General features: G+C 41.3%; 2 protein-coding genes across 2 annotated transcripts in view; one reads left to right on the top strand and one right to left on the bottom strand.

Moving 5' to 3' along the window:
* Nucleotides 1-4,229: 4,229 nt before the first annotated feature.
* Nucleotides 4,230-72,850, top strand: LOC124714307 (transmembrane protein 17-like). Its single transcript, XM_047243010.1, has 4 exons — nucleotides 4,230-4,451; nucleotides 50,269-50,372; nucleotides 71,475-71,588; nucleotides 71,929-72,850. The coding sequence occupies exons 1-4, from the start codon at nucleotides 4,337-4,339 to the stop codon at nucleotides 72,169-72,171; spliced, it is 576 nt and encodes a 191-aa protein (XP_047098966.1). The 5' UTR covers nucleotides 4,230-4,336; the 3' UTR covers nucleotides 72,172-72,850.
* Nucleotides 72,851-91,663: 18,813 nt separating this feature from the next.
* The window catches only part of LOC124714323 (glycolipid transfer protein), a 69,483-nt gene continuing 16,967 nt past the window's right edge, over nucleotides 91,664-144,179 (bottom strand). Inside the window, exons 4-5 of the mRNA XM_047243011.1 lie at nucleotides 114,555-114,705; nucleotides 91,664-92,222 (exon numbers count right to left, since the gene is read on the bottom strand). Of these exons, the coding sequence (XP_047098967.1) occupies nucleotides 92,040-92,222; nucleotides 114,555-114,705 (334 nt within the window). The 3' untranslated portion in view covers nucleotides 91,664-92,039. The remainder of the gene's footprint in view (nucleotides 92,223-114,554; nucleotides 114,706-144,179) is intronic.

The following is a 144,179-nucleotide window of genomic DNA, read 5'->3' on the forward strand; positions in this document are numbered from 1 at the left end:
TTTCATTAGTTTTACTTGTAGAATAACATATTAAAATATTTGCATATCTTCATGAATCACCCTGTATATAGAGATTGTGGGTATATAACTTCACTGAATCTGAGGTCTTCCTCACTACTGTCAGTCGATCGAAATCATAAAGTAACTAAAAGTCTCTCTCATGACAGTATTATTTTTCGTTTACAATGGATTAGTGACGTTAAGCGACTCAGAATTGTATGAGTCAATCAGTATTATATAATTACAAAAATCATCGGACTCTCGTTATATAAGTAACACAATGTGTGTGACTTTCTTCCCTTGAATTAGCCAATTTTTTGCCAACAGCTTTCTCTTAGCTTTTTTTGGCCTTGTTATGTCTAAAACAGTTAAGGGAAATCCTCGTTTTTCTTCCTGTCTAAAACCAAAGGGGATCTCGTAGAATGAACTTAAAATAAACAAATCACAACAACATGGCGGCGAAGGAATCGCTGAGTGCAGTCGGTTGGCACTTGTATAGGCTGCCACGAAATTGGTAGGTCGGCCGATAAATTAGCGCATGTCTAGAGGCCTTAATATCTACATCTTCATCTATAGTCTGCAAACCACCGTGAGGTGCATGACAGAGGGTACGTGCCAATGCACCAGTTATTAGGGCTTCTTCCTATTGGCTTCATGTGTGGAGTGCAGGAAGAATGATTGTCTGAATACCTCTGTGCTTGCTGTAACTATTCTAATCTTATCCTCATGATCCCTATGTGAGCCATACGAAGGGGACTGCAGTATATCCTTAGAGTCATCATTTAAAGGCGCCTTTTTAAACCTCTGGCAGTAGACATTCTTGGGATAGTTTACGTCTATCTTCAAGTCTGCCAGTTCCATGTGCTCAGTATCTCTGTGACACTCTCCTATAGTTCAAACATTTCCGTGACCATTTGTGCTGCCCTTCCCTGCGTACGTTCAGTATCTCTGTCAGTCCTATTCAGTATGAGTCCCACACACTTGATCAATATTCTAGAAATGTTTGCATGAGTGATTTGTGAGTGTCGCCTATGTAGACTACACTTCCTCAGTATTTTAATAATAAAACGAAGTCTGCCACCTGCTTTATGCACCACTGAGACTATGTGATCGTTTCATTTCATATCCCTACAAGACATTTGTTTGAGTTTGATGGTTCCAACAGTGACTCATTGGCATTATAGTCATAGGATGTTACGTTATATCGTTCTGTGAAGTGCACAGTTTTACGTTTCTGAACATTTAATGCAACTTGCCAATCTTGGTGCCATTTTGAAATCTTACCAAGATCTAACTGAATATTTTTGCAGCTTCTTTCAGATAGTACTTCATTATAGATAACTGCCTCATCTACAAAATGTCTGAGGTTACTTTTAATATTTCCGGCAAGGTAATTAATATGGAACATGATCAGCAGGGATCCCAACTGATTTTCCTGGGACACACCTGCAGTTACTCCTACATCTGACGATGACTCTCCACCTCACTCCAAAAGTCTCTCAATCCAGTCACAAATTTCAGTTGATACCCCATATGACCGTACTTTTGACAATAAGCATAGGTGTTGTACTGAGTCAAATACTTTTCGGAAATGAAGAGCTTTCAGTATGCGATGTGAGAAAAGCGTGAATTGAATTTCTTATGATCAATGTCTTCAGAAGCTATGCTGGTTGGCATGGCGGAGGTCATTCTGTTCAAGATACCTCATTATGTTTCAGTTCAGAATATGTTCTTAGATTCTACAAGAAATTGATGTCAAGGATACTGGATGGTAGTTTTGTGGATCACTTCTACTACCATTCTTACAGGCAGGTGTGGCATTTGCTCTTTTCAAAGAACTGGGCATGTTTTCTCAATTTCAGTTCCTGTCTCATTCAGTAGAGACTGGTCACTAACTTTAGTGCCATTAATACCTTTACATATGACCATAATGTCTTTGGGTTTTGTGAAATATCATTTGCTACGGTAGTCACTGAAGGGCTCATGCACTGCTCTCTTGAGAACCAAATTGTTTTCATTCATATCTCTCTATCTATAACCCTACGCTTTGCTTTACACCTATTACGCAGGCATCTCTTTGGAAGTTTCATTACAGTGACTGTATACCATAGTGGTTCCCTCCTATTATGTGCTGTTCTGTTAGGAATCTATCTTTCCAGCGAATGGCCAACTATGATTTAAAAATTTGAGACATAGTTCCTGTGCATGCTCCTGTCCTGTGCAGAAAGTTTCAAGTTCGTCACTGAGATATGACACAACTGATTTTTAATCTAGTTTGCTGAACATATATAACTTTTGTTTGTTTTAGTTGTACTTTGTAGTTTGGTAATCATTGTTGCCACAACCACATCATTGTCACTATCAGTTTCGATGTGGTGATGTGGACATCCTCAAAGAGTTACATTAGGAGATGAGTCTGGTCGGCGACAGAAGGATCCAGTTATCTTTTTATGGCCACTCCTGATACTAAATCTTGCCCCAACGATCTTCTCACATGCAGCTTCAACTTCAATTTCCCATTAGCCTATCCTTACGACATACAATTACATTTTCCCTAAAATTCTCACTGCCATCAATTTCAGGTTTCAGCCACCTTTTGGTCTGTAGTATTATGTGAGCTTCACTGCTTTTCAGGAATGCTTCAAACTCTGGCATTTTGTTGTGAATGCTTTCTCAGTTAACCATTAGGATTTTAATATTCTCTCCTGTGAGCGGTAATTTTTTATCTTACACTGATACTTCTGTGTTTCCTACAGCTATCGTTGTCTGGACGGGATGGGGAGTCTCCTAATCTAAAAAACAAAAAACCGGTGTGCACCACACACATGCACTCAGCTACCTGAGTAGCAGCCTACGATGTGTAGTGCACATCTCACCAATTTAGGAGGACCTTACAGATCTCAACCCTATGGTGCAAGTTCAGGTAGTTGCATCCTAGCTTGTCACAGTACCTTCGAAGTCTCTAGTTCAGTCTTTCAACTCAACTCAGAACCTAAGGGATTTGATCTGTTCTGGGGACAATGCTGCAAATTGTGAGTTTCGTTGACACTTCATGTCCAAGGCTGGTCTTCTCAACCATCTCTGCCAGTTGTTGGAATGAGCCAAGTATGACTTTGGAACCCAGACGACGGGCATCATTTGTTCCAATGTGTGCTACAGTGTACAATTGGTTGCACCCTGTTCCCTCAATGGCTGCTGGAATAGACTCTTCAACATCTTGAATGAATCCCCCAGGCATATACACCGAGTGCAGCTGCTGCCCTTTCCTGTCTCTTTCTGCCATTTCCGTAAGGAGAAGTATCATTTGCTGTATGTTTGAACTGCCAAAAATTAATAGACTTCTACACTTTTGCATTTAACTTCTCTTGACCTCAGCCGAAACAGGTGAAGTGAGTTCCACTGACTCAGTTCCAGTTTCAGTGAAAGACAACACCTCAAACTTGATGATTAGGGGGATCAGAACAACACTGTGAGCTCTCCCTGATTCCCATCCACCTTGTACAGGATGTGTAGCTGTACCACTGTAACGCCACTCAAAGGCAAATTGACGGGCAATAACAGGCCCCATACATTCTGCAGACTAGACAGATCCACAAGAGCAGACAGTGCTTGAGATAGCTTAGGTACTGGTACCACAGGTACGAGTCTCAGGAGCTTTTCCAACACATCGATTTGCAGCGGCTACCAATCGGTTGATGGTAGTCAGGACAATCTGCAGCTACTTATGAATGTCAAGCAACTCCTTCCATGTCCGAGAAACAGAATTCACAAAAAATTCCGAAGTCGGCTTTTATATATAAATAAAGGTGCTTATTGCACGGATTTTTCACTTAGCATTTTCTGTGCATAGTTCTACAGCGGCGTGCCGAAGAAGGACTCTTCAGCGTGAGTTTATCTCTGTCAAAATCGCTAATATGAGCAGCACCAACAAAGTTCGTCTTCTGCTAGCACCCCTTATGGATACAGGGGATGCTGCTTCTGCCTGTTGCAGCCGAACTATTCTTACGGCTCTCACTAACGTTTTTCCGTCAGTAGGCCAGCTGGAATGACAGGGAGCCACTACGTTGTTTCCACAAGCCACTTGACTCACCGGTGCGATGGAGGGGATGTGTGCGTGCAAGTGATTAATGCCAGCCAATCATATGAAAGCAGAAACTGATCCGTGCCGCAGTGTTAAATGTCAACTGCAGGATGGCGCCAGAATCGAAAAGCTTCGTTTACGTCCAAAGGTTCTCGTAATCGCTTTTGTTTCCGCAGCTTGATTGTGGTTTTTGAGGTATTTGCTTAAACTGTGTCTGCGCGTTTAAGGTCATTATAAAACCGCAACGAGGGTGTGATGGAGAACAGAAGAGCAAGACTTTACGGAAAGACGTTTTCAACTATATCAGAAAAAATATTTCCTGGTTTGTCTACATGTTCCGCCCAAACATTAAACAGCCCGGAGGGAGTAGGTCAGAATTTTTCAGTAATTTTTTCCATTCTGTTTGCAGTTCGTTTTCCTGTGCCTTACCACTGCTTTTGTGAATTAAATTATTTTTCTATTACACTGAGCCATATCGGGAAGCAAGAATCTTGATTGGCCATTGATTATTTTCCAGTATTGAGTCGTTGACATTGATAACTGTTCATAATAATGTATACAAATGTTGCACGGAAAAATTACACACACGAAGGAAAAAAATTTGCTTTAGTTATACCAAAATGCATCGTAATAATAGAAACGGAGTAGGCGTGCATACATTTTGCTTATTGGTGTTAATTTCTATTTATTTTACATTTTATTTAAATAATCTTTAACTATATAGTAAGTTTTTTTTGAGATGGTGTGCGTAAAGTTTTTTTAGCCGTCTGTTCCTCATGCTTCTTTAATGTCTTTTTAAGTCATGTATTATATAATTTTAACAATTAAAATATGTTGTCCCCCATTTCCCCATCCCCCTTCCCATGAAATCTTGGTTGTATTGGCAAACCAATTTCTGGCTCGGCCCGAGGTCTAGGTTATGTTGGATGGTGACAATTTGATTGTGAGTTGGCAAAGCTAATGAATGCGAAAGCAGAAAGTTTGGTTGTAACAAATTAACCGTTAATGAAGCTTAATGCTTACATATAATTTGGTTGAGAGTTGGCAAAGCCAACAGATGTGAAAGTAAAATGAAGGTTGTGGTAACAAATTGGTCGGTAGCGCAGCCTAATATTTACGTCCATCCTATATTGAAAAGTGCAAGGGGGATCAATAGTTAACACTGTTACTGTTTTGTGTTTTCTTTCGAAATGTATTCATTCTCCGGTTCTTGTTTGTGTATAGAGCTATTTGTGGCAGGTTGATGTAGGCCTATGGTTTTTTTCCCTGATGTGCACTTATGTTTAGAAAATATATAACATGCAGGGGACGTTGAAATCCACAGGTCTTTAAAAAATTCCGGGCAGTGGGCTCCCTTGTTCTTTTTCATTATTCTAGGATGACTCAATTTGTAAACTGAAAATTTCTTTTAATGTTTTTCTGTTAGTGGCCTAGAAAATTGCACTGTCACTAGTGACTGAGTGATCGTACGCATAATTTTTTATTTTGAGGCAGTTCTTATGACACAGTCTTTGTCTTCTTAATGTTAAGTGTTACTATATGCTGCTCCTACCATTTGTGTTTGGTAAGGTGTCCTAAAACTGATACAAATAAATGATAAACCCAGTCTCTGTAGAAGAAAACCATACATATCACAAATGTTCCAACTGTTATTTGTGCTGCCATTTTTTAGGAAGTGTCAGTGATATTTTTTCTGTTATTTACTTTACTTTCAATGTAACTGCAATAGCTGTGAAAGTGTACACAAATGCGCGTGCAAATGCATGTGCCGTCTGCTCTTCGCAGGTGAACTTCCTGTCAGTGATGCAACCAAGAAGTTTCGTGTCATCTGTATTAGGCCTGCCCAAGAATCCAGTGCCACCAAGACTACATAATACCCATGCAGCATATTGTCTTAATTTATTTTAATCTAGTCTACTGTGAACCATTCTTGGGCCATATTGAATTATAAAACCGCCTCATGAAATGCCTAATTACGGTCTTTCCCACTAGGTAATAATATTATCTTGTCAGTGAATAGTAATATCTGATCTCTACATCCAGTCATGTAGAAATTCTATCAATAAAGAGAAGCGCAAGTGCAGATCCCAGAGTGATAGTGTATTCCAGCTCCTTTCCACACAATATTGCTCTTTGGTCAGGTACAATCTGTCACCTTGTTTTGAAATAGAGTTGTGTAATTGTCAGACTACAATCAACACCATAGTGTGGAAGTGTCTCAGTGCGGCTTTTCCAAGGCCACAGTGTCAGTGCTACTTACACTTTTACAATGCTATATCTTCCTTTCTTAAATCCGTGGCGTATATTGTAGAATATGTTACTCAACATGTAAATGGAAAAACTTATTTTTCAGTGCAGATTCCATCACTTTAGGCTGTACAGGAATGATTGATATTGGACTCTAGCATAACATTGTAATCAGTTCATACTTTTCTGTAAACTGTTGTTGTTAGAGCTACTGGGGGAAGCATTTGTTTATTACTGTGACGAGCTGATAAATCCAAAATTGCCTGGGTATTCATTTTGCCAATTTTGTATTAGAAATGAGAACAAAAAACAACTGTGTTTGTAGTGTAATATTGAAAAAATTTCAGTTCTATGTATTTGTGAAAACACCTTTGAGATTATGAAACAGTTGTACAAAGAAGTAGGCAGATTGTACCAATGTAAAAGTACAGCCACTTCGTGTATGACAATACAGTTTTGTAAACATCTCTATGACAATGCCTCTTCATGGCTCTATAAATGGCTATAGTTTTCAACTATAGCTGTTTGTGACTCACAGTTGAAACCGGTTGAAAACACTGTCAGATGTCAGGAATTTCCTTACTTTGACTTGGCTGTAGGATTGTCTTAGTAGGAAAGAATAAATTAATTCAAACTGTGTATGATGCGGCATTTTTCATGTAACTCAGTGTTTCTAATGTCATATGTCTTGAACTATGTGTCTTATAATGATACATTGTGTAGATATATTCAGCAGCAAATGTGGATACTGCATCCAAATTATGTTGCAAATAGTTAGTAGCAAAGAAGCAATAAATTTAAACATCGTGCACAATGCAGCATTTTTTCACACATTCTAGTGTTTATGGCGCCGTTTCTCCTGAAGTATGTGTGGTACCATGATATAAATTTGTTGGTGCATTTAACAGCATACATAGATGTTGTTGTGGTCTTCAGTCCTGAGACTGGTTTGATGCAGCTCTCCATGCAACTCTATCCTGTGCAAGTTTCTTCATCTCCCAGTACCTACTGCAGCCTACATCCTTCTGAATCTGCTTGGTGTATTCATCTCTTGGTCTCCCTCAACGATTTTTACCCTCTACGCTGCCCCCCCCCCCCAATACTAAATTGGTGATCCCTTGATGCCTCAGAACCTATCCCTTCTTCCAGTCAGGTTGTGCCACAAACTTCTCTTCTCCCCAATCCTATTCAACACCTCCTCATTAGTTATGTGATCTGCCCATCTAATCTTCAGCATTCGTCTGTAGCACCACATTTCGAAAGCTTCTATTCTCTTCTCGTCTAAACTATTTATCATCCATGTTTCACTTCCATACATGGCTACAATCCATACAAATACTTTCAGAAACGACTTCCTGACACTTAAATCTATACTCGATGTTAACAAATTTCTCTTCTTCAGAAACGCTATCCTTGCCATTGCCAGTCTACATTTTATATCCTCTCTACTTCGACCATCATCAGTTATTTTGCTCCCCAAATAGCAAAACTCCTTTACTACTTTAAGTTTCCCATTTCCTAATCTAATACCCTCAGCATCACCAGACTTAATTCGACTACATTCCATTATCCTTGTTTTGCTTTTGTTGATGTTCATCTTATATTCTCCTTTCAAGACACTATCCATTCCGTTCAACTGCTCTTCCAAGTCCTTTGCTGTCTCTGACAGAATTACAATGTCATCGACGAACCTCAAAGTTTTCATTTCTTCTCCATGGATACTCCGAATTTTTCTTTTATTTCCTTCAGTGCTTGCTCAATATACAGATTAAATAAAATCATGGAGAGGCTACAACCCTGCCTCACCCCCTTCCCAACCACTGCTTCCCTTTCATGCCCCTCAACTCTTATAACTGCCATTTGGTTTCTATACAAATTGTAAATAGCCTTTCGCTCCCTGTATTTTACCCCTGTCACCTTCAGAATTTGAAAGAGAGTATTCCAGTCAACATTGTCAAAAGCTTTCTCTAAGTCTACAAGTGCTAGAAATGTAGGTTTGCCTTTCCTTAATCTAGCTTCTAAGATAAGTCGTAGGGTCAGTATTGCCTCACGTGTTCCAATATTTCTACGGAATCCAAACTGATCTTCCCCTAGGTCGGCTTCCACTAGTTTTTCCATTCGTCTGTAAAGAATTCGTGTTAGTATTTTGCAGCTGTGACTTATTAAACTGATAGTTCGGTAATTTTCACACCTGTCAACACCTGCATTCTTTGGGATTGGAATTATTATATTCTTCTTGAAATCTGAGGGTATTTCGCCTGTCTCATACATCTTGCTCACCAGATGGTAGAGTTTTGTCAGGACTGACTCTCCCAAGGCCGTCAGTAGTTCTAATGGAATGTTGTCTAATCCTGGGGCCTTGTTTCGAGTCAGGTCTTTCAGTGCTCTGTCAAACGCTTCACGCAGTATCATATCTCCCATTTCATCTTCATCTACATTCTCTTCCACTTCCATAATATTGTCCTCAAGTACATCACCCTTGTATAGACCCTCTATGTACTCCTTCCACCTTTCTGCTTTCCCTTCTTTGCTTAGAACTGGGTTTCCATCTGAGCTCTTAATATTCATATAAGTGGTTCTCTATTCTCCAAAGGTCTCTTTAATTTCCTGTAGGCAGTATCTATCTTACCCCTAGAGAGATAAGCCTCTACATCCTTACATTTATCCTCTAGCCATCCCTGCTTAGCCATTTTGCAATTCCTGTTGATCTCATTTTTGAGACGTTTGTATTCCTTTTTGCCTGCTTCATTTACTGCATTTTTATATTTTCTCCTTTCATCAATTAAGTGTAATATTTCTTCTGTTACCCAAGGATTTCTACCAGCTCTTGTCTTTTTACCTACTTGATCCTCTGCTGCCTTCACTATTTCGTCCCTCAAAGCTACCTATTATTCTTCTACTGTATTTCTTTCCCCCATTCCTGCCAGTTGTTCCCTTACGCTCTCCCTGAAACTCTGCAAAACCTCTGGTTCTTTCAGTTTATCCAGGTCTCATCTCCTTAAATTCCCACCTTTTTGCAGTTTCTTCAGTTTTAATCTACAGTTCATAACCAATAGATTGTGGTGAGAGTCCACATCTGCCCCTGGAAACGTCTTACAATTTAAAACGTGGTTCCTAAATCTCTGTCTTACCATTATATAATCTATCTGAAATCTGTCAGTATCTCCAAGCTTCTTCCATGTATACAACCTTCTTTTATGTTTCTTGAACCAAGTGTTAGCTATAATCAAGTTGTGCTCTGTGCAAAATTCTACCAGGCGGGTTCCTCTTTCATTTCTTCCCCCCAATCCATATTCACCTACTACATTTCCTTCTCTCCCTTTTCCGACTGGCAAATTCCAGTCACCCATGACTATTAAATTTTCGTGTCCCTTCACTCCCTGAATAATTTCTTTTATCTAATCATGTATTTCATGAATTTCTTCGTCATCTGCAGAGCTAGTTGGCTTATAAACTTGTACTACTGTAGTAGGCATGGGCTTCGTGTCTATCTTGGCCACAATAATGCGTTCACTATGCTGTTTGTAGTAGCTTACCCGCATTCCTATTTTTTTATTCATTATTAAACCTAGTCCTGCATTACCCCTATTTGATTTTGTATTTATAACCCTGTATTCACCTGACCAGAAGTCTTGTTCCTCTTGCCACTGAACTTCACTAATTCCCACTATATCTAACTTTAACCTATCCATTTCCCTTTTTAAATTTTCTAACCTACCTGCCCGATTAAGGGATCTGACATTCCACGCTCTGATCCGTAGAACGCCAGTTTTCTTTCTCCTGATAACGACGTCCTCCTGAGTAGTCCCCGCCCAGAGATCCGAATGGGGGACTATTTTACCTCCGGAATATTTTACCCAAGAGGACGCCATCACCATTAACAGTAAAGCTGCACGTCCTCGGGAAAAATTACGGCTGTAGTTTCCCCTTGCTTTCAACCGTTCACAGTACCAGCACGGCGAGGCTGTTTTGGTTAGTGTTACAAGGCCAGGTCAGTCAATCATCCAGACTGTTGCCCCTGCAACTACTGAAAAGGCTGCTGCCCCTCTTCAGGAACCACACATTTGTCTGGCTTCTCAACAGATATCCCTCCGTTGTGGTTGCACCTACAGTACGGCTATCTGTATCGCTGATATCGCTGAGGCACGCAAGCCTCCCCACCAACGGCAAGGTCCATGGTTCATGGGTTCGCATACATAGATACTGTCTGCGAAATTTATTGCGAATAATGTTAGTAGCAGAGAAGTAATAAATTTAAATGTTATATATTATATGGCAACTTTTTGTGCACCTTGTTTATGATGCCTTACCTCCAGAACTATGGTAGGTAGGTGGCTCTTACCCTCACAGCGATTGCTACCTGGCCGTTAGGGATGTATGTACCAAGTTCTGTTGAAATTGGTCCAGTGGTTCAAAAGGAGCAGTGGAACATACATACATCCATTTTTATAATGTGTAGTTTATTGGTCTGGTATTTCAAAAGTAATTTTCTTCAGGACAGCACATGACACACCATAGGTATCTGGACTCTTCAAAGGCTTTTAAGTTTACACAGTGCTAATGATAGTTTTATGGTGCATTTTCTCCCATTCACTAATGGAACAATGGAATAGACATGCTTGTAGGGCCAATCCTCAAGCTTGGGATCTAAGTTTTTCAATTATTCCGCAAAGAACTCCTCAAATTAAGTAGAACTACTAAAAACATGAAAAGGATAGTGTGCTACTCACCACACAGAGAAGGCGATGAGTTGCAGACAAATATAATGAAAATATTGCTAAACTTATAGATTTTAGGCAAAAAAAGTCCATCTCCAGAAGCAGAACACACACACACACACACACACACACACACACACACACACACACACACACACACACACACACAAAATAACTATCAGCGGTTTAGTTTGTCTTATGCCCATTGACTAGATCCCAAGCTCCTTTGCATGGCTTGTGGGCCTTTTCAGTGCAATTGAGCACGGGACCCCGAGCTAATGTGGCCATCCTTCCTTTCCGGGCTGCATACCTTCCCTTTCTGCATCCTTCCCCATCCCCCATCTTCACCCCCCCTCCTCCCCCCTCACCTCTGGCTCTTTCCTTCCCTTTCTCCCCCTCTGGGAGTATGGTTTGTGCCTACGTCCGGAGACGGATGCTTGTAAATGTACCGCATTCTTCGCCTTCCTTGCTTGTATGTCTTCATCCTTCCTTTGTCCTTCTCTTTTCCTTATCTCTTCTCTTTACCCTTTTCTCGGCTGCGGCGTTTGAGACCTCTCTTCTTTCCTTTTCCTTTCTCTTTCTTCCTCCCTGTGCGTGTCTGAAGGCCGACCCACGCACTTCCATGCGTAGCCGGTGACGGGGTAACGCGTAATTCCCCGCCCCGGGTAGACAGGTAGGAACGTACGTACCCCCTGGTAACGGCCAGGCCCAGGGAGGGGTGATTACCCGAGCTGATACCTTCCGAAAGTGCCGATTGGTCCCTCTGTCCGTTTGTCGGGAGGTGTGACCTGAGGTGTGCACAATCACCTAAGGCGGGAGTGCCCTCAGAGAGGGCCCCCACAAGGGAGGAGCGCGCCATCGGAGACGCCGGTAATCATGGGGGATTCTTCCGCAATGGTTTCCTCACCTTCCACTATGTCTGCTCACAAGCGTAAGTTCACTGAGTCTCAGTCACAGTCAGTCAGTCAGTCAGTTCTTCCATTGTTGCCACAGTTCCTTCTTGTTTCTCGGTCTGACGAAGGTCACGACTTCTCCACAGTCAACCCTTTCATTATTCAGAAAGGTGTCGACGCAATTGCAGGTCCTGTAAAGTCTTGTTCCAGATTACGGAATGGCACCCTGTTGTTAGAAACAGTCAGTGCCCTCCAGGCACAAAAATTGCTGCGTACCTCACTACTACACACCTTCCCTGTCTGGGTGGAACCGCACCGTACTTTAAATTCCTCGCGTGGAGTCGTTTATACACGCTCCCTCGATAGATTGTCTGACGAAGAAATTCAGCACTACCTGTCTGACCAGGGCGTAACGGCTGTTCATAGGGTTACGAAAAGGGTTGACACGAACATCATTCCAACTCGCACTGTCTTCTTGACATTTGACAAAGTTCAACTCCCATCGAAAATCAAAGCAGGCTATGAGATTATTTCCGTTCGCCCTTACGTCCCAAACCCTACGCGTTGCTATCGGTGTCAGCAGTTCAATCACACCAGCCAGTCCTGTTCCAATCCGGCCAAATGTGTTACATGTGGCAAGGATGCCCATGAGGGTGCTTGTCCACCTCCATCCCCTCGCTGCATCAACTGTATGGGTGACCACGCTGCTTCCTCTTGAGATTGTCCCATTTTTAAGGATGAAAAGCTCATCCAGGAAATTAGAGTAAAGGAAAAGGTGTTGACCTTTGCTGCTCGAAAATTATTCGCCAGTCGACAGCCCACCATGCCTCAGAAAGGAAAATACAGCCCTGTCCTTGCTTCTCCTCGGCTAACAAAGGAGGCGGCCACGCAGACTTGCGACCTCACCTTTAGTGCCACGGTCGTCAGATCGGCCAGCGCAAAGATCGCCCGTTCAACCTCACCACTTTCGCCTGCCCACTCTCTGGCTCACCCTTCGTCGAGTTCTGCTCAATCTCGAGCCCAAAAGTCAGACACCAAGACTTCGAAAAAAGAGCATACTCGTGAAGAGTTTTTACGTACGGCAACTTCCCAACCATCGGTTCCTCCTTCCTCTAAACATCTTACTTCCAAGAAGGCTACAAAGAAACCCAGTTCCTCTCCTTCTCCGCCAAAGCGTGTCCCATCTACAGCACCACCTGGCGGAAATCGCCCTCGGCTGTCTTCTGTGTCGCCGAGGCGCACTGCTGGCGGCCGATCAACCGGCCGATCGCTGGTGGCAGGAGCTGCTCCTGACCAACCTATGGATCAGGATCTTCTGCCTTCGGCTGAATGCCATTCCATGCTGTCGGTCGCAAGCTCAGAGCAGTCGTTGAGTTGACAGCGACCTTGGTCACATTCCTCCATTTTCTGTTCACCCTATGTCCATTATCCACTGGAATATCCGCGGTATTCGAGCCAATCGGGATGAATTGTCGATCCTCTTACGATCCTACTCGCCGGTCATCTTCTGTCTTCAGGAAACAAAGCTGCGTCCCCATGACGGCTTTGTTCTCCCTCATTTTCAGTCCGCCCGATATGATCTCCCCACAGTTGAAGGCACTCCAGCACATGGAGGACTCATGATTCTTCTCCATGAAACTCTTCATTATCACCCAATCCATTTAAACACTTCCTTCCAAGCTGTCGCCGTCCGTCTTTCCCTTTCCGGATACACGTTCTCTCTTTGTACTGTATACATTCCACCGTCCACACTAATGGCACGAGCTGATCTCCTTCATCTTCTTGGTCAGCTTCCACCCCCATATTTACTGGTTGGGGACTTCAATGCCCACCACCCGCTTTGGGGATCTCCACATCCTTGTCCACGTGGCTCACTATTGCTAGACGTCTTCCACCAAGCAGATCTAGTTTGCCTCAACACTGGGGTCCCTACATTTTTGTCTGCCTCCACGACAAATTTATCTCATTTGAACCTTGCGGTCGGTACTGTTCCGCTAGCTCGGCGCTTCAAATGGTTCGCCCTTGATGATACACACTCGAGTGACCACTTTCCATGTGTCCTTAGACTGCAGCCTCAACTGCCATACATGCGTTCGCGACGCTGGACGTTTGCCCAAGCCGATTGGACACTTTTTTCGTCTCTAGCGACATTCGATGACCGTCACTTTCCCAGCGTCGACGATGAGGTCACACATATTACCGACGTTATTCTTACAGCTGCGGAACGTTCAATACCACGCACCTCCGAATTGCCCCGGCGCCCCCCAGTTCCTTGGTGGAACGAGGCATGCCGTGATGCAATACGTGAGCGACGAAGTGCTCTCCGCGTTTTCCGCCACCATCCTACTTTGGCCAACTGTATCCGATATAAGCAGTTCCGAGCGCAATGCCGTCGTGTCATCCGCGATAGCAAGAAGGCAAGCTGGAAATTCTTTATTAGCTCATTTAACACCTTCACTCCCTCCTCGGAAGTTTGGAGTCGGCTTCGACGGTCCTCAGGCGCGCCTAGTTTCTCCCCGGTCTCTGGGCTCACTGTCGCGCATGACACATTAGTGGACCCCGTCGCAATTTCTAACTCGCTGGGTCAGCACTTTGCTGAGATTTCGAGCTCTTCAAATTACCCGCCAGCGTTTCTCCCGAAGAAACGTGCAGCGGAAGTGCGACCTCTTGCTTTCTCCTCTCAAAATCGCAAAAGCTACAATACTGTTTTCTCCTTACGGGAACTCCAACATGCACTCTATTCTTCTCGCTCTTCCGCCCCAGGACCGGACGGTATACACATCCAAATGTTGCTGCGTTTATCATACCATAGTTTGCGTTACCTCCTTCGCCTTTATAATTGAATTTGGACCGACAGTACTTTTCCCAGATGATGGCGGGAAGCTATCGTCGTTCCTGTTCCGAAACCTGGAAAGGACAAACACCTCCCCTCTAGCTATCGCCCCATTTCTCTCACGAGTAGTGTCTGTAAGGTTTTGGAGTGTATGGTGAATTACCATTTAGCGTGGTGGCTGGAATCCCGCAGTCTTTTAACACCTGCCCAATGCGGATTCCGAAAGCATCGTTCTGCAGTTGACCATCTTGTTGCTCTCTCCACTTATATCATGAACAATTTTCTCCGGAAACGCCAAACAGTAGCAATATTTTTTGATCTGGAGAGAGCATACGATACCTGTTGGAGGACAGGCATCCTCCGCACACTGTTCTCTTGGGGCTTTCGAGGTCGGCTGCCCCTTTTTCTTCGCGAATTTATGGCAGAGCGCACATTTAGGGTGCGGGTGAACACTACTCTCTAACGTACTTTCTCCCAAGAAAACGGGGTACCCCAGGGCTCCGTGCTGAGTGTTGTACTGTTTGCCATTGCCATCAATCCAATTATGGATTGTCTCCTTCCTGATGTCTCGGGCTCCCTCTTTGTGGACGATTTTGCGATCTACTACAGCTCTCAACGGACCAGCCTTCTTGAACGATGTCTTCAAGGATGTCTCGATCGCCTCCACTCTTGGAGCATCGAAACCGGCTTCCATTTTTCTCCCAGTAAGACCGTTTGTGTTAATTTTTGGCGACGTAAGGAGTTTCTTCCGCCCTCCTTACATCTAGGTCCTGTCAACCTTCCGTTTTCAAACGTCGCTAAATTCTTGGGTCTTATGTTTGACAGAAAACTGTGCTGGTCCTCCCACGTTTCCTATCTTTCGGCTCGCTGTCTGTGGTCCCTTACACCCTCCGTGTCCTGAATGGTACCTCCTGGGGAGCGGAACGAGTGGTCCTTCTCCGCCTCTATCGCACCTTAGTGCGCTCGAAATTGGACTATGGAAGCATAGTCTACTCCTCTGCTCGGCCGTCTATTCTTCGGCGTCTTGACTCTATCCACCACCGTGGATTACGTTTAGTGTTTGGAGCTTTTTACACCAGCCCTGTGGAAAGCCTTTATGCTGAGACTGCTGAACCTCCGCTGTCCAATCGGCGAACAGTCCTTCTGAGTCGTTATGCTAGCCATCTGTCTTCCATGCCTGCTAATCCAGCCCATGACCTTTTTTTCGACGCCTCCTTTGATGTAGGGTATGCAGGCCGCCCCTCCTCCCTACTACCACCGGGAGTCCGCTTCCGTCAACTGCTCCATTCTCTTTCCTTCCGCTTTCCTAATACCTTCTTGACAACTTGGGGTACAGCACCGCCTTGGCTCCGTCCCCGGATCTGCCTGCTCCGTGACCTTTGTCGATTTCCCAAAGATGGTACCCCTTCACTTGTTTATCGTCGGGCATTTGCTGCTCTATGTGCACAAATGACAGACGCCACATTTATTTACACCGACGGCTTGAAAACATCGTTAGGTGTAGGGAGTGCCCATATTGTTGGCGACACCCCAAATCACTTTCGGCTTCCCGACCAGTGTTCGGTTTATACTGCAGAGCTTTACGCTGTTCTCCAGGCTGTCCACTACATCCGCCGCCATCAGCGGATACAGTACGTTATCTGCTCAGATTCTCTCAGCTCTCTCCTCAGTCTCCACGCTCTTTATCCTGTGCACCCTCTGGTCCACCGGATTCAGGACTGTCTGCGCTTGCTCCACCTGGGGGGCGTCTCGGTGGCATTCCTCTGGCTCCCGGGACACGTTGGTATCTGTGGAAATGAGGTGGCCGATATTGCAGCCAAGGCTGCAGTCTCTCTTCCTCGGCCAGCTATCCAATCGATTCCCTTTGCCGATCTACGGAGCGTTCTATGTCGACATGTTGTTCATTTATGGCACACGCATTGGTCGAAACTTACCCATAATAAATTGCGGGACAAGAAACCTCTTCCTTGTGCTTGGACCTCTTCCTCCCGAATGCGTCGTTGGGAGGAGGTAATTTTAACTAGACTCCGGATAGGGCACTGTCTTTTTAGCCATCGATATCTTTTAAGCGGCGATCCTCCCCCACTCTGTCCCCACTGCTCTCAGCTGTGGATGGTAAGACACCTTTTAATTGAGTGCCCCTATTTTAATCCGTTACGCTCCCGTCTACAGCTATCGCCTGATCTATCGTCGATTTTAGCAGATGACACGCGCTCAGCCGACCGCGTTCTCAAGTTTATTAGTGCCAGTGAAATGACGTCAGTAATTTGAAGTTTTTTTTGGGGACAACCAACCCCTTTCTGTAGTGGATTTTTAAGCCTTCCTTCTGCTTTTAGTTTCTCCAATTTTATGACTTTCGTTCTCATTGCTGCTGGTTTTCAATTTCGGTTTTTTACTGTTTCCTAAGTCACGGAAAAAAAAAAAAATAAAATCGTGCAATTGAATCCTTTGTAGCCTCTTTTCTCTACCTGTTGTACATTCCTTTTGCTTGTAAATAATGCAACAACACGTATTCCTTATACTGAACTCTGTTGCCACTTTGAGGTGTTCATTTATTATTGGTGCAATGCATTTTTTATTAACTAGTTTAGGAATGTACTGTGATTTTTGTTTGGTTACTTTTTGTCTTGAAATTAGCTCATAGGATCTTTCTTAGGGAATAGTGGGAAATGCTTTAAATTTTGCCCTGAGGACATTGAATACACTTGTTCTCCCTTAAGCTTCTTGTTGCCAGTTAACAAATGTGATGCAGGTTTCAGATGATATACTTTCTCCTTTTTAATGATTCTGCTGCTGAACACCTACTTTAAACACCGATAAATATTTGGTAAATTAATTACAGAATTTATACTTGGCATTCTAATGAATAGTTGGTTCCACTATATTTATCCGGTTACCCCAAGTAGTTTGACAAATGGCTCTGAGCACTATGGGACTTTAATAACAATTTCAATACGGACATCTCTTGTCAAAATGTACTTGTGGGTTAAATGAAGAGATATGAAATGTATCACATGTTGTTGTAAAATGACTATTTAATTGATTCGTATGAGCACACTAAGTGTATCAATGTTTTTTAATTAAATCATTGGAGGTGGTAGGTGGACAAATGTTTATTCGCACATTGGTATATTTATACGTATTCTGGACTTTTACCGCCCATCCCATATATTAAATCAACACAGTACCTTGTTGGGTTAATTTCTTTGACAAAAAATTTATTGATTGCATACACTGTCACTCCACCAGAAAGAGCTGTTTTTGGTACCATGCACTCTGTGCACTTGTTATGTGTGTGTGGTATTCACCTTCTGCTTTCACCAGTCAGTGGTGAAAAACAACACACATGCTTTCAGTTCCTTAACAACGAATGGTAACCCAAGTTTTGATTTCAGACACTGAACATCTAGACTGGCAGTTAGTGTAAGTGCATTTAATTGTGTATCCATGGTACATTACTAGGATACTGGGCATCTTCCAGAATAAAAAGTGATGAACCACAACATTTCTTGGCTATATTGTATTCAATATTATTTTGTCCTGTAGGTCCACACCAGTCTTGAAACTTATCATCCTTTGTCTTAACTTTATAATTATATGCAGAAAATTTGTGGATAGTGAACAACCTGAACTCTTTGAAGTGGATGTTAAATAGTTGGTGTCTCGTGTTCTTGGCTGTGTGTTTTAGTTGCAGATGTCATTCATGTTTGATTTACAATATTCCATTTGGTGCTTCTGTATGGAAACTTGGATTCTGTTGTTTGTTAGACCTACGTAGGCCCAGAGGAGATGGCAAGAGTGTTGTAGATAGTGATACTGCATCTTGCTTTGACCTTTGATAGCACTACTGGCACTTTGTTTTTTAAATGCAGGGTATGGTGACGGCATGAACTGTATCCTAGCTTGACGTGTAGGTTATATTGGAATATGACAGTTTGGGTATGAGTTAACAAAGCCAACAAATGTACTGTGGTTAAAAGTTTCATATTTATTTATTATTTTTATGACACTGACGTGTAGCATAGCCTGAGGAGGCTATGAGGTGAGAACTTGGTTGTAAGTTGTTATATGTTTGAAGGCATATCAAAAATTGGCTTGTGTGGAGAACAAACCATATGAGATAGAACTAACAGAAACAAAGAAGTGTTTATGAAAGTATATTTACAATGTTTTATCTTCATTCGACTGGAAGATGTCAGAAGTTCTGGCTTTAAGAGAGAATCAGTTGGGCATTGTAGACAATAGTATGTGACTAACCCAGGAAAACTGACAAAACGGATTTCATTATTTATAATTCACTCCCACCCCTCCCTGCCCCCCCCCCCGTCCCCACCACCATCCCACCTCTGCCCCTAGCACCCCCCCCCCTCTCTGCACCCCCCTTGCCGTGTGTGTGTGTGTGTGTGTGTGTGTGTGTGTGTGTGTGTGTGTGTGTGAGTGAGAGAGAGAGAGAGAGAGAGAGAGAGAGAGAGAGAGAGAGAGAGAGAGAGAGAGGCGGGGGGGGGGGGGGGTGAGTGGGAGATGAAGGTGCACACTATATTTATATTGTGTGAACCACTTGCTGCAGATGATGACTAGAAAGACATTTCTGTTATTCTTTGGTTAAGTGGCTTAGTTCTAACATAGTCATTCTTTACGATTTTTAGTTTTGACAGATCTGTTATGATTCGATTATCAAGTTGTTGAATAGAGTTTTCGAGATAAATAAATAGTTATTGTGCGTACAATCACCTTTCTGTGCAGTAGGAAGAGCACAATGACCTATATCTTTTAGATGATGACCTCGGAAAACCAAGACAAATTGGTAAATTTGAGCACAGCACTTTGTGTTATGGATCCAAACGCCTTCACAGCTACAGGGAGATTTGGAGAAAAAAATTAGACTTGCAAATGAAAATTACAGTACAGGATGACAAAAGTTCCCACCTATAAGGGGCATCGGCAGCAGCTGGTGGAGCAGTGACGCATAAAGCAGTTGCTGGCCCACCAATGAAGCCACAAATACCTAAGCTCTTACCGGAGAAGACAGGTTAGATTTAGAATTCACACAGAACATCATTACAGAAAATTACACTTAATTTTGCAGTGGCTGTCAATAGCCTGGGTGCAAGAGCAATGGAGACAGTGTCCAATGTTAAAATTAAAACTGCCCACACAAGACTGGTAAGACAGTAAGACAACACCTATGCAAAACCACAAATCAACAGACGCAGCAGTTCCTGCACCCCAGAATGTATTGGTGATAGGACACCTAAGTTTTGGCGGCATCTCCGAAGTATTGTAGAGGAGAAGACAATGCCGAATGGCACATTAAGGCATGTATGGCTCACACAGCTGCCACTGTAGCTAAAAACAACGGTAGTCACATGTAGCACTGATATCAATGCTGTGCTGTCGGTGGCAGAGACAATACATGCAATGGAAGGACAAGAAGGCACACTCGTGACAATGGAAGATGGAGGCTGCAGGTGTAAGGCAAGTACTGAGAGTGAACGTAGACTTGCAACTCCGTGATCTAAGCTACAGACTCATACAATGCAGAAGCAGCTGTCAACACTAGAGGTGAAGAAATTTGGCTTCCCTGGATGACAGAGCCAGACACTATGGGAATGAGATGAACAGATATGTTTCTACCACAAATAGTTTGCTCACTTTGCCTTGCTCTTTCCCAGATGAGCTCAACAACCTGCAATAGGCACAGTAGGCAACATGTTTTCTGAAAGTCGCCAAGATACAAATGAAAAAATCAACCCCCACAACTATAGTAGCTGAGAGTGAAGTTGTAAGAGATGAACAGGGTTCTGCACCAGTGATTGGACTGATTACGTGTGACAATTTATCCAGGAGTGAACAGACAAAGAAAAATGTTTGCCCATTCACTTTGTTCCAGTGCCTGTACATGATAGACTGGGAGACCCTGTGGGGATTATAGTACCATTAAACACAAGGACAAACCTGGACCACTATGCTGTTTCCAATCTACGTGTTAGCCGAAACCATTTTTTTCAGTGTAGTAGATTGTAAAAAGGCCTACAACCAGATTCCGGGGGCTGAAGTAGACATTCTCAGGGCTGCCATCATAACACCTTTCGGTCTCTTAGAGTTTTGCTGCGTGCCGCTCAGTCTAAAAAACGCAGAGATTCATTGATGAGGTACTGAGGAGACTAAATTTCTGTTTTACATACCCGAACAGTATATTGATATTTTCATAAACGCCCAGATTAAATGAAGATCACCACAAGACAGTGTTTAAGAGAATCCGGATGTTGTTGCTGTTGTTGTTGTTGTTGTGGTCTTCAGTCCAGAGACTGGTTTGATTCAGCTCTCCATGCTACTCTATCCTGTGCAAGATTCTTAATCTCCCAGTACCTACTGCAACCTACATCCTTCTGAATCTGTTTATTGTATTCATCTCTTGGCCTCCCTCTACGATTTTTACCCTCCATGCTGCCCTCCAATACTAAATTCGTGATCCCATGAACTAGAAATAAATGAAGCTAAGTGTGTCCTCCGGCAGAAGCAAATGTGATTCTTAGGGCATGAAGCGCCAGTGTTGGGGATATGTCCTCTCAAAGAACAAGTTGAGGCCATTAAAAAATCCCGTCGCCAACATGTTACCGTCAGTTTAGGAGGTTCCTGGGGATCATCAGCTTTCGCAAGACGCCATTTACCTGGGGCAGAGAAGATGCAGGAATTACTCATGGATGTGCTGGCGGGTAACAGGCACACTGATTTTGTAATGCATCTTTGGTGGTTGTAGTGAACACCAGACAGTCTGCAATTGGTGTTGCCCTGTATTAAAAAGTTGAAAGTAGTTGGGAAACCTTCAGGGTTTTTCTCAAAAAATCTTTCAAAAGCACAAGCTGAGTGGTGTGCGTATGATAGGGAGCTGCTGACCGTTTATGAAGCTATCCAGAACTTCTGCCCTTTTGTCGAAGCTCACTCTTTTACTGTTTCTACCAACCATAAGCTGATGACCTTCACCTCTAAGGAGAGGAAAGAAGGTTATTCCGCACAACAATTTCACGAGCTGGAATTCATCGGGTAGTTTACCATTGATATTAAGCACAAAAGGGACAGATAATATAGTGGCAGATTTTTTCCCAATAGTTGTTTGCAATTTATGAATTGTGAGATTACAATCAGCTAAGAAAAGAGCAAGTCACTGATGAACAGCTACAGCAGTTATTACAGGACACTTCAACATCCCTTAAACTCAAGCAAGTAAGAATATTAGCGAAGAAGGCACTTAATTTGGTGCGACATGTCCAAACACCATCTGACACCATTCGGTCCCATGAGGATGCGATGCTTGGTGTTTGACAGCACTTGCAACCTCGCACTTCCAGGTGCTAACACAACCATCAGATTGTTGACAGAGAAATTTGTGTGGTCTGGTATAAAAGAAGTTGGCACATGTGATTGAGGACATGCCCATCCAGTCAAAGGTGTAAAGTTGGTAGATATGCATAAGACTGTAGGAGACTTTCTGGAAACAGAAAATCAGTTCTTCCATGTGCACACAGGTCTTGTAGGTACATTGCTACCACCTGAGGGATACTGATCTTTGTTCATAGCAGTTGACAGATATACATGATGGTCAGAGGCTGTATCTGTCAGTGAGAGATTGGTGGAGACTACAGCAAGGGCCTTCTTGAACACATGGGTGTCACAATTCAGGCATCACCTGTGATCAAGGATGATAGTTTGGATCAATGGGGAAACATTGCGCCTGCTAGTGGAATTTTTCATAAATCAACCAACTGATAAGTCACCAGAATCATTGTATATGCTGCAGCAGATTAAGGACACGTAAACCTACACAGCACCCTTCCACAGCCTCCATTACATGGAGAAAGAAAAGTGTTGGTACAGAAGGACATTGCAACATGTTTGTAACATGTTACGTTACAAACAGATATAGTATGCGTGCTGTTACAACCACCTTATTTGGGTCCTTTCTGGATAGCACAATGAACATACAGTATATTTAGCATACAAGGATAAGCTGCTGACGGTGTTATGGGAACGAGTGATGCCAACCTATGTGTTCAGTCCAGAAGCACCTGTACAGCAACAAGGTCAAGGAACAGCTACACCATGTACAGCAGCTGAACCTGAAGTGGGAAATGGGCAACCAACAGCAGCACAACTGGTGAGTTTAGAAGAACAACAACAAATGTTAGTGAATTTCACAGGTGCAGGTTGGTCGGTTTGTCATAAGGACCTGCACATACCAGGAGCTCCGCTCTACTGCAGAGGGGCTGTTTGGGAAGCACCTGCTATGGACGACGATGACTAGAAAGACATTTTTATTGTTCTTTGGTCGGGCAGCTGAGTTGTAACAAAGTTTTTCTTTGCTGATTTTAGTTTTCACAGTTCTGTTACTGATTCCATTGTGAAATTGCTGAACTGAATTTTTGAGAGAAATATATAGTAGTGGTGTTCACAATCGCCTTTACATGCAGTAGAGGGATCCCAATGAGCTATATCTATAACATAAATACTCTGCATGTATTGTGAACTACATAGTGGAATATACTTTTTACTGTCATTTGTTAATTAAGCAGAGGAAACAATATTTAACATTCCATTGAGTTCATTAGACTGAATAGTAGTTCTGAATTTATAAGAACAAAGGATAGAATTTTGTTGCGCCTACGTTTAAGGAGCTCCCCCAGCATTTGACTTAAGTGATTTACTTAAACCTATATGAGAATGGATGGGCAGGGTTTGAAGCCAAGCCCTCCATTTGGTCAAATATCTATTCTTTAACTTTCCTGAATAGTGTTTGGGAAAGGGTAACTGTGTTTTCGAAAGATTCTTGTGTAATATCTCCGAGCATCCCTAACATTCTCCTTCTGTCTGATTTGGCAGTTACAAATAAAGCAGCATGTCTAAGAATTGCTTGGGCAACACACTATAAACTAACCTGATGACGGTGCCATATGCCCAGGATGTTCTGAAGACTGTATTACATAAGAATCTTGAATGGTGTCATTGCAGCTACATTGCTGTTTTCCTGTCTAATTTGTCCGTTTTCCATCCCTACAGTTGATTTTGTGTACTTCATCTTATGTAATATACCTTTGTTGCAAGGAGTATGAGTGTCGGGGCTTGACAGAGGTAAAGAAGAATTGTGTTCAAAACAAGGGAGAAGGGATAGATGACAATCCTGTGTAAAATTTTTAAAATCATCGAGCACGTGGCAACCAAATGATAAATTAGGTTAGTGTGTAGAATTAAGACACTGGAAATGTAATGCTGGACTTTTGAAAAAATATCCACACAATCCTGAAAATAGCAAGGGTAGATTTATGTGAGAACTATTGCACACTGAGCTTTTACAGTTAAAGCAGCCAAGTTTCTGTCCAATGTAATATACAGGAGAATAAAAAAGAAAACTGAGGATCTATTAAATGATAAGTTTGGCTGTAGGAAAGGTATAGGCACTAGACGGCCACTTCTAATAATGTACTTGATATTGGAAATAAGACCTAAGAAAATCACATCCACTTTCGTATGATTTGTTCACCAAGAAAAAGTTATCATAATATAAAATGGCGTAAAGTATTTGAAACACTAAGAAAAATACGTGAATACTACAGGGAAAGACAGGTATCAGGTGGTTAATATGAAAGTGCAGTTACTCACAGAGGTCCAATGTGTGCTGTAATTATCATACGACAGCGAAACTTTGTAAATGTTATAATGCTTTTGAAAAAACTAGTTCCAATTTTAGCCACCAGTTGCAAATCTGGCACTGCAAATGCAAGAAAGATGTATAGAAATGTTTCCATATGTAATGGATTAGGAACAATACATGGGCAGAAAAGGTCAAACAAGTGAGTAAAGGATAACATTGATTTTACTGTTAACTGCCGCTTGAACAGTTTGTTCAGTATGAGCATTGGAGGTGTTGATGAGGTGCTGCATCCATAAAATAACTTGATCAACAGTTGCTCGCAGCAGTTCTGGTGGAGTCTGAGCAATGTGTTTCTTCTTACTGGCCCGAATGTGTCCCTGGTAAATGGATTCTTTTCATTATCCCCAGAGCTAAAAGTCACTTGGATTCAGATAACGTGATCTTGCTGTCCATGCATCTGGAAAACCTCCAGAGGTAACATGTCCATGGAGAGTTGCATTGAGCAGATCTTTCACTGGGCAAGTGACATCAGGTGTTGCCCCAGTATTGCATAAAAACAGTGAGTTCCTCACATTTTCACTCTTCTAAAGGAGGAATCATTTCCTGTACAAGGAGGTGTCGATAACATGCAGACATCACAGCACATCTGACAGGCCCTCTGGATGTATTCTCTTCAAAGAAGAATGGACCAAGAATAAAGGTGCTTGTAAATCCACAGCAGTCAGTCACGTAAGGCGAATGCAATAGCTCTTAACGCACAACATGTGCTTTAACAGTACCCCCAGTCCGGCAGTTCTATCTGTTCACTGCACTGTGGAGTGTATAAAGTGCCTCGTTACTCCAGTGTTGAGTCACATGTCATCTACTTCATTCTGTGCTAGTAACCGAAGAGCAAATTCAGAATGTTGCTGTGGATAATGGGGTTTCAGTTGCTGCACCATCTGAATCTTGTATGGGTACCAGTGTAAAATAGACAGCAAAACTTTCTGTGCTGTTGACTAGGGGTTGGACAATTCTTGTGGCATTGCACAAGCACTAGCACATGCTGCCTGATCAGTTACAGCAACAGCAACTTTGTCCTTAACTTCCACTGGGATAGGATGGATTCCTCTTCCAGGTGCCACACCAAGCTTACCGTGTTTCTGATTTCATGATCTTCTTTAAACCATGTAGTGACATGAGGCCTCTCCTCAACCTTTGTCAGTGATACTCTCCCTGTGCAGCACTGTAATTGCTGCCAAATACAGAAAACAGTTTCCCGAACAGTGCACAGTTTCTTTTCTTGATAGCCACACTGTTCACTCGTGTGATGGCCTGTCATATGACAGTGTGGGTGTCATATTGTCATACAAACAGTGTACAGTGCCAGATTTGCAGCTAGTGGGCACAATTGGACCTAATTTATTTCCCAGCATAAATAGTTTCTGCATTAATGCATTAACATATCAGCATATGTACCAAGTTTCCCTGTCATGTGATAGTTCAGCCCATACTGGACCTCTGTGAGTAGCTGCACTTTAATTATAACAATACGGTATTATACAATGTATACAAGAACAAAGATGGAACAAAAATATTGGAGACCAAGAGAGACGTGTTCTTTCTCTCTTGTTAAACATTTATATTGAAGATGGAATGAAGGGAAGAAAAGGAAGGTTCAGAACTAGTATAAAATATAGAATGAGAGGATAATGAGGAAACATTGCAGGGCATGTTAAGTGTTATTTACAGTGTGCTGAGCACATAGTATGGGTTGAGAGCAAACTGAAGGAATATAGTATTGAAGAGTAGCAGGAGTGTGATTAGCAACTAACTTGACTTCAAAATTGGGAACCATGTAATAGAGAAAGTTAAGCGATTCCCCTTCTGTGGAAGCAAAACGACATGATTTATGAAGTGTGGAAGATTTAAGAAGTGTACTAGCATAGGTAAGGAAAGTATTCCTCCTCAAAATAAGTCTACTACTGTCATATACCAGTCCCATTGGGGCTCACAACTCTCTTGTGAGCAAGTGCTTGGCAAGCATGGAGCCACCAGTCCTTGCAGTACTATTTCCTTTCCCACACTGCGAGTCTGTCGTTCTACTGCTATTTCCATGCTATTCTCCCTTTCTTTTTTTGGGCTTTGATTTATTAGATTTTTGCTCTGCTTCAATGAATGTTTGAAGTCGTTCATTTTTCTTCTCTCTTCACCACTTGTGTGATCCCGAAGGCCAGCTCATGCATATGATGTGCAAAGGTTAACAGGGTAATGCGTAATTCTCAACATCTGTGTTGACATTTAGGACTCCCACATATCCCCTGTTAAAGGCTGGGCCCAGGGAGGAGTGATTGCCTGGGCTGGCACCTTTCCAACTGACAATTGACGGGGTCAGTGCAACAGTGGTCTAAGCCACTTTTTTAAGAAATAGAGAAAGAGAAGGTCAAAGTTATACAATTGTGGTTTATCTTGGAATTTGGAAATAGCAATTTTTTGATAGTGGTGTATTCCCTGACAATTGATTAACTTAACAACAATGTTATAAAGTCTTTTGTGAATTAGTTTTAGAAATAGTGCAGTTTTTATGAGGCACCTGCAACTCGTTTTCTTGGTTAGGCCACTGTTGCACTGACATTTTTGTGTACATCAGAAAGAATAAAAAATGTTATTCAAATAAATGTAATGTAATTAATCAAATGTTCATCCTAATAGTTCTTTTACAAGTTTTAATATGAATTTAAAGTAACAACACATTACACAAAGTGATTCTGTCAGTAAAATATTAAGATTATAAACTTATCATTACAAGCAAGAGCTTTCTTTTTCAATATACTTTTTCAGTATGTGTTTTGCAAGATTACACATTAGGCCTACTATACATAATCAGGAATATCAAAAATGTCTTCACTGTCAACCTCCACAATATGTTGTATATTTTCATCTTCCTCAGTTCTATTTTGAGATAAAAGACTATTGTAAAATGAATGGTAAATGGGTGGAAAATATTTCAAAAGGTCATTAATATCTTTAAGTCTCTTTGGGTTAATTGGCCTTGGGTTGGAATATTTTGACACTAGCTGAACATGTTGTAGTTCAAGGGTGTGATTATTCTTTCTTTTTTGTCTTTTAACGTTATTCACATATGTACCTTGCTCTATACCATCTGAATAACAATATCTGACATAATATTTCCATTGTTGTTCAGCACAGACTTTCAGCATTGAAATGCGACTGAAAGCAATGGGTTCTTTATCCTCAGTAAATTTAAGATTATTTATTTTATCAGTTAAAGGCTTTGAAATTATCAAATCAACCTGTTGTATTTCAGTTACATTAAATTTTCTTTTACCTGTCCTAGTATTTTTTATAAGATATACCCACCCAGCAGGTGTATACACATATTTTTCCAATCTCTTTTTCTTCTCTATGAGTCCAAAGTCCCTATCACAGGGTAGGTAGCTGTGACCTGATACTAGATACTTGTGAACTATTTCCTTAACATATTGTTTGTGAATAAGTTGCAACCAAAAACATACTAAAGATATGTTCTTATTTTGAGCAAAACAGTTACTAGAATACACGATTAATTTATCAATATTTTGAAGATTGTTGGAAGTATATTTAATTAAACATGATATTTCATCAGCACGCCATCCTGCAATATGTTCTGGCTATACATACATGTGCACATCATCTGAAGTACAATCATGCACGCAAGAGTTATAAGTCCACAACTGTCTCTTATAGAAAACTTCACTAGTGTGTTGATGGGAGTAGGCAGAGCTTGTTGTAAATCGAATGCTATCACTTTCACAGAACTGTGGTCTTTAGAATAAGCTGTAACTGTCTTTAGATTACTATGTGCTTGTTGTGCTTTTAATTGAGGCAGATCTAACTCTTTTTGTATGTTAGCTTTTTCAACATCTTCCTCCACATGTGAAAGTTTTATGCGCAATGAATCACACACCTTGCATGTGTCAGTAGATGGTGAGGAAAAAGAGAGGTTGAATTTTGTATTTAAAATATCCCTGTAAATATACTCACTAACAATATCTTCAGGATTATGTTCCTTTTTCATCCAAGTAACAAAGTTTATACATCATAGCTGCATTTAGAACTTCAGGCAAATATTTTCTGTTTGGAGCAGAAGCCCTCGAATAATGACTTTCACACAATGGAAAACTATTAATATGATTTACAACTAAATTGGACTGATGATCACTAATTTTATTGGGTCTATTTCCATGTCTTCCACGACCATCTTGTTTTGGTGTTCCCTCAGTCTGTTTCTGTGAAACTGCCCTCGAAAGTCTACCATTACTGATTCCAATCAAAGATATGAATGCCTGTTTGCAAACTCTTTTATCACTACCATGTAATGTAATATGGTGTGTTGTCTCCTGCTCTCATTTCCTTTTGCTCCATATCTTTTCTTCACTAGGTTTACTTTCACACGCCCACTAATATATGCATTTTGTAAATGAAAGTCACACGTATGCCAAAACCTTTTGAACACTGTTTCGCATTGTTCTTCACTGAAACATGCGTAACACTTACGTTGACAACCACTTGGTGGGCCTTTTTTATGTTTGTGGACTTCCTTGCCTGTTCTCCCTACATATTCTTCTCCTGCATTTCTTTTCCTCTTCTTTATATTCCTGTCCCAGGAGTGTATACACCTTGTCCCTTTTTCTTCCACAGTTTTCCACTGTTTCTTCATTATAGTCATTGCTTGAGACATCACTCTTGCCCTGAATGTCAGCCGTACTAGATGTTATTACACGTGATCCAGATACTGACCCCTCATTGGCTGTTTGAGGTTGGACCAATGTTGCACTCAAACAAAATGGAAGTTTCTTCGAGGGAAGAAATTAGTGGCTTCTAAACAATATGTACAAGGTGATATTGGTGTATGCCACATGATAGAAAGGTAGTTAACCTCACTAGACAACAGGTGGCACCAGTATCTCACTTTTCATATTGGAGAGGGTTAGACCACTGTTGCTCCAACCCCCTCAATTGGTCCCTCTTCCTATAGTTTGGTAGGTGTGAATATTCGTGTAAGATGTGTGAATATTCGTGTAAGATGTGTGAATATTCGTGTAAGATGTGTGAATATTCGTGTAAGATGTGTGAATATTCGTGTAAGATGTGTGAATATTCGTGTAAGATGTGTGAATATTCGTGTAAGATGTGTGAATATTTGTGTAAGATGTGTTAGTACCCCTGTATTGAAAACTCCAGAATGAAGGACCATGCAATCAATGACTCTGGCAACATGAGGGATCATATCACAGTGAGCATACCAAACCAGTCCTCTCAGCATCTGTCTGACAAACTGAAATGGAAAGAAAGGAAGGAAATAATGAATCATCCAGTTGCATCATACACAAAAAAGGGTAAGAGTTTTGTTAAGTTAAATTTGTTCACCATTCAGTGAGGAGTGGATACAATTGCAGGTCCCGTGAAGCCAAGCTCTCGTCTGTGAAATGGAACCCTGCTAAATGAGACAAACAGTGTGTCTCAGACCCAGAAACTGTTGGATCCTATACTCCTCCACGGATACCCCATTCGTTTAGAGGTCCATTTGGTGCTAAATTACTTGCATGGAGTTGTTACCACATGGATGCTTGGCAGTCTGACAGAGTTTCCGATTAGGGCACGATCACGGTCTGTCGAGTCATAAAGAGGATAGCCAGTGAATTAGTGTCTATCGGATCCCTATTCTGTACACGTACCAGCTGTAGCTACTGTTGAAGATCAAGGCAGGCAATGATGTCATGGATCCCTATTCTGTATACACACAGGCTATGATGTCATCAATGTAAGACCCATTGTACATAGCCCAATGCATGTTACCAACAGCAAGATGGCCGCGAGTGTAGAAGTGTGTGAATCTAACTTGAGAAATAGTTATAGTTATGCTGTTAAAAAGGGAGTTTGTAAGAATTGTAACACTGAAATAACAACGCTAAAAGAACGAATTGCTAGCTTACAATTCATAGTCAGTTCCTTAAGAAGCGATATTGACTCACTCAAGAAAGAAAATCGGGATCTGCGATCGAAGCCAACACTAAGTGAAGTGATGCAAGATAAAAGTAACATATCGTCCGATTGGGTAAAAGTGCCGTACAAAAATAGTGTTCCAACTACAAAAAGAACAACAAAGTCTGCTAAAACTGTCACATTTTCGGAGAAAAACAAATATCATGTTTTGCAAACAAGTGACTGTGATAACGACTCTCCAAATGATCGTGAACTTGAAAAAGTCAGTGAACTGAAAATGAATAGCGTTTTTTCAAATAATGTCAACAACAAACACAGATCAGGGAAAAAGAGTAGTGTACTATTACTAACAGACAGTCATGGCAGGAATCTATCCAGCATGCTCCATGAGAAAAATTGCGACATAGCATTGACTAGTGTAGTGAAACCGGGAGCAGGATGTAAAAATGTTGTAGACATTAACTCTCAGACGAAATTAATGCAAGAAAATGACTTTATCGTCTGTATAATGGGTTCAAACGATGTGGCAAAAAATGAAGCAGAGGTTTGCGTGAAAACGCTACAGAATTTTTTACAAGCTAATAAATGCAGAAACACAGTAGCCACACTTCCTCATAGGCATGATCTGATTTATAGTTCGTGTGTAAACAAAGAAATTCGGAAAACAAACATTAAAATAAGGAAACTGTGTTCTCAATACGCTAAGTGCGATGTACTGGATATAAGCAAGCTGCATGGAAATCTGCACACGAAGCATGGAATGCATTTGAACTATGAAGGGAAAAGATTTGTTTGTGATCGTGTTAGTGAAATAATCAAAGAAAGACTTGTAAGGGATAGAACAATTTATCAGCTTCCTGAACATCCTTCCAACAGCGAGGAAAACAAAATAAAGAAGAAAGAAGAACGAAAATACAACACTGCTGACGTTCCTAATTTAAACTAGAGGTATGTGATGCTGTAAATATGATTCCCAATTACCAAATCGTGAATACGCCCGAACTAAAAATTTATCACCATAATGTGCAATCCCTGCGTAAGAAGATCGACGAAATTAACATTCTATTAACACATGAACTTAATGATATCTCAGTGTTATGCATTTCTGAGCACTGGCTTAACCCAGAATTAATCCAGAATACGAAAATAAACAAATTTGTCTTGGCTGCTTACTACTGCAGGAAAAACAGCAAGCAGGGTGGGGTAGCAATTTACACAAAGGATAATGTAGATTTTATTACACTACCTGACTTAACTAGGGCAAATGTCGAAAAGGATTATGAAATTGCAGCTATAAAAATTACTCAGTTCAACCTGGTTATTGCTACAGTTTACCGATCACCGTCCGGGAATTTTGAACTTTTCTTAAACAAAATGGAGTCATTGCTAAGGCCGGTATTACACTATCAAATTTCTTTGTCCAATATCTTTGTCAAAGATATTTGATAGTGTAATAGGGACTTTGTCAAATGTCGTCCAGTATTTGATCAAATCTAGGGCCTCGCTGTCTTCTGTTCACTGCAATGTGACACGTTACCACATGGAGCGCTAGCATCGCTGCAGCGTTCTGTCGTCTGTAGTGGTTTTATAACCATTGCCAGTAAATACAATTGGTGTGTGCCGACAACTACAAAATTAATAGAGATGTCTGAAGCTGATGAGGCGCTTTACAACGTGAGGCACCTCCCCCCAGGGGATCCACAACTCTTTTGTGGATATGTGTGTAGCGAGCACGGGACCCCGAGCTAATGTGGCCTTCCTTCTTTTCCGGGCTGCATAACCCCCCTTTCCGTATCCTTCCCCATCCCCCATCTTCGCCCCCCCCCCCCCTCACCTCTGGCTCTTTCCTTCCCTTTCTCCCCCTCTGGGAGTATGGTTTGTGCCTACGTCCGGAGACGGACGCTTGTAAATGTACCGCACTCTTCGCCTTCCTTGCTTGTATGTCTTCATCTTTCTTCGTCCTTCTCTTTTCTTTACCTCTTCTCTTTACCTCTTCTCTTTACCCTTTTCTCCGCTGCGGCGTTTGAGACCTCTCTTCTTTCCTTTCCCTGTCTCTTTCTTCCTCCCTGTGCGTGTCTGAAGGCCGACCCACGCACTTCCATGCGTAGCCGGTGACGGGGTAACGCGTAATTCCCCGCCCCGGGTAGACAGGTAGGACACGTACGTACCCCCTGGTAACTGCCAGGCCCAGGGAGGGGTGATTACCCGAGCTGATACCTTCCGAAAGTGCCGATTGGTCCCTCCGTTCGTTTGTCGGGAGGTGTGACCTGAGGTGTGAACAATCACCTAAGGTGGGTGTGCCCTCGGTGAGGGCCCCCACAAGGAAGGAGCGCGCCATCGGAGACGTCGGTAATCATGGGGGATTCTTCCGCAATGGTTTCCTCACCTTCCACTCTGTCTGCTCACAAACGTAAGTTCACTGAGTCTCAGCCACAGACGGTTCTTCCATCGTTGCCACAGTTCCTTGTTGTTTCTCGGTCTGACGAAGGTCACGACTTTTCCACAGTCAACCCTTTCATTATTCAGAAAGGTGTCGACGCAATTGCGGGTCCTGTAAAGTCTTGTTCCAGATTACGGAATGGCACCCTGTTGTTGGAAACACACAGTGCCCTCCAGGCTCAAAAATTGCTGCGTACTTCTCTGCTCCACACCTTCCCTGTCCGGGTGGAACCGCACCGTACCTTAAATAACTCGCGTGGAGTCGTTTATACACGCTCCCTCGATGGATTGTCTGACGAAGAAATTCAGCACTACCTGTCTGACCAGGGCGTCACAGCTGTTCATCGGGTTATGAAAAGGGTTGACTCGAACATCATTCCAACCCGCACTGTCTTCTTGACATTTGACGAAGTTCAACTCCCATCAAAAATCAAAGCAGGCTATGAGATAATTTCCGTTCGCCCTTATGTCCCAAACCCTACGCGTTGCTATCGATGTCAGCGGTTCAATCACACCAGCCAGTCCTGTTCCAATCCGGCCAAATGTGTTACGTGTGGCAAGGATGCCCATGAGGGTGCTTGTCCACCTCCATCCCCTCGCTGCATCAACTGTATGGGTGACCACGCTGCTTCCTCTCGAGATTGCACCGTTTTTAAGGACAAAAAACTCATCCAGGAAATAAGAGTGAAGGAAAAGGTGTCGACCTTTGCTGCTCGAAAGTTACTCGCCAGTCGACAGCCCACTGTGCCTCAGAAAGGAAAATACAGCACTGTCCTTGCTTCTCCTCGGCCAACAAAGGAGGCGGCCACGCAGACTTGCGACTTCACCGTTAGTACCACGGTCGTCAGATCGGCCAGCGCAAAGATCGCCCGTTCAACCTCACCACTTTCGCTTGCCCACTCAATGGCTCACCCTTCGTCGGGTTCTGCTAAATCTCGAGCCCAAAAGTCAGACACCAAGTCTTTAAAAAAAGAGCATTCTCGTGAAGAGTTTTTACGTACCGCAACTTCACAACCATCGGTTCCTCCTTCATCTAAACATCATACTTCCAAGAAGGCTACGAAGAAACGCTCCTGACCAACCTATGGATCAGGATCTTCTGCCTTCGACTGAATGCCATTCCATGCTGTCGGTCGCAAGCTCTGAGCAGTCGTTGAGTTGACAGCACCCTTGGTCACGTTCCTCCATTTTCTGTTCACCCTATGTCCATTATCCACTGGAATATCCGCGGCATTCGAGCCAATCGGGATGAATTGTCGATCCTCTTACGATCCTACTCGCCGGTCATCTTCTGTCTTCAGGAAACAAAGCTGCGTCCCCATGACCGCTTTGTTCTCCCTCATTTTCAGTCCATCCGATATGACCTCCCCTCTGTTGAAGGCACTCCAGCCCATGGAGGACTCATGATTCTGCTCCTCGATACTCTCCATTATCACCAAATCCCCTTAAACAGTTCCTTCCAAGCTGTCGCCGTCCGTCTTTCCCTTTCTGGATACACGTTCTCTCTTTGTACGGTATACATATTCCATCGTCCACACCAGTGGCACGAGCTGATCTCCTTCATCTTCTTGGTCAGCTTCCACCCCCCTATTTGCTGGTTGGGGACTTCAATGCCCACCACTCGCTTTGGGGATCTCCACATCCTTGTCCACGTGGCTCACTATTGCTAGACGTCTTCCACCAAGCAGATCTAGTTTGCCTCAACACTGGGGTCCCTACATTTTTGTCTGCCTCCACGACAAATTTATCTCATTTGAACCTTGCGGTCGGTACTGTTCCGCTAGCTCGGCGCTTCGAATGGTTCGCCCTTGATGATACACACTCGAGTGACCACTTTCCATGTGTTCTTAGACTGCAGCCTCAACTGCCATACATGCGTTCGCGACGCTGGACGTTTGCCCAAGCCGATTGGACACTTTTTTCGTCTCTAGCGACATTCGATGACCGTCGCTTTCCCAGCGTCGACGATGAGGTCACACATATTACCGACGTTATTCTCACAGCCGCGGAACATTCAATACCACGCACCTCCGAATTGCCCCGGCGCCCCCCAGTTCCTTGGTGGAACGAGGCATGCCGTGACGCAATACGTGAGCGGCGACGTGCTCTTCGCATTTTCCGTCACCATCCAACTTTGGCAAACTGTATCCGATATAAGCAGCTCCGTGCGCGATGCCGTCGCGTCATCCGCGATAGCAAGAAGGCAAGCTGGAAATTCTTTATTAGCTCATTTAACACCTTCACTCCCTCCTTGGAAGTTTGGAGTCGGCTTCGACGGTCCTCAGGCGCGCCTAGTTTCTCCCCGGTCTCTGGGCTCACTGTCGCGCATGATACCTTAGTGGACCCCGTCGCAATTTCTAACTCATTGGGTCAGCACTTTGCTGAGATTTCGAGCTCTTCAAATTACCCGCCAGCGTTTCTCCCGAAGAAACGTGCAGCGGAAGTGCGACATCTTGCTTTCTCCTCTCACAATCGCGAAAGCTACAATACTGTTTTCTCCATGCGGGAACTCCAACATGCCCTCTCTTCTTCTCGCTCCTCCGCCCCAGGACCGGATGGTATCCATGTCCAAATGTTGCTGCATTTATCAACCCATAGCCTGCGTTAACTCCTTCGCCTTTACAATCGAATTTGGACCGACAGTACCTTTCCCAGGCGATGGCGGGAAGCTATTGTCGTTCCCGTTCCGAAACCTGGAAAGGACAAACATCTCCCCTCTAGCTATTGCCCCATTTCTCTCACGAGTAGTGTCTGTAAGGTTTTGGAGCGTATGGTGAATTACCGTTTAGCTTGGTGGCTGGAATCCCGCAGTCTTTTAACACCAGCCCAATGGGGATTCCGAAAGCATCGTTCTGCCGTTGACCATCTTGTTGCTCTCTCCACTTATATCATGAACAATTTTCTCCGGAAACGCCAAACGGTAGCAATATTTTTTGATCTGGAGAGAGCATACGATACCTGTTGGAGGACAGGCATCCTCCGCACACTGTTCTCTTGGAGCTTTCGAGGCCGGCTGCCCCTTTTTCTTCGCGAATTTATGGCAGAGCGCACATTTAGGGTGCGGGTGAACACTACTCTCTCCCGTACTTTCTCCCAAGAAAACGGGGTAGCCCAGGGCTCCGTGCTGAGTGTTGTACTGTTTGCCATCGCCATTAATCCAATTATGGATTGTCTCCTTCCTGATGTCTCGGGCTCCCTCTTTGTGGACGATTTTTCGATCTACTACAGCTCTCAACGGACCAGCCTGCTTGAAAGACGTCTTCAAGGATGTCTCGATCGCCTCCACTCGTGGAGCATCGAAACCGGCTTCCGTTTCTCACCCAGTAAGACCGTTTGTATTAATTTTTGGCGACGTAAGGAGTTTCTTCCGCCCTCCTTACATCTAGGTCCTGTCAACCTTCCGTTTTCCGACGTCGCTAAATTCTTGGGTCTTATGTTTGACAGAAAACTGTGCTGGTCCTCCCACGTTTCCTATCTTTCGGCTCGCTGTCTGCGTTCCCTTAACACCCTCCGTGTCCTGAATGGTACCTCCTGGGGAGCGGACCGAGTGGTCCTTCTCCGCCTCTATCGCGCCTTAGTGCGCTCGAAATTGGATTATGGAAGCATAGTCTACTCCTCTGCTCGGCCGTCTATTCTTCGGCGTCTCGACTCTATCCACCACCGTGGATTACGTTTAGTGTCTGGAGCTTTTTACACCAGCCCTGTGGAAAGCCTTTATGCTGAGACTGCTGAACCTCCGCTGTCCAATCGGCGGGCAGTCCTTCTGAGTCGTTATGCTAGCCATCTGTCTTCCATGCCTGCTAATCCAGCCTATGACCTTTTTTTCGACACCTCCTTTGATGTCGGGTATGCAGGCCGCTCCTCCTCCCTACTACCACCGGGAGTCCGCTTTCGTCAACTGCTCCATTCTCTCTCCTTCCGCTTTCCTAAAACCTTCTTGACAACTTGGGGTACAGCACCGCCTTGGCTCCGTCCCCGGATCGACTTGCTCAGAGACCTATGTCAATTTCCCAAGGATGGTACCCCTACACTTGTCTACCGTCGGGCATTTGCTGCTCTATGTGCACAAATGACGGAACCCACATTTATTTACACCGACGGCTCGAAAACATCGTTAGGTGCAGGGAGTGCCTATATTGTTGGCGACACCCCAAATCACTTTCGGCTTCCCGACCAGTGTTCGGTTTATACTGCGGAGCTTTACGCTGTTCTCCAGGCTGTCCACTACATCCGCCGCCATCAGCGGATACAGTACGTAATCTGCTCAGATTCTCTCAGCTCTCTCCTAAGTCTCCAAGCTCTTTACCCTGTGCACCCTCTGGTCCACCGGATTCAGGACTGTCTGCGTTTGCTCCACCTGGGGGCGTCTCAGTGGCGTTCCTCTGGCTCCCGGGACACGCTGGTATCTGTGGGAATGAGGCGGCCGATATAGCGGCCAAGGCTGCAGTCTCTCTTCCTCGGCCAGCTATTCAGTCTCTTCCGTTTACCGATCTACGGAGCGGTTTATGTCGCCAAGTTGCTCATTTATGGCATGCGCATTGGTCAACACTTCCCCATAATAAATTGCGGGAAGTGAAAGCCTTTCCTTGCGCTTGGACCTCTTCCTCCCGAACGCGTCGTCGGGAGGAGGTAATTTTAGCTAGACTCCGGATAGGGCACTGTCTTTTTAGCCATCGACATCTTTTAAGCGGTGATCCTCCCCCACTCTGTCCCCACTGCTCTCAGCTGTGGACGGTCAGACACCTTTTAATTGAATGCCCCTATTTTAATCCGTTACGCTCCCGTCTACAGCTATCGCCTGATCTATCGTTGATTTTAGCAGATGACACGCGCTCAGCTGACCGCGTTCTACAGTTTATTAGTGACAGTGAAATGACGTCAGTCATTTGATTTTTTTTTTGGGGACAACCAACCCCTTTCTATAGTGGATTTTTAAGCATTCCTTCTGCCTTTAGTTTCTCAAATTTTATGACTTTGTTCCCCTTGCTGCTGATTTTAAATTTCGTTTTTTTTCCTGTTTCCTACATCATGGGCTGGGCGCTAATGACCATAGAAGTTTTGCGCCCAAAAAAAAAAAAAAAAAAAAAAAAAAAAAAAAAAAAAAAAAAAAAAAACGTGAGGCACCCTGAATACAAAAATAGATTAAGAAGATTGGAGACCTAACCTAACCTAACGTAATATAACCCTCTCCTGTAGCAAGGAATCGGAGTGTTACAGTGAGCCTGTCTTCTGAAGATGTAGCAGTTATTAAGTGAATATTGTGCTTTGTGATATGAGGATACACTTCATTGCGCACATACAGAAATGTATGCTCATCCATTCTTAAGTAATTGATGTACGACTTGACGTCTTCCACTGTAAGCTCACGTAACAAGTTTTGTTGAATGCTTTTATCGTGTCGTTGTAAAACCCACGGCTTCACCCAGATTAGATTAGTTTTTCGTTCCATAGATCCGTGCTGAGGAGATCCTCGTGGATGTGGAACATGTCGATTTTTTAAGCTGAAATAACAATAGTAATAGTATGAATAAATACATCATTTGTTTCTATTAAAAATTTCGCCAATGGAGTAGAAGGAGTTGGCCAGTAGTAAGTCTTTCAGGCTCCTTTTAAACTGATCTTTATTTCTAACATAAATTTTTTATGTTTCCTGGCAAATTATTGAAGATGAGTGTTCCTGAGTAGTGGATCCTTTTTTGAACTAAAGTAAGTGCTTTTAAGTCCTTGTGCAGATCATTTTTGTTCCTGGTATTGTATGTATGAACGGAGTTGTTTGTTGGAAAAAGAGATATATTATTTACGACAAATTTCATTAAGAAGTAAATATACTGAGAGGCAGTAGTTAGTATACCCAGTTCTTTGAAGAGGTTTCTGCAGGACGTCCGTGAATTTACTCCACAAATAATACGTATTACACGCTTTTGGACTCTGAAAACTTTTGTTTGACTTCAAGATTTACCCCAAAATATTACCCCATATGACATTATGGAATGAAAGTAGGCAAAGTATGCAAGCTTTTTCGTTTTTATGTTGCCTATGTCTGCTAACACTCGAATTGCAAATACAGATTTGTTAAGGGCTTTCTGCAGTTCTGTGGTGTGCTCCTCCCAACTGAATTTATTATCAAGTTGTAATCCCAGGACTTTTAAGACTGTCAACCTCGTATGTATGGTTCCATTTTTTCCCCCACTTCTTTTCCGCATGTGCACACAATGCAATTGGGCTACGTACAACTGCTGTGGTTAATAACAACTTGTTGTCAGCCATCTTGAACTTTGACAAAAAATTTGATGACAGTGTAATACCCCTTCTAGCGCTACGTCAAAGATCTTTGTCAAATATATTGGACGGAATATTGGATCACATCTTTGATCAAATCTTTGACAAAGAAATTTGATAGTGTAATACCGGCCTAAATAAAGTAAATAAAATGGATTGTGAATTGATAATCTGTGGTGACTTCAATATTGATTTCCTCACGAATAGTGGAAATAGGGAGACCATTTTGAACCTTGCAACGTCCTACAATTTAAAGGCTGAAGTAAAAGCAGCTACCCGAGTATCAGAAACTTGTCAAACAGCTCTTCATCAGTTTCTAGTAAAGAAGAGTTTACACAACACCTCACTAAAAATTTTCAATGCAGGTTTTAGTGATCATCTTGCTCAAATATTAAGCATAAAAGTACAAGGCAGTATTATTAACAACATGTCTTTTAGAACAGCATATCGAAGCTATAATCAGCATAATGTGAACTACTTCAACAACTTATTACAGAAAGAAAAATGGCTAGGAGTGTACAAAATGAACGATATAAATGAAAAATTCAACACTTTCATTGATACATTAACCCATTTCTTTGAACTTGCATTCCCACTGAAAACATTAATCATACGGGGAAACTCTAGAACAAACAGCTGGGTCACAAAGGGAATAAGGGTTTCATGCCAGAAGAAAAGACTACTTCATGAAATATGTAACTCAAAAAATTCCTCACCTGTAGTACGCGCATACTATAAAAAATACTCCAAAATATTAAGAAAAGTAATAAAAGCAGCAAAAATAATGCATAATGATGAAATCATTTATAATTCAGCTAATAAATCAAAGGCTATGTGGAGTGTTATAAAAAAAGAATGTGGAGAATACAGACAACCTTGGAAAAATATAACACTATCTCATAAAAATAAAAAAAGTAACAAACCCCTTAGAAGTAGCCAACACATTTAACAACTTTTTCACATGTGTTGCTGAAAATATGTTACAATCAAACTTTAAGAGCATCCAGGCAAATGAATATAAAATAAGTGCTTGTAGAGGATCAATGTAGATCAGTTCTGTTTCACAAGATGAAGTAACTAAAGCAATAAAAGGACTAAAAAATTCCAAATCGTCAGGTATTGATGGTATACCTGCAACAATGTTAAAGAAGAGCGCATCAAACCTAATTGAAGTACTCACACATTTATGCGACTGCTCACTTCAGGCAGGCACTTTCCCTGATGATGTTAAAAACCTGTATATAAAAAAGGGGATAAAGACAATGTAAATAACTACAGACCCATCACAATTTCCTCCTGCATCTCTAAAGTACTGGAAAAAGTTATGTATTAGAAACTTATGAAATTTATAAATAAAAACAGCATCCTATGTAATGAACAACATGGATTCAGAAATAAGAGGTCAACGACAACTGCTGTCTATGAGTGCATCAATTCCATCCTAAACCTGATGGACAAAAAACAGGAAACAATAGGAGTCTTTATTGACTTGTCAAAAGCTTTTGACATGGTGGACCATAAAATTCTGCTATCAAAGCTAGAAAGATATGGTATTCGAGGTCTGTCCAACAAGTGGATCAGGTCCTTCCTGACAAATCGTATGCAGGCAGTATGCGTCAAGCACACAAATATTGAACTAAAAACTGTATCTAATCAGTTATCTGACTATAAACAAATAAAATGTGGTGTACCCCAAGGATCCGTATTGGGACCCCTTCTGTTTCTTCTGTACATAGATGATCTAAGCCTAAATATTGATGCACACAAATCAATCATATTTGCAGATGACACCACGATTCTACTAAAAGGAGACGACGGTGAACAGTTACAGCAGACAGTAAACACGGTCACGAAACAACTTAGCACCTGGGCACAGAGAGTAATCAGCTTGTAATAAACAGTAAGAAAACTGTTGCTCTAAAATTCCACAATGTTCCTAACAAGGACATGCTTATCCCATCAGTCTCTATCAATGACGAACCAGTTGGTAACAGTACTGAAACCAAATTCTTAGGACTTTGGCTGCAGAGTAACATCAGATGGAATAAGCATATTGAATATCTCAATGCAGAACTGAGCAAAACATGTTATCTTCTTTGTTCATTAAAATCATGCTGTAGTGAGAAAACAGTATTGAATGCATATCATGCGTACTTTCATTCTCGTCTTAGATATGGGGTCACCTTCTGGGGAAACTCTAAAATAGCTAATAGCACTTTTAAACTACAAAAAAGGGCCATTAGAATCTTGTTTGGGTGCAAGCCTAGAGGCTCTTGTAAACCCCTGTTTAAGAAATCTGGTATTCCCCCATTACCATGTGTGTACATTATGGAAACCCTTTTGTTCTTTAAATTAAATGTAATAGGCAAGGACCAGAGACTACAAAAAAACTGTGATATACATGAGCACTTTACCAGGCAAAACAGAAACTTACATATGACTCAAATCAGCACAGCACTGTGCCAAAAAGGTACTTTTCACATGGGAGTTAAGCTTTATAACAAACTTCCTGACAACATAAAAGCTATCACTGAGGTCAATACATTTGGAAAATCTCTAAAGTCATATTTACAGCATCACTGCTTTTACTCCATTGAAGAATATTTAAATTTATGAAATGTGTTATATAAATACTTACGTGTAAAGTGTATTATTGTAAGCTTAAATATGTATGCCTTGAAATTACTTTCAGACTGTATATTTATAACTTGACTTGTCCAATGTCTTATGAATAAGCTGCTATGTAGACAACAGGACCAATAAAATACAATCTACAACCAGTGTCATTGTTTGTCATATGTACATGTTCTGTGAAAATACAGCCAAATGTGTAAATACAGCCAGTGCGTAGAAGTTAAAAAGAAGTGAGGCCAAACCAGAACCAAGTGGGGTAGCATAATTTATTTTGTGAATTCTACTATTAGATTTCTCTGAGGATACCTGTAAGCATGTTATTGAATATGTTGCCAAGTAGAGTGGTTGGTCTTTGACACAAAATGATGCTGCTGAATTTGAGCGGAGTCTATCACGCTTGATGGTATCGTAGGCTGCAGTTAGGTCTAAGAAGACCCTCATGTTTATCTTCTGCTTCTCATAGCAGTTTTTTTTTATGAGAGTTACTATTGGCACCTGTACTTCACATCCTCTTTCTGATCCAAATCCAGCTTGCTGTATACATAGTTTTGTTTATGGCTGAGTAGATTCTATTACGAATGAGCATCTCCTAGAGCTTTGAACGTGACGCTGAGGGGAGAGATGGAATGGTAGTTTTCAACTTCTGAGGTATCTTTGTTTGGCTGTGGTATAGCAGTGATCTTAGTTTTCTTGAAGAGAGGAGACAGATGACAGGTTTCTAAGATATTTGAAAAGACGGTGTTCAGCCATTTGACAGTAGTAGGAACATAGTGCAACAGGAAGTCGGGGTAAGTACCAACAGTGCCTTCTGTTTTTTAGATTTTATGTTCTTCATACCTTCTGTGGTGTCTTCCAGTTCAAATGGACAGAAAACTCAAGTACTGAACCATATGTCACTAAATTGTAAGATGATAAAAATTAGTTAAGGTGCTTAATCTTCCTTTCTTTCTTGCTTTCTTACTTGCTTAAGGAGTATATAGTGCATCTTAATACTTTGTGAACCCACAGTAACGGCAGATTTTGTTTTTTATGTACACTGATGAGCCAAAACATTATGACCACCTGCTTAATAACTTTTTTGTCCATCTTCCGAATCAAATACATCACTGATTCTGCATATTGGGGATCTGACACAGTTTGTCTGTAGGTCTGTGGAGGTATGTGGCAGTGGATGTCCATGCACAGGTCATGGTAATTTGCGTAAGTAACGGCCCGCTGATTTGCATATGCAGTGATGGTGCCCGATAGCAACCCGGATGGGTTTCTTAGGATTTACATCAGGCAGATTTGGTTGCCGAGACATCAATGTGAGATCAGTACAGTGCCCTTCAAACCATGTAGCATGGTTCTGACTCTGAGACACAGACAATTATACTGCTGAAAGATGAGATCGCTGTCGGGGAAGACATCAATTATAAAGGGATGCAGGTGGTTCACAGCTGTCAGTGTGTATTTGATTACTACCACAGGTCTCATGCAAGTGTAATGTCTCCCACAGCATAATACTGCTCAAACCAGCTTGTGTCAGTGGTACACTGCCTGTTTCAAGCTGCCGTTCACCTCAATAACAGCACTTGTGAAGATGACCAGCGACCTAGTGTAGCAAAAATGTGTGTCACCCGAAGAGCCGACACATTTCCATTGGTCGATGGTCAAATCCTGATGGTCCTGTGTCCACTGCAACAATAACTGATGATGTCGTTGGGTCAACATGTGAGCACAAAGGGGTAGGCTACTGTGGAGCTCCATGTACAACAATGTGCTATGAACGATGTGCTCCAAAACACTTGTGCGTCCACCAGCATTGTGCTCTTTCGGCAGAGGTGCCACAATTCACCATCTATTCTACTTTACAGAGCAGACAAGCATCTGAACCCCATGTTCTGTCAAGAATCATTGATGTCCAACCTTTTAGCACTTAGTGGTAGTTTCACTGTCCTTCAACCTCTTTCTGCAGAAATTCATGACAGTGGCATGTGAACATTCAACCAGCTTTGCCATTTTCAAGATACTCATTGACAGACTCTGCATAATAATAATAATAATAATAATAATGTGCCCTTTGTCAAAGTCACTTATCTCAGTGGATTTTCTCATTTGCAGCCCATACCTTCACTAGGGTTGTCCCCTGTCCATACCTGCTCCTCTTACATACCTTTGTTACATCATCACGCGCCCACGATGCCACCAGGCAACATCCAATGTCACAGTTGGAAGTGGTCATAATGTTTTGGCAGTTCTGTGTACATACACAGTCCAGTTATAAAGATCAGTAAGTAAATGAATGATTCCAATCCAACTATGAAGCTATATTGTGAAAACCAAGTCAGCTGTTGATGCCCATACTTAAATTGATCATCATGCCTCAGTGGAGATTATAATGCACATGTAGAACATTTCAGATTGAGTAGTCATTACAGTTGTATTCAGTTGGTGCATAAGTTTGTAGTGTTTTTTGTAAGCACAGCAGATACACATAACAGAGACTTTATCACCAATAGTATATTCCCCTTCACTGTTTACAACAGTCTGTCAATGCTGATTCCATAACTGTAGAAACCATGGGATTTTGAGGTGAAAAAATTGTTGAGCCATGTTCAGAGTGCACTTTCATCCAGAAAGGAAGTTCCTTGGAGATTGTTAGATAGAGAACAGAAAAGGTGAAGATCTGAGGGAGAAAGGTTAAGTTTGTGGAGAGTGACTTCCCAACTGAACTCCTTGATAATGTATTTGTCAGTCTAGCAGAAAGCAGGCAGCCATTATCGGCAGAAGTGTCACATCACACAGTCTTACTGCTCATTGGCCTTTGATTGTGTTTGCAAGATGTCTCAGTTGTTGACAATAAATGTCAACAGTGATGGTTATACCTGAGGGAAGCAATTCATAGTGCATTACACTGTTGTTGTTCCACCAGACGCATAACATAATCTTTTGTGGATGCACAGGCCTTTGTACAGGGAGTTTCTTAGCATAAAGACACCATTTCTCACCATGAGTAGTTGTACAGGGTAGGAATGGGTGGGGTTGTTCACGAGCCAATTGATGAGCAAGCAGAGGTGCATGTATATTCACCCTCTGATTTTTGTGATTTTGCGTAGAGCATACTCACACATTCCATTTTTGAATCTTCCCCATTGCATGCAAATGTAGCATGATGGTGGAATGACCACAGTTCATCACATTTGCCAATTCTCATGTATACTGATGTGGATCATCATGGATTAATGTATTTAAATGAGCTACAACAAATCCCGAAGGGCTTCCTGAACATGAAGAGTCACTAATGTCAAAATGATCCTCCTCAAAATGAGAGAGCCATTTTCTTGCCGTGCTCTGTCCCGTGGCATTATCCTCATATACGGTGCAAATGTGTGTGGCTGCCCCTGCTGCTGTCGTCACTTTACTGAACTCGGACAGAGGAATAGAAATGTTATGATTTCTCTACTCGGCACTCCATATTTAGAGTCCACAGCTCCACTCACTATCTCCAAATGACAAAATCCAAACTTAAATAGCAACAATGAACTACAAATAAAAAGTGACATCGATAAATAAACCCATAGCAACCAGAATACCAACATGCAAAACAAATATGCTCTGAAGTTATGCACTAGCCTGATAGAATATACAGATGAGTAGATTTTGTAAGTATATTCCATATATAACGATGGGACACATTGCACATAAAAGATGTACAGTTTATGTGTGAATAATGTTTGAAGAGGCATTAGTTGTAGTCATTGCATACACTTTATGTATAGTTTGTTCTCATTTGGCCGGCCGATGTGGCCGAGCGGTTCTAGGCGCTTCAGTCTGGAACCGCGCGACCGCTACGGTCGCAGGTTCGAGTCCTGCCTCAGGCATGGATGTGTGTGATGTCCTTAGGTTAGTTTGGTTTAAGTAGTTCTAAGTCTAGGGGACTTATGACGTCAGATGTTAAGTCCCATAGTGCTTAGAGCCATTTGAACAATTTGTTCTCATTTGATACAAATAGTGTATATGGAGTTTTAAACTGACGAAAATCAACAGCCATGGTTGGTTGCGCTTTATATAATGCAGTTCCAAATATATTCTAAGTGATTGGAGATTTTTTATTTTTAAATTTTTTTTCGGATATTTGTATTTGGCCTGACTTTTTAGTGAACAGAATTTGCCTGTTTATGGTGGTGGTATTTATTTTTGTTTTAAAAGTTTGCACATATTGTGATTTTTAGTGTAGAATGGGTGTTTTGTAGAGCACATTTTGGTGGTAGTTTTTTTTTCTTGTTTGTATTTTCTGTGCACAAAACTGTAATAGTGATTTGGGTGATTTACTCTCTTGCTGCCGTCTGTTTGTTCCTTCTCAGTTAGTTCAGACAGCTTTGTTTGTATTTTTTGGTGATTTTATACCGTTTTTACACAGTACAAAATGGATAAGGACTGTGCTTGTTGTGAACAGACACAAAGGTAATTGGCTGCTCTCTGGAAACAGCAAGAACCTGCATTGGCCCTGATCAACAGGCTTCAGGCTACTACTCTGAACTGCAGTGACCTTGGGGCTCCAATGGTGACAGCTGTGATATTTTTGGTGCCATTGGAATCCCTTGGCAATCCTGCTGCCACTGTGTCTTCTGATGCAGGTCACGGAATGCCTCTGCTGTTGAGCCAGTGGCCAGATTTTCCTGAAGTCTGGACAAGTGCAGAAAATGATATCCTGGTCATTTGGAGCTTCAGCATTAAATGGGTAATGGGGACCCTCTGAGAAATAGCAAAGAGGTTTGGAAAGTATGCCAATTCGCATTTGGTTTGCTTGCCAGAAGATTTTGTCTGAGCTGCGGAGGAAGCTCTGCTAGCTGTAAATCATAGCTCATGTCAGCACAGACACTTGCCGCTTGAGTTCTGAGGCTGTCAGTTCCTTTAGCTGGCTGGCTGGATTGCTGAAGGCATGGGCATGGGATGTGAGCTCAACTCACTATTTGTAGAATCGTAACCAGAGTCAGTCATTGTCTATTGATTTGGAACTGAGTGGAAGGCCTAAACCAGAAACTCGAACAATTCTGTGTCAGTCCTGGATGCAAATTTCTTGATCTCTGCTACAGGTGGAGAATTTTGGGCCCTGCTCAGTAAGTAAGTGGTTACTTGGGTAGCAGAATATTCTTCACAGTTAGAATTCAACAAGTCATTCTTAAAGGAACAAAACTGACAGGTGTAAAGGTAATTTCAGGAGTGCCCCAAGGAAGGGTGACAGGAGTATTACCATTTACGATACATATAAATGATGTAGTGGATAATGTATTGTTGTGAAACCTGCAGAGCATGTATGATTGGTGTAGGGATTGGCAGTTGATCCTGAAGGTAAATAAATGTAACGCATTGTGCATAAATAAATGAAGAAATCTACCACTTTACGATTGCACTGTTGGCAACAAGTCACTGGAAATAGTAACTACTGTAAAATACGTGGTGGTAACAATTCAGAGCTGCCAAAAGTGGAATGACCACATAAAACAAATTGTAAGAGAAGCGGATGCCAGGCTTAGATTTATTGGAAGAATCTTAATGAGAAAAATGGCTTACAAAACACTCAACCTTCGTGACTATTGCTCATCAGTCTGAGACCCAACCTGATTGTATTAATGGAAGAAAGACTATCAAATAAAGAGTGGTGTGTTTCACGTAGTGATAATTTAGTCAGCATGAGATAGTTACAGTGATGCCTAACAAACCCCTGTGGCAGATGCAGCAGGAGAGGCATTGTGCACTGCCGAAAGTTTTACTGTAGAGTTTCCTGGTGAATAAGTTCGGGGAGGAGTCAGGCAACATATTACTTTTCCCATGTACATCTTACAAAATGACCCCGATGAGAAAATTAGAGCTAATGTGGAGGTTTACTGTCAGTCACTCTTCCCTTGCACTATTTGCAATCTACAGAGCAAGGGAAGGAAGGATAGTAATGCTAGAGGTACACTCTCCCACAAACTCTAAGGTGGTTTGCATAGTGTAGGTGTAGGTGTAGATTCATAGGTTGATATCAGGTGGTTTGTCCTGTGATGCCAATTCTTTAGACAGTTAATATTATCTGGATTTGTCGTAAGGAATGATTAATGAGGAAGCATATAATTTTTGATATGTTGCTCGTATTGGCAGTTATATTGTGTGTTAATGAGGATACATTGTGCCGTTATTGCCAACTTACCAGGTGCAATATCATTAAATTTTAGGAGCAGTTAGTTGTTGGTTTACATATCAAGCACTCTGTTCTTTTGTAGCAACTAAATAAGGAATATTTTGTGCTATGGTAGTTTGCAGAAGGCACAGATGTGATGATTACTGCTGGACATGTAATGAATTGCGTCAAATTATTCTATTGCGCTATGTTGTGCATTGAAGAGAAGGTTCTTTGAAAGAACAAAACTTATATCCATTGCTACTAATTAAAATAAGAATAATTAATAAAATTTGTATCATTCCCTTTCAGTTTTGGCAAAAAACACAAAAGTATGCAGTATGCTGGGAAGCTTATAGGCCTACTGACTCACTCTTGACACAAACGAGGCATAGTATTGGATTGACACTCACTTGGAAGCAGCACTTGTCACTAAATCATCATAATAGACACACAAAAATAACAAAATAACACGTCTCTCTCTCTCTCTCTCTCTCTCTCTCTCTCTCTCTCTCTCTCTCTCTCTCCCCCCCCCCCCTCTCTCCGTGTGTGCGTGTGTGTGTGTTGGAAAGAAATTAGTACATATGGAAAAATGATGTCGATTTTATCCGATGATGGCACATGCCACCTGTGGGATAGTGGATGTACTGATAATCTTATCAGTGTCATCTGCCAGCATAGTGACTTAGCTACCAGTGTGCCATCTGTGTCTACCCTTTAAAAAGGAATGATCAAAGAAAGAAGAATTGCGTGCTGCAGACATTTGAAGCAAGCAGGCAACCATGCCACAGATACTTACTTGTGCTTGCTACAGCAAGGGAGTGAGTTTGAAAGAGGTCAGATTGTGGCTTTCCGAGTGGTGGGATGGACTTTTAGGAGAATGGCCACACAAGTTGGACATGCTGTGTCAGTTGTGCAAATGGTGGTGATATCAGCAGTCACATGAACATTCCCACATCTGTAGATGAGGTACTGGATGTCCACGCAACACAGTCGCCTACCAAGATCGTCATATTGTAAGGGCAGCAGTGGCTGATCGTACAGCTATCACAGCACAGATAAGACATGTCAGCAAGAACTGTTGCGAATCAGTTATTACCAGTGGGACTATGGGCATGTACATCCCTAGCTCGTTTTCCACACATGCCACAGCACTGACTTGCGTAGCTCAACTGGTGCCATCAGAGAATCACATGGAAGTGATTGTAAGGTCATCCGAAGACCAGTATCAGTTGCAAAGCGATTTAGAAAAGATTGCTGTATGGTGTGGCAGGTGGCAGTTGACGCTAAATAACGAAAATTGTGAGGTGATCCACATGAGTTCCAAAAGAAATCCGTTGGAATTTGATTACTCGATAAATAGTACAATTCTCAAGGCTGTAATTCAACTAAGTACCTGGGTGTTAAAATTATGAACAACTTCAGTTGGAAAGACCACATAGATAATATTGTGGGGAAGGTGAGCCAAAGGTTGTGTTTCATTGGCAGGACACTTAGAAGGTGCAACAAGTCCACTAAAGAGACAGCTTACACTACACTTGTTCGTCCTCTGTTAGAATATTGCTGCGCGGTGTGGGATCCTTACCATGTGGGATTGACAGAGGACATCGAAAGGGTGCAAAAAAGGGCAGCCCGTTTTGTATTATCACGTAATAGGGGGGAGAGTGTGGCAGATATGGTACGCGAGTTGGAATGGAAGTCATTGAAGCAAAAACGATTTTCGTCGCGGCGAGATCTATTTACGAAATTTCTGTCACCAACTTTCTATCCCGAATGCAAAAATATTTTGTTGAGCCCAACCTGCATAGGTAGGAATGATCATCAAAATAAAATAAGAGAAATCAGAGCTCGAACAGAAAAGTTTAGGTGTTCGTTTTTCCTGCTCTGTTCGGGAGTGGAATGGTAGAGAGATAGTATGATTGTGGTTCGATGAACCCTCTGCCAAGCACTTAAATGTGAATTGCAGAGTAATCATGTAGATGTATGATGGGACGAGAAGTGACTTGTGCAACTCGTCAGCCAACAATTCTTACAGAACTATATGAACACGTTGAGCAGGTGTGGCATAACATATCCCAGGACAGTATTTGCCATATGTATGAGTGACTGGATGCCAGAGTCGGTACCTGCATGCCCACCCATGCAGTAATATGAGTATTTCGGCATGGGTCAATATCTGGTACCTAAAATCTTGTGCTATTGATCTGTAAATGTAATCATTTCATGTACTTCATCTGCACTGTTGCAACAATAAATCTTAGGTGAACTGGAAAACTCTAAAATGGTATACTATTTTTTTTTCACCACCCCATACATTTTTGTGGCAATATTAAATAGCAGCTTTATGAGACAAGTTTACTATTTGCAGGAACAGAAGCACTTTCCAGCCTTCCTCTACAGATGGCGTTGTACTTCAGTGTGATCTTCTTCCCAGTTTGGCTTTCTTCTATGACAGTTATGTTTCATTTCAAGGTACTGTATCATTAGGTGTTTTATGTAATGAGCAGTTGTAATAGTCATGTGTTGTTGTTGTTGTTGTTGTTGTTGTTGTTGTTGTCGTTGTCGTCTTCAGTCCTGAGACTGGTTTGATGCAGCTCTCTATGCTACCCTATCCTGTGCAAGCTTCATCTCCCAGTAGTTACTGCAACCCATATCCTTCTGAATCTGCTTAGTGTATTCATCTCTTGGTTTCCCTCTACAATTTTTACCCTCCACGCTGCCCTCCAATGCTAAATTTGTGATCCCTTGATGCCTCAGAACATGTCCTACTAACCGGTCCCTCCATTTTGTCAAGTTGTGCCACATACTCCTCTTCTCCCCAATTCTATTCAATACTTCATCATTAGTTATGTGATCTACCCATCTAATCTTCAGCATTTTTCTGTAGCACCACATTTCGAAAGCTTCTATTCTCTTCTTGTCCAAACTATTTATCGTCCATGTTTCACTTCCATACATGGCTATACTCCATACAAATACTTTCAGAAACGACTTCCTGACACTTAAATCTATACTCAATGTTAACAAATTTCTCTTCTTCAGAAACGCTTTCCTTGCCATTGACAGTCTACATTTTATATAGTCTCTACCATCATCAGTTATTTTGCTCCCCAAATAGCAAAACTCATTTACTACTTTATGTGTGTCATTTCCTAATCTGATTCCCTCAGCATCAGTTGATTTAATTTGACTACAATCTATTATCCTCATTTTGCTTTTGTTAACTTTCATCTCAAATCCTCCTTCCAAGACACTGTCCATTCCGTTCAACTGCTCTTCCAGGTCCTTTGCTGTCTCTGACAGAATTACAATTTCATCAGCAAACTTCAAAGTTTTTATTTCTTCTCCATGCACTTTCATTCCTACTCCAAATTTTTCTTTTGTTTCCTTTACTGCTTCCTCAATATACAAATTGAATAACATCGGGGAGAGGCTACAACCCTGTCTCACTCCCTTCCCAACCACTGCTTCCCTTTCATGTCCCTTGACTCTCATAACTGCCATCTGGTTTCTGTACAAATTGTAAATAGCCTTTCGCTCCCTGTATTTTACTCCTGCCACCTTTAGAATTTGAAAGAGCGTATTCCAGTCAACATTGTCAAAAGCTTTCTCTAACTCTACAAATGCTAGAAACGTAGGTTTGCCTTTCCTTAGTCTTTCTTTTGAGATAAGTCGTATGGTCAGTATTGCCTCACGTGTTCCCATATTTCTACGGAATCCAAACTGATCTACCCCGAGGTCGGCTTCTACCAGTTTTTCCATTCATCTGTAAAGAATTCGCATTAGTATTTTGCAGCTGTGACTTATTAAACTGATAGTTCGGTAATTTTCACATCTGTCAACACCTGCTTTCTTTGGGATTGGGATTATTATATTCTTCTTGAAGTCTGAGGGTATTTCGCCTCTCTCATACATCTTGCTCACCAGATGGTAGAGTTTTGTCAGGACTGGTTCTCTCCCAAGGCCATCAGTAGTTCTAATGGAATGTTGTCTACTCCCGGGGCCTTGTTTCGACTCAGGTCTTTCAGTGCTCAGTCAAACTCTTCACGCAGTATCGTATCTCCCATTTCATCTTCATCTACATCCTCTTCCATTTCCATAATAATGTCCTCAAGTACATCGCTCTTGTATAGACATTCTATATACTCCTTCCACCTTTCTGCTTTCCCTTCTTTGCTTAGAGCTGGGTTTCCATCTGAGCTCTTGATATTCATACAAGTGGTTCTCTTTTCTCCAAAGGTCTCTTTAATTTTCCTGTAGGCAGTGTCTATCTTACCCCTAGTGAGATAAGCCTCTACACCCTTACACTTGTCCTCTAGCCATTCCTGCTTAGCCATTTTGCACTTCTTGTCAATCTCATTTTTGAGACGTCTGTATTCCTTTTTGCCTGCTTCATTTACTGCATTTTTATATTTTCTCCTTTCATCAATTAAGTGTAATATTTCTTCTGTTACCCAAGGAGTTCCACTAGCCCTCGTCTTTTTACCTACTTGATCCTCTGCTGCCTTCACTACTTCATCCCTCAAAGCTACCCATTCTTCTTCTACTATATTTCTTCCCACAATTCCTGTCAATTGTTCCCTTATGCTCTCCCTGAAACTCTGTACATCCTCTGGTTCTTTCAGTTTATCCAGGTCCCATCTCCTTAAATTCCCACCTTTTTGCAGTTTCTTCAGTTTTAATCTACAGTTCATAACCAATAGATTGTGGTCAGATTCCACATCTGCCCCTGGAAATGTCTTACAGTTTAAAACCTGGTTCCTAAATCTCTGTCTTATCATTATATAATCTATCTGATACCTTCTAGTATCTCCAGGATTCTTTCATGATTCTTGAACCAAGTGTTACCTATGATTGTTATGCTCTGTGCAAAATTCTACCAGGCAGCTTCCTCTTTCATTTCTTAGCCCCAATCCATATTCACCTACTACGTTTCCTTCTCTCCCTTTTCCTACTCTCGAATTCCAGTCACCCATGACTATTAAATTTTTGTGTCCCTTCACTACCTGAATAATTTCTTTTATCTCATCATACATTTCATCAATTTCTTCATCTGCAGAGCTAGTTGGCATATAAACTTGTACTACTGTAGTAGGCGTGGGCTTCGTGTCTTATCTTGGCCACAATAATGCGTTCACTATGCTGTTTGTAGTAGCTTACCCGCACTCATATTTTTTTTTATTCATTATTAAACCTACTCCTGCATTACCCCTATTTGATTTTGTGTTTATAACCCTGTATTCACCTGACCAAAAGTCTTGTTCCTCCTGCCACCGAACTTCACTAATTCCCACTATATCTAACTTTAACCTATCCATTTCCCTTTTCAAATTTTCTGATCTACCTGCCCGGTTAAGGGGTCTGACATTCCACACTCCGATCTGTAGAACGCAAGTTTTCTTTTTCCTGATAACGTCGTCCTCCTGAGTAGTCCCCGCCCGGAGATCCGAATGGGGGACTATTTTACCTCCGGAATATTTTACCCAAGAGGACGCCATCATCATTTATCCATACAGTAAAGCTGCATGCCCTCGGGAAAAATTACGGCTGTAGTTTCCCCTTGCTTTCAGCCGTTCGCAGTACCAGCACAGCAAGGCCGTTTTGGTTAATGTTGCAAGGCCAGGTCAGTCAATCATCCAGACTTGTCCCTGTAACTACTGAAAAGGCTGCTGCCCCTCTTCAGGAACCACACGTTTGTCTGGCCTCTCAACAGATACGCCTCCATTGTGGTTGCACCTACGGTACGGCTATCTGTATCGCTGAGGCACGCAAGCCTCCCCACCAATGACAAGGTCCATGGTTCATGGGGAAGAATAGTCATGTAGAATAACAAAACTGTAAAATATAAATTATTTAGCTGTAGAAGCTAATGAGAATCGTGTGGTTTTTCTAAGCACACTTCTTGTAAGCCTATACATTAACAATTATGGAATTCAGCTATAGTGGTGATATTATATTTTATTTTTTAAAATCTGTATGAATGTTGTCTCACGCCTAAGTAGTGTAGCATTCTGACACTAATAATAATTAAATGAAGCCTACCTTTTGTGATGATAGCATTCATTTGTTCTCTGCCTGACAGTCAGACAATACGTCTTTCACTTTGTAGAAAAATTGTGATAGAATATGTGATATAACATGAATACTTTTGAATTAAACACACGTGATGAGAGGCAGGAAGAGGGGTTGGAGTGAGGGGATAGTAGCTCGGTGGGAGGCAACAAGCCTACCAGCTATGAATGAGGGAGGAAAGGACGGCAGGAGCACCAGCTGTGATGCACAGTTGTCGGAGCTGGTGGGGAGTGGCGCATGCTGAAGGTGACGTCAGGACATGAATGTGGGATAGGGTAATGGGATGGAGGAAGGGGAAAATGTTGAGTGGAGTGTGTGGGTACAGTGGTTTATTGGAGTTTGAGACCAGGACGATTGCAGGAGCGAAGGATGTGTTACAAGGAGAACTCCCATCTCTGTAGCTTAGAGGTGCAGGGAAGGATCCAGATGGTCTGTGTTGTGAAGCAGCCATTGAAAGAGAGTATGTTATGCATAGCTACATGTTGTGCCACTGGATGGTCAACTTTGTTCTTGGCAACAGTTAGGCAGTGGCCATTCAATGGACAGCTGAATGATAGTCATACCTAATTAAAAGGGTGTGCAGTGTTGTGCAGCAAAGTTGGTATATGACGTGGTTGCTTTCACAGGTGGCCTGACCTCAAAAGTGGTCGGATAAGCCTGTGACAGGACTGGAGTAGAAAGTGCTGTATGTGTGGATTGGACAGGTCTTGCACCTTCTCATTCCAGAGGGATATGATTTCTGTGGTAACTGGTTCGGACAGCAGATAGCATAGTGGTGGACTAGGATGTTGTGTAGGTTGGTTGGGCGATGGAACACCACTTTAGGAAAGAGTGGGAAGGATCTTGTGTAGGATGTATCCCATTTCAGGACATGATGAAGGATGTGGTTTAGTCCTTCTAGTCCAGTATCATACTGGGTGACTTGGGAAAGCTCCTGTGTAGTTTATTCTTGGGAATGGTCGGTAGATTGGGAGAGTGTGAGGATATGGCACAGGTAATTTGTTTGTGGATGAGGTAGTAGAGACTGTCTGTGAAGATTTTCATGAGATCTGCAGCATGCTGAGCAAGGGGATTCTTGTTACTGCAGATACGTTGTCCATGAGTGGCTAGGCTATATGGAGAGGGGGGGGGGGGGTTGGTGTGAAAGGGATGGCAGATGTCGAAAGATAGTAGCTGTTGGTGGATAGTGGGTTTATGTGGACAGAGGTTTGGTTGGAACCATCAAAGAGGTTGAAGGTACATCAAGGAAGGTGGCATGTTGGGTTGAGGGGGATCAAATGAAGTGGGTGGTAGAGAAGGTGTTGAGGTTGTGAAGCAGTAATGACTCAAAACTAAGATGCCCTATCCTCATCCCTTCACAACTTCAATACCTTGTGCCCCATCCTGTGCGCGACTTTCCTCGATGTGGACCTCAATGTCTGATGGCTCCATCCACACCTTTGTTTGTGTTAAATCAACTAACCACCAACACTTCGTACATTTCAGCTGTCATTTCTTCTGCACAAGAAAATCCCTACCATAGATCCTGGGCACCCATAGACATCTTATCTGCAGTGGTGGGAACTCACTTGCCCATTGTGGTGAAGGTCTCGCAAAGGCCTTCACAGAGAGGCACTATGCAGTTGACCTAGTCCGCAGACATATTTCCTGTGCCGTATCCTCGCACATTCCCAATCTTCCCACCATTCCCAAGAATAAACTACCCTCAAGTCAACAACTATCACCTTGCACTGGAACAACTTAACAGTATCCTCCATCAGGGCTTTGGTTACCTCTCATCATGCCCTGAAATGAGGGACATCCCACCCCAAACCCTTCCCACCCATCCTAAAGTGGTGTTCGATCGCCCATCCACCCTACACAACATTCTATCCCACCCGTATGCCACCTCCACTCCCAGCCTTTTCTGAACTATGTAGATGGGAGTTATACTTGCAACACATTCTTTGCTCCTGTAATTGTCTTGGCCTCAATTTCCAGTTACCCACTGCATCCACACCTTCCACTCAATATTTCCCCTTCTGTCCTGTCAGCACTTCCCAAATTAAAACCGACATGACATTTAGCATGCGTCTCTCCCCACTGGCTCCGACAACTGTGCATCACATGCCTAGCCCATGCTCCTGCCATCCCCCCCTCCCTCTCTCATTCCTAGCTGGCAAACTGCCTCCTGCTGAGCCACTAGTCACTCACCCCTAGTCCCTCTCGCCACCTCCTACCTCCCTCCCCCTACCCCTCTCCCCTCCACTCGACACAACCCCCAACTGCAACAACCTAGTCCACCTGTCAAAATGCAGTATTGTGCATCCAGTCGGCACTATGGAGGTGTGTGTGTGTGTGTGTGTGTGTGTGTGTGTGTGTGTGTGTGTGTGTGAGTGTGAATGTGAGAGAGAGAGGAGATTACTGTGAAAACTAGCAAGTTTTTTCTCTTTGTGTGTGTGCCTGTTAACAACTCAAAGCATGTGCTTTTTGAGGAATGTTCTCCTTTAATCCAAAAGTATTCATTTCCTTTAGTTTCTTATTCAGAACACTGAATATCTCCTGACAGAGTCTAGAAACATGCCTCAGCAGAGCTAGTCTCTTTAAGGCTGTCTTCATGTAAATTGCGGAAACATTAATGTTTTCTGAAAATGATGCTTATTTGGTTCGCTGTTTTTGAACAAGTTCATGTATGGCACATAATTTTCTCTTCATCTTAGGTTCAAATTAGTGGAGCGATGTCTCATCTTGTGTCACAGTGCTTGCAAAAATAGTCATTTCCATTTCTTGTATTGTGTCAAAAGTATACTGTCACTTGAGTTTGTTTTTGGGTACATGAACATTCTTGGAATTTATTTGACACAGACTTTTTCAAAACGTGTATTGTGATATTCTGCACATGCTTGCTTTTCCAGTTACCAATAAAATTAGATTTTTGTGCCATGTGTTTCTCCTCAGGAACGTATTTGATTTGATTTGGATTGTGTGAGGAACAATAATATTGCTATTGCCTTCTTTGATACATAATCTGTACACCCAGCTGCTGCAACTCACTTTCTCATCTTACTACACATTTTTAAGTATTGTGTGCTAGTTATTACAGTCTACATTTCCAAAGGGCCAGCTAATGCATTTTACGCGTAAAGGGTGATTAGGTAATACGTAATTCCCAGCACCTGGGTCAACAGGTAGGGATCGTACATACATCCTGGTATAGGCCAGGCCCAGGGAGAGGTAATAGCTTGACATGATACCTTTCCAGTTGCAAATTGTTGCTTTGTCTGGAGTTGGGCAGGTGTAACCTGAGGTGTCAACAGTTACCCAAGATGGGTTACTCTCTCTATGTGGGAAACCACCAGAAGAAGAGAGCTAACCATCAGAGACACACTGTCAATCTAGGGGGGCTCTCAAATTACAATGAGCACACCAGTCCCATCCTCTCTGCCTCCGTTTAACAAATGAAAATAGAAAGAAATCAAGAAAATTACAAATATTCCAGTGGCATTGTGCTACTTGTGACACGCACCGAATAAGGTTAAGAGTTCTGTTCATGTAACTCCATTCATTTTTCAGCAAGGAGTGGACACAGTTGCTGGTCCAGTGGTGCTTACTCGTGCCCCATTCGTGACATTTAATCGGATACAGCTTCTGCTGAAGATAAGGCTAGGCTATGCCATTACTAGGACCCTACATACTCAATCTGATGCATTGTTACCAGTGTCAGTGTTTAAGTCATACTTGTAAGTCCTCTTAAGATGCAGTCAAACTCATACATTGTGGCAGAGATACAGAGGGGGGAGACTGTACATCCCCTGTCTCTTGCTGCATTAACTGCACAGGAGGCCATGCTGCCACGAATGCCCTCTGTACTTGCTATACAGGATGTTTGTGCACGGGAAAAGGTTTCATTTACTGGTGCTTGGAAAATGTTTGCCATCTGATAGGCTTTCATATCACCATCTTGCACTAACAGCACTTTTGTGGCTATACCACAATCAAAATGAATATGTCTACACAGACAAGCTACCGCCTATTCAGAGCCAGGATTCTAAAGTCCTCGAACTCTAAAGTAGCATCCTTGTCTGTTACTACTGTACCTCCACAACAATTTATCAAATCTTCACCCACACAGAGAAGTCTCATGTGACACATATAGAATACCAAAAATTGAACAGAGAATACTGTCAAGAAAGTTTATTGTTTATCTCTTGTACCAACGTCCAGGTCGTCATCTAACAAATGCAAGAGGAATTGTTCCTTGCATTCCCCAACTCGGAAATCCTCTTCAACTTCGGCGCTGTGCCCTAACCTTGTTCGGTCAATCTCCACTTCGCCGACACAAATCGTCAACTGATCCTAAACCTTAAAGACAACTAATCGACTGGGGAAGCTCCACTTCTGAAGAAATAATGGAACAGAATCCTCCTCCTCCTCCTCCTCCTCCTGAAACCTGTATTCCAGTGCACATAGAATCGAGCTGTCCAAAGCTGCAAGGGTGATCACTAACCCTACTGTCACCTGACGTCCTTAAATTTGGTTATCGTCCAGTTGAATGTATGCAGCATCAGATCACATACCACTGAATTTCAGTTGCTTTTACATTCATGGTCCCTAGCTGTTATTTGCGTGTAAGAAACAAAAATATGGCCCCAAGACCACTTCAACCTGTCACACATCATCATGCATTGCTACCAGTGTCAGTGTTTGTCATGCTTGCAAGTCCTGTTAAGATGCAGCCAAACTCATACGTTGTGGTAGACACACACACATGAGGAAGACTGCACATTTCCTTTCTGTCACTGCATTAACTGCACAGGAGACTGTGCTGCACAAATGCCCTCTTTAATTTAAGTGGGCTATGCAGGACATCTGGGTGAGGGGAAAGGTTTCACTTACTGTTGCTATGACCTTCCTCCTGAGAAGGGGCTCCTGTTCGTGATGGTATAGTGGCACTTATCTGAGAGTTGAATACTTGGTTGCAAGCTGTCACTGTTTGTATTTCCCTTCCCAGGATAAAATTTTCTCTCTGCGTCAACTGTGCACTCCTCTCAATTGTTCATAACAGAGTGGAAATACTACAGCTTACTGGTCAAATCCCAACACCAGTGTTCCTGCTCAGCAATTGCAATGGCCACCATCCTATTTGCGGCTCTCCAAGAGCCAGTGCAAGGGACACACTCCTGGCAGATGATCTAGAGCAGATTAATATGATTTCTCTTACCACAGGTGAACCCACATTTCTTTCAGATTCCACACATTCATTGTCACACCTGGACCTCTCCATCTGCAGTAGATAGCTAGTTTACCGTGTAGAGAAGAAGTCTGTCGTCTTGGACACACACACTATGTGATCAAAAGTATCCAGACACCTGTGTGAAAATGACTTAAAAGTTCGTGGTGCCCTCCATCAACAATGCTGGAATTCAATACAGTGTTGGCCCACCTTTGGCCTTGATGACAGCTTCCACTCTCGGAAACATATGTTCAATCAGGTGCTGAAAGGTATCTTGAGGAATGGCAACCCATTCTTCACGGAGTGCTGCACTGAGGAGATGTATTGATGTCGGTCGGTGAGGCCTGGCACGAAGTCGGTGTTCCAAAACACCCCAAAGGTGTTCTATTGGATTCAGGCCAGGACTCTGTGCAGGGCAGTCCATTACAGGGATGTTACTGTCATGTAACCACTCCGCCACAGGCCATGCATTATGAACAGGTGTTCGATCATGTTGAAAAATGCAGTCGCCATCCCCGAATTGCTCTTCAACAGTGGGAAGTAAGAATGTGCCTAAAACATGAATGTAGACCGGTGCTGTGGTAAGGCCATGTAAAACAACAAGGGGTGCAAGCACCCTCCATGAAAAACATGACCACACCTTAACACCACTGCCTCCGAATTTTACTGTTGGCACAACACATGCTGGCAGATGACGTTCAAATTTTACTGTTGGCACTACACATGCTGGCAGATGACGTTCACTGGGCATTCGCCATACCCACACCGTGCCATCGGATCGCCATATTGTGTACCGTGATTCGTCACTCCACACAACATTATTTCACAGTTCAATCATCCAATGTTTATGCTCCTTACACCAAGTGAGGCATTGTTTGGCATTTACTGGCATGCTGTGTGGCGTATGAACAGCTGCTCGACCGTGAAATCCAAGTTTTCTCACCTTCCGTCTAACTCTACATCTACATTTATACTCTGCATGCCACCCAACGGTGTGTGGCGGAGGGCACCCTACGTGCCACTGTCATTACCTCCCTTTCCTGTTCCAGTCGCGTATGGTTCATGAGAAGAACGACTGCCGGAAAGCCTCCATGCATGCTCGAATCTCTCTAATTTTACATTCGTGATCTCCTCGGGACGTATAAGTAGGGGGAAGCAATATATTCGATACCTCACCCAGAAACGCAGCCTCTCGAAACCTGGACAGCAAACAACACCGCGATGCAGAGCGCCTCTCTTGCAGAGTCTGCCACTGGAGTTTGCTAAACATCTCCGTAACGCTATCACGCTTACCAAATAACCCTGTGACTAAACATGCCGCTCTTCTTTGGATCTTCTCTATCTCCTCTGTCAACTCGACCTGGTACGGATCCCATATTGATGAACAATACTCAAGTATAGGTCGAACGAATGTTTTGTAAGCCACCTCCTTTGTTGATGGACTACATTTTCTAAGGACTCTCTCAATGAATCTCAACCTGGCACCCGCCTTACCAACAATTAATTTTATATGATCATTCCACTTCAAATCGTTCCGTATGCATACTCCCAGATATTTTACAGAAGTAACTGCTATCAGTGTTTGTTCCGCTATCATATCCTTCTTTCTATGTATTCGCAATACATTACATTTGTCTATGTTAAGGGTCAGTTGCCACTCCCTGCTCAAAGCGCCTATCCACTGCAGATCTTTCGCTGAAATTTTCTTATGCTGCAACTTCTCTGTATACTACAGCATCATCCGCGAAAAGCTTCGTGGAACTTCCGACACTATCTACGAGGTCATTTATATATATTGTGAAAAGCAATGGTCCCATTACATTCCACTATGGCACGCCAGTCAGAGATATAGGCCTATAGTTCTGCGCATCCACTTGACGACCCTTCTTGAAAACTGGAACTACCTTTGGTCTTTTCCAATCATTTGGAACCTTCCGTTCCTCTAGAGACTTGCGGTACACGGCTGTTAGAAGGGGGCCAAGTTATTTCGCATACTCTGTGTAGAATCGAATTGGCATCCCGTCAGGTCCAGTGGACTTTCCTCTGTTGAGTGATTTCAGTTGCTTTTCTATACCTTGGACACTTATTTTGATGTCAGGCATTTTTTCGTTCGTGCGAGGATTTAGAGAAGGAACTGCAGTGCGGTCTTCCTCTGTGAAACAGCTTTGGGATAAAGTGTTTAGTATTTCAGCTTTACACGTGTCATCCTCTGTTTCAATGGCATTATCATCCCAGTGTGTCTGGATATGCTGTTTCGATCCACTTACTGATTTAACATAAGACCAGAACTTCCTAGGATTTTCTGTCAAGTCGGCACATAGTTTTACTTTTGAATTCACTGAACACTTCAAGCATAGCCCTTCTTACGCTAACTTTGCCATCGTTTAGCTTCTGTTTGTCTGAGAGGTTTTGGCTGCATTTAAATTTGCAGTGAAGCTCTCTTTGCTTTTGCAGTAGTTTCCTAACTTTGTTGTTGAACCACGGTGGGTTTTTCCTGTCCCTCACAGTTTTACTTGGTACGTACCTGTCTAAAACGCATTTTACGATTGCCTTGAACTTTTTCCATAAACACTCAACATTGTCAGTGTCGGAACAGAAATTTTCATTTTGATCTGTTAGGTAATCTGAAATCTGCCTCCTATTACTCGTGCTAAACAGATAAACCTTCCTCCCTTTTTTTTTATATTCCTATTTACTTCCATATTCAGGGATACTGCAACGGCCTTATGATCTGCGCTTACAGCTTCGAAAAGTTGGGGTCTGTTTGTTATCAGTAGGTCCAAGATATCTCCATGAATCGGATCTCTGTTTAATTGCTCGAGGTAACTTCGGGATAGTGCACTCAGTATAATGTCACTCGATGCTCTGTCCCTACCACCCGTCCTAAACATCTGAATGTACCAGTCTATATCTGGTAAATTGAAATCTCCACCTAAGACTATTACATGCTGAGGAAATTTATGTGAAATGTATTCCAGATTTTCTCTCAGTAGTTCTGCCACTAATGCTGCTGAGTCGGGAGGTCGGTAAAGGAGCCAATTATTAACCTAGCTCGGTTATTGAGTATAACCTCCATCCATAAGAATTCACAGGAACTATCCACTTCTACTTCACTACAGGATAAACTACTACTAACAGTGACAAACACGCCACCATCGGTTGCATGCAATCTATCCTCTCTAAACACCGTCTGTGCTTTTGTAAAAATTTCGGCAAATTTATCTCTGGCTTCAGCCAGCTTTCTGTACTTATAACAATTTCAGCTTTGGTGCTTTCTATCAGTGCTTGAAGTTCCGGTACTTTACCAACGCAGCTTCGACAGTTTACAATTACAATACCGATTGCTGCTTGGTCCCTGCATGTCCTGATTTTGCCCCGCACCCTTTGAGGCTGTTGCCCTTTCTGTACTTGCCAGAGGCCATCTAACCTAAAAAAACTGCCCAGTCAACGCCACACAACCCCTGTTACCCGTGTAGCTGCCTCTCATAGTACTTGCAGTGGATCCTGATGCAGTTTGGTATTCCTGTGTGATAGTGTGGATAGATGTCTGCCTATTACACATTACAACCCCTTCAACTGTCGGCGGTCTCTGTTAGTCAACAGACGAGATCGGCCTGTGTGCTTTTGTGCTGTATGTGTCCCTTCACATTTCCATTTGACTATCGCATCGGAAAAAGTAGACCTAGGGATGTTTGGGAGTGTGGAAATCTCGCATAAAAACTTATAACACAAGTGACACCCAATCACCTGACCACATTTGAAGTTTGCGATTTCTGCGGAGCACCCCATTCTGTTCTTTCACGATGTCTAATGACTACTGAGGTCGCTGATATGGAGTATCTGGCAGTAGGTGGCAGCACAATGCGCCTAATATGAAAAACATATGTTTTTGGGGGTGTCCATATACTTTTGATTACATAGTTTACCTGAGTGACCATTCTGTATGCATAATTTGCTTCCTGAACCATGTACAATCCATGTGTAAGACAGTGCATCAGCTTCTGAAACCTGACTGGAAGCTCTACTCCTTACTAGATACCTTTGACAATCAACAGTTCCCCAGCAGTGGTAACCAGGTAGAGTATTTCACAAATGTAATCCTCTCTGTCACTGAATGCCTCTTGGATCTCTATTGTTGCTTCTCGTTATTGTTATACGAGGAGAAGCTAGAAACAGCCCTTTCTACAATGTCAACCTACTACAAAAAGAATTCTCTAAAACCCAATCCCTCCAAAACTCAAGTGAGTGCATTCCATCTGAACTCGAGGCAGGCAAAGTACAGGCTCAATGTTACCTGGGATGGGACATTACTAGAACACACAGACCTTGGCGTCGTGCTGGACAGAACATTGACATACAAATATCATTGCGAAAAACATGCAAAAAAGTAGAATCACGAAACTCCCTAATAAGAAAGCTGTCCAATAGCAAATGGGGTGCCAAACCTACTGTGGTCAGAACTTCAGCCCAAGCTTTGTGCTTCTCAACTGCCGAATATGCCTGCCCGGTATGGTGCAGATCCACCCAAGTAAAAAAAGGTAGATATTAGCTTGAATGAAACATGCAGGATAGTGACAGGCTGCATGGAACCAACCCCCATAGAAAATCTTCACAGGGCCGCAGGTTTCACAAACCCTGACTCACGTAGGAAAGCCCATGAACATACCGAGAAGCTAAAACAAACCTTTGAGGCCCGTCACTCAATATTTGGCCTAGAGTGTGGCCCCAGAAGACTTAAATCCAGATGCCATTTCCTAAGTTGCGCCTTAGATGAGCCCCCCATCTACTATCCACTAAGAGAGAACCCACCAAGCGGCGTTTCTGGTGATTGGAAAACCTGGAGAATGCTTAACTGCATCAGAACTGGGGTGGCTCCTGTGAAATCTAATCCGATCAAATGGGGTTTGTTGGACGAAAATGACTACAAATGCGACTGCGGCACTCGACAGGACACGGAACATCTTCAATGCCCTGCTTGCCCCCACAGACGCACCCTCGACGATCTATGGCTGGCTAAAGAAGAAGCATTGGACATTGCCCAATACTGGGCAAACAAATTGTAGCTTCCGGACACGAAAAAGTAAAAGTAAGTTATACTTCCTCTTCTGTCATTGGGGATAAACTTCATTATGTTGCTGGAAAAAGACCTATCTTCCAAAAAACATTGTTAACAATGTTGTAGTGGACCTTGTCTGATATGTCCAACACTTTGGGAGTGCACTTTGCGTAGGTTTCAAAATCGTTCCGTTACTATCCTGCCCTTCTACCTTGGAAGTGAGTGGTGGAGGCCCAGGAGATATCTTTCACGTCTCAAAATCGTGAGTACTATATTATTGTTCTTGCTGCAAAGCAGCTAGAGCACACTTTTTTGTCACCGTGTTCTTCTGTTCCAGGACCACATTCCATTCACATTCAGATGATGTAAAGTCTGTGTCCTGATGGCTAATGGTTTCTCCTCCATACTTGCAATTGTTCCTGGAAGGGGAACACATTTCATATACATTGGTGCGAAGCCACTGACTGTGATCCCTATATCTCAGCCTAGTAAAGGCAAACTTGGGAAACTTTCCCTCATGTGTCGCATCGTAAGGTCATAATTTTAATTAGTGTGTGTATTGGGCACTGTCATTTCAGCCATTCTCATATGTTAAAGTGGTGACAGTGTGCCCCTTTGCTCTTACTGTAACGAACCACTGATGGTGCATCACTTTCTAACTCAATGTCAGTGTTTTAAATGTATATGCATTTTTCATTTGAGCTATGCAATGGTTTAGCAGATATAGCACAAGGTGTAGAATGCAGTCTATTCTGCATGTCTGTAGCCACAGAGTGAAAGAGATTTAAATTTTGACTGGTCACCAGTTGTCCTAGATACGCTTGGCGAATGGCCCCTTAAAGAAAGGAGGTTCCTTGTAATAATTCATGTTATCTTTCTACCATGTTTGTTGCTTTGTAACTAGCATTATAGGATCACTATTGTTATTCATCTTAGTTTTACTCACCTGCTTGGGTATATATGTCAACTTGTAACACCATAGTTAAGATCCTAAATATTTTTTTTTCTGATTAATTATGCTTTATATAAAGTATGTTTTCTTTGGTATGTAATCTTTGATATGCTGTAAAGATGTAGAAAGACATGCACTATGTTTTCTCTTCACTGTTAGAACACTTTGCATCATTTGGCGGAGGATGACTTTAATTATATGTATTTTTTTGCTGATTTACTAATATGTATCAATGGAAGGATTTTGTAAAAGGTATGAAAATACAACAAAGTATGTGCTGATTCACACTTAAGACTTTTGAATTGTATAAATGAAAACTTGGTGAGCTTCTCCCCTGAAACAAAAGTGAGTTAGCGCACACAAAATGTGGTTGGTGCAAGGGAAAAGGTGGAACGATAGTCATTCGGAGACTAGCAACCGTACAGTCGGCAGCTAGCAATTGGAAGGTGCTTTGTGCAGGTGCTGAGTGAGGCTTTCAGTGCTCAGAAATATTATGGAAAAGCCTCGGGTGGATGAATGGCTCTAATACATTGCTCTGTTGTTTGAAAATACCATAAAAGCTGATGATTGTTGCCAAGAAGAAAATAACAGAGCATATTACTTCCAACAGGAAGTCCACCTGTCGTCATGTACTCGCAGCCACCATTGCGCAGTCATGTAAGCAGAGAGGAGAAGTCTAACTTTTGTAAAGTGTTTGATCAGCTCATTTAGTATGTGAAAATATAAGGTAACTCATGGTAAATTCATGTACCTACCTTGAATTGTTTCCTTTCATAATACATCTTAGGATCCTCTCATTTTGAACAATGATTTCTGAGTGCCCTGAGTATGAGAACTGATAATCAAAAACAAGTGTTTGATTACTTTTGCTTGAAATTGAGTGCAAAAAGTTACCTAAAATTACTGCGGATTTTGTTGAAGTTGAGGGAGGAAGTAAGTGTTGCTTTTATGAAAGCCTCCCTAGTAATTGAATTGCTTCAGTTTAAAGTTTTGTGGTTTTAAAGATTACTTGCTTAAATTACGGCTATGAAAGGAAATGATTGTGCTGATGACGAACAGTTAACAAGACATGTTGAGTTAGTTAAAATAAATGTTTTCAAAGGTAGATTTGAAATACAGTACTTGGTAAAGTTATCTGCTGTATTAACTGTTGAAAAAGCATATATGGTGAGTCAAATTTATGAAAGAGTGCTATCAAAGTTTACTGGTTTTAATTTGCTTCAGAAAAGTGTGTCCAGTTTGCTTTATAATAGGCTAGCAGTCGAAATTAAGAGCCCCCATTGTAAGTTTTTCAAAATGCATAAAGTTACTTGATTAATGAATATTTTGAAGTTTATGTTGAGTTTTGTGCACATTGTGTGATAAAAAGTGTAATATCAGATTGGGAGCTCCCTACTTACTGTTTCTATTACTGAAGGTAAAGCTACTATGAGTGCCCGTGTTCACAAAACAGTTAAAACATTGCATACTAAGGAATGTGTGAATCTTAATGCAAGTGAATTTTAATTAAATTTTTTGCTGTGTAGAAAGCATCTGATGACATAAGACTCGGCCCATGCCCTTTTCTAGTTTAGTAATGAATTGCAATTGCTGTGATGATGAAATTACTGAGGTTTGGCAAAGTATTTACTGTTGATGAATGTTAAAGTGTCATTTGTGTTTGTAAAAACTTGAATATCTTACAAAACTGCTTTTATCCACCATAATATTTTCCTGCTTGTGATAGGGTTCATTGCACTTCCGTAAGAAAGGAGTATAGGTGGTGTTTTTCCACCAAAACTATTTACTTTTTCTTTAAATGAAATGTTTAACATTTCCATGCCTAATTAGGCTGGCAACCATATTCCTTTTCATTTGAGTAAATTTGATTAGTTAGAACATTATCTAAATTGGATCTGGGATCTGATACTTCCTATGTTTTACATAACTTCAATTTCAAATCCGATAAGCAAAATCCCCCCTCCCCCCCATGAACCACGCACGGATCTTGCCGCTGGTGGGGAGGCTTGCGTGCCTCAGCGATACAGATAGCCATACTGTAGGTGCAACCACAACGGAGGCGTATCTGTTGAGAGGCCAGACAAACGTGTGGTTCCTGAAGAGGGGCAGCAGGCTTTTCAGTAGTTGCAGGCAACAGTCTGGATGATTGACTGATCTGGCCTTGTAACACTAACCAAAACGGCTTTGCTGTGCTGGTACTGCAAACGGCTGAAAGCAAGGGCATGCAGCTTTACTGTATGGATAAATGATGATGGCGTCCTCTTGGGTAAAATATTCCGGAGGTAAAATAGTCCCCCATTCGGATCTCCGGGTGGGAACTACTCAGGACGTTGTTATCAGGAGAAAGAAAACTGGCATTCTACGGATCAGAGTGTGGAATGTCAGATCCCTTACTCGTGGAGGTAGGTTAGAAAATTTAAAAAGGGAAATGTATAGGTTAAAGTGAGATATAGTGGGACTTAGTAAAGTTCGGTGGCAGGAGGAACAAGACTTCTGGTCAGGTGAATACATGGTTATAAATACAAAATCAAATAGGGGTAATGCAGGAGTAGGTTTAATAATGAAGAGGAAAATAGGAATGCAGGTAACCTACTACAAACAGCATAGTGAACGCATCATTGTGGCCAAGATAGATAGGAAGCCCACGCCTACCACAGTAGTAAAAGTTCATATGCCAACTAGCTCCACAGATGACGAAGAGATTGATGAAATGTACGATGAGATAAAAGAAATTATTCAGATAGTGAAGGGGGACAAAAATTGAATAGTCATGGGTGACTGGAATTTGACAGTCGGAAAAGGGAGAGAAGGAAATGTAGTAGGTGAATATGAATTGGGGGGGAAGAAATGAAAGAGGAACCCGCCTGGTAGAATTTTGCACAGAGCGTAACTTAATCATAGCTATCACTTCGTTCAAGAATCATAAAAGAAGGTTGTATACATGGAAGAAGCCTGGAGATACTGACAGGTTTCAAATAGATAATATAATGGTAAGACAGAGATTCAGGAACCAGTTTTTAAACTGTAAGACTTTTCCAGGGGCAGATGTGGAGTCTGACCACATTCTATTGGTTATGAACCGTAGATTAAAACTAAAGAAACTGCAAAAAGGTGAGAATTTGAGGAGATGGAACCTGGATAAAGTGAAAGAACCAGAGGTTGTACAGAGTTTCAGGGAGAGCATAAGGGAACAATTGACAGGAATGGTGGGAAGAAATACAGTAGAAGAAGAATGGGTAGCTTTGAGGGATGAAGTAGTGAAGACAGCAGAGGATCAAGTAGGTAAAAAGACGAGGGCTAGTGGAACTCCTTGGGTAACAGAAGAAATATTACACTTAATTGATGAAAGGAGAAAATATAAAAATGCAGTAAATGAAGCAGGCAAAAAGGAATACAAACTTCTCAAAAATGAGATCGACAGGAAGTGCAAAATGGATAAGCAGGGATGGCTAGAGGACAAATGTAAGGATGTAGAGGCTTATCTCTCTAGGGGTAAGATAGATACTGCCTACAGGAAAATTAAAGAGACCTTTGGAGAAAAGAGAACCACTTGTATGAATATCAAGAGCTCAGATGGAAACCCAGTTCTAAGCAAAGAAGGGAAAGCAGAAAGGTGGAAGGAGTATATAGTGGGTCTATACAAGGGCTATGTTCTTGAGGACAATATCATAGAAATGGCAGAGAATGTAGATGAAATGGGAGATATGATACTGTGTGAAGAGTTTAACAAAGCACTGAAAGACCTAAGTTAAAAGAAGGCCCCCGGGAGTAGACAACATTCCATTAGAACTACTGGCAGCCTTGGGGGAGCCAGACCTAACAAAACTCTACCACATGGTGAGCAAGATGTATGAGATGTATGAGACAGGCGAAATACCCTCAGACTTCAAGAAGAATGTAATAATTCCAATCCCAAAGAAAGCAGGTGTTGACAGATGTGAAAATTTCCGAACTATCCTTTTAATAAATCACGGCTGCAAAATACTAACACGAATTCTTTATAGACGAATGGAAAAACTGGTAGAAGCCGACCTCGGGGAAGATCAGTTTGGATTCCTTAGAAATATTGGAACACGTGAGGCAGTACCGACCCTACGACTTACCTTAGAAGATAGATTAAGGGAAGGCAAACCTATGTTTCTAGCATTTGTAGACTTAGAGAAAGCTTTTGACAATGTCGACTGGAATACTCTCTTTCAAATTCTGAAGGTGGCAGGGGTAAAATACAGGGAGCGAAAGGCTATTTACAATTTGTACAGAAACCAGATGGTAGTCATAAGAGTCGAGGGCCATGAAAGGGAAGCAGTGGTTGGGAAGGGAGTGAGACAGGGTTGTAGCCTCTCCTTGGTGTTATTCAATCTGTATATTGAGCAAACAGTAAAGAAACCAAAAGGAAAATTTGGAGTAGGAATTAAAATCCATGGAGAAGAAATAAAAACTCTGAGGTTCGCCGATGACATTGTAATTCTGTCAAAGGACTTGGAGGAGCAGTTGAACAGAATGGACAGTGTCTTGAAAGGAGGGTATAAGATGAACATCAACAAAAGCAAAACGAGGATAATGGAATGTAGTCGAATTAAGTCAGGTGATGCTGAGGGAATTCGGTTAGGAAATGAGACACTTAAAGTAGTAAAGGAGTATTGCTATTTGGGGAGCAAAATAACCGATGATGGTCGAAGTAGAGAGGATATAAAATGTAGATAGGCAATGGCAAGGAAAGCATTTCTGAAGAAGAGAAATTTGTTAACATCGAGTATTTATTTAAGTGTCAGGAAGTCGTTTCTGAAAATATTTGTATGGAGTGTAGCCATGTATGGAAGTGAAACATGGACGATAAATAGTTTAGACAAGAAGAGAATAGAAGCTTTTGAAATGTGGTGCTACAGAAGAATGCTGAAGATTAGGTGGGTAGATCACATAACTAATGAGGAGGTATTGAATAGAATTATAGCGAACAGAAATTTGTGGCACAACTTGACTAGAAGAAGAGATCAGTTGGTAAGGCATATTCTGAGGCATCAAGGGATCACCAATTTAGTATTGGAGGGCAGCGTGGAGGGAAAAAATCCCAGAGGGAGACCAAGAGATGAATACACTACACAGATTCAGAAGGATGTAGGTTGCAGTAGGTACTGGGAGATGAAGAACCTTGCACAGGATAGAGTAGCATGGAGAGGTGCATCAAACCAGTATCTGGACTGAAGACGACGACAACAACAACAAGCAAAATCCTTTAGACATTTCACAGCTAAATCTGTAAAAATCCTCCCAGAGGATAACATTATACTGCACGCGAACACCAAAATCGAGTGTTATACATATGCTGACATAGCAAAATGGTGCAGTGATAGTGTTATAAACTAATTTCAAGAACTATGAAGTACTATGCCAAGTAAATGAATAATCAAAAAAGACTCTTCCCTCCATTACCAAGTAGACTACATTTTACGACTCAGGATTTGTTGTATAAACTGATCCATTTCTAGCTAATAGTTCTTTGATCTACCCATCTAATCTTCAGCATTCTGCTGTAGATTCAGATTTTAAATGCTTCTTCTTGTTTTAACTGCTTATCATCCATGTTTCACAGCACGTTTTTTGTAGAAACGCTCATTTCCATCCAACTACTCTTCCAAAACCTTTGCCGTCTGACAGAATTACAATGTTGTCAGCAAATCTCAAAGAGTTTTTATTTCTTCTCTCTGTAGTGTAGTTCTCTTTCCATACTACTCCTTGGTCTCTTTTATTGTCTGTTCGACGTAGAGATTGAATAACATCAGTGTTAACTACAATCCTGTTTCTCCCCCATCTCAACTGCTAATGAGTAGTATGGAAAGAGAATTACACTTCAGAGGGAAGAAATAAAAATTCTGAGATGCCCATCAACTCTTGTAACTGCAATGTAGTTCCTGCAAACACAGCTTTATATTGACAGTCTTTTTGTTTGCCTATCTGCGACTCAGCATCTCCGCTGTATGGTGAGTAGCAACTTTCCCTTTCATAATATCTGAATATCATGAAGTTGTGGAAACACATTGGTCCTTTTTCTTTTTTAAGACCCTAGTCACTATTCATATAGGCAAAAGTTATTTGAGATGCAAAGGTTAACTGCTTCCCCTGTGTAATGGAATGTTACACAAACAATAATGTATTCTAGATATTATCATGAGACTAAACCATAGAATAAGTACCTAACAAACAGAATACTACCAGGCTAGCTGATTAGAAGTAATTACTGGTATTGTATGTAAACACAAATAAGTAACATTAATTTGTTTACAGTATGGGTGCCTTACTGTTTTATATCGGTTCCTCGTTTCTACCGTTCTTCTGACAGCGGCGGTGAATGAATGTCTTAGACTCTACCTTGGGTACATTGGTAACCTATCAGACAAGGTAAGACGGAATCTTTTGAGCATTGGTTTTCCCTTTAATGGACTTTGAGAGAGAGAATTTTAGATCTTTATCAATATTAAACCTGAATAAACTGAAATAATGAGCTGTAATTATTTGAGAGACTGGAGGGAAACTGTTCAAGAACTCTCATAATAATGTACAGGTAGTCAGATCTAAATCTCTTCATTAGGAGGAGAGCTGTTTAGTTTTATCACAGTTGGTTTTATTGAATGTTTGCTATGTTGAAATGTGTAAAATTACGTAGTCGTGAATGAGCTACTTGTAGTGTGTCTTTTCTCCTACAACAAATCATGCCATCGATCACATGTTTTATGTGCAGGTACCTGAACTGGCTGGATTCTGGTTGCTGTCACTGGTTCCACAGCTTCCTCTCCAGCTGTTTTTGTTGCTTAATCAGAACATTATGCTACAACCACTGGAGCAAATAGTCCAGTCATTTTCTGTACTTTTATTAATTATTCAGTTACTGACTGGCTTTTTTGCACTACGCCACTCTTCAAAGATCCATGCTGAGCAGTCTCGTTTGCGTGTACTACTTTCTACACAGCGGAAGGATGATTAATAAGGTATTACTCTTACTCAACATTACGGAAGGACTCATTATTTCACATATGTATTCACAGGGCTGCCCCAAGTTCTGGATATCATGGAATTTCAAAAGTGTCAGGGAAATTTGAAAAAAAACAAACTTGAAAAATCTCGTTTTTCTCTCAGTAGAGGAAATGGTTTGTTCACTGATTTGTCATGCATCATCGCTGGCTGGGCACAGTTAAGTACGTGGGCCGCTTCCCGAGTCCTTCATTATTCCTGCTTCTCCCCTTTCTGCCACTCCCCTCAGCTTGCAGTCAGTGCTGCTGATGAGAGGCAGGGAGATGTGAGGAGTGGTTTGTTTGGAGCTGATTCTCAGAGACTGTTGACACAGCAGCTGGAGACAGCAGTCATGTGTGCATTAGTTGTGTATGAATGATTATGTGAATGTGTGTGTGTGCTCTTGTTTTGTGACGAAGGCTATGGCCAAAAATTTAATTATGAGAGTGTGATTGTCTTCTATATGTGCCTGTCAGTGGCTGAGTGATCATATGAAAAATTCAGTGGAGGGAAGTCCCAAGACACCTACAATATCGTCACAGGTGATGAAACATGGGTCTAACATTATGACCCTGAAACGAAGAGGCAGTCTTCTGTGTGGTGCTTTCCAGGGGGAGGAGCCACCCACAAAAGTTCAATGAAGTCGGAGCTCTGGAAAAAAGATGGTGGCAACTTTTTTCACCAAGATTGGGCATCTCACCTCTGTGACCTTGGACACGCGTCGTACAGTCAATGCTGAATGGTATGTGAATGATTGTCTTCCAAAAGTCATTGCCACATGGAAGTCACAGCATCCAAAGTCCAAGAGTGGGCACCTTCTGCTGCATCACGACAATGCATCTGCACACAGGGCTGCCAGAACGATGGACTTTCTGGAGAAGGAAAAAGTGCGAGTGTTACCCCATCCCCCCTATTCACCTGACCTGCCCCCCTGTGACTTCTTTCTGTTCCCTAAGACTAAGTAAAAAATTCGAGGGCAGCGGTTTTCATCAGATGAAGAGGCCATAGCAGCGTACGAGAGTGCACTAAGTGACATCCCAAAAGAAGCTTGGACTGACACATTTTCTAAGTGGTTTCAGAGAATGGAAAAATGTATACATGCTAATGGAGAGTATTTTGAAAAGTTGTAAACATTTTTTTGCAAATAAATTTTTTTTCACACATTTTGCTAAAAACTTTCGGCATAGCCCTCGTATTTACGGAGAGTTGCTACCTATCTTCATTAGTATTGATCATTAGAGTATTCGTGCACGTTATCTTTTGCATGGACTGGTTACCATGGTCTCATTTCATCAACATGGTGTCTGTGACTCTTGAGTAGCTGGCCATATGAGTGGACTTCCATAACAGACAAAAACTGCAGGCCATTTCTTTGGGTATCTCTGACTGATGGGGCATGCTCGTTTCCCACTAATGTGCAGGCTCTGCCCATCTGATCTAGTCTCACCGATTTGCCTGCAGGCCAGGTCTCTTTGTGTGTCGTGACCCAGGACTGCTGTGCTGCTCGGCGGGCCAGAGGCAACGGGCAGTGGGTTTCACGAATTGAGACTGTCTCACTGCAAGTACATTGTACAGTGCGGTGTTTTGTAGACAGCTTATTTATTCTAATACATTTTGGCACTTCAAAAGTAGTTTATATGTTGGAAAGTATGGACTATAAGAAAGAAGAAAATTGTGGCAGTGGCTGGCAGTTTATAAGCTATGTACTCATGTATTCCTTGAAAGAAAAATCACACAGTATCTGTAAAATAATAAGCATAACACAGTGGGTAATAACCAATGATAGTGAATATAGTAGAACCAACATTTCATTGGCGGTCACATATAGTGTTGTTTAAACGATTCTTCGCCACCTTATACATTCTTTCAAGAGGCCTACTTTTTTCTGAAGTTATTTCTGAAATCAGTGAAGGTATTTTAAATCTGTCTTGTGACTCCAACGAAATGCATTTTTTTGTCACCAAATGTTTCATTTTATTGAAATAAAATAACATTAGTGGTCTTAATAAAACATACATACCATTTGGCTGCTTTCTCCATCTAAAAGCAATTCATTACAAGTCCTTACATTTCTTTTAATTTTTTTACTTACCCTTGAGCTCTCAAAATTTGTCAGGGGAAAATACTAAAACTTGCCTGGAAATATCAGAGAATTTCACTTTGGGAAACTCGTGGCAACCCTGGTTCAGCTGGTAGGTAGGATAAATTACAGCTGTTGGGTTCAGCTAAACTGGTGGCTCTCCGACCTTTGCTTAACGTGATTCAGAAGAATAAAGACCTTCAGTTCAGCAACAATAACTTCATTGCGAGCGCGTATCTGACGACGCCCGGCATGCATGGACTGATTGAAGTTACAAAATTTGCTTCCGGCCTCTACAGAAGGATCCTTAATCCTGGGAAAACTTCCGTAGTTATTGGAGAAAAAACATTAATCGTCCACACTAGCCAGGAGGCATGGAACTACTACTTAACTCAAAAACAAGGAATAATAATAATAATAATAATAATAATAATAAAAAACAGAACTTATATAAAAGCTAGAAAACACAGCGCCTCTAGAGGTCTGGTGCGGAACTACAAGATGTCGTGCACAATAATTACGACCGCAAAGCACTGCACTGCACTGACGCATGCACGTGTGCATGCGTACACACACACACACACACACACACACACACACACAGGCGAGCTTGAATTAGCGCGTGGCAGTGTTGCAACACAGCCTTACTATTGATCTGTTATATGAGCAAAATTCTAAAAGTGAAGCACACAGTCCTGCTGCAGTACTATTATGGTTATAAAGCTGGGAGTTCGCAAATGTCATAGACTCAGTATCACATACATGTAAAGAGCTACTGCAGCACTCACTCTGGTGGCAACAGGACGTGATAATGAAAAAAGATGGGGTGTACGATAAGGTTCTCCACCCAGGAAGCACAACAGACAATATGTTTGTGTAGGCAGAAATAGTCACGCTGAAATGTTAGGGTTGTACAGTAGAGATTTATACTGGCCATAGCAACATATGCACTTAGTACATAGTTTGCTTCAAATCTTTCTGCCACATCAGCTTCACGACAACCAGTAAGTATGAAAGCCACCAAATATTTAAGGCATTAAGCAGGTGATAGTAGACAGCTGCAGGAAGCCTCTCCCAACCTTGGCTGAGTGCCTGTATTTTGTGCTTTGTGTGCAATTTAGTTCCTAATAGATACTTGGGAACATGACACACAACAACATAGTTGAGAGGACATTGGTATGTCTTCACCACTTAGTGTTATCTGGCTGTCGGGCATTATTTCTGGGACTGGAAACTGAATCTATGGCATATTGCCACATCATTGACCTTCTCTTGTGCACCACTCAAGAATTTGAAATAAGATCATCCAAAAGGAAAGACTTCATGATTGTGATTTCTTATAAATGTGGTGTTTTGTTTGTACTTTTGTCCAAATGGAACAGCTATCAATACTGTAACTGATGCTCTCATCCAACTGCACCACACTCATTATCACATGTCACCAAACAGGGATGCTGCACATGTCTGGCTATTTAATGACTATGTGGCTTCTTGTTGTGGCTCCATTAATTCTGAGATTGCACAGTTTGGTTTGAAATTGCTTCATCGCCCTTTCATATTGTTATGATTTTGCTCCCTCAGATTATATCTGCTCAAGAAAGTTGTGTGTTTATGGTACAGACATTTCCCATCTGACATAAACATTATGTCGATCACGTGCAGTTGGCTATACACTTAGCTGGGATTTTATGAGGAGGTGTTTTGAATCTCTTACTGTGGTGGGTGCAATGTCACAAGATTTCTGGTGCCAACATTGGAGAAATAGTCAAGGAGATGTAGAAAATGGGGAGGGGGGGGGGGGGAGAGAGAGAGAGAGAGAGGGGGGGGGGGGGGAAATGAGGAAATGTAATCTCATGTTGATTTGATGTGCACAGGTAATCACAATTTTAACTGTTTGTTAAAAATAATACAATGGTTAATAACATTATGTTGATGCTGTCCCTAAAAAAGGGGATTTTCAGTATAGATATATTAACATTAAAAAAAAGCATACTCCTTGTAATTTTCACAGAGATTATTGAAGAAATGGTTGCCTTCTCAATGTAGTTAGTTGTTCTTTTAAGTTGCCTTCTTATGAGCCAAGTAGTTGGATGCATTGCATTCTGAGGCTGGGCAAGAGTGAACAGAAACTGAGTTTGCATGTTTGGGAGTCATGAAGTATTTATTTTCCATGCAGTCGGTTATTACCTAGCGTAGAAATCACAATAAGAATGACAACTACAATGTTCAAACTCTAAATATGGTGAGCTGGTGTTCTGTGTAGTCTTGACAATGAACTATGTAGTTTTCAGTTAGGAATTCGCATATCATAGTAACGGTAAGTATGTCTGTGGATATCAATGACAATTATGTTTGGTTGAAAAGTATAAGGCAATGTCAATGTTACAATACAATTGCATGAAGCAGCTCTGCATTTGGCATGTTACTGAATAGCATTTGGTCAGAATCAACCTCTACATTGTTATCTTATACATATTGTAAATAATTTTATCAAAGGTAAACAAATGAATTGTGAGACAGTTGCTGGCCAGTACTTTACTTTGGGAGATGAAATGTTTAGTACAGCCCATACACAAACAGAAGTGACGCACTGTTTAGTTTTCAGAATTAATAGTTCCTTCCTGTAGTGTGAGGGAGATTATAGGTTGGAGAAGATTAAAAAGGAGATCCTCCTTCGCCTTTGCCCTCACTATAGGCGGGTCCCTGTGATTCTGGGATCTGAGCAACCCGTCCTTCCATTTCAGCCTTCCCCAACCTATCCCACTCTCTCTCTGATCATGGAACTGTTAATTCCAAAAGCTAGGTAGTGTGTCACTTTCACTTTTGCGTCTTTGTTGGCAGTACTACACATTTTGTCTTGTAAAAGTAAGTACTGGCCATCAGTTCTCTGTCATAATTTATTATAGTGTAAATGATGTTTGTTAATAGACTGAGCAAAACTATGAAATTTCTTCTCATCATAAAGACTGAAATGTAATTAAACAACAAAAATATTGTGCACTACAATGAACCTCGGAGAAACAAATTTGTTTAACTGCATTAGGATTGACATTATGATTGGGCACAAACCTATTCTCAGAGCTTCAACATATTGAATGTCTTGAAGAGGTTTACAGAATTTTTAGTCTCTATGGCTATGCTGTTGATATGGATAGTATTTCATTTGTTGATGTACATCTCTGTCTATAGATCTCTCTCTGAGTGCACTACATCATAAGCTGCCCATGTACAGGGTATGTTATAAAATGTGTACACACTTTGAACTGTCAGTCATTTTCATACTTACAAGTGTACTTCCTCATTAAACTAAAAGTTTCAAATGCTGGGTAAAAGAAGTATCCAAATTGTTGGATTTCACCATCAATACATTTTTGTGTAAAAATCATGCCAGATTTTGACTTTGCACCAAAGTGTTAGATGAGATTTCTGCTCACACCACTTCAATATTGTAGCAAAGTGTGTCCGTATTATGCAGTTCCACAAGAAAAAAAGGAGCATAAGGTCTGGGGAGTGCAAGAACTGGCCTGGTACATTCTGATTGAGGTGTACTTGTTCGCCCTATGATAGTGAGGTGGGACACCATCTTCTTGAAAAGATTTGTCATTACTATATGTTGCATGACTAAAAGGATAAAGCAATTTCACTCACTTTTCAACAGTAATGTGGAGATTACCATAATGTCAGAAAACATATGTATGCCAATTGATAGATCTGTTTAGTTTAAACTAGCGACCTGGGTAGTACTAAGTACCTCCAGTCAGATCGATTGTGTGGCGTAGTGGTAAAATTTTATACACAAACCTTTCTCGGGAATCGATCTATTTATCAGTGGAAACCGCATCAACAGCCCTGCAGTATCTGCTGAGATTTGCCTTCACATACAGACGGGATAACATGGTAGATATTTTAATGTAGTAATATGTATAGGTCAGGTGTTCATGGTTGCCATACTGGGCAGATTGAAACTAATGTAGACATTGGGGTATGCTACTGACTAGGGGGAGGGAACTATCGATTTCAGCTGCATCAGGACTTCATGTGGAATCAGCAGTGATGAATGAAAATGTGTGCTAGACTGAGATTTGAACCCAGGATCTCCTGCTTACTAGGCAGCTGCATTAACCCTTGCACCACCCAGACACAGTGTTTATCACAATTGCAAAGACTATCTCAGTACGCCTCCTGGCTGACACAAATTCCCACCTAGCGCCACGTCCTATTCCCACCTAGTGCCACGTCCTCCATGCTCACTATTTTGAGATTCCCCACAGGAAGTTGAAGATAACTGTTCATCCGCACTGAAGGTGGTGCATTCATTGCCCATTGAGGTGAATCAGTTATATGAATATGTGGTGTCATTTCTTTCGGACATGTGTGAAAGAACTGGCATCATGCAGTCATTTAAAAGTTTACATACTGTATCTCCTTTCCACTTCACAATCAGCTACTAAATAATGCGAAAAGCTATCTTGAAGATAGAATCTATAGTTAGAATATTTATCTGCAGACATAGCATTTCCAATGCCTTATCACAACAAATCGTGCTAAAAGAAGCATTTTGGAGAGTTCTTTAACCCTTTGACTGCTAAGCACAACACTGGCAGTCGCGCAAGCTGTGGCTGCTCTGTTCGGTCGATGGGACTGGGAAGCACTGTACTATCCACCATACTCCATGGACTTAAGTCCTTGTGACTTTGATTTGATTCTGAAGATGAAGGAACCACTTCGTGGCATTCGCTTCAGAACTGTTCCAGAGATTCGACAGGCAGTAGACCGCTCCATTTGCGCCATCAACAGAACAGGCTCTGCTAACGGTATACTACAGGTTCTACACAACACTGGTGACTACTTTGAAGGACAGTGACAGCTGCAAACATGTAACACTTTTGTATTGGTTGTGAATAAATAGCTGCCACTATTTAAGTTCCAACCCTTGTACAAATAAAGACATTTACAATAGTGATATACTTCTATGTTCTCTCAAAACAAGGTTTAACATTTTTTATTACTGAAATTGTGTGTGATAAGTTTTGAAGTACGGATAAGCACAAAGAGTTACATTGCATTCCTTACATCACAACTTAGTTTGTTTCCTAACACCATTTCGAGCACAGACAATGCATGTCTCGTACTTTTACCACTGATCTGTTACATGTAACTACATGTGTTTAGTCTTGCAGAGTCCTCTTGACATTTAGCACCATCTGCTCTCTTGCGATCGACAAAAAAAGTTGCAAAACTTTCTCTAATTACATTGAGATGAAACTTTTCGTACTTCTTTTTTGTCCCATATTTCCGGTATAAACAAAAGGCATTGAACATGTCATCAAAATACGTCAATTCACTATGCAAACGCAAGCAAATAATAGGCGGTGTTTGTAACACCCGGGATTTATGTATCCCGCTCGATCGGGATCTGATAGCAGCCCAAATAAATATTAGTAAATGTGACCGTGTACCTAATGGGGCTGGCAATCGGATTTGACTGCCACGGAGTTGTTACATTCCATTTTGTCCTTCTCAATGCTGTAATAATGAAATGTCTGGTACCAAGAAGAACAACACAGCTTCACTAATCAAGAACCTATATTCGTCTCAAAAACACACAAAAAAGGAGACAGCCACTGCCTTCGTCATACATATTTAATTACGGCTAATCTCAGCACAGGCTTCTTCGTTATTCATAATCATCACACGTTAATACAATCACTGCAATCCAAATGACGCCGGCGCGGTAGACGAGAAACCACAAATATCGGCACAGAAATATCACTGATCACTATCGTAATTATACCTCTTCACTTTCCCGTATTATTCTAACACAAAGGGGTTAAACCGCGGCGATGGCCACTCCCTTTGTCGGTAAACCTTGCATTACAGCAACAGGCCTCCACACGGCTTGGCCCGCAACCTGGGACAGACTCGACTCTACACTCGCTCTCGCAACACGACACACTATCGATTGTTTGCCCTATTGACCTGTGCCGAGTGCAAACTTATAGTAAGGGCCTACGGACCCCTTACATCCCCGCCCTCGAAAACTTCTTTGGAGCCACTGGCGTAAAAGAATCGGCAAGGGAATTAGACATTGCTACATCTGAACAAAACACATAGTGTAAATAATTAATGAAATTACAATTCACCAAATAATCCCTCGACTCCGGTAGTGGGCTGCCTCCACAATAATATTCTACAAAAGGTTATTACATCTCACAAACATGGCATTGTCCAAATTACAATTTTATCAAGCAGCAATAACCCTCTATAGTCCATAGTGAACGTCACACACAACATACAATCAAAAATTATTACTTGAACACATGACATATGAATTATTATACTACAAATTAGTTGTTACAGGTTTTATACCCATTCTCAGGTAATCGTCGATATGAAATATGCAATTCTAATTATAATACATCAGAAAACACAATGTAAATAAACATTTCCCTTTTTCAAATGTCCGTTTAACAACTAAATGTTCTAGACATGTCCTACCCAACTACATCAAGGAGCTTGAACACTCTCATTTCAGACATTTGCCCTAATCGAGTTCCCCTTCCTTATCTGGGTTATCCCTGTTCTCGTGTGAGTAGTACCTTTTTATGTTTTCCACATGTTCCTTACCATGCACTCTCTTTGTCCGTGCATATTCCAACTCCACAGTGTTAGAATGACCAATTTTTATAATCCTGTATGGTCCTTTATAAACGTGGTTGAATTTATGTATTTCAGAGTTTATTTTCTTTGATTTTGCATGAACCTTTACTAGTACCAAGTCTCCCGCTCGGTAAGTTATAGGTTTCACTAGCTTGTCGCGTCTTTCCTGTCTTTTCCTAGCCTTCTCCTCCATACTTAATTCCACTAGCTCCAATTTCCTTTTCCAGGTCAATGAACTTCCTGGTGGGTAGACTAGCAACTCGCGAAAGATACTGTCGGGTTCTTGATTAAGCAATACTTCACATGGTGCAAACCCTGTGGAATCATGCGGGAGATGATTCCTGATCCGCTCAAATTCTCCTAGATATTCTGTCCATGAACCATGCTTCCTATGACAGTATGTTCGGCATAAACGGTTCAATTCCTTCATTGTTCGTTCTGCAGGGTTAGAAGCTGGCCTATACCTAGAAATGGCAATTTGTTCTATTCTGTGCTGGTTTAGCATCTCTGTCCACTCCTTTGACCTAAATTGTGACCCATTATCACTCAAAACTCGCTTAGGAATACACACCTTTTGAAAATAGTCTTTCTCAAAATGGTTAATGATGGCCCTACTAGTGGCTTTCTTCAACGGATAAAATTTTATGTACTTGGAAACCAGTTCTTCCACTACTGAGATTTGTGTGTAATTCCCTCGTGAGGCGGGAAGTGGCCCAAAGAGATCCACTGCAACTATGTCCTTAATTGCTGTTGGTACAATTGGATGCATATATCCTTTGTGTTGTACTGTAGTCGTTTTAGATTTTTGACAAGTGTCACATGTACTCAATATCTTACGTATACGCCTTCCCATGTTGTTGAATGCACAATCTAACTTCAACTTTTCCAAACCACTTCTTCGGTCCATAATGCGCATTACTATAGTGCGTATACCAAATTAATTTTTCTACCACATGCTCAAGCACACAGTGTTTCCAGTTCTCCTCACTCTCCTTGTTTCTTTTATAAAGTATCCCATTATGAATATAATAAAATGCGCGAATTCTTTCCTCTCCTGCACACCTGTATTTGGTTTTAATTGTCTTTAATTTCTCGTCCTCGTTCTGTTCCCTGCGCACATTCTTTAGGAACTTCCTTATGAATTCTTCATACTGTACTCCTTTCATCAGGTTAATTCTAACTCCCCCTCCTTCTGGCCTATCCACCAACATTCCTCTCGAGTCAGCTGTTAATCTTGATAAATCATCAGGTATCATATGTGTTGCTCCTGGTTCATAAATTATCTCAAAGTCATAGTCTTGTAATGCCAGGGCCCACCGCGTCAGTCTGCTATGCCTCAACTTGCTTGTGGTCAGAAATGTAAGGGCCTTATGGTCAGTCACTACTTTCACATGCCTCCCGGGCAAATAATACCGGAAACGCTTAAACCCCCACACAATTGCCAATGCCTCCCTTTCCTCTCCCAAGCATTTAAACTTATGCTACCGAACGCTATTGTTCTTACACTCTCACCATTTCCGCTCCTCTCCATTTGGTACAAATGTATTCCTAGTCCATAGTCAGAGCTGTCTGCTCCTAAATAAAAATCCTTGGAAAAATCCGGGTGGTACAATATGTCTGCACTATATAGTGCTTCCTTGATATTCTCAAACTCGGTTTGGCACTCTGCACTCCAATGCCACGGCATCCTCGCCTTGGTCAATTCCCTCATACTCGGGGCATTAAGTACAGATCCTTTGACAAATTTTCTATAAAACTCACAAACCCCAAAGAATGCTCGCAACTGCTTCTTACTATGGGTGGTCGGAAAATTTCTAATAGCCTCCATTTTACTAGGATCAGGATAGATACCCTCCTCGGATATTATATGGCCCAGGAATGTTATCTTTGATTTGCCAAATTCCGACTTGTCCAGATTTACAGTTACCCCTGCGGTTTCAAAGGCTGCCAAGATTGCATCCAATCTATTCAAATGTTCTTCCCATGATTCGCTTGCTATCAAGAGGTCATCCACATAGACGGTGTCCTTTTTAAGTAACTCCTCACCTAGTATCTTATCCATCGCTCTTATGAATTCAGATACTGACACATTAAGCCCAAATGGCAACACTCTAAATTGATAGCACCTCCCTCCATAAGTAAATGCTGTATACTGGCGTGACTCTGTGGCCAATGGTATTTGCCAGTAACCAGCAGTTAAGTCGATACTACTAAGCACCTTTGCTCCTCGAAATTTTTGAATCAGTTCTTCTATAGTCTCAGGTTTGTCCCGCTCCGGCTCGATGATTTTGTTCACTGTTCGTGCATCCAAAACTATCCTCACCTTTCCATCCTTCTTATCAACAACAAATAGGGGGTTGTTATATTGACTGTTGGCCCTTTCTATAACACCAAGGTCCATCATCCTCTGTATCTCTTCATCTACTGCTCTTCGTTTCGCCTGGGGAATGGAATACTGTTTTATATTGAACGGTTTATGGTTCTTTATCTTTAGCTTACACTCCACCCCTTTCATGATACCTGGCCGTTGAGAAAATACCTTACAACGCCTGTATAATACTGTGGCTAATTTCCTATTAGTCCCCTCATCTAGGTGTGTCATCTCCTCCAACTTTTTACTGATCTTCTCCTCTTTATGTCTATCCTCTCGTACTAATCCCTCAAGGTATATCAACACTTCTTCTTCTAGTTCCTCTTCATAACACAAACTTATCCTTCTGAATTCCTCCTCTTCTTCGATTACACTCCCCTCAGCAAACTTTAACCTCTTCTCTTCTCCCTTTCACCTTGATAGTACCTTCATCGAAACTCACTACCGCATCAACTTCATTCAACCAATCTATCCCTAAAATAATTGATGTGTTCAATCCAGCCACCACCAAAAATGTTGCTTCATATTCTTCTCCCTCTATCTCGAAGGTAATCAACACTTGTTCTTTAATAGGTTTACTCCTTGCACCCAACGCATTCACAATTCTCACTCCACTCACCGGGAAACTAGGCAAGCTAATGTTTGCTTTTAGTACCTGTTCATATAACCTCTTGGATACTGCACATGCTTCACTTCCTGTATCGACTAATGCCTCGATATTCAGTCCACATAGCTTGATCCCTATCATGGGTAGCATGGGTTCTTTGGGAATCCTACTTCTTTCCTCCAGTAGATCTTCTCTCAGATCTCCACCGTTGTCGTGTCTTAGTAGGTTTACTCTGGTCCTTGTAGCTCTCACTCCTGACCGGACCTCATCTGGAGTGTCATTCAGTTTTCCGGTCTCTCCGCCTCTTCTATATGCACTGTGTCATTCATTCGCCTATCCCATCCTCTTTCATGATCTCTTGGTTCTTCACTCCTTCTCCAATCATTTCTCCATTGTCGTTCACCACCATGATTCCTATACCTATGGCCACCACCTCTTCCTCTATAATTAGACGAATTACCAAAATGATTCCTTGGGTCATTACTTCCCCCTCGGTTTTTATCATTAGCTTGATTGTGTTCCTGTGATCGAACAGATTCCAACTGTTCCATTATTTCCATCAAGGCCTCCCTATCTTTAATTAGGCTCCCGGATACAGTTTCTTGCATTCTCCGGCTCATTCTTCTTTTTATCGCTGATATCATTATGTCATCACTCAGGGGTTGTTCCAAGGTCTTGTTCAATTCCCACAAATGTTCGGTAAACTCTTTCAACGTTCCTCTCCATGTGGTAAGTGACTTGCGGTGTAGTAGGTCCTCAAGTGCTGCACACTGATGACTTTTGGACCAGAATTTCTTCAAGACTTCTCCCTCTTCAAACTGATCAGAACTAGTAGTCCCTTCCTTCTTCTTGACTCCCCGAGTGAAGGCCTCACCTTCCATTGCAACCCTCTGGTTATCCTCTTCTCGTTGCACGGCTATAGCATTTCTCAGATTGACAGCCAATTGGTTTTGCCTATCTCCTATCCCCTTAACTGCATCATTGCATTGTTACTGCATCTGCGTCACCTCGGTGATCCTTTCTCCCAATTCGGCTTTAGTTTCTTCAACATCGTCTTCTATCTTTTTTGTTAACTTTCCTTCCATCTTCTCCACGTCTCCTTGGACTTGGTCTATATTCTTCTGTAGCTTCCTCTCTCTCTCGTCGATGTTCATCTTCAGTCGTTCTGGAAACGCCTGCATCTCCTTCTTCAGATTACATTCCATCTTCATGTACAATGTTTTGATCTCTTGTACTATAGTTTTTTGTAAATCTTCCTTTAGTGATTTGTGGACTATTTCTCTCCTTTCTCTTGTTTCTTGAAAACTCTTCTCTAATAATTCTCTGAAACCTCGTAAATTTTCCTTTATTGATTTGTGGAATATTTCTTCCTCTTCTCTAAATTTTTGTAAACCCTCCTGTATTGATTTGTTCCTCTTTAGCAACTCTGCTAACATCGACCGTATATCTGCATCCTCTGAAACTGGCTTATCTCTCGTCGTTTGTCCCGGTGTCTCGGGATAACTAGTTGAATGTGCTAATGGGCTGTCTAATGACAATCCATAATCACTGATTCCTGAATCATCTCTGTCTTCCTGTCCTATCCCTTTCCTTTCAACTACTGCCTCACAAACCTGCTTATCTTCAGTAGACATGTTTGGTTTATTTTTAATGCACAGGCAAGTAATATAAAATAACCTCTAGTAACCCGAAACACTCCTAATTATCATGAAACTAATCAAACAGTACCTGCAGTATTTCCAGTTAATCCCAAAATTGATACAATAGTATGAATACTGAACATAACAACTCTCAAAACCTAATAATTTCAAATATCACTTCTCATATACACAGTTTATGTAAAATGTTTTAAATAAGATAAATCACACCACTCATAAAATCTATAAATGTAAAATCCCCAAAAACAATGAGCATATCTGTATAATTACCATTTAGACAGCGCAGTATGCATCAATAAGTATGCTATATTCCAGAGTATGTTTCGCAAACTTTTCGGAAATTACTGTAGTTGGGCACTTTTCCTAATGTGAAACTCAGTTTACAATTGTTTATTTACTGCGAAGACTGCACCCTACAATTTAATGTTATGCCAACCAGTAGTCTTCACTCACCAACTGACGTTACCACGAGTCGCGATGTTTCGATGTTTGAAGTGGGCGTGGCGCTGTACTGCCGCCGGAGCCGCGTGAAGTCGCGCTGAAGATCTGTGGCGAGTCATCGTAGTTCTCCGTCGGCCGCTCCGTGGGGCTGTAGGCGGGCGTAGTTTGTAGTTCGGCCGCTAGATGCCGGGTCGGCGCTCGGTGTCTCGAAGTCGCGCTGAAGACTGTCGGTGTAGTGCATCTGTACTTGAGCTATTCCTTGCACAGGTAGTTGGGATGACGTGTGAAATCACCTCGCAGATCGAAGCTCTTTGGCGCAACTGCTACACGGGTCTGCGTGACGTCACTCAATAATTGCGTCGCCACAATACATTGTCGCCTGCATAATAGTTTATGGGTCCACATGAAGCTTTCCGATTTTCACTATTCAAACAGCAATTTCAGTCAACATATTACCACTAAACACTTCTTTAAAAGCTTCCGTGACAAATTCTTAGTTCGTTTTGCTATAGTAATGTTCACACGTGTCTTTCTTTAGTGTCCACTTTTCACAGTTTTTCGCGCGGATTTACGCATTAGCACATTATAACACAGTTTATTGACACTATTATTCTTATCTAATATGGCAAGGAAAAAGTTTAGTCACAATCGTAAGATGCTATTACTTCGTATTGTTCAAAATGCAGTTTCTTGTTGCGATCTTAAAGTTTATGCTCTGTCTCGATCCAAAATTGGAAAAAATATTTTCTCGCATTAAGCAAGATAAAATTACCTATTGTTCTTTACGATTCGTCCGAAAATTGCACTTGTCCTTTCACGGTAAGCCAAGGGTGTAACACCCTTCGATTTATGTATCCCGCTCGATCGGGATCTGATAGCAGCCCAAATAAATAGTTAATGTGACCGTGTACCTAATGGGGCTGGCAATCGGATTTGACTGCTACGGAGTTGTTACATTCCATTTTGTTCTTCTCAACGTTGTAATAATGAAATGTCTGGTACCAAGAAGAACAACAACACAGCTTCACTAATCAAGAACCTATATTCGTCTCAAAAACACACAAAAAAGAAGGAGACAGCCACTGCCTTCGTCATACATATTTAATTACGGCTCATCTCAGCACAGGCTTCTTCGTTATTCATAATCGTTACACGCTAATACAATCACTGCAATCCAACACTGCAATCCAAATGATGCCGGCGCGGTAGACGCGAAACCACAAATATCGGCACAGAAATATCACTGATCACTATCGTAATTATACCTCTTCACTTTCCCGTATTATTCTAACACAAAGGGGTTAAACCGCGGCAATGGCCACTCCCTTTGTCGGTAAACCTTGCATTACAGCAACAGGCCTCCACACGGCTCGGCCCGCAACCTGGGACAGACTCAACTCTACACTCGCTCTCGCAACACGACACACTATCGATTGTTTGCCCTATCGACCTGTACCGAGTGCAAACTTATAGTAAGGGCCTACGGACCCCTTACATGTTGGAGCACCTGACAAATGCTTTGGCGCCACTGGAGCCTAAAGTGTCATCTGGGGTCCCTGATGCAGCTGTGCCTTCAGATTATCATGTCCTGGCTTGTCGACACTTGCTTGACAGTGATTGGCAAATAGTGGCAATGTTGCAAATCTCTGGACAGAAAACAAAAGTGGGTACCGGCCACATAGTTGTCCAGTTATGGCTTAAAAACCTGGTTTAAGATATTGCTGGCCGCTGAAAGAACCAGCAACAGAAACTGTGCCTGTTGGGACTGGCCATTCTTCCCAAGAGGTTTGGACAAGTGCCGAGGGTGGTACAATGTTAGGCTGGTGATGAGGGCCTGAAGAGAAACAGTGGACAGTTCAGGGAAGAAGGCCAATGTCTGCTCTGCTCGCTGGGGAGTGTTGTCTGAAATGTGAAGGATGCTCTGCTGGCAGCAATTGAGCACACTGGGTGCACACAGCTGTAAATCATAGCCCATGCAGGCACAAATTATGCCTCCCACTTGGGTTCACAGCCAACCCTCACTTTCTACTGGCAGCTATCTGCTTTGGCGAAGACAGCTAGTCTCGCTCTTGGGGTGGAAGCAGAGTTGTTATTTTGTAGCATCATTCCCAAAACTGATTGCAGTCCTCTGGTGTGGAATTGAGTGGAAGCTTAAACCAAAGGCTCAGACAATTCTGTGATTGGATGCTAATTTCTTGACCTCCGCTGTCAGATGGAGACATGGAGAACCTTTCTTGAAAGGTCAGGCATTCACCACACGTAGGAAGTAGCTGTGATGGTAGCAGAGTACTTTTGATGCAACATGTTGTTGTTTTTTTGAGGATAGGAAAATCCTTCCACAGGTGCAATAAGATGTGTTATGATTACAGACATGGTAGCATCTGTCATAGCAATTCAGAAGAAGAAAATGTTAAGTATTAGTTAACCGCAGGAGTGGCTATAGGAAGGTTCTCTAACTAGCCTCACTTACAAACAGTAACAATGAACACACAGTAGTAGGATGGGAAAGCTGGCTGAAACCAGATGTTAATAACAACAAACTTCTAAACTTCTGCTGGAATGTATATCGGAAAGATAGGTTTGAACGCTAGTGGTGGAGGTGTGTTTGCAGCCATAAAGTATTTAAAAAAAAAGGTTGGTGAAAGCAAGTGTGCAAGATGGATCAAATGTGGTCCCTAGTATTGTGTGAATTCCACCACTGTTTAGAGCAGCTTCATACTTGGAGGAATTTTTTGCAAATGCTATGGCAGTTGATTTCTAGGATTTTAGTTCTCTCATCTGTAGGGGATCCATTACTGGAGTTTACACTGAACTGTAAGTGGGAGCACCTAAACTATATGTTTGGATGGGCTGGAAATATATCTAATGTAGAAATAATCCTTGTGTGAACCTCCACACACAGTCAGCTGTCAGCTGCCTGGGCAGCAGTCTGGGTCTTGTAGTGCACCCCTGACCCATTTAGAGAGATCCTACAGTTCTCAATTCTACGGTGCAACTGTACGAAAACGTTCAAAGTCTCTGGCTCAAGCCTTCCAATTGACTTAGAGCCACAGGGCCACAATCAGTTCTGGGACAACAGTGCATATTGTAAGCTTCATTTTAAGATCTAGGGGGAACGTTGATCTTCTCAACCTTCTCTCCCAGTTGCTAGAAAGATTGAAGTAATGATCTGTGAGCCGATATAACAGGCATCATTTGTTCCAATGTGTTGAATAATGCCTCCAGATTTATACACAGTGATCCTTTCCATCCCTTCCTGCCACTTCCTTAAGGTTGCAATTATTTGCTGTGCATACAACTTGCTGATGACCGATAGTTTACTACCTTTTGCCTTTGCTTTACTGCCACAGGATACAGCACATTTCCCTAATGGCAGTTGACTTATTAACAGTGTATTTACATCTCTAAGATAGATTTTCAAATGTATCCTCTGAACAATCTGATCAGTGTGGGGAGAAAAGGTGAAAATACTATGCAAATTATGCAAATATGAACATTGTGACTGAGGGCAAACAATTTTTAAAACCGGATATTGCTTCTGAAATTTTTGGAAAGCCGTAACTCATAAACATTGATTTACTATGAAATATATTATGCCCAACATTTCAAAAATTCTCAAAAACTTACCTTTATACATGGGAATTAAGGGAACAATTGTTTGGACAAGGATACCATTGGTGATATTGTATAAAGTACAAATACAGGTCACACACACACACACACACACACACACACACACACACACAGTCAATGTGAAAAGCATGTTTGCTTTTTAGATAATATTTTAGGACTACATGTTCAAAGAAAATTTGTGTGTCTCACCCATAATCTCACTCATAGACAGTGGCCGTAGCCTGAACAGATTTGTAAATAAATGTGCAAAACTGTCCGATTCCCCCCTTCACTGAGATGGTTTCTAGACACCTTCTGCGCTAGTGTTCCACAGATGAATATTGTGAGCATCAATTTATCCCACTAAAAATTGTTGAAGCACCTCGAAGCGTGTATTCCATTTGAGGTAGCTCAGGTTCTATAGTAAACCATGGTCAAGAGAAGGGACAAGCATACCAGGAGAGTCAGGAAGAAAGGTGCATGCTTTGTGAGGGGTGATAGTGTTAGTGATTCAGAAAAAATCTTCATGTCAGCAAATGCCCTATTCTGAATGATTTCCAAAATAGAACACACATTAAATATCACTTTCATACATTTTTCTGTAATAACTCTAACTTCATCCTCTAGCAAAAAGTATCACAGTGTATTAACTTTTCTGAAAAATAGTTTGCACAAAGAGCATGAGAATATCGAAAATCTCACATGATGCGCATATGCTGTAGCTTAGGTGTTTTTGAAGGTCAGTTTTTGGCAGTTTCCGCAAATTCAAAAACCTAAACTCCTGCCGAACAGACCATGAAGGCCCAACAGTACTGACCAGCCGCCATGTCATCCTTGGCCTACAGGCGTCACTGGATGCAGATATGGAGGGGCATGTAGTCAGCACACCGCTCTCCCGGCCGTATGTCAGTCTACGAGACAGGAGCCTCACAAGGGCTGAGTGTGCCCCGCTTGCCAACAGTGCTTGGCATAACGGATCATCATCATCCATCCAAGTGCAAGCCCAGTCTGGCAGCACTTAACTTTGATCTGACAGGAACCAGTGTTACCACTGCAGCAAGACCGCTGGCAGTTTGCCGAAATGATAGAGTGCAAGTTTCGTATATCAAATTGTTCGTCTCAGCTTTCTCTACGTTACTATGTCTGAACAACATAACAGTTGGGTGCATACCTGTTTATTGGTTAGCAGTTTCATGTAACAACTGTGCTATAGGGTCCAGAAATGGAAGTGTATTGTTAGAGATATTCTCACTTTAACTGACGACAGATCTGGCCTATATGACCAGATCTGCTTTTTCAACAAGGACTTTTGGCTCATACCAGTCTGATGTCTTTTGACACATTGGTAAGTTTTTGTACTTGAAAATGGCCGAAATCTGGATCGTGTAACAAAGTAAAAAAATTTAAAAAACTGTTTGAATAATACAGAAAATTACAATTTACATTAAACGTGTTCTACCTCAGAAACCATTCAGAAAAGGGCATATATCCATATGAGGTTTTATTGGTTAGAATGACTCTGTTAGTCACCCCTCAAAGCACAACCTTTCCTCCTGACTCATCCCATATACAGAGTGCGATACAGTCTTAATTAAGTTCTGCGTTTGATGATTTCAGCTGCTTGTCAACATCATTGATAGTGAAGGTCATTCTAGTGCTATTAAATTATATTTTGTGAAGGAATTTAAGTCAGAATTCGATATTTAGCTATTGAAATTGTGTACATCATGTGCTGGTGCTGTTCCCTAATAGAGTGAAGATGACCTGCAATCTTCATCTTGCAGGGTACACAGTTCTCTAGAGCTTGATTGACCCATGGGTATTCAGTATGAAAAGAATTCTAATTCTGAGAGGACAGTGACCTACCCGTAGTCCAATATACCTAATATATACTTTCCTGCTTACATTTGTTGCAATTTTTAACTTGCGTAAGTGTAACAAGTGGAAAAATACATATTCGAAATTGTTCCCCATTACTGACTGAAAAAAAGACTAATCCAAGAAAATTTTTGTTGGTGAAGGATTTAAAAGAAATAATTTATAAAAATGGAAGATTTTTTTCTTTTCTCTTAACATTAGACAATAAAACTTCTTACAGAAAATAAATATTTTCTCCTTAAGTACATATGAGTGCAATGATTGTGTAATTAACAATTTTGTAATTGACAATTTTATGATACTAAATCTTATTGCTTATTTGAAGACAAGCATTGAGCACAGAAAACTGTCATTTACGACAAACAGGCACTTCTTTGTGTAAATATTTTCTTAAAAGTTGAAGCACCAAAAAGTTTCATTAAAATGTGTGTACAACATTTAATTTTTTTAAATATCTAATACTGACTTTTTTTTTAAACAATGCCTTGTACTTTTTAAACAGCACCTCTGGAACCGGTCTTGTAATAAGTTTTTCTCATACTCTAGTATTTGTTTCAAGCCCATGTTGTGCATAAAAGGCAGAGAGGGTGCTGATGTTGCTGTGAAGCCGTGTAAGGAATGTGTCCATATCCTCCATGACTTCCGATTCTTGGTCTGGTTCTCCCAAGGCCAAAGTATTTAACAAGACACTTCTACCAGGGCACATTTTTGCAAGCAACTGTATGGAAACAAAAGCATTCAGTAATGTGTATTGTACATACATACAGGTCATACAATAAAATAATTAGGGCTGGCATCTAACAAAACATGAGTCATCATCACACACACTTTCAGATGTCCACAAAAGAATAGTTTTTTCCATCACATTTCAATAAAATATGTCTTGGAATATCGTCAGTGAATCAAAGAACAATGTTGTTGGGGACTACTAAGGGAAACAGTTGCTGCTATCATGGAAGCAGGAAAAACCATGTAGGCAGTGATTCTAAACTTAAAAGCTTTTGGTGTTAATAAGGAATATAATGGAAGGTCTACAACAGCTAGAAAGCATTGGTACACGACGACACCAGCAAAAAAGTAGCTGATTCACTAATGTACAATATGTTTCAAATCTTGCTTGTGCTTCCATTTCATGATGACTGTGGTAAGCTGCAGTTTTCCTCAAAATTCCAATATGAAAAATTCACTTGCAAATTACCTGTGCAATGCTGCAAATAGGAGTATATTTTCTCATCATGGAAATTTCAAACTGTAGTGCTTATTCCTTGGTTCAAAATAGATCTACAGTATCACTAATGTTTGGAAATGAGTCCCCATATGCAAGGTAACACTGTAACTGATATCATTTAGGCAGTGACTCATATTGTGCAGACGGTTAAAATTTTATTTCAAAGAGAGTAAAACTTGTCTTCACCAATGAGTGATAATGCTGGAAGAAAATTATCAGGAAAGTTGTTTGTAATTGCAAAGAGTATATGTAACAGGAGCTGCAAACGGTCATTTCATCATGGAAGTCCTGTAGAGGACCTAAAGTGGAAGCTACAGTTCTTTCCTTTGTATAACATAGGTGTCCAAGTTCTAGATGAATAATCCTGTTAAGTTTGGCAATTACAAAAACATACCAGAATTCCATGGGAGTATCAGCTCATGCTGCAAGTTTGTATGTAGAAGTGGGCCTTGATCTGATGGAGCACATCTTAAGTAAAGAGACAAGAGTTTACTGATGACATTCGTCAATTTCCAGAAGCACATAATGTAAATATGGCAGTACTCTTAACCTCTACACCAGATTAGCAACACCAATGATGCACTCATCTTTTGGGAGATGCTGAGTGATGCCACAGCGGGCTATAAAAGTGTAAAAGATATTGTCGCAGAGAACTGGAAACAAAACAAACAAACAAAAACAAAAAATACCAAGATGTTAGCATTTACTGTAGAGGGTAGAAAACGCCCCCTTTATCTTGTTGAAGCATAGGGCTATGCCCAAGGAAATTTTTTGTAGGAGGGTTAGTGATTTGTTGGCATGAAAAAGGCTGGGGGATAACAGAGTAAGGTACTGGCTGGCTGCAGTTTGGAATTCAGACATACTGTACTGTTCAGTAAATGAGCTATGTTATGTTAGCTACCTTTACAGATCAGCTCACTTCTGGAGTAAAAAATAAAGTTGCTGTATTGAGGACAAACAGTCATTATACCTTGAGATATGACTTAAAAACTTCAGGAGCTTGATATAATAAATAAGCCATGTAAAAACCATTCTTGAAAGCACTATTCTGACTGGCTTTTAGAAATCGATCATGCTTTCATTCCATCTCTCAAGATAACAAAACCATCAGTCAGACTTATCTATCCACGATGCCCCATTTCACGAGACACTGTCATGAAAGAGTTCAAGAAGTGCTGTGTGTCCAATGCTTTGGATGGTAGTGAGGATTGTGTACTTTGGGAAGAGTGATGAAAATACTGGTTGTGATCAAACAAGTACTGCTAATGAAGTTAACAATGACATCACTGAAGACTGTTTAGTAAACTGGCATTTCGGAGTATTTTATCTACATTACTACATAAAAAAATGTGATTAAGAGTTACCATATTGTAACAATTTTTTCTCCACTGAGCTTCTTGCCCCTCCCCTGCTCCCTCAAAGTTAAAGATGTGACTTATATTCAGGTCAATACAGTAAATATTCAATACTCCAGATAAGCTGGTATTAAGAGAATGAAGCACACACAGGAGTACTGTTTAGGTATGATAACATTAAAACAACTGTGATATGGTCAGGGTGGTTACAATGGTTGATGTGAAAACATTTTAACATATGTTGTATTTCAATACTGGAATTTTACTCATAGTGGAGGGATACAGTTTGACTTCTGTGGTATGGTGATCCTCAAATTAACAAAATTATCCCTGCCCACAAGACCACCCTCCATTCTGAGATACTGTAGGGTGAGGGCACGAAGCAAATTTAGTAGTTCCTGCATGGGAGATCTGCCTCCTGGTAGAGTACATGGTGCTATCACTTTGGGCCTTTTTATTTGTTGGCAGCCATGGAGCAACAAGCTGAGGTTTGCAACAACACAAACTGCTGCATCTATTTTCCTTTAACACATTGGCTGTTTTCCTTTAACACATTGGCTGCCATGAGGCTGCTGGTGGCCACAGTCTCAGACCTGATGCTATGTGGCCACCAACAGCCACAGCAGAGCCCTGTACCTTAACACCATGTGCCTGCCCTGTCCTGGTGACAGAACATCCATTACCATGTGTGTGGTAGTCAACATGTTAAGACTTGAGGAAGTCATATTTTGCCATACTAATAGATGAGCTTAACTTATGAGTTATTATTATTATTATTATTTCTTTCTTTTCTCAGACGTTATGTCTGGTCACAAATGGAAAGTGACGCTGACCTTAATCAAGCGTGACTTCCTTTTAACTGTACGGTATATGTTATATTGCATTTGGGAACTTTCGGGTTATTGAACATGTATCAATAATTACAGATTTCTGTAGTTGTATATATAAGTTTGGATGTAGCTGTGTTGCATTGATGTACTGGTGGATATTGTGTGGTATGACTCCTGTAGTTGATAGTATAATTGGTATAATGTCAACTTTATCCTGATGCCACATGTCCTTGACTTCCTCAGCCAGTTGGATGTATTTTTCAATTTTTTCTCCTGTTTTCATTTGTATATTTGTTGTATTGGGTATGTATATTTCGATTAGTTGTGTTAATTTCTTCTTTTTATTGGTATGATGTCAGGTTTGTTATGTGGTGTTGTTTTATCTGTTATAATGGTTCTGTTCCAGCATAATTTGTATTCATCATTCTCCAGTACATTTTGTGGTGCATACTTGTATGTGGGAACGTGTTGTTTTATAAGTTTATGTTGTAAGGCAAGCTGTTGATGTATAATTTTTGCTACATTGTCATGTCTTCTGGGGTATTCTGTATTTGTTAGTATTGTACACCCGCTTGTGATGTGATCTACTTTTTCTATTTGTTGTTTGCAAAGTCTGCATTTATCTGTTGTTGTATTGGGATCTTTAATAATATGCTTACTGTAATATCTGATGTTTATTGTTTGATCCTGTATTGCAATCATGAATCCTTCCGTCACACTGTATATATTGCCTTTTCTTAGCCATGTGTTGGATGCGTCTTGATCGATGTGTGGCTGTGTTAGATGATACGGGTGCTTGCCATGTAGTGTTTTCTTTTTCCAATTTACTTTCTTCGTATCTGTTGATGTTATGTGATCTAAAGGGTTGTAGAAGTGGTTATGAAATTGCAGTGGTGTAGCTGATGTTTTTTTATGAGTGAGTGCTTTGTGTATTTTGCTAGTTTCTGCTCATTCTAGAAACAATTTTCTTAAATTGCCTACCTGTCCATAATGTAGGTTTTTTATGTCGATAAATCCCCTTCCTCCTTCCTTTCTGCTTAATGTGAATCTTTCAGTTGCTGAATGTATGTGATGTATTCTATATTTGTGGCATTGTGATCGTGTAAGTGTATTGAGTGCTTCTAGGTCTGTGTTACTCCATTTCACTACTCCAAATGAGTAGGTCAATATTGGTATAGCATAAGTATTTATAGCTTTTGTCTTGTTTCTTGCTGTCTATCCTATTTTCAGTATTTTTGTTAGTCTTTGTGTATATTTATCTTTTAGTTCTTCTTTAATATTTGTATTATCTATTCCTATTTTTTGTCTGTATCCTAGATATTTATAGGCATCTGTTTTTTCCATCGCTTCTATGCAGTCGCTGTGGTTATCCAATATGTAATCTTCTTGTTTAGTGTGTTTTCCCTTCACAGTGCTATTTTTCTTACATTTGTCTGTTCCAAAAGCCATATTTATATCATTGCTGAATACTTCTGTTATCTTTAGCAATTGGTTAAGTTGTTGATTTGTTGCTGCCAGTAGTTTTAGATCATCCATGTATAGCAGATGTGTGATTTTGTGTGGGTATGTTCCAGTAATATTGTATCCATAATTTGTATTATTTAGCATGTTGGATAGTGGGTTCAGAGCAAGGCAGAACCAGAAAGGACTTAATGAGTCTCCTTGGTATATTCCACACTTAATCTGTATTGGCTGTGATGTGGTATTATTTGAATTTGTTTGGATATTAAGTGTGGTTTTCCAATTTTTCATTACTATGTTTAGGAACTGTATCAATTTAGGATCTACTTTGTATATTTCCAATATTTGTAGTAACCATGAGTGGGGTAAACTATCAAAAGCTTTTTGGTGATCAATGTATGCGTAGTGTAGCGACCTTTGTTTAGTTTTAGCTTGATATGTCACCTCTGCATCTATTATCAGTTGCTCTTTACATCCTCGTGCTCCTTTGCAACAGCTTTTTTGTTCTTCATTTATAATTTTGTTCTGTGTTGTATGTGTCATTAACTTCTGTGTAATGACTGAAGTTAATATTTTGTATATTGTTGGTAGGCATGGTATGGGGCGATATTTAGCTGGGTTTGCTGTGTCTGCTTGATCTTTAGGTTTCAGATAAGTTATTCCATGTGTAAGTGTATCAGGGAATGTGTATGGGTCTGCAATGTAACTGTTAAATAATGTAGTTAGATGTGAATGTGTTGAGGTGAACTACTTTAGCCAGAAATTTGCTATTTTATCTTTTCCAGGGGCTTTCCAGTTGTGAGTAGAATTAATTGCTTGTGTGACTTCATGTTGCAAAGTTATCACTTCAGGCATTTGTGGTATCATCTTGTATGTGTGTGTTTCTGCTTGTATCCACCGTGCATGCCTGTTATGTTGTACCGGGTTTGACCATATGTTACTCCAGAAGTGTTCCATGCCTGTTATGTTTGGTGGATTGTCTATTTTAATGTGTGTGTTATCTATTGTCTGGTAAAATTTCTTTTGGTTTGTGTTGAATGTTTGGTTTTGTTTCCTTCTATTTTCACTTTTTTTGTATCTTCTAAGTCGTTTGGCCAATGCTTGTAATTTCTGCTTCTTTTCATCCAATTGCTCTATCGCTTCTTGTTGTGAGATTTTACCTAACCTTTTTCGTTTTTTTTCCTGACATTTTATTTCTTATAAATTGTGTTAGCTGTCCGATGTCTCTTCTCAGTTTTTCTATTCTGATCTGTAGCCTGTATTGCCATGCTGGTTTTGTGGGTTTCTTCTGTGTGTTGGTTGGTTCTGATCTCTGCCTAGTGTGTATATTTAGTTTAGTGAGTGCTCCTATATAAACCAGTAGTTGTAACTCTTCCATAGTTGTGTTTTCATTTATTTTGTTGTGTATGATTGTGTTGATAGTTTTTATTGTTGTTTCGACTTGTGGGTTATTTGGCGGTCTAAGCAAGAATGGTCTAATGTCTGTATTTGTGTCTTTGTATTCTATATATGTCAGCTGAAATTTTTCTTCTATATCTACATGTGTGTCACTTCGTGTTCTATTTGTGCTTGTTCTGATGGCCTCTGATTGTTTAATTGATGCGTGTTGTCCTTTGTTTGCTCTGGGATGTTTGAGTCCATTACTGTATTTTCTTCTTCTTCTGATTGCACATTATTTTGTTCCAGTATTTGTTGTACTTGTTGTTTGATGTTTTCTAATTCTGACTGGGATATCCTGTTATTTTTGATTATTACACCGATCTGATCAGCTAGTCGTTGTTCTGTTAAAAATTTTAATTCTGGGTATCTGGTAATAAATGTTGTGTATACTTGTGATCTGTATCCAGTTGTGTTGGTTCCTAGGTTTGTTGCTTAGTAATAACAGAACATGAGGTGTCGATTAACTTCATATTATTATTATTATTATTAGATTTCATGCTGAACATACAGCACCCTGATGCTGATATGGGTGTGTGGCAAATGATGTGAAGATGGTGTTTCATCTTAACATACCAACTTTTTGTCAAGTCTGACCATAGTAATCTTAGCTTTAATGTGTGTGTGTGTCTAAAAAACTAGGGGAAATTTTTAACACAGGTACATTTACTTCATTGCTCTTGAACATTGGTTTTAAACACAAGTTTTGAATGTTATTTCTCTCTGTTGCAGTTGCAAAGGTACTATATTTGTATTATAGTCAAGCAAAATGCTACATACATTACTCAGAATAATGTTAATTACTTCAGTGGTATGTTGTTAAGTATTTGTGTAAGTTTCTCCTTGCACACGGTACTAGTGTCAACAACCGCAAGGCATCGTCAATCTGATATATGTGAAATATCTGGTCAGCTTGTTCCCTCTGAATAAAATGTTCTCCTTCATTTTCCTTTGCAAAAGCATGCAATGCACAACAAACTTCTTTCACTAAATGAAAGAGTGGCAGAGTGAACTTCTGTGATTAAAATTCTCATCTGACCATCTTGATTGAGGTTTAGCGCTCTGTTCTCTACGTCAATAACTACGTATAATAATGTGAAAACTCTTATGAAATATAAATGGTTTCAAGAGTAAAGGTAACAATTCAATATCTGATGTCCTGAGCCATCGACAGACACACAAACAAGAGAGAACTTACTCTTCTGATATCACAATTGTGCAGCACTCCAAGAATCCAAGGACAACAATAGGTCAGGCTTTTGGGGAATGGGCTGATAGACAAAGTCATAAATGAGTTTGGCCTCATATTCACAGTGAGTAGCATATGTAAAATATGATTGGCCTGCAATGCCAAACACCACAGGAAGAAAATTCAGTTATTTCATTTGAGTTGTGTCATTCGCAAGTGAAATAGAGCTATATAAAATTCAGTACTTTACAACATACTGATGGCAATATCTTGGGTCTTAGAATATTTCATGTATGTCCCAGAAAACAGTCTTATCTGTTCTCATTACCATGTACTAGATTTTGAAACCTGAAATACAATGACCCTGGTTTTGTGTCTGAAGAACTGTAAAGTATTTCAAAGCCATCAGACAACTAGTAGTTCTTTCTTGTACGTTACTAAAGTGCGCGTCATTTATGTTGGCGGATGAGTGTAGGTTCGTTCTGCGCATCTGACGTCACAAAACACAAGTCAGCCAATGAACAGAGAACGACGTTGCCACATCTCGACTGCAGTGGAGAGCATGGACGAGTGTCTTCAGTTTTAGAAATGTTTAAGTCATAAATAAAGTAATAGAACAAAAGCAATGTCTTGATAGCAGACATTCTTTTGTAGAAAGTTTGGAAGAAGCATTCTTTATACCAATTGCTTCATATTCTATTAATTAATTAAACCAAACAAGCAATAAGACTCCTAATTCAGGCGATATCAAGGAAAGGTGTTTGTATCATTCTCACGAACCGCTTTTTCGCAATAAAGAACAGCGGTAATTGTTTATTTCCTATTGTACTCCGACGAAGCGTGAGTAATTCATAGTCATACCAACAGTGTTTGTCAGTATTTTGCATGACGTGTTATAGTCCTCATGGCATCATGTAGTCAGATGAGGTGCGTTAGCGTAACTGTTAAGGTGTACGCGGCTAAGTTATCCTTGCTTCAGGATATGTTGAACTCTGCTTCCATCGACATAGCCCTTCTCCAGGAAGTGTACGTCGACGACTTCCCAGGCATGTACGGTTACGATGCTTGCGTCTCTCTGGCTTCCCCAACAGGCAGCGGTATGGCTGTACTTCTTCGGGAAGGGATAGTGGCGGACGATATCCTGTTTCTGCCTGGGGCAAGAGGAATGGCACTCACAGTACTGGGTGTCCGCCTTATCAATATCTACGCACCTTCCGGGACGGACAAACGTTGCGAACGTTCACGATTCTGTGCGGAAGACATCTCCCCACTCTTCCAAGGCCGCCACGACCATCTGGTGTTTGGAGGTGACTACAATTGCGTACTGGCGCCCACAGACCAACTCCCACGACATAATCCGTGCTCGGAGCTCGAGATGCTAATTTGAGACCTGCAGATGGTGGATACTTGGGAACATCTTCACGGCCACCGACCGGGATTCACGCACTTCATGAGTCACTCTTCCAGTCGCATCGACCGGATTTATGTCTCACGCTCTCTCGCCACTGGAACACAGGATGCGGAACTGTGGCCTGCAGCATTCTCGGACCACTCAGCTTACATTTGTGCCGTTACCCTGCGGCGGCAACAAGTGTGGAGAAGCCGCAGCCCGTGGAAATTAAACATCGCTCACCTGTCATACCCGGATTGCCGCCAAGCCATTGAGGATACGTGGCATTCGTGTGAAAATCGCCTCCATGCATATCCCACAACGATCCACTGGTGGTTGGACTGCGCCAAACCGGCACTGAAGCGAACGTTGATAACCTACGGTCACGACCACGCTACTTGGCGAAGACATACACTTGACTTTTACTTCCAGGTCCTGCGCGACTGCGATGCTATGCCGCCGTCTCCGGAACGACAAATGGCGGTCCACCGTGCTAAGGCTCAGATCCTCACTCATATGCGATGCCACCTAGAGGGGGTAGTCATCCGCTCGAGGACGCAGGATCGGATACCTAGCGAACGCCCGTCAATTTTCCACGTCCTTCGTGAATGTAAACGACGCCAACGAGCGCTGATACGCTTCATCGACACGGAGGACGGTCATCGCCTCACCACGCAACAAGACATAAACACAGCGTTCTACAATCATTATTCCCAACTCTATTCTGCTCAGACCCCTGATCCGACAGCACTGGAGGACGTCTCTCAGACGATTTACGGCACCGTCACCCCGGCAATGGAAGCGGCCTTGATGGAAGAAATTACAGAAGAAGAAGTGATCGACGCCATTAGAAAAGGAGCTGTCAACAAGTCTCCGGGTCCTGATGGCCTCCCCTTGGAATTTTACCGTACTTTTCAATATTTACTAGCCTCCCGATGGACGGACATCTGTCGCGAACTACTATCCCCGGACGTGCCGCTCCCTGCGGCCCTTGTGGAAGGGATGATTATTCCTATTCACAAACCGTCTGGTGGCTCACGACTGCAGGATTACCGCCCATTGACACTATTGAACTGCGACTTTAAAGATCTTTTCTCGACTGTTGGCGGCGCGGATACGCCAGATCCTACGAAATGTTATCTCACCCGATCAAACGTCATTAGGAGGCGACAATAATATTCAAACAGCACTCAGTGAATATCGTGACTTGATCTCACTGGCAAGGGCATGTCGTCTGAAGGGTGCACTGGCGGCAATCGATTTTAGTCAAGCTTCCGACCGAGTGGACCACAAGCGGTCCTCCAACATATGCAGTACCCACAGCCATTCGTCACTGTCGTCATGCGACTACTCCGTGGCGCGACGTCCAAGGTGATCATCAATGGCCGACCTTCGCAGCCCCTCACCATTTCTCAATCGATACGCCAAGGCTGCCCTCTGTCCACTTTACTTTATGCTGTGGCCATGGAACCTCTCCTCTGTGGCCTGCGCCAACAACTAACGGGTATGACATTACGAGGCCACACTTTCCCATGTAAAGCGTACGCTGACGACCTCGTGATTGTCATCCGCAACGGTGACGACACCGCTAGCGCACTAAATTGGATAGCGAAATATGGCATGGCCACTGGTAGTCGTATCAACGTCGCAAAATCGGTGGCGATGAACATCAGGGTCGGATTGTCTGAGAACAGTGTCACCCCCTTACAGCTCAGAGATAGTTTGAAATGTCTCGGCATTGATTTTACAGACGATATACGACGGACCGCTGCTCACAACTTCCGACGGCTTTTACGAAATGTTCAGACTGGAATTGCCAACAACCGCCTATGAGCCCTGGATATCGTCCAACGGACCCAGTATGTTAACACACATTTAGCGTCATGCATTCCGCACATCGCCCAGATATTACCTATACCGGTGATGTTAGCTCGCCGTATACTTGCGGCTTTTGGATCCTTCGTGAGTTCTGGAATGCTTTTCAAGATCAAATATGAAACTCTCACCCTTCCCCCGGATCGGGGAGGGCTTGGCCTTTATCACGTTTATGACAGAGCAGTCGCCCTATTTGTGAGCACATTAGTCAAACTATGGCACCGCCGTCCGGACAGTCTGACCATTTTGTTAATAGAAGAACTAGCACCGCCCTCCCTGTTGCCGCCTGTGCTGATACACCACGTCCCCTCTTCGCTCTTCTACATCGGTGTCTTTTACCTCGAACTCAGTTACGTTCGACTTGCCTTACCAGCGACTCAACTGGCAACAGCAAAGACTATCTTATTCCCGGATAAAAAGTATTACCCATGCACTAAAACTAATGCAATGACGTGGCTTCGTGGACATGCAGTGCATTATTTGTTTCAAGACGGCACTAAAGACACTTTAGACTTTTGGAACTATTTGCAGGAACGACATTGCAAGATACTCCGTAACCCAAAGTATCGACAATATTTTTCCAATTTTTTGTGGAGTGCGTTCCACGACCCTCCACGTAGCTGGAACATCACGGGTAAGAGAAGCTAAAATTACAATACAATGATAGAACACTACACGGTACAACGTGGGATCTACTTTCATCAGAACACTACACGGTACAACGTGGGATCTACTTTCATCATTACAAGAAGTCATACCTGGATGATACAGCAGATGGAGAGTTTCGTTGTGAACCCTCACACTCTGTAGCAGTTTTTGCCCCATTTCCTCTTTTTGTCCCTGGTGCGAAAAGGTCTTCGCAGTTTTAGTTTTCCCATCCGGTGCAAGATGTAGCACTGGTTAATGGTGGTATGGATTCCACTCTTCAGTTTTGTTTTACGGTTTCCTTCGCCCCGCACTTTGCTCTCTTTCTTTATGCCTTTTTCTACAGCTATTAGCATGGTTTTAGTTATGTGTGTCCCCAACTCGACGCAACGAGTGCACTTACTAGTTTCAACGAGTGCACTTACTAGTTTTCAGGTCCTTTTTAAAAAATAAAAAGGGGGGGGGGGTGAAGTGTTGGGCTGCTACGCGAAAGGTTATGAGTTCAAACCTTGTGCGGTGCTTAATATTTTCATTATTTCAAATTTCTAGTGCTTTGTCTCTTCATTAACCCTTTCGCTGCTGCAGACACGTGCTCGCCGCATTCCGCGCTGTGCGCGATTTTGTCATCACTGCACTGCTCGCCTGTGCAGACACATGGTGTTCCCACTGCTTTGACACACTTATCATTCGATTTCACAAAAACTATGTGGCCCAAAAATTTGATTTTTACACGTCTTCTTGACTGATACCTTCTCCCCCCATAAATGACTTAATTTTGTTTCGATGTTCAACGCAGTTATTATGCAGCATTAAATGTAGTAAACCACTGCACGAAGTTTTGAAGAGTTTGCAGAGGTAGAAGTCCATAGCGTATACTTTCCGTATGCTCAATTTTAGTTGCCACAATGTTGAGAATGAAATGTGGACAAGATACCTAAATTTCATATAAAATTTACTGTATAACAATATCTCATTTAATTTAAGTACGATATAGGTGTCGTATGTAATATTGAGAAATATTCCGTCTTTCGCGACTGTGATAAAAGTATTATTTACACCGGACGCGTTTGGCTTTATTTTAAAGCACTTCAATCAAGGAAAGGTATGGCACATACACAATGGTACTCATGTTCTCTTTCTTGTTTTTGTTCCACAGTCGCAGTTTTACCAATGGTACTGAAATATATTCCTCTTCTGCAACTGTAATAAGGGGCTTATTTAGACCAGACGTGTTTCTCTCTTTTGAAGCATCTTCAGTGGACAGTATTTTGTCTCCTCCATTGCCAAGTCACCTTTCGTAGTTTTGTGCTGCGGTAATACAATATTCAACGTTTGTGTTGGCAGATCAGTGTTTTAGCAAATAAATGATGTTTGTGTGTGCCACACACAAAAATTATATTTGACGTAGGTCAGAGCACTTCACTGATAGACGGTATATTCAAGTCCTAATATTTTTGTAACTCCACAGTTTTGTTTAATGTATTTTGTCTACTTCCTTTTGATTGAAGTGCTTTAAAATAAAGCCAAACGTGCTCAGTGTAAATAAAACTTTTGTTACAATCGTGAAAGACAGAATATTTCTCAATATTACATACGGCACCTATGTGGTACTTAAATGAGCTATTGTTATACAGTAAATTTTATATGAAATTTAGGCATCTTGTCCACATTTCATTCTCAACATTGTGGCAACTAAAATCGACCATACGGAAAGTATACTCTATGGACTTTTACCTCTGCAAACTCTTCAAAATTTCGTGCAATGGTTTACTATATTTAATGCTGCATAATAACTGCGTTGAACATCGAAACAAAATTAAGTCATTTATGGAGGGAAGGTATCAGTCAAGAAGATGTGTAAAAATCTAATTTTTGGGCCAAATAGTTTTTGTGGAATCGATTGATAAGAGTGTCAAAGCAGTCGGAGCACGATGTGTCTGCACAGGCGAGCAGTGCAGTGACAAAATTGCGCACAGCGCGGAATGCAGGGAGCACGTCTTGTAGCAGCGAAAGGGCTAATGCGGCCGTGGTGGCTTTACTTCATGAACTGCGCGCTCCCCCCTAAACGTAAGCTTGCGAACTATACTATGGCGCTGCTTCTATTGGCACGTGCATCGTGTGCAACTGGCAACGCGCGAGCCACCAAGATAAGAGAATTGAACTATAATGCAGGTATGACTAATAATAACAGTAAGTTAGTAATTTTCTGAGGGTTTTTTTATTTTGTGGGAGATAAAAATGTGTAAAAGGAGGTGACATATTTCAATTTCTGATGTATCTGATTTATTGGTACATAACTAGTTTCTGCCGTTTAGCTCATTTCCAAGTGATTTTCCGAACTGTCTTGTTAGTTTGACAGTTGCTTTGAATGTATTCTACAGCTGCATTCATTTCGCCATCACATTGTCCCTGCATTATGTTAAAGTTCATAACTATAGGAATTGGGGTTGCCATCTCACAATAAAAGTGGAGACAAGGGATAATAGTGTATAAAAGAAGGGATAAATGCCAAAAATTATGGACTTAAAGTTGACTACTCATACAGAGTAACAAAGGGTAAATAATCCTATTGCATTATTGTACTCTGTGAAAAAAGTTATATCACTACACTAACAGCACACATTACATACATTCCTGCAAATACAAAAAAGGAAACACACAAGAAGAGTGGTTCAGCACTTGAAAGATTACACTTACTGTGATTTAAAACCTTAGTATTTGAGAACAGAGTGTTGTGTGTGTCACTCCATTTATTATTCATTAATGAAACAATTCTTACTGTACCTGCATTTGAACCAGGCACCTTTAATTTCCAGCATCACTCTAATATAACTCTTTACAAAGTATTTCAATGCCTAACTGGTACACGTTGTTCTCTCAAAACACAACTACCATAACTGAGCAATAGTGAAAGAGGAATATCTCATCACACTTTGAGTGTATCAAGCTGACACAACACCGAACAGAAGTCGTATTGGTAAGCCGAAATTCATCAATAGGAGGGGGGGGTATATATCTTGAAAAAATATGGGTCCTGGGATTTTTGTCCAAATTAAGTGAAAATTCAGGATATCATGGGATAACTGGCAACCTCAAGTAGAATAAGGTTTTGGCTGAAGGAACGGACATGGCTTGGTTTGACTGATGAATTTATGTTACAGATTTTGTTGAGTGACTGACTCCAATATTTTTATTTTTTATCATTATTTCAGGATTTTTATGTGGATCTGTCAGCATTCCATAATTACTAGGCCAATACTCAGGAATGGAGTGCTAGCTTGGTGCTACTGTGTTCAATTCATTGCGGTAAGACATATGACCATATTAACCTTTTGTAGGCCAAAGTGGGGAGACAACCCCCAGGAAAAGCTACTAGTACTACAGAAACTTGATCTAGGTGTGCAAAAAAATGTTCTATATTGTCAATGATAATATAATTGCGGTGCATAGTGAAAACGTGTGTGACATACACCACAGGCTGTTAGTACTTGTCAAGAATAAGGCAGCTCTCTTCAGGTGAGTTTTATAAGTGGAGATGTCTAATGCACATTGCTAAGTTTACACTAGAAATCAACAGGCTGATGCATGCATGACCCCCTTCTGTTGAATATTGCTCCATCTGAGACTAGCACACATGTGCTCAACAGTGTTATTGCATGCATGTCTTCTATTGAAATGTGAGCCCGTGGATTTTAAATTCAGTAGTCAACCAGATAAAACGGATTATCGTGACATCAAGTTGGGCGTAAAATTTTATGTCTGGCAGAGATGTGGGGCTCAGTTATTACTTTAATTTCTTCACTGATGAAAGCCACCATCATGATTAATAAGATTTTGTGCCAAACAACATTATTTAAGGGGCACTTCTCTTGTTGAAATTTTTTCTGACAATGCAGAGAAATGTCCTTTAGCAAACACCCCTCTTTGGAATTACAAGCAGGAAATTGCAGAAGATTAAGAAAATTTTCCTGTCAGTAATATTTGGTTAAAGATTTTGTGTCATATGTTTTCATAATGAATTTTGCTGTAAATTACATATTACAAGTAATGAGAACACAATCACATAACGTGTGCACAGTGTAAGTTATGTTTGTCTGAACACACTTGTGGACTGCATAAGTCAGTTGTCACCTACTATGTCTTGTGCAGAATATCTCAACAGCGCTCACAATTTCTGTGTGCGCCACACTTATATTGGTCAGGAAGTATTTTTCAAAATGTGCAATTGTTACAGGAAGAACAGCTAAGATCTTGTACTCAACAAGACACATGTCTGCTAATATCCTCACCAGCATAGATCACATTAATGATTCAGTTCACCCAACTACCTAAGCATAATCACATTTTCCTGTGTAGCTGCTGAGATCAACATGAAGTTAAGTAGTTTTGAGGGGTTCTTTGATGTCATTTAATATTATCAGAGAGTTACATTAGAAATGTGAAGAAGACATTCTGCAACTTGTAAATGCCAATATGGCCTTGGTGGACAAGGAATAAGTTTACATACTTCTGAGGTATCATGAGCAACTTGATTAGAGATAGCTGCTATGTTGAGAGAGAATTTTGCCACCATGACAAATAGAAAGATTTCTGTGTGTCATGTTCTTGGCACGACAGACAAGCTTAGTGATATCACTGTCAGAATGTGGCTGCCTGACTCGCCGTGCCGATTGCGTGTCATCGATACCCTGCCCATATAAGTACAAGTCACACACAAAATATAACTGTTTGTTTATTTATATGGTGGTACCTCACTATATTAAAAATGCTTTCATAAAAGTAAATATCTCTAACTGGAATCTGATGCACTGTTGATCCTCACACACCCATACAGAAGTATGCAACTGCCACTGAAGTCATATTTGAAAATCTCTGACAATGGCAGTAAAATAATTACACTATAAACTATTGTAAAACTCCTACCTCATTCACCTCACTGCTGTGATTTAAAATATATCCTGTTCTGTCCATGTATACACAAATCTGTATCTCTCAAGTCCTGCACACTGATTGGATTTCCTGCTAATGGAGGAACTGATGCATCACGTGTCAGTTTACTACCCAAAGGAATGTTTAAAGTACTTCCTCTCACAGCACCAGCTGAGAAGGGAATTACCATATTAAAGGTTGTTGGCTTCAATAACTGCAGCGCCTTGTTTGTCAACCTTATCAATTTTTCCTATATGGTCATCTTCCTCAGTGCTGAAGTGACTACATATATGATCACCACAATATTTCTCATATTTGTATGCTCGGTAATTTTATTTGCAGCCTCACTTGCCTGAATTGTCATGCTACCCAACTGAATGCCATCTACTTTCACTGCTGATTTTGGTGGAATTGGGAGGTCTCCATTGTTTGAACTTATCTTGTGGACCTTTAAGCACTCTGAGCATGTAGATGTAGAGTCTGTCAGACAAGTAAATAACTATCCTGTTGTATAACAATGATGTACATGTTTCCACATCAAAAAGAAATTTTCACTGGATTCAAACTCAATCCGCACATTCCTGCACTGGGCTTAAGATCCGGTGGTTTAGTGGACAGGTCAAAAGGCAATTGGGTGTGTGTGATTGCTCATCAAAAGATGAAGATATGTATGCAGCCCAGTGAATAAGACTTATTTTATTAGAAGATTGGAGTTTCCGTGACTTACTTATCCTGAAGATTTATAGGAGAGGGAAACATTTGGTCATTGAGAATGTTGAAATAAATATCCTGGTTCGTTGCCATGGTAACCCGAATAAGTGGGACCGAGTTGTCACAGGGAGGGAGGGGGGGGGGGGGGGGGACATCACTTCTGGCTGGAACTACATCCTCCGCAGTGTGTGGATTGAATGCACCATTAGCGCACTCAACACATTGCCTCATTTGGAAAAATTACAACACTTCAGACCACACAACATGCCCTTGGTTTGCTACTGACCAGTTTCTCCACTGCTTGGTCTACTGAAGACCTAAATCTTTCTGTGCAGTTGAGAGCCATAGCCTTTTGCGAGGTGCGTAACTGCAAATCTTTACTGTATACAGTTCCCTTTGTCAAATGCTTGCTTGTAAACTGGTCAAGATGCACTTGCATTCACTGACATCAATCCCTGTTAGGTTTGAAACTTACTGACATCGCCCAGACATGATACTTGTCTCTGGTCCCTGTTGGGTAATATCTCTTTATGACCACTTTTCTTATAGCTTTGAGTGGTACACTATTCCTTGTAGACACACAGTCCCTGTTGATACACTGACAAATCAGGCAACTTCATTCACAGTGTGGTCATGGGCATGACAAAACACCACAGCTTCTTTTTTTTCCCATTTTGTCAAGTCTCCACATCAATTCATATTACTGCACTGATTCCATACAACCAACTGGCACATACATATCACTTCAACTACCATGTCTTATGTCAGTGGTGGAGGGTCACATGACTGCCAGGTACCAGCCCTACACCTTCTACAATACATAAAAGGCCGATGTGCTCTTTTAAGGGGGCAGATAACATATGCTGAGCTTACAGTTTACATGTGAAAGGTTTGTGCAGTACGGGAGCCTCATTTACTCAGTGCCGACCAAAAGACAATGGGAAAATTTCTGATCATGGTTTGGATCATTTAAAATGAATCCAACTGATTGTATGTTCCGAGTTGCTATTATGGCTATAATACCAAAAACAAAGCAACAAAGCCGTGATTGAAACATGGTGACCTTGCAGAATAAAGGTGTAACCTTCTTGGCCAACTGAATAAAAATACATGAGAAGGCACCTGAATCAAAAAAGAAAACCAAAATGTTTAACAAAAACTGTCTACACAATCACAAAGGTACTACGGGATTTGAAGTATGAAGTATTGGAACATTCAACTCACCATATTTAGCACACCCAGATTTCTATCAATTCCTTTATCTAAAGGAACTTAAGGCAGCAAAATAGGTGGAGTCCTGTTAAGAGGTTATGGTGGCAATTGTAGATGCGCAAGTTTTAGACCTGGTGAAATATCAGTTGTGGTGTGTGGCGCATAAACTCCCAGAAACCGTTAGGGAGCCATACTGATCCATAACTGCTCAATTTCCACATTGTGCACATCTCTTGTATTGGCATTCCATGTGAGCTAAACATAACTGAAGTCATAACAATGTGGGAGGGGGGAGGGGGAGGAGTAAACAAGCACATTTGTGTCTTCAGGCTGCTTTTCAAGTTGTTCTGACAATTTTTGAAAGATGGTGTGGCACATTGCCTTCCTGAACATGTTCATAAAGTAACTGAACAAATGGATGCACTTAATCAGACAGTAGGCTCCTGTATCATTTATCAGCAATATACACTCCTGGAAATGGAAAAAAGAACACATTGACACTGGTGTGTCAGACCCACCATACTTGCTCCGGACACTGCGAGAGGGCTGTACAAGCAATGATCACACGCACGGCACAGCGGACACACCAGGAACCGCGGTGTTGGCCGTCGAATGGCGCTAGCTGCGCAGCATTTGTGCACCGCCGCCGTCAGTGTCAGCCAGTTTGCCGTGGCATACGGAGCTCCATCGCAGTCTTTAACACTGGTAGCATGCCGCGACAGCGTGGACGTGAACCGTATGTGCAGTTGACGGACTTTGAGCGAGGGCGTATAGTGGGCATGCGGGAGGCCGGGTGGACGTACCGCCGAATTGCTCAACACGTGGGGCGTGAGGTCTCCACAGTACATCGATGTTGTCGCCAGTGGTGCACGTGCCCGTCGACCTGGGACCGGACCGCAACGACGCACGGATGCATGCCAAGACCGTAGGATCCTACGCAGTGCCGTAGGGGACCGCACCGCCACTTCCCAGCAAATTAGGGACACTGTTGCTCCTGGGGTATCGGCGAGGACCATTCGCAACCGTCTCCATGAAGCTGGGCTACGGTCCCGCACACCGTTAGGCCGTCTTCCGCTCACGCCCCAACATCGTGCAGCCCGCCTCCAGTGGTGTCGCGACAGGCGTAAATGGAGGGACGAATGGAGACGTGTCGTCTTCAGCGATGAGAGTCGCTTCTGCCTTGGTGCCAATGATGGTCGTATGCATGTTTGGCGCCGTGCAGGTGAGCGCCACAATCAAGACTGCATACGACCGAGGCACACAGGGCCAACACCCGGCATCATGGTGTGGGGAGCGATCTCCTACACTGGCCGTACACCACTGGTGATCGTCGAGGGGACACTGAATAGTGCACGGTACATCCAAACCGTCATCGAACCCATCGTTCTACCATTCCGAGACCGGCAAGGGAACTTGCTGTTCCAACAGGACAATGCACGTCCGCATGTATCCCGTGCCACCCAACGTGCTCTAGAAGGTGTAAGTCAACTACCCTGGCCAGCAAGATCTCCGGATCTGTCCCCCATTGAGCATGTTTGGGACTGGATGAAGCGCCGTCTCACGCGGTCTGCACGTCCAGCACGAACGCTGGTCCAACTGAGGCGCCAGGTGGAAATGGCATGGCAAGCCGTTCCACAGGACTACATCCAGCATCTCTACGATCGTCTCCATGGGAGAATAGCAGCCTGCATTGCTGCAAAAGGTGGATATACACTGTACTAGTGCCGACATTGTGCATGCTCTGTTGCCTGTGTCTATGTGCCTGTGGTTCTGTCAGTGTGATCATGTGATGTATCTGACCCCAGGAATGTGTCAATAAAGTTTCCCCTTCCTGGGACAATGAATTCACGGTGTTCTTATTTCAATTTCCAGGAGTGTATGATGGAAGTCATATGAGGTGTCCTTTCACTTATGTAAACATATTCCACAGGAAAATATCTCCACTACACGCCTTAACAGTGTCCTAACACAAGTGGAATACATCACCTCATAATTTAAGATACACATTTACACTGCTAATGGCGGCACCAATGCCTCAGCCAGACCTTTCTCCATGATTTTAGTACATAATGGCTGTGTTTGTGATCTCATGATAATCTCTGTCATGTGGGCTTAGTAGAGACACGTGGTTGGGTGAGGGGGATATTTTTTCTGGACTGATTGCCATTACAGTCCATAATAATTAATGATGACCATTATTGTTGTCCATTGCAGATGACTTCTTTTGGTGGTTTTTTATGCATCAAGCTACTCACAGCACATGCCTGGCATAAAAGCTTATGAAAACCTCAGTGCCTACCTGGCACTGCAGATTGAGTGTCCCATGTGTGCAACACTCAGTCTGGCTGTGGTCAGAAGAGCTGAAAATGACCATCTTGCTCATTCCGAGATATGCTGGTGGCATATATACTTTAATATAGTGTCCAGTAACTCAAGTACTCTTCTATTTTAAAGTTAATGCCACAATGAGAATAAAACATTATGAGCAAATTCAGTACCACCTCGTTTTGTTGTTAGCAATGTTAGTCTATTCCCAAGAGTTAGCACCTTTCACTCAGTTAATACTAGGCAGAAATCCAATCTGTATGTGGAATGCACTTCCTTGACTCTTGTGCAGAAAGGAGTGCAGTATTCTGCTGCATCCATTTTCAATAAGCTACCACAAGAACTCAAAAATCTTAGCAGTAGCCCAAACTCTTTTAAATCTAAACTGAAGAGTTTCCTCATGGCTCACTCCTATTCTGTCGAGGAGCTCCTGGAAGAGCTAAAAAATTAAGCAAATTCCAGTGTTACATTGTTGATTTTCTTTATTTAAATTTACGACTTGTCACCTGAATATGTTTTTTTATATTTCATTTTATCTGCTTCTAATATCGTGTTATAATTTCATGTATTGACTCGTTCCATGACCATGGAGACTTCTCCTTAATTTGGTCCCATGGAACAATAAATAAATAAATAAAAATAAACAATAGAGCAGGTACATATCCTATCACATATTTATTCATTATGCTGGGTGTGTTTGTTGTTGCTTTCTTTAACAATTGTAAGTAATCTGGCATTAAAATATTCTGAGACTGCTTTCTTCTTCTTCTTCTTCTTCTTCTTCTTCTTGTTTTAAGGAAGAAAAAACAGTGAACAACCACAAAATCTTCTTGGAAAATCTCCAAAAGTATGGAATTAGAGGTACTGCATTAAAATGATTCTCCTCATGCTTAACAAACTGGAAACAAAAAGTAGCAACAACACATGAAATAAATGCTAGCAAGAACAATAAAAAGTGGAATTCTTCAAGGATTTGTTCTTGGACCTAGCCTTTCCCTTCTGTAAATAAATGACATAGATCTAAGCATCGAATCACAGCTAAATACCTTGTTTGCAGATGACACTAGATCCTTCTTACAGGAAAACCCCAAGACAACTACAATCAAACATAAATAAAGCTATGATCACCTTAATGACTGATTTGAAGGAAATAAACTAATAATAAATACATTCAAACAATTTTTCTAAACACCTGTTTAAAGAGGGAAGCCTTCAACACCTCTGTATCAAACTCCAGCAGCACACCCCCATAAAACAAAGTTTCTAGGCATATGGCTTCACAATGATTTTAAATAACAGACACACATAACAAAAACAAATGTGACACTGAAGAAAGTATGCTACAGCCTAGGTTTGCTTCCTCATCATTCGAGTTGTGCACTTTGCCCAGTTACACAGATGGGATTCTATTCTGGGATAGCCCAACTGGTAGCTAGTCATCATCTTGACCCAGAAAAGAGCTGTAAGAGCAACGTAGCACGCATGACAAACAAGTCCTCTTTCAAAAGTCTTTGAGCCTCCCACTCCCCTAATTTTTATTCTAGAAACAGGTAAATATGTACAGAAAAAATGTAAAAGAATGTACATGAACACAATACTAGACAAACAGACAAACTCTTATCTCTAGGCAGTCAGGACATCAGCCTTTAAAACCTCTTCTACAAATAGTGCTATAGAAATGTACAAAGGTTTGCTACACTAATTAAAAGTTGTTTCCTCGTTTTTACTATTTTATAAATGCCTAAAGGCATTATTAGTAGAGACCAGATTATATGCATCATAAAAACCTTAAAATACGCATGATCAAATAATAAAAAAAGTGGTAGTTACTGCGTGCATTATAAATCAAAGTCAAACCTGTCCGTATCAATTACGAGAAAGAGCGCCCGGCCACACGAAAAATCAGTACATTTAGAACTCTGATATTTTCTGAATACTTTCTGGTAGAGGTTAGGAAGGGGGCCTTTCTGGGATTATTTTCTAAAAAATTTGCAAAATGGGACACACACAAATGCATATAATCCGGTCTCTACTTATCTACTTATTAGTTTCACTGCTTCTATTCAGTGGCAGAATATTTAGACTATGTGAAGTACAACAGACTTGAAGCAAGAATATGCAAAAACTGCTACTGCCTCCTGAAGTAGGTAATTTACTGCACAATTACAATACACTCTGATGTAATATGCATTGTGTGTGTATGCAAGTTACAGACCACAATCTGTACAGATTTACTGGATGAATAAAGTATTTGAGTTTGAGTAACGGACAACACAGTTTTCTTTCAAGGAAATTGATAATATGGTGTGCGCACACACACGTTTGTGTGTGTGTGTGTGTGTGTGTGTGTGTGTGTGTGCGCGCGCGCGCGCGGCGCGCGCGCACGTGGGAGGGGGGGAGATTGAAGACAGAAAATATATCAAGGGCAAACTCAATTGTGACTTTCATTCACTTTTCACTTACTCCAAACACTTGTTGTGCCATCCAGCCATGATACCTTTTTAGGGTTTCTTCATAAGCCTTCTGTAAAAATAGTATGAGATCTTCAGTGTTTCCTCCTTTGCGAGCATCTTCTCGGATGCACTTAAAAAACGTATATACAAAATTCAGAGCTCTGTAAATTAAAAAGAAAAAATTAATTAAAAAGGTGATTATTAAAATTGCAAAATATGCAGATTCTTATCTAATGTACATTTTCTCCAGTGAAAAATTTAAAATTCTTGAATTTCTCAATGCTTTTATAAGCACATAAACATACATCCCCAAGAATCTTATGGGTTGCAGTTCGAGTCATTAGGCTTATTTAACAATAGCTTCTCCACACACAAACCCTCTTATGAATTGCATTGCAGTCAACTGGAATTACAGCAGAAATAAATATGACTCTACTATGAATGATTTAACCTTAATTGAGCACAGCCAGAGGTAAATTGCAAGGTCATTAAAACATTCTACAGCCTCCCTGGTGGATTAAAGGTATTGATAGAAAATAAGAGCAATATAATAGATCTTATGCTTAATTTAAGTACAAATTACACCCATTCACATACACTGTTAACAGCATAATAAGACAGAGAAAATTTATTTTTATAATCCAGTAGTACATCCCATACCAAAGTGAGGCAGCACCTAGAAAGCACTAGTGGGTCTCTGAGAATACTATGGTATTTGGGATTGGGATGCAAGAATTGCTTTAACTTGGTTTTGCTTCTTGTATCAGCTACAGTGATTTTATATTCAGTGCTAAGTGTTTATTGTTTTCTAAGAGTTGCTTCAAACATTATATATGCCATATTATCAGGTTGTGTTGGGACTGTTGGTAACACTGCAGACAGGCACTATCTAACACACCAGCCAATAACTGTGCTACATAGAACAGAAGTAACAGTCTGTTCACTTGTCAGTACAAGAAGAGTGGATCTCTATGGGTAATAATCTGGGGGGGGGGGGGGGGGGGGGGGGGGGGGGGGGGGGGGGAACGACATTCTACAGGTTGAAATGAGGAATGTTAGATCCCTCAATCGTGAAGGTAGTTTAGAACATTTAAAAAGATAGGTTGAAGTTAGATATAGTAAAAATTAGTGAATCGTTGAATCATGGTAGCAAGATAAATATGACTTTTGGTCAAGTGATTGCTGGTTTATCAACACAAAATCAAAGGGATAATGCTGAAGTAGGTCTAATAATGAATAAGAATACCGGTACTGCTACTATGAGCAGTACAGTGAATGCATTATCATAGCCAAGATCGATAAAAAGCGAACACCTACTACAGTGGTACAAGTGAGACGAAAATTTGATTGTGATGAGAAACTGGAATTTTACAGAAGGAATGGTTGAGAAGGAAAAACATAGTTGGTTTAGAGGAATGAAAGGGGAAGTTGCCTCGTAGAATTCTGTGCAGAGCACAGTTTAATCATCGACAGTATTTGGTTTAAGGACCACGAAATATGTTGTAAACGTGAAAGAGACCTGGAGATACTGAAAGATTTCACACTGATTACTTTTAATAGTAAGACAGAGATTTTGAAATCAGAATTTACACTGTGAGGCATCTCCTGGGTCAGATGTGAGCTTGCCTGTAATTTACTGATTATGAGTTACAGATTAAAACTAAATAAATTGCAGAATGGTAGGAAATTAAATGGAGAGGACCTGAATAAAAATTGAAATAGCCAGAGGTTGACGAGTGTTCAAAGATACCATAAGGCAACAATTAACAGCAACAGGGAAATAAACACAATGGAAAATGAATGAGTAGCTTTGAAAGATAAAATAATGAAAATAGTAAATGATCAAATAGGTAAAAAGACAAGGCCCAGTACAAATACTAGGATAACACTTGATGTATTAAATCTACTGATGAAAGGAGAAAGTACACATATGAAGTGGGCAAAAGGATAGACAGGTGTCTAAAAACTGAGACTGAGAGGAAGTACAAAATGGCAGAGGCTGAATGTTTGGATGAGAAATGCTAGACCGCAGAAGCATGTATGACTATAGGAAAGACAGATTGTGCCTATAAAAAATGAAAGAGACCTTTGGAGAAATGAGAAGCACCTGTATGAATATTAAGAGCTTAGGTGGCAAGCCCATACTAAGTAAAGAAGGGAAAGCTGGGAAGTGGAAGAAATATACAGAGGGTCTATCTAAGGGAAACACACTTGAAGAAAATGTTAGAGAAAAAGAAGAAGAGCAAGTATATGAAGGTAAAATGAAAAGTATGGTACTGTACAGCAAATCTGAAAAGGCACTGAAATATTGAAGTCCAAACAGGGCCTCTGGGGTAGATGATATTCCCCCAGAATTACTGAGATCCTTGGGAGAGCCAACTTTGACAAAATTATTTTGCCTGGTACGAAGAGACAGTGGAGGCTTGCGTGCCTGAGTGAGACAGATAGCCATACCGTAGGTGCAACCAAAACGGAGGGGTATCTGTTGAGAGGCCACTCGTGTGGTTTCTGAAGAGGGGCAGCAGTCTGGATGAGTGACTAATCTGGCCTTGTAACATTAACCAAAACGGCCTTGCTGTGCTGGTACTGCGAATGGCTGAAAGCAAGGGGAAACTACAGCCGTTATTTTCTCCGAGGGCATGCACTTTACTGTATGGTTAAATGATGATGGCATCCTCTGGGATAAAATATTCTGGAGGTGAAATAGTCCCCCATTCGGATCTCCGGGTGGGGACTACTCAGGAGGACGTCATTATCAGGAGAAAGAAAACTGGCGTTCTACGGACCGGAGCGTGGAATGTCAGATCCCTTAATCGGACAGGTAGGTTAGAAAATTTAAAAAGGGAAATGGATAGGTTAAAGCTAGACATAGTCAGAATTGGTGAATCTCAGTGGCAGGAGGAACAAAACTTCTGGTCAAGTGAATACAGGGTTCGAAATACAAAATCAAAATGAAATGTATGATGAGATAAAAGAAATTATAAAGATAGTGAAGGGAGACGAAAACTGAATAGTCGTGGGTGACTGGAATTCGATAGTAGGAAAAGGAAGAGAAGGAAAAGTAGTAGGTGAATATTGAATGGGGGTAAGGAATGATAGAGGAAGCCGCCTGGTAGAATTTTGCACAGAGCATAACTTTATCATAGCTAACACTTGGTTCAAGAATCATGAAAGACGGTTGTATACATGGAAGAGGCCTGGAGATACTAGAAGGTTTCAGATTGATTATATAATGGTAAGACAGAGATTTAGGAACCAGGTTTTAAACTGTAAGACATTTCCAGGGGCAGATGTGGACTCTGACCACAATCTATTGGTTATGAAGTGAAGAAACTGCAAAAAGGTGGGAAATTAAGGAGATGGGACCTGGATAAAATGAAAGAACCAGAGGTTGTAGAGAGTTTCAGAGTGAGCATTAGAGAATGACTGACAAGAACAGGGGAAAGAAATACAGTAGAAGACGAATGGGTAGCTTTGAGAGACGAAATAGTGAAGGCAGCAGAGGATCAAGTACGTAAAATGACGAGGGCTAGTGGAAATTCTTGGGTAACAGAAGAAATATTGAATTGAATTGATGAAAGGAAAAAATATAAAGTGCAGTAAACGAAGCAGGCAAAAAGGAATACAAACGTATCAAAAATGAGATCGACAGGAAGTGCAAAATGGCTAAGCAGGGATGGCTAGAGGACAAATATAAGGCTGTAGAGACACATATCGCTAGGGGTAAGATAGATACTGCCTACAGGAAAATTAAAGAGACCTTTGGAGAAAAGAGAACCACTTGCATGAATATCAAGAGCTCAGATGGAAACTCAGTTCTAAGCAAAGAAGGAAAAGCAGAAAGGCGGAAGGAGTATATAGAGGGCCTATACAAGGGTGGTGTACTCTAGGACAATATTATGTTCAAAATGGTTCAAATGGCTCTGAGCACTATGGGACTTAACTGCTGTGGTCATCAGTCCCCTAGAACTCAGAACTAGTTAAACCTAACTAACCTAAGGACATCACAAACATCCATGCCCGAGGGAGGATTCGAACCTGCGACCGTAGCGGTCTTGCGGTTCCAGACTGCAGCGCCTTTAACCGCACGGCCACTTCGGCTGGCGACAATATTATGTAAATGGAAGAGGATGTAGATGAAGATGAAATGGGAAATATGATACTGCGTGAAGAGTTTGACAGAGCACTGAAAGACCTAAGTTGAAACAAGGCCCCCAGGAGTAGGCAACATTCCATTACAACTACTGATAGCCTTGGGAGAGCCAGCCCTGACAAAACTCTGCCATCTGGTTACCAAGATGTATGAGACAGGTGAAATACACTCAGACTTCAAGAAGAATATAATAATTCCAATCCCAAAGAAAGCAGGTGTTGACAGATGTGAAAATTACCGAACTATCAGTTTAATAAATCACGGCTGCAAAATACTATCATAACTTCTTTACAGATGAATGGAAAAACTGGTAGAAGCTGACCTTGGGGAAGATCAGTTTGGATTTAGAAATGAACATGTGAGGCAATACTGACCCTATGACTTATCTGAGAAGATAGATTAAGGAAAGGCAAACCTACATTTCTATTTTGACAATGTTGACTGGAATACTCTCTTTCAAACTCTGTAGGTGGCAGGGGTCAAATACAGGGAGAAAAAGGCTATTTACAATTTGTACTGAAACCAGATGGCAGTTATACGAGTCGAGGGCCACGAAAGGGAAGCAGTGGTTGGGAAGGGAGTGAGACAGGGTTGTAGCCTATCCCCGATGTTATTCAATCTGTATATTGAGCAAGCAGTAAAGGAAACAAAAGAAAAATTTGGAGTAGGAATTAAAATCCATGGAGAAGAAATAAAAACTTTGCCGATGACAATGTAATAATGTCAGAGACAGCAAAGGACCCGGAAGAGCAGTTTAATGGAATGGGCAGTGTCCTGAAAGGAGGATATAAGATGATCATCAACAAAAGCAATGGAATGTAGTCAAAGTAAACTGGGTAATGCTGAAGGAATTAGATTAATAACAACAATGAAGAGACAGGCAAAGTGCCCTCAGACTTGGAGGAGGAGGTAATAATTCCTATTCCAAAGAAGGCAGCTGCTGACAGATGTAAATATTACTAAACTGTAAGTTCAGTAAGGTATATTTGCAAAATACTGACAGGGATTATTTCAGAAGAATGGAAAAACTGGTAGAGGCCAAACACAGGAAAGAGCATCTTGGATTCTGGAGTAATGTAGGAACATATAAGGCAATACTGGCCCTAGAACTTGCCTTTATAAGCTAAGCTGGGGAGAGGTAAACAGAAATTTATAGCACTTTCAGATTAAAAGACAGGAATTATAGGGTTGTCAAGGGAAAGAGGCTGCAGGAAACATGGAGGAGAAAAAAAAAAGATTTTCAGATGGACTGATTCAGCATACAGAGCAGTAAAAACAACATTGAGTAAAATGAAAAGCAAAGCTGCCAAAATTGAGTTCAATGGGAACTGTGCTGTTAAATGCAGAGGGCCTCTGTGAGGGGAAGACTTCTCTAATGACAGAAGAAAAAGTGGGAGTTGATAGGGGATTCATCAGGGATCCAGTATTAGAGTCACATTTTAACAGAAATTTAAACACTGGAAAATCCAGGATGGAATGTAACAATACCAGAGAAGGAAAGTTGCTACTCACCATATAGCGGAGATGCTGAGTCGCAATAGGCACAGTAAAAAGATTCACACAATCATAGCTTTAGGTCATTAAGGCCTTACACACACACACACACACACACACACACACACACACACACACACAGAGAGAGTCCTGCAACATCTGCAGTCTCAGAGACTGCAGATGTGTGTGCAAATTGCGTTTGTGTGTGTGTGTGTGTGTGTGTGTGTGTGTGTGTGTGTGTGTGTGTGTGTGTGCTGACAAAGGCGTTAATGGCCGAAAGCTATGATTGTGTGAATCTTTTTAACAGAAATTTCGAAGACTTGCGATCAAGTTAGACAGAAAGGATAAATAATATTCCTTCTGACTTAATAAAATCAAGCAACTATTCAAGTTAGTATGTATAATGTATGCGACTGGAGACATAACATCCAACTGTTGGAAAAATATCATCCATGCAATACCAAAGTCAACAAAGGCAGACAAGTGTGAGAACTATTGCAAAATCAGTTTAAAAGCTCATGTGTCCAAGTTGCTGAATGGAAAAGAAAATTAAGGATATGTTAGATGACGGGCAGTTCTGATGATGTATCTGATAATAAAAGCAGGGCTTTACTCGACACACATTCATAGGATTGTCTACCTAGAAAAAGCGTTCTACAATGTGAAATGATGCAAAATGTTCCAAATTTTGAGAAGAATCTGGGTGAAAGGGAAAAGTGGATAATACACTACATATACAAAAACCAAGAGGGAATAATAATGAGACTGCAAGACCAAGAATGATGTGATCGGATTGAAAATCTACATCTGCATCTACATTTATACTCCGCAAGCCACCCAACGGTGTGTGGCGGAGGGCACTTTACGTGGTGTAAGACAGGGATGCAGTCTTTTGCCCCTACTGCTCTCAATTTATACATATAAGAAACTATGACAGAAATAAAAGAAAAGTTCATGAGTGAAATTAAAATTCAGGATGAAAGGATATTAACTGTAAAATTTGCAGTGAAGAACTGCAGGACCTGTTGAATGAACTGAAGTCTGATGAGCACATACTACAGATTAAGTGTGAACTGAAGAAAAACTGCTGCAATTATGTGTAGGAGGAATGAGATTAGTGATAATCTTTATTGCCAACATTAGTGATCATGACATAAATGAAGCTACAGAATTCTACTACCTTCAAAGCAAACTAACTTATGGCAGATAAAGCAAGGAAGACACAAAAGGCAGACTCGCAGATAAAGAAGGCATTCCTGGCCAAGACAAGTCTGCTAGCGTGAAACATAGTCCTTAATTTGTGAAGAAATTTCTGAGAATGTTGGTTTGGAGTACAGCATTGTATGATATTAAATCGTGGACTGTGGGAAACTGGAAAAGAAGAGAATCTGAATGTTTGAGATGTGGTGCAATGGAAGGATGTTGTAAATTACGCACACTGATAATATAAGGGATGAGTAGGTTATCCACAGAACCAATAAAGAGAGGAAAATGTGGAAAATATGACACAAAGTAGAGACAGGGTGATTGGACACATCTTACATCAGGGAATAATTTCCATGGTACTACCGGGAACTATAGAGGGTAAAAAATGTACGGGAAGACAGAGATGGAATACAGCCAACAAATAATTGACGACATAGGTGCAAGTGCTGCTCTGAGATGAAGAAGCTGGCACAAGAAAGGAATTCGTAGCAGGCCACATCGAACCATTTGGAAGACTAATGATTAAAAAAGAAAGAAAGACAGAGAGAGAGCTTTTGACAATGCTGACTAGAATAAAACACCAGTAAGGTGTCTACAATTTGTACAGGAACTAGATTCCAGTTCTAACAGTCAAAGGACATGAAATGGAGATAGTCTTTGTGAAGGAAATGAGACAGGGTTGTAGCCTATCCCTGATTTTATTTACTCTGTACATTGAGAAAACAAAAAAGGATACCAAGAGAAATGTGGAAAGGGAGCAGAGGGGGTAAATAAAATCTTTGAGGTTAGTCAGTGATATTGTAAACTTGTCAGAGGCATAAAATGACTTGGAGGAAGAGCAGTGGAAAGGAATGGGTTGTGCCATAAAAAGAGGTTATAAAATGAGCAACAACAAAAGTAAAAGAATGGCAATGGAATGTAGTCTAACTAAATAAGCTGATGCTGAAAGGATATAAAATGCAGATTGGCAATAGCAAGAAAAACATTTCTGAAAAAGAGAAATTTGTTAAAATTGGAAATTTCTGATAACGTCTTATGGGACCAAACTGCTGAGGTCATCGGTCCCTAAGCTTACTCATTACTTAATTTAACTTAAACTAACTTATGCTAAGGACAAAACACACACACAAACACACACACACACACACACAAGAGGGAGGTCTTGAACCTCCGACGCAGAAATTTGTTAACATCAGATATAAATTTGTAACATCAAATATGAATCTAAATGTTGGAAAGCCTCTTCTGAAGCTATTTGTATGGAGTGTGGCCTTGTACATAAGTGAAACTTGGACAAGCAGTTGAGACAAGAGGAGAGTAAAAGCTTTTGACTTACTTTGCTACAGAAGAATACTATATTGAAGGAGATGGATAGGTGAAGTAACTAATGGTTAGGTACTGAATAGAACTGGGGAGAACAGAAATTTATGGCTCAGCTTGGCTACAAAAAGGCATTAATTTATAGGATACACCCCCACCCTGAGGCATCAAGGAATAGTAGACTTCGTAATGTAAATAAGTTCTGGAGGGGCAGGAGGGGGGTGGGGATGGATGCTGTGGAGTGAGGCCAAGATTTGACTGTGCTAAGCAGCTTCAAATGGATATATGTTGCAGCAGTTATGAAGAGTGAAGATGCTTGCTCAGGATAGACTAGTGTGGAGACCTGTATCAAACTAGTCTTTGGACTAAAAATGACAACAACAAATAATAATATTCACTCTACTCTTACAGTTTGTAGATTACTGTTATTTATTAATTACCAATGTAGCCATGGAAATATGTCACTTAAATGTGCACATGCTCAAACAGAATATAGCAGTTTAATAATTGTAACTTGTTTGTACAATTGCTTCATTTTGTTAGTGTATATTTTAACTCCTTCCACATCCACAAAGCTTTTCCTTCATGGTAGGATTTATGTAGATGACAGATGAATGAAGTTGTGGTCTGAAATTTGCTTAATTCTTCTTATGCTGGTATGCTTTATATGGGCTGCCAATAAAATCAAATGAATTGTCCCCATACATCAGAACTACATATTTGCTGGTCCTGAGACAGACCTGTGTGCAATACTGTCCTTAGTTCATGTAGTCATTGAGATTCTTTTATAAAGGAGAACATTAAGGAACATATTATGAGATGAGATCCGCATTAATAATGATAAGCAACTGTTATTTGGTTTCTGGTGTTACATATCACTTCAGCCAGAAGAGTGATGTGTATTTCTACTTATGTAAGTCTGCAGGCTTTCATGGCTGTTGTCACCAAGTTAAAATCTTCTGGGCATTAGGCCGCATCATGTTTCTTCTAAACTGTTCGATGTTTGGACCCCTCTGCTGGGATCTTCCTCAGGATGGATCTTTTGGTGTCCACTACTGCTAGAAAACTCCCCCAGCAGAGGGGTCGAACGTCGAACAATTTAGAAGAAACATAACACGGCCTAATAACCCAGAAGATTTTAACTATTTCTACTTACATCTACAGCAAAACTCAGCTAACCATCATGTGGTTCATGGCAGAGAATACATCCCATTGTACCAGTTAGTAGGGTTTCTTCCCGTTCCATTCATGTATTGAGTGTGGGAAGAATGACTGACTGAAGGCCTCTGTGCATGTAATAAATATTCTAATCTTATCAGCATCCCTAGGTGAGTGATACATATGGGGTTGTGCTATATTCCTAGAGTCGTCATTTAAAGTAGGTTCTTGGAGCTTTGTTAACAGACTTTCTTGGGCTAATGTGTCTCTTCACGAGTCTGCCAGTTCAGTTCCTTCAGTATCTCTCTGACCTTTTCCCAGGGATCAAACAAACCTGTGATCATCCATGCTGCCCTCCTCTGTATACTTCCAACAACCCCTCTTAATCCTATTTGGTACAAGTCCCCCACACTTGAGCAATATTCTAGAACTGTTGCACAAGTGATTTGTAAGCAATCTCCTTTGTAGACGGACTGCACTTCCCCAGTATTCTACTAGTAAACCGAAGTCTACCATCTGGTTCACCCACAACTGAGCCTATGTGACAATTCCATGTCATAACCCTACAAAGTGCAACATCCAGGTATCTGTATGAGTCAGCCGATTCCAACAGTGACTCATTCACATTATACTCATAGGATACTACATTTTGTGAAGTGCACAATTTTACATTTCTGAACATTAAAAGCAAGTTGCCAATTCTTGCACCACTTTGAAATCTTATCAAGATCTGACTGAATATTTACGCAACTTCAGTCAGGCAGTACTGCATCATAGATAACTGTATCATCTGCAAAAAGCCTGCAAGGTCACTGATACAGAACATAAACGGCAAGGGTCCTAACACTTCCCTGGGGCACACCTGAAGTTAACTTCTGCATCTTATGTTGACTCCATCCAATATAACACGCTGTGTCCTCCCCACCAAAAAGTCCTCAATCCACTCACAAATTTCACTTGATACCCTATATGATCATACTTTTGACCATAAACATAGTGTAGTACTGAGTCAAATGCTTTTTGGAAACCAAGAAATACTGCATACATTTGATTGCCTTGATCCAATGATCAATATTTTCAGAATCCATGGTGGCTGGGATTGAGCAGGTGATTCAGATCAAGGTACCTCATTATGTGTGAACTCTGAATTTGTTCAAGCATTCTATAACAAATCGATATTGGATGGTAGTTTTGTTGATCACCTCTATTAGCCTTGTTGTTTGTTTTGTTTTGTTTTGTTTTGTTTAGGGCGCAAAAACAATTGGGGTCATACGCACCCAAGTCAAAACTTTAGCACTCGAAGACAGAGAGGTGTTACAAACAACTATACGTCAATGCCAACTGACATAATAGAAGACAGCTAAAAACAAGCACATGGAAAAAGAGCTAAAAAAGATCATCATACAGAAGTGGAGGTCCAAAACTAAAAATTAAATGGCCTTCACCATATTGCTTTGGCAGATAAAAAGTAAAACGCGGTCAACATCCCGCGCGTCATTTGCTAAAACGGCCGATAACTCAGACAGCCAACCCAAACGAGAACGTAAAAGTTAAAAAAAATGGACATTCCATCAGGAAGTGATAGACAGTTAAAACTTGGGCACAATGTGTACAAAGTGGTGGGGTAGAGCCACTTAGCAAACGACAATGACTAAAAAGGCAGTGCCCAATATGTAACCAAGTTAAAATACCTCCTCCCAGCGGGAGGGCTGAGAGGAGGTCATCCAAGCCACTGGGAGAGGCTTAATAAGCCGAAGCTTATTCCTGTGAAGAGAGGACCATTGGTGATGCCAAAGGGACACCACCTCCTGACAGACGGCGACACAGAGATCATTGGATGCAATATAGGTACTAGCAGGCTGAGGTACTAGGACCGCAGCTTTGGCAGCAGACTTGTTTCCTGCCAGACCGACATGACCAGGAACTCACACAAACATCACACTGGCTCCACCAGGAGTGAGTAGTTGACAGTTTTCCTGGACCCGCTGCACTAAGGGATGGGTGGTGCACAGTGAACATAGACTGTGAAGGGCACTGAGTGAGTCTGAGCAGAGGACACAATTGAAAATGCTGTGTCGCTGGATGTACTCTGTAGCCTGATACAAGGTGAAGAGCCTGGTTGTAAATACTGAAGAGTGTGCAGGAAGCCAATATCGAAAGACACGAGTGCCAATGACGAAGGCACATCTGACGCCCGGTCAGTCCGAAAGACATTAGTGTATACAAAGGTACTATTGCGAAGTTCCATGTGAAGGTCGTGAAACTGAAGGCAACAGACCAAGGTGGAGTAGTGTTCTTAGGAAGCAAATGAAGGTCAAGGTTAACATGGGCTGCTTCATGAAGTCAAGGTGACGATTGGTTCACACACACCGGGAAAGGTGCAGGTAGTGCGGAGTTAAGCCGCCGTAGCAAGTGCCGAAAGTTGACTCCAGGAGGTAACAGAGAAGAAGGACGAGCCCCATATACTGACGATCAAAGGAATCATCAAAGGAGGAGGCATAGGATGGGTGGCCACGCATGGCAGACAAACGGCATACATACCTGCTGAGTAGGAAGTCACAACAGTAGGACAGTGGTAGTTCAGCAGCTTCAGCATACAGACTCTCAACCAGACTGGTGTAAAAGGCACCTGTGGCCAAACGGATGGTGGATAGTTTTGAGATGGCCCAAGAGGGATGGGTGTGCAGACGCATAAACAAAGCACCCGTAATCGAGTTTCGAACGGACAAAGGACCAGTAGAAATAGAGGAAGGTGGTTCGATTGGTACCCCAGGAATTACCATTGAGGACACGTAGCACATTGAGGAATCGTGTACAGTGGGCTGCCAGGTAAGAGACATGGGAAGATCAAGAGTGTTTCCTATCGAGCATGAGCCCCAGGAATTTCGTAGTTTCAATGAACGGAAGGGCATCAGGCCCAAGATGTAAAGATGTTTGGAGAATCCACTTACCGTTTTCCTGGATAAAGGTGTCCGACAAGGCAGAACCCACACGCACCTTGAAAACTTGATCTTTTAAAAATGCCTGAAGGAAACAGGGCAGGTGGCCACAGAAGCCCCATGTGTAAAGAGTACGCAGGATACCAGTACTCAGGCAGCTGTCTGAGGCCTTCTCCAAATCGAAAAACACGGCCACAGTCTGGGATTTCCCCAAAAAACCATTCATGACATGGGGGAACAAAGTAACGAGCTGGTCAACTGCAGAATGCCACACTCTAAATCCACACTGTGGATTTGTCAGTAAATTGCAAGACTTGAGCCACCATACCAGCCAGGCATGAATCATGTATTTCATTACCTTGCAAACGTAAGAGAAATGGGGGGGGGGGGGGGGTAACTACAAGGAAGGGTTTTGTCCGTACCAGGCTTAGGTAATGGTATGACGGTGGCTTCGCGCCTGTATCCGGGAGATGAGCCCTCTTACCAGATGCGGTTGTACATGTTAAGCAGAAAATGCTTGCCTGCAAGAGAAAGGTGCTGCAACATCTGAATGTGGATAGCATCCAGCCCTGGTGCAGAGGATCGGGATGAACTGAGAGCACGATCGAGCTCCCTCATAGTAATGGTGGCATTGTAGCACTCACAATTCGAAGAAGGGAGGGGTATTGCCGGAGCCTCCTCTGCTCATTTCTGATGGAGGAAGGCAGGGTGATAGTGGGAAAAGCTTGAAACTTCTGAAAAATGGTGGCCCAAGGTGTTGGAGATACTAATAGGTTCCACGATAACATCGTCTGCAACTGTGAGGCCGGAAATGGGGGAATGGATCTTGGTCCCAGAGAGCCGTCGGAGGTTGACCCACACAACAGAGGAAAGGGTGGAACTGTTAAAAGAACTAGTGAACGAAATCCAGCTAGCTCATTTGCTGTCCCAAAGAACGTGACGACACTTTGCACGCATCTGTTTATAATGAATGCAGTTTGCCATCACAGGATGACAGTTTAGAATGCGGAGAGCCATGTGTGAATTGCATCACTGCATGCCTTAGTCCGCCAAGGGACGGAGACATGACATGGTAAAGAGGAAGTGCAAGGAATGAACGTCCTGCAGCAGTATGGATAACATAGGTGAGATAGTCCACCTGGTCATCACAACTGGGGAAATCCTGTTCTTCAAAGTACATCAGGGAGGAGTAAAGCTGCCAGTCAGCCTTAGTAAGCTGCCATTTGGGTATGCATGCGGATAGGGTAGGACTCAGCAAACGGAGAGCACATGGGAAATGGTCACGTCAGTAGGTGTCACAAAAAACGGACCACTCAAGACGATGGGCAAGCTGGGCAGTGCAAAAGGATAGGTCCAAACGGGAATAGGTGTGCAGGAGTCGGATAGGAAAGTGCGTGCTCTAGTGTTTAGGCAGAAGAGGTCAAGTTGGTTAAGAAGGTCAGCCAAGAGGGCACCTCTCTGACAGGTCCTGGGAGAACCCCAAAGGGGATGATGTGCATTAAAGTCACCGAGTAGCAAAAATGGGGGAGGTAGCTGCCCAATAAGGTGAAGGAAGTCTGCCCTGGTGACATCGAATGATGGAGGGACATAAATGGTACAGAGGGAAAAAGTCCGGCGGGTAAAGAAAAGGCGAACTGCAACAGCTTGAAGACGGGTAGTCATGGAGATGGGTTGACTATGGATGTAATCCTGTATGAACAGCATGACACCCCCATGAGATGGAATGCAGACCTCGGGGGGAAGGTCAAAACGAATCACAAAGTAATGTGAAAGCTCAAAGCAGTCGTGAGGGCACAATTTCATTTCCTGAAGGCAGATTACAAGAGGATGCTGCGATGCTAAAAGGAGCCATAAATCCTCTTCTTTGGACTGAAGGCCGCAAACGTTACATTGGAAGACTGTCATGAAGAGGAACAGATGTAGGGGTATCAACTCAGCGGCCGCTGAGTGAGAGCTGGTGTAGAGTCACTACTAAAGGGCGCAGAAGCAGGAGGATCCTGGTCCATGGGGTCCAAACAAGCATCAGCGTGCTTGTGCGGTTGGTCTGTGGAGTCCAACGCTGAAAAACAGTTGGTGGTGCGCACTGGCAATACAGAGGCCGGACGGGCTAGGGTACCACGTGGTGACACTGTTGAAGAGGATCTTCAAATTGGCAAAGGAGAAGACCGTTTGCCTTTGGTGGACTTCTTCGATCCCATCCGGTAAGAGGAAGACTAGGGTGATGTTTGGCTGGAGGGATGGAGGAAGTCTTCATGGGAGTACTCCTTCTGTCCTTTCTGGCCTACCGGTTGTTTAGCTGGTGGCCATGCCTCTTGAGGTGAGAGTTTGATGGCTTGTTAGACAGCTGGACAGAGGATGGCAATGGCTACCTTGACACTGGGCGATTTCACGACCTCAGAGCTGAATATTAGGTCACATGTCTGTGTGGCCATGGCCTTCATGAAGCAAGGGGTAACAAGAACACAACTGTAGCTACCAGATGGGAGAACGCAGGGTTTCGACTATCCAGTAACTTGCAAGCGACTGGGTAAGGCACCTTTTCCTTTACCTGGATCTCCTCTTTAACAGCCTGCTCATCAAGATACACAGGACAATCCCAAGAGGCGGCGGCACGGCCACCATTGCAGTTGATACAGTGGGGAGAAGGAGGCAGACAATTGTCCTTGTGCGCATCCCTACCACAGGTGACACATTTGGCTAGGTGTCGACAAGATGTTCTGGTGTGGTTGAAATGATGACACAGGTAGCGCACTAGGTTCGAAATGTACGGCTGGACTGTGATAATTTCATAGCCTGCTTTGAGCTTGGATGGAAGCACCACTCTATTAAAGGTGAGAAAGAGAGAGCGGGGTGGGCATTAGGGAGAAATCAACCTTTTTCATTACATGATGGATGGCAATGACACTGTGATTAGAGAGGTAAATTTGGATTTTGGCGTCAGTTAGACCGTTAAGAAGCCTGGTGTAAATTACACCATGGAAATAATTCAAAGTTCTTATGGGCCTCGACACGAGCAGGGTAACCGTTGAAAAGCAAGGCAACAAGCAGTTACTGTGCTGAGCATCAGAAGTGGTCTCCAAAAGCAAAGTGCCATTCTGTAAGTGATAGCAGGATTTCACAGGGCCAGCAATTGCCCACCTTTCTGAATAATAAATGGATTTACCGTGGCGAAGGACTGACTGTCTTCAGTCAGAGGAACCGTGGGCAATGGGAAGGGTCTATGAATCATTAGCCTCATTACATTTGTGTTTTGTAGACACTGAGTGGGAAGATGATTGACTGATTGTGAGAAACTCCCACATGATTGCCAGCATCTTGATGGTGCGCTCCTTCTAACTGGGGGCTCCCTCCACTGCGGGTGCCTTAGGTGATTGTTCACATCTTTGACAGAGGGACCAATTGGTAATTTGGGAAGGTTACAGCTTAGGCAATCACCCCTCTCTGGGCATGGCCTGTATCAGGGAGCTCGGGCGAACCCTACCTGCCGACCTGGGGCTGGAAATTACACGTTACCCAGTCACCTGTCACACGGCAGACACGTGGGCTGGCCTTCAGGAGCGCACAGGAAGGAAGAAGAAAAAAGAGGATCCTCAAATGCCGAAGTGGAGGAATGAGAGGAGAAGGGAAACAAAGAAAGGAAAAGGGGTCAAAAAACAAAGGTGAGACTGTTCGTATATCAGAGACAGAATGCAGAACATTCCCAATAATACCCCAGACATGTTCCCCAAGAGAGTGAAAAAAGAATAGCAAGAGGTTAGACATGCAGCACGGAAGGGAAAAAATACTACAAAGGTTGGGGCCCCGCGGTAGCCAAGCACAAACCCGCCAAAGAATGGCAAGCCCCCTGGGGGGAAGGGGGGGGGTTATTACCCTTGTTGTAGACGAGTGTGACCTGTGCTTCTCTCTCTCTCTCTCTCTCTCTCTCTCTCTCTCTCTCTCTCTCTTTTTTTTTTTTTTTTTTTCAAGAGCTGGGCATGGTTTTTTGTTCAAGGTATACACAATAGACTATAGTTAGAATAGGGGCTAACTCAGAAGCAAATTATTCAGTATAAAATCTGATAGGGATTCCATATGCCCAGGAGCTTTGTTCAGTTTTAATGATTTCAGCTGTTTCTCAATACCACTGACACTAATATTTATTTCATTCATCTTTTAAGCGGTACAAGGATTAAACTGGGGCAGTTCTGGGTTTTTCTTTGTAAAGGAGCATTAGAAAATGAAGTTAAGGAATTCAGCTTTTGCTTTGCTACCTGAGTTTCAGTTCCTGTCTCATTTGCTAGGGACTGGCACTAACTTTGGTGCCACTAACAGTCTTTAAATACAATCAGAATCCTTCATCTTCTTACCAACAAATGATACTCATGAATGAGAAATTATAAAACAAGTTATTTTTACAGAGGCTGTTGTGTGAATTTATTGTTTGATCTGTGTATGGAAAACCATGCTGAGGAACAATGTCTTCAAGATGAGATGGCAATAGCACTAACTTCAGGAGAGGAAGCACCCGCATGGAAGTATATATAAGCTCCTTGCATCGCCAGCTTAAAATGGAGAAGTGTGACATCCCCTGGGTATATACAAAACATGCTGCCAATGGTTATGCTGAATATGAACAAATGAACTATGAACTGAAGTGTCACTCTGGATGCATCATTCTGCATATAAAGTTGCCTGTCATGGTTTTCAAGTTGGTGGACATTCTGAATAGATGTTTGATGTCATCTGAAGGTTAGTGCACATGACTGTGGAAGATGTCCACATAATTATTCAAGAAAAGTAGAAGTTGCTGTATTATAGTTCCTTCCAGCAAGAAGAGGACATTGAGGAGACAAAGTCTACTACCACTACATCCAAAGTAACAGTTAAAGTAAAAGCAGAACAATACTGAATCAAGTACATCCAATCCAACTGGTAAATTACATTTTTGGTGACCATGGGAGGACTTGAACCTTTGTGAATTTGTAGAATGACACCTACAAGGCCTCAAGTAGTCATATTTATTCATGTTTTGTTTTTGGTAGAACATTACTCCACTCCTACTTTTTTGTATACAGTGAAACCCTGCTGTTATATTTTTCAAGGGACTTAAAAAAAAAGATATAAAATTCAGGAAAATATAAAATCTGGAAATAACTTTGTAACCGGTAAACTTCACATGTAGGACTCCCCCCCCCCCCCCCCCCCCCCCTTGCAGTTTCGTATACATTATTTATGATATATGTGTGTAACAGGCATCAAAATATTCGTTAGGGACTAGGTTAGTATCCAATAATGGTTATCCTAATTTTCTACTATGTAACTGGAACTGGTAAACTGTCTGGGAAGTAGAACCGTTTGACTTAGTTTAATCAATCATAATTGATGTCTTTGGAAAGCCTGTTGTGTCATTCATAATTTAAATAATGAAACATACATATTTTTTCATGCTTACCATGATGCTTTCCAAGATTTTAAAGGTACTGTGTCCCCTCCTTCTCTCTCTCACTCTCTCTCTCTCACACACACACACACACACACACAAGAAATACATATGTAAATATTTGCAGTTGGCAACGAGAATAATTTCTCAAAACGCATTTCGGTAAGCATGAAAAAACTACTTAACCGGTGCAGTGTTTCATTATTTAAACTGGAAACATCTGAGTGACACAAAAGTGTCAACCAGCACTACAAGTGGTCAAACAATGAAACACGTGAAATGTCCTTTCGAACTGACAAGACGAGCGCAACAATCACAAAGTTGCGCATGCACAGTAGACTGAAAACTGTTGTGAATGAACTTAGTATACTGAATTCACAATACTGTTTCTGGTTGCTTATGTAAACACGCCAAAATTGATTCTGGAAATCTGTTCTTAGCTGCCTGTTTTCCACATCCACAATTGATTTTTGCTCCCACGTAAATGAACAATTTTTGAAATGTACTTGGATTGTCAGTTCATGTCTTGTTATCAAAATATCGACGTATATGGAGGGGTGACTTATTGTGCATTGAAGGTGAAGCAGATTTATTGGACTGAGCATGAAACTGTCTACCTCTAACATTTAACTGAAGAGAAATAATGATTAAGCTGACTAAATCAAAAACTGGAACAGCCTGTTTTCCAGATGTCATAACTAACTGGGTTAGCAAATCCGCTTCAGACCCGGACATGTAAACATGACAGCAAAAAATGGTTTCCAAATTTGGTTTTAATCTTTTGGAAAATGTGGTGCATGTAGACATAGTGACTCCCTCTGTTACACCAAGCAGAGGTTGTTCCTAGTTTTACAGATTCAGATTCTTTGAATAGAGTGTCCTGGTTTCAAGAAACTTAACCACATGACATTTCTATACACTGTTTAAAGGCCAATGTCATGCCTGCATCATTTTATGTTAATTACACCAGTTTTATCTCCACGAACATTGTTTCATAAAGCGTAGGTCATGGAAAAATTATAGATATGTTAATGCAAAATTGGGTGCACATTAACATTGTGAGCATAGGAAATTTGACAGGGGTGATAAGAATTGTCACAAGCGATGGGGAAACGTTAATTCTGGGAATATAAAAGTGGGGTTATATTGTACTTTAAGTACATTTTCTCTATCTCAATTGGAGGAAGTAATCAGGTTGGATGCACATGGAGACGTATTGGCAGAGTCAACAGTGGTTTATCACTTTCAATGTGAGAAATATAAGAGCAATTACACTTCCACTGCGTAAAAAGCTTAGATACAAAAAAGTTTTATCTAGAGCAACATATAGAAGCATGTGCATGTCAACTTAAACTGAAGGAGGGCTCTTTTATAATTGTAACAGTATATAGTTCCCCTTCAGGATTGATGCCTTGTTGTGCTATCTGTCAGATAGGGGAAAAAAAATTATTATTTGTGGGGATTTCAATGTTGATTCACTGAAAGAGTGTAATAGGAAGAATTACCTGGCAGTCTTGCTCGGTTCTTTCAATTTGACATCTGTCATTAATTTTCCTACTCGGGTATTAAAGGACAGCAGCACATTGATAGATAACACTTTTATAGACCAAAATAAGTTTAAAAACATAAATTCTTTCTGATCATGGTGCTTAGCTACTTACAGTATATGACATAGCTCCATTCAGTAATTCAAAACTACCCTCCAAAGTTGTGCATTCAATTAATGACTCAACAATTAGAAATTTCAGAGAAAATCTTCAGCAGTTAGACTGGAATGAGGTGTACAACGAACCCGATGCTAATTTAAAATATAACTTATTTCATGATACACTTGTAAGAGAATTTGAAAACTGTTTCCCCAAGAAAGTAATTAAATGTAATTATAAGAAACCACGCAAAAAAACCTTGGCTTACTAAAGGAATAAAAATATCTTGTAGCCACAAAAGGGAACTATATCTAACAACAAGAAAGAGTAATGACCCAGAAACAGTCAAATATTATAAAAACTACTGTGCTACATTAAGAAAGGTTATTAAAAAGTCCAAAAGTATGTGCATCATGTCTGAGATTAATACCTCTGATAACAAAATCAAAACAATTTGGAAGATTATTACAAGGGAGACAGGGCAACCAAGAGTACAGTACCATCAAGGCGAACGGAAACTTGACAAACAACAAGCTGGAAGTCGAAAACCTTTCGAATAATCATTTTTTAAATGTTGTAGAGAAAATAAGATCTAAATGTTCATTAGAAGAAGCAAGGCAGTTAATGGAAGAGACCTTACCCACACCATTTGATACAACTGAAATTCCACCCACCTCTCCTTCTGAAATTAGGAAGATAATAAACTCTCTTGAGAATAAAAACTCACATGGAATTGATGGCATTTCCAGCAGGATAGTAAAAGCTTGTTCCCAAGAGATAAGTGGGATTCTTAGCCACATATGTAATAGCTCTCTGAAGCAAGGTATTTTCCCAGATAGACTTAAGTATGCCATTGTTAAACCACTGCATAAAAAAGGGGATACGTCTGATGTCAACAACTACTGCCGAATCTCTCTTCTGACTGCCTTATCCAAAATTCTTGAAAAAGTAATGTATTGTAGAGTAGCTTCACACCTTTGTAAAAATAAAGTTTTAACAAAATGTCAGTTTGGTTTCCAGAAAGGTTTTTCAACGGAAAATGCTATATATACTTTCACTAATGAAATATTAAATACTCTGAGTAACCGGAAGTCACCCGTTGCGAATTTTTGTGATCTCTCAAAGGCTTTTGATTGTGTAAATCATGGAATACTTCTAGATAAGCTCAAGAACTGTGGTGTGAATGGGACAATGCTCAAATGGTTTAAATCATACCTTACTGGAAGAGTGCAGAAAGTTGAAATAAGCAGTTCACATAATATGCAAAAAAAACTGGTGATTTCTCAAACTGGGGAACAATCAAGAATGGGGTGTTGCAAGGTTCGGTCTTGAGTCCTCTTCTGTTCTTAATATATATTAATGACTTACTATTCTATATTCACGAAGATGCAAAGCTGGTACTTTTTGCCGATGATGCAAGTATAGCTATCACACCCAACAGACAAGAATTAACTGGTGAAATTGTAAATGATGTTTTTCAGAAAATCATTAAGTGGTTCTCTGCAAATGGGCTCTCATTAAACTTTGACAAAACACAGTACATACAGTTCCACACCGTAAATGGAATGACACCATTAATAAATAAAGACTTCGATCAGAAATCGGTAGCTGAGGTAGAATATTCAAAATTTCTAGGTGTATGCATTGATGAGGGGTTGAACTGGAAAAAAAACACACTGAAGATCTGCTGAAACGTTTGAGTTCAGCAACTTATGCTATTAGGGTCACTGCAAATTTTGGTGATATACATCTCAGTAAATTAGCTTACCACACCTATTTTTATTCTCCACTTTCGTATGGCATCATATTTTGGGGTAACTCATCATTGAGTTAAAGAGTGTTCATTGCACAAAAGCGTGTAATCAGAATAATTGCTGGAGCTCATCCAAGATCATCCTGCAGACACTTATTTAAAAAGCCAGAGATCTTCACTGTAGCCTCACAATATATACATTCACTTATGAAATTTGTTATTAACAATCCGAACGAATTCAAAAGTACTAGCAGTGTACATGTCTACAACACAAGGAGAAAGGATGATCTTCACTACTAAAGATTAAATCTAACTTTGGCTCAGAAGGGGGTAAATTATGCTGCCACAAAAGTCTTTGGTCACTTACCTAATAGCATCAAAAGTCTGACAGATAGCCATATAGCATTTAAAAGGAAAGTAAAAGAGTTTCTTAATGGCAACTCCTTCTACTCATTAGATGAATTTTTGGATATAGTAAGTGGGTAATTTCCCCAACCCCCACAAAAAAAGTGTCATGTAATATTTTGTGTAATGTAATATTTAGGCCGGTCGCAGTGGCCGAGCAGTTCTAGGTGTTTCAGTCCGGAACAGCACGACTGCTACGGTCGCAGGTTTGAATCCTGCCTCGGGCATGAATGTGTGTGATGTCCTTAGGTTAGTTGGGTTTAAGTAGTTCTAAGTTCTAGGGAACTGATGGCCTCAGATGTTAAGTCCCAGTGCTCAGAGCCATTAATATTTTGTATAGACACCTTTTATTAACCTGACATGTTCCACATCATTACGAAGTGTCGTATTCATGATCTATGGAACAAGTTCTAATCTAATCTAATCTAATCTAATGTCATCTCATCTAATCCAATCCATTATGAAACTTTATTTTTTAAACAATTCCGCTGATGCTACCCGACAGAGAAACACAAGTATCTTACTTTTTTCATGGGGATACTGTTCCTTCACTTAGAACTGACCCACAGCAAAGAATTTTCTCTCATAGCCATTATAATGTTTCACGGACTACAAAATGAGTCATTCTAAACATTAGCTTTCATTTTCAACAATATCCTGCATAATTTATGGGGGTCAACTATAACACATCAACACATTTCTTCGCTTACAGTTGGGGGTGGGAGGTGGCAGAGGAAGGTTTCTCTCACAGGCATTATATAATATTTCGTGTACTATACAGCTATACACTTGAACAGCTAAATTTCTGGAGATAATTTTCAAATATACACCTCATACTCTTTAAACATTTGTTTGAAAAATGTTTTAAGACAGTTGCGCATAGTACTGGTTAAGTAGAAAAAATGTCTGAAGAAAGATATGTGAAGGATAATTTCTATAGAAGTAGAATACTTAATACTTTGACACTTACTCCGATGCAATGTTGTGTAGAGGGTAACTTACCCGAGTTGTAAAAACTTGATATGTACAATTAAATACAAAATTACTGAAGTTGTGAAAAGTGTCTCACTCTGGCTGTAATTCCACCTCTGTTGGCAATAAGATAAAACTGTAAATTTACTATGGAAAGTTTTGGCAGCCTCAATTTGTCAAGTTATTATAAAAGCCGCATGTTTAAAAAACTTCTTCCTTATAATTATGACTTGAAAGAATATTACTACAACTTTACTGTTATACACATATACTGTAGTGGACATTAAGATCCAATATTTAACACATCAAGAGAATGTTGTGTGCAATGATAAAGGTACACTTCAGTAACAATTGGGACATTATTTTTTATTATTATTATTGTTTTTTAATCACAGTAAAACAACCAGAAGTGCAAAAATAAGCAGCACATATTACACTGATAATAGTTACTAACTTTATCATCTGTCAGTAATTACAGTAATTAGTTGTAGAAGGGGGAGAGGGAGAAAAAAGGGGAAGAGTTTATGAGAGCTTTGGAAGATTTATGATAAAATAAGGTAGACACAATAGACAACATTCCTTCAGAATTTCTGAAATCGTTGGGAGATATGGCAACCAGGCAACTGCTCAAGTTGGTGCATATGATCTGCAAGTCTTGAAACTCATTAGAAAAATTTCATCCACACAATCCCGAATATAGCAAAGACAGATAAGTGCAAGAACTATCATACAATCAGTTTAACAGTTCATCCATCCAAGTTGCTGATAAGAATAATATACAGAAGAATTGAAAAGGAAACTGAGGATCTGTTAAATGGCAGTCAGTTTGCCTTTTGAAAAGGTAAGGACACCAGAGAGGCAGTCAACTTTGTGACTGATAATGGAAGTAAGAAGTAAGGAAGATCAAGACACATTCATATGATTTGTTTACCTGGAAAAGCTGCCTACAATGTAAAATTGCACAAAATGTTCAAAATTCTGAGAAAAATAGCAGTAAATTATAGGGAAAGACAGATAATATGTAATTTGTACAAGAACCCAGAAAGAACAGTAGGAATGGAAGACCAAGAATGAAGCTCAGATGAAAAAGGATGTAAGACAGGTGTAGTCTTTTGACCCTATTGTTCATTCTCTGTATCAGGGGAGCAGTGGTGGAAATAAAAGATAGGTTCAAGAGTGGAATTAAAATTCAGGGTGAAAGGATATCAATGATAAGATTCACTGATGATATTACTATCCTTGATAGAAGTGAAGAAGAATTACAGCATCTGTTGAAAGGAAAGAGTAAATTGAGGAAATACTAAAGAGGAATAGTAGAAATCAGATTAGTGATAAACTTAACCCAAGAGTGGGGGACCTGGAAGTAGATGAAGTTATGGAATTCTGTTACCTTGGAAATGAAATAAAACATAATAGATGAAGCAAGCTGGACAACAAAACCTATGAAAGAAATTTTTGAGAATGTATTTTTGGAACAAACCAATAAATGGTAGTGAATTGTGGACTCTGAGAAAACTGTAAAAGGAGGGAATCTTAAGTGTTTGAAATGCGGTGCTATAGAAGTATGTTGAAAATTAAGTGGTATGGTCAGATAAGAAATGAAGTTGTTCTCTTTAGAATTACTGAAGAGAGGAGCATGTGGAAAACACTAACAGGAAGTGGGGACAGTATAAATGGACAAGTGTTATGACATCAGAGAATAACTTCCGTGGTACTAGAGGAAGCTGTAGAGCATAGAATTGCAGGGGAAGACAGAGATTGGAATACATCCCACAATTAATTGAAGATATAAGGTGCAAGCGCTACTCTGAGATGAAGATGCTCGTAGAAGAGACAATCATCAGAGTCCATAATGAACCACTTGGTCAGAAGACTGATGATTCAACAAATTTCAACAATTAGAAGTGCAAGTAGCCTCTTACCGGAAGCATTCAGATGCTAAGTGAAGCATCATGCATCAGTCACACCTACGAGGGTAGTCCCAAAAGTAAGGTCTCCTATTTTTTTATAAGTACATAGACCTGTTTATTTCTACAATGGTTTACATCAGTTTACACTTTGAACATTTAGCTATTTTTCGACATAATCCCCATTTCTGTCAATTCATTTTTGTAGACGCTGTGGCAGTTTTTGTATGCCCATGTCATACCAGCTCGCCACCATATTGTTCAGAAAGCTATGAACCAGGAGAGCAACAGTTTGCCGAGCAATGTGTGGGCGAGTGCTGTCATGGAGAATGTGTACACCCTTGCTCAACACTCCTCTTCTCCGGTTCTGAATTGCTCGTTTGAGTTTTTTCTGAGTCTCACAGTATCTGTCAGCGTTAATTGTGGTACCAGTGGGCATAAAGTCAACCAACAATACCCCTTTCTGATCCCAAAAAACGGTTGTAATGACGTTACCGGCAGACTGTGTTTGTTTGAATTTCCGCAGCTTTGGCGAAGAAGGATGTCCGCCACTGGCATGATTGTTGCTTGGTCTCAGGTGTAAAGTGGTATGACAATTGAGTCCAGTAAGTTGTCCTGTTCAACTGGAAGGCGGTGAAGAAATGCGCGGGAAGCATCAACTCGTTGCTGCATGTGGTCCTCAGTCAGCATGCATGGCAACCCATCTTGCGCACACCTTCCGGTAGTTCAATTCTGTGAGCAGTGCTTCGGGAAACCTCAGGAACCAATGTGCAGAGATCATCCAGGGTGATCCGCCTATCTTCACACATGCTTTGCTCAACCTTCAACACTGTCGCCTCCGAAACTGACAGTCTCCTACTCCTTTGTTTGTCATGAATTTCGGTCCGACCAGCTGCAAACTCTCTACACCACTTACGAACATTTTTGACATCCATGCACAACTCACCTTACACTTCTGTCAATTGGCGATGGATTTCAATCAGCGCAGTGCCCTTTGCGTTCAAAAACCGAATAACTGCGCACAATTCACACTTGGGGGTAACATCCAACGGGAGCTCCATTCTCAACGGCTGCCAAATCAAGACTGAGCACCTTAGCATGGTGTGCACATGTTTACACACAGCGTGTGAAGCACTCTTCATAACAGTGTGACCAACTGCACACAAACAGAGCTCTGTACTAATAAAAAAATAGGAGACCTTACTTTGGGGATTACCTCATATGTGTGAACATTCATCTCCCATTAGAGCATTTTCTACGTTTTACATTGATATATTCTACAGGGCACTTCATCCAGGTCTTACCACACTGTTTAAAGAGTGATACGACCTATCCTCAACTGTAAGGTATTCTCAGCCACCCTCAATTGTATAATTAAGATTATGGTTCTAACTGTTACCAGATTCTTCCCCAAAGAGCCTAAACCATTGTTGATGCTGCCAGACCCTATGCTTAGCTTAGATGTATTATGTTACCTGGTAATCACTTCCCAAATGGTTCTGTACCAGTTCTGACATCCCCCTCCCATGACCACTACCCAGCAATAAAACATTGTTGGTCTTCTTAAAACTTTTTAAAAATGTTGTGGATCACCTTCTTTTCAAATTTCCTAATAGTTTTGGAAAAATTGCAGTTCAAATACTTTTGAATAATATACCAACCATCAAGCTAGTAGTGTATTTTGTATATACTTTTGAATAAAAGGAGACAATTCATTGAAAAGAAGAAACACTGAGTTACACACACACACACACACACACACACACACACACACACCCTGTTTATGCGCCATCTAGAAGAAACTTTCCTAGCCTCCCAAAATGTCCAATCTTAATCTAGTTGAGGTTGATTGATGATATCTTCATGAGCTGGGCTCAGGGCCAAGACACCCAGTCCTCATTCCTACACCACCTCAACATCATTTCTCCCGTCACCTTCAGCTAGTCCTCCTCAACCAAACATGCCACATTCCTGGACACTGACGTCCACCTCTCCTTTAGCTCCATCCACACCTCTGTCCAAATTAACCCCCCCCCCCCATATTCTCCCATCACCCAATGAATCAGCTACAAAAAGAGTGCTTTTCTCATCACCCTGGAATAGAACAATTGAACCATATACTTTGTCAGTGCTTTCATTACCTCTCATTATGTCCTGAAATGAGGAACACCCTATCCATGATCCTTCCCACTCCACCTAAAGTGATGTTCTGTTTCCCACCCAATCTATACACCATCCTGGTCCACCCCTATGCCACCCCTAATTTGAACTCCTTGCCACATCGATCGTATCCCTGTGGTAGACCAAGAAGAAAGACCTGCCCAGTTCACCCACCGAGCACTGTCTACTGCAGCCCTTTCACAGGCTTATCATATCTCATAGCAGGCTGGGTCACTTATGAAAGAAGCCATGTCATATACCAACTCTGTTGCAAACATTGCACGGTCTTTTATGTTTGTATAACTACAATACCAGCTGTCCACCAGGATTTTACTTCTTGTTGTTGTGATCTTCAGTTCAGTTCAGAAACTGGTTTGATGCAGCTCCCCATGCTATTCTATCCTGTGCAAGCCTCACCATCTCTGAATAACTACTGCAACCCACATCCTTATGAATCTGCTTACTGCATTCATCATCTTGGCCTCCCTTTATGATTTTTACTCTCCCTGCTTCCCTCCAATACTAAATTGGTGATCCCTTGATGACTCAGAAAGTGTCCTACCAACCGATGCCTTCTTCTAGTCAACTTGTGCCACAAATTCCTCTTCTCACCAATTCTATTCAGTACATCCTCATTAGTACATGACTTACACATCTAATCTTCAGCATTCCGCTGTAGCATCAAATTTCGAAAGCTTCTATTTTCTTCTTGTCTACACCATTTATCGTCCACGTTTCAATTCCGTACATGGCTACACTCTGTACAAATAGTTTCAGAAGAGGCTTCCTGACACTTAAATCTACAGTCGAGGTTAACAAAATTCTCTTCTTCAGAAGTGCTTTCCTTGCCACAGCCAGTCTGTATTTTATATCCTCTCTACTTCGATCAGCATCAGTTATTTTGCTCCCCAGATAGCAAAACTCATTTACTACTTTATGTGTGTCATTTCCTAATCTGATTCTCTCAGCATCAGTTGATTTAATTCAACTACATTCCATTATCCTCATTTTGCTTTTGTTAACTTTCATCTCAAATCTTCCTTTCAAGACACTGTCCATTCCGTTCAGCTGTTCTTCCAGGTCCTTTGCTGTCTCTGACATAATTACAATTTCATCAGCAAACCTCAAAGTTTTTATTTCTTCTCCATGCACTTTCATTCCTACTCCAAATTTTTCTTTTGTTTCCTTTACTGCTTGCACAGTACACAGATTGAATAAAATCGGGGATAGGCTACAACTCAAGTTTCAATTCCTTTCATGCTTCTTGACTCTCATAACTGCCATCTGGTTTCTGCACAAATTGTAAACAGCCTTTCACTCCCTGTGTCTTACACTTGCCACCTTCAGAATTTGAAAGAGAGTATTCCAATCAACATTGTCGAAAACTTTTTCTAAGTCTACAAATGCTAGTAACATAGGTTTGCCTTTCCTTAACCTATCTTCTAAGAAGAGTCATAGGCTCAGTATTGCCTTGCGTGTTCCTGCATTTCTCCGGCTTCTACCAGATTTTTCCATTCATTCGTAAACAATTCATGTTAGTATTTTGCACCCATGACTTATTAAATTGATAGTTCGGTAATTTTCACATCTGTCAACACCTGCTTTCTTTGGAATTGGAATTATTATATTCTTCTTGAAATCTGAGGGTATTTCATCTCATACATCTTGCTCGTCAGATGTAAGAGTCTTGTCATGGCTGTCTCTCTCTAGGCTATCAGTAATTCTAATGGAATGTTGTCTACTCCTCGGGCCTTGTTTCGACTTCAGTCTTTCAGCACTCTGTCAAATTCTTCATGCAGTATCGTATCTCCCATTTCATCTTCATCTACCTCCTCTTCCATTTCCATAATATTGTCCTCAAGTAGATCGCCCTTGTATAGACCCTCTATATATTTCTTCCAACTTTTTGCTTTTCCTTCTTTGCTTAAGACTGGTTCTTCATCTGAGCTCTTGATATTCATACAGGTGGTTCTCTTTTCTCCAAAGGTCTCTCTAATTTTCCTGTAGGCAGTATCTATCTTACCCTTAGTGATACATGCCTCTACATCCTTACATTTGTCCTCTAGCAAACCCTGCTTAGCCATTTTGAACTTCCTGTTGTTCTCATTTTTGAGACGTCTGTATTCCTTTTTGCTTGCTTCATTTACTGCAGTTTTATATTTTCTCCTTTCATCAATTAAATTCAACGTTTCTTCTGTTACCCAAGGATTTCTACTATCCCTTGTCTTTTTACCTACTTGATCTTCTGCTGTCTTCACTATTTCACCTCTCAAAGCTACACATTTTTCTTCTACTGTATTTCCTTCCCCTGTTCTTGTTAACCATTCCCTAATGCTCTCTCTGTAACTCTCTACACCCTCTGGTTCTTTCAGTTTATCCCCTTAAATTCATAAATTTTTGCAGTTTCTTCAGTTTTAATCTACAGTTCATAACCAACAAATTTTCGTCAGAATCCACATCTGACCCTGGAAATATCTTACAATTTAAAACCTGGTTCCTAAATCTCTGTCTTATCATTATATAATCTATCTGAAACGTTTCAGTGTCTCCAGGCCTCTTCCATGTGTACAGCCTTCATGATTTCTAAACTAAGTGTTAGCTGTGATTAAGATATGCTCTGTGCAAAATTCTACCAGGCGGTTTCCTCTTTCATTCCTCACCCCCAGTCCATATTCGCCTACTATTTTTTCCTTCTCTTCCTTTTGCTACAGATGAATTCCGGTCCCACATGGCTATTAAATTTTCAGTCTCCCTGAACTATCTGAATAATTTCTTTTATTGCATCATAGATTTCCTCAATCTCTTCATCATCTGCAGAGTTGGTTGGCATATTAACTTGTACTACTGTGGTAGATGTGAGATTTGTGTCTGTCTTGGCTACAATAATGCGTTCAGTATGCTGTTCGTAGTAGCTTATCCTCGCTAGTATTTTTTATTCATTGTTAAATCTACTCCTGCATTACCATTATTTGATTTTGTATTTATAACCCTGTATTCACCTGACCAGAAGCGTTGTTCCTCCTGCCACCGAACTTCACTAATTTCCACTATATCTAACTTTAACCTATCCATTTCCCTTTTTAAATATTCTAACCTACCTGCC

The sequence above is a fragment of the Schistocerca piceifrons genome, chromosome 1 (assembly GCF_021461385.2).
Source record: "Schistocerca piceifrons isolate TAMUIC-IGC-003096 chromosome 1, iqSchPice1.1, whole genome shotgun sequence".
Taxonomy (NCBI): Eukaryota; Metazoa; Arthropoda; class Insecta; order Orthoptera; family Acrididae; genus Schistocerca; species Schistocerca piceifrons.

What these genes read in the sequence shown, in the direction of transcription:
- LOC124714307 (XM_047243010.1), top strand. Translation starts at nt 4,337, where the DNA reads ATGGAGAACAGAAGAGCAAGACTTTACGGAAAGACGTTTTCAACTATA. An exon ending in CAGTTATGTTTCATTTCAAG is followed by an intron (nt 50,373 to 71,474) that starts GTACTGTATCAT and finishes ATTTGTTTACAG; the next exon opens with TATGGGTGCCTTACTGTTTT. An exon ending in TTGGTAACCTATCAGACAAG is followed by an intron (nt 71,589 to 71,928) that starts GTAAGACGGAAT and finishes TTTTATGTGCAG; the next exon opens with GTACCTGAACTGGCTGGATT.